General features: G+C 39.2%; 4 protein-coding genes across 9 annotated transcripts in view; 2 read left to right on the forward strand and 2 right to left on the reverse strand.

Annotated features, from left to right (window-relative positions):
- Positions 1 to 232: 232 nt before the first annotated feature.
- Positions 233 to 57,517, reverse strand: iars1 (isoleucyl-tRNA synthetase 1). Of its 2 annotated transcripts, XM_027020349.3 has the most exons (34): positions 57,429 to 57,517; positions 56,612 to 56,735; positions 56,283 to 56,439; positions 55,798 to 55,917; positions 50,338 to 50,420; positions 48,554 to 48,671; positions 48,193 to 48,340; positions 46,349 to 46,436; positions 42,953 to 43,010; positions 42,654 to 42,749; positions 41,212 to 41,334; positions 36,492 to 36,583; positions 33,319 to 33,417; positions 26,718 to 26,844; positions 25,468 to 25,541; positions 24,707 to 24,901; positions 24,230 to 24,316; positions 23,959 to 24,042; positions 20,785 to 20,929; positions 19,469 to 19,589; positions 19,123 to 19,214; positions 18,576 to 18,653; positions 18,129 to 18,250; positions 13,463 to 13,565; positions 12,774 to 12,857; positions 10,164 to 10,338; positions 9,127 to 9,239; positions 8,604 to 8,699; positions 7,408 to 7,584; positions 6,955 to 7,075; positions 6,614 to 6,739; positions 4,335 to 4,478; positions 3,909 to 4,061; positions 233 to 488 (listed from the first exon to the last, which is right to left on the reverse strand). In XM_027020349.3, the coding sequence occupies exons 2-34, from the start codon at positions 56,728 to 56,730 to the stop codon at positions 409 to 411; spliced, it is 3,798 nt and encodes a 1,265-aa protein (XP_026876150.2). In that variant the 5' UTR covers positions 56,731 to 56,735; positions 57,429 to 57,517; the 3' UTR covers positions 233 to 408. The 2 variants fall into 2 exon arrangements, with proteins under 2 accessions (XP_026876150.2, XP_081561450.1); XM_081705324.1 differs by lacking the exon at positions 23,959 to 24,042.
- Positions 57,518 to 59,582: 2,065 nt separating this feature from the next.
- On the forward strand, positions 59,583 to 74,662 carry si:ch1073-456m8.1 (uncharacterized). Of its 4 annotated transcripts, XM_027020334.3 has the most exons (6): positions 59,584 to 59,823; positions 65,463 to 65,543; positions 66,198 to 66,227; positions 66,641 to 66,802; positions 67,972 to 68,055; positions 72,298 to 74,662. In XM_027020334.3, exons 1-6 carry the CDS (start codon positions 59,725 to 59,727, stop codon positions 72,886 to 72,888), a joined length of 1,047 nt encoding a protein of 348 aa, XP_026876135.2. In that variant the 5' UTR covers positions 59,584 to 59,724; the 3' UTR covers positions 72,889 to 74,662. The 4 variants fall into 4 exon arrangements, with proteins under 4 accessions (XP_081561493.1, XP_081561494.1, XP_081561495.1 ...); XM_081705367.1 differs by lacking the exon at positions 66,198 to 66,227 and having other exon boundaries at positions 59,583 to 59,823; XM_081705368.1 differs by lacking the exon at positions 65,463 to 65,543 and having other exon boundaries at positions 59,583 to 59,823.
- A 4,954-nt stretch (positions 74,663 to 79,616) lies between these two features.
- On the forward strand, positions 79,617 to 100,680 carry gdf11 (growth differentiation factor 11). 2 transcript variants are annotated; one of them, XM_027020356.3, is made up of 3 exons: positions 79,617 to 80,356; positions 96,524 to 96,897; positions 98,401 to 100,680. In XM_027020356.3, the coding sequence occupies exons 1-3, from the start codon at positions 79,939 to 79,941 to the stop codon at positions 98,779 to 98,781; spliced, it is 1,173 nt and encodes a 390-aa protein (XP_026876157.2). In that variant the 5' UTR covers positions 79,617 to 79,938; the 3' UTR covers positions 98,782 to 100,680. The 2 variants fall into 2 exon arrangements, with proteins under 2 accessions (XP_026876157.2, XP_026876158.2); XM_027020357.3 differs by having other exon boundaries at positions 98,404 to 100,680.
- An 8,788-nt stretch (positions 100,681 to 109,468) lies between these two features.
- Positions 109,469 to 116,181, reverse strand: part of sarnp (SAP domain containing ribonucleoprotein) — a 16,658-nt gene continuing 9,945 nt past the window's right edge. Inside the window, exons 10-11 of the mRNA XM_035520123.2 lie at positions 109,881 to 109,967; positions 109,469 to 109,624 (exon numbers count right to left, since the gene is read on the reverse strand). Coding sequence (XP_035376016.1) covers positions 109,583 to 109,624; positions 109,881 to 109,967 — 129 coding nt within the window. The 3' untranslated portion in view covers positions 109,469 to 109,582. The remainder of the gene's footprint in view (positions 109,625 to 109,880; positions 109,968 to 116,181) is intronic.

Below are 116,181 nucleotides of genomic sequence, written 5' to 3' on the forward strand. Positions count from 1 at the left end.
ACAGAATAACCAAACCACTACTAAAGGAAATTTAGGAGTTGATAGGTGATCTAAGGTTATTGAAATTATGATCAGTAATTAAATAACATGAACTAAGTGCTGACTGTTTTTCCAAGTTACCAATTTAATAAAGAAAACTGAACATTATTGACCTTATAATTGAATAAGTGAGCTTTAGCTTTACAATGCGAAAAGCAAAGGTTTTGCCAGAGAGAAAATAAAGCAGTCCATCTTTGTTAGCTCAGAATGCATTTATTAGACATCTTAATTTGACAAGAAGCCTTTCATATCTATGGGGACTAAGATGTTGCCAGGTAATTTTGTTTTAGGCAGGAAACAGAAGTACATACACTGCTCTGATACCACTTTAGTGGGGTTCGCAAAGCATGCCTACTCTTTTCTGAGTCACTATGCTTCTGCAGTTGTTGGCAGAACTCGTACATACAACATCTTCGTGTTCAGAGTCTTCAAAGGGATCTCCGTGATTTCTGAAATAAAACCAAAAAACATTTAAATCAAATCAAAATTTATTTATATATAGCACTTTTTACAACAGATGTCACAAAGCAGCTTTACAGACCACAGGAACACATTATGAGAACGCACACATCCACAGCCCAAGTTAAAAATAAGATTGATGATGAATGTTTGAGGACATGAGGCCATATGTATCTCTACATCAGCCAAGTCTCATGTCTGACAGGGCTGTCGGAAAAGCATGGGGTTATGACCCATTTTCTCTAAGACACCAAAAATGAATGCACATTTCCCCATATATGGCAATGGACAACGTCTTTTTACCTAACTCTTGAAAGCCCATGGCTCTGAGCAGAATTCCACTATTCATCTCGGGTCTCAGTATCATTAATTCGTCTATGAGATTCAGAACAGATCTTTTATGCGATTCAGAAAAAGCAGGTGGTGGTTGTGATCTTCAAATATGCTCTATAAAAAAAACTACCAAAATTACAATTAGACTCAAGAATTGGCTAGTCAGAATGTCCTTCAAACAACCACCACCACCACCACCCCACATAAGAGGAAGTTAACAATGTAATTTTGCTACCCCTAAAATAAACAGCAACTGAGACCCTTATTAGGCTTGCCCAAATAATTAGGACACATTTTAAAGCCCAGCACACACAGACATACCCAGGGGACATGGCAGTGCTGGAGATTATGGTGAAGATCCCTTTCAATATTGGTAAATTAGAAGCGATTATTCATGCCCCACCAAATTGGCCCACATGCATCCTGATAAGCTTCAAAACAAATGCTGGCTGATCCCACTAAGGTCAGTCACAACTTTCTTGTCTTCATTTACTTGGGCTCATCACAACAATGCAGCTTAAGGACAAGAGCTGTTGCAGAGGTTGAGACAGTGTGCTTTGAAGAATGCTGACAAGCAAACGATTCTATGCTACTATAGCCAGAACCATGTTTTCAGCACAAAAGTAGTAGCAGCTCACCTTAGCTCTGACAGTGAGAATATAACGTTAGATTAACGTAGTGTAGCATTAGACAGGTAATCCCCTCTTCAAACTCTGGCTACCAGATAAGTGTCACCAGTGCTTAAAACTCAGACCAAGTATGAGCAATTGCTAACCTTACCTAAATAAATCTGAATCAGACATGTTTACACTGTACCAAACACTATTACCCTTAAAAAAAAAAAAACCTCACTCAAACTAATTAAAAATTGTCTGTCCCTTTTAAACAACATTAACATGAGACATTAATATTCTGCTGTAATCAAAATAATAAAGAACCTAGTGAGATGTTAAAAAGTTCTCCCTCATCTGATTGCCTGAGAGAACTTTGGTACAGCAATCTTATTGAAAGGCTGGGCTCAATGCAGTACAGGCCCCACAAGGCTTATTGTAGACTCAGAAAAGAAAGTTTGAAAACCTTAATATAGGAATGTGTCTCCCTGGCTCAGATGCCTGTGATCAAGCTATTCAAATATATATCTGAAAAGATATGAGAAAGAAAAACGCTTCTACTACTGCTGCCACTACCACCGCCACCAATTATAATTCATGGTGTGCATGGAATTTGAAGTTCGTAAATTACAGTGGTCAAACACATTTGTTAGTACACAAAAGATTAAAGCTGAAAATCTTTAAATGATATACATCGCACTTTGTTGAGAACAAAATTGCATAATGGTCAATGGAAACCAAAATCATCAAAATCATTAAAATCACACTGAAAAATCAAAGTGAAATCACAGGATGATTCAATGTGTGTCAATTTCAACACATCAACTCAACATGACTCAGTAGTGTGTATGGCCCCCCACATGACAGTTTGCATTCCCAACAATGGTATCCTGGGGATCTCCTCCCAGACCTGGATCAGGATATCATTGAGCTCCTGGATAGTCTATGGTGCTACTTGGTGGTGCCAGATGCACTTATACATTTTTGAGTTTCTCAAAAATGCCAAAATTGCCAATTCTGGTGTTCCCTTGTGAATGCCAATCGATCTGCATGGTGCTGGGCTGTGAGCACACATCCCATTAGAGGATGTCGGGCCCTCATGTCACCCACATGGAGTCTGTTTCTGATCACTTGGTCAGAAACATGCACATCAGTAGCCCAATGGAGACCAGTTTGTAGAGCTGTGTCAGTACTCCTCCTGCTTAACAGGACCAACTGATAGCCCTGAAGTTAACTGACTAGGTTTTATACTGTGATGATTAAGTGTTCACTTAAATTTTTTTTTAGCAGTATAACTTTCATAAAAGGAATAGTCCTAAAAAGCACAATTCCCCTGATTCTGAACTTAAGAAACCATGTACTATAGCACAACAAGCCAAAACAGAGACACTTCCTCAGGTCACAAACTACACAGACACCATGACCTTTAATCACCACTATGACTTTTATCATCATGTAATGTTAATTATTATTCATATCTTCAATTTCAGTATGCTATCACTTTGTAATTGACTCGGTATCCTTTTATAATAATTTTATACTACATTGTGGCTACCTCAAAATGACACTGCATGATGCTGTTTCACCTTCACTACGAAAAAGTGATATTAGCAAGTGAAAACGTCTTAAATAAAAGTGTAAATATCCAAAAGATCAAATTTTAAAGCTCAACTTATTTCAAGATGGTTTTACCCGTTAGCTTCAATTTTACAAGGTAAAATAAGATCACTGTATTGGCAGATACAAAAATCTTAAAAGAAGCAACATTTTCTGAAAATATATTTTTTTAAGTAAAATCAACATTTTAATAATCTCATTTTTACATCTCAAAATGATAAATATTACATATTTACACTAGATTTAAGATGTTTCCACTTGCTAAAGGGGCACCATAGAAGCAGAGGAAGGGACAACATGAAAAGTGCACTTCCAACACTCTGTCCCACCTAACTGTGGCGGGATTAGTTTCTGCACATGCCATAGTGATCTTACATTCAAGGTCTGGGCTGAACCTCTGCCCAAAGATTAGGAGTCAAGGAACAGGTTCACACTGCAACAAAAGACTCACTGGCTATACTGGGAGAACCAAAGCGAAGGTTAATGGAAGAGGCGGCACGATGCCCTTAGCATGAACCTAAGCCTCGACTTCATTTCATTTTTTCAACACATTCGGTCATCGGTGCCTAACGGGTTAAGATCGGCTTTAAATGTAATTGGACAATTGCATGCAGATGAAGGGGATGACCAAGATCTCAAAAGAGGGATATATAGTTTAGACAGTCTGACTTGGAAACATGTGATCTGTACAGAAAATGGCTCCTTAAAATGGTCTAGAAACTGTTCAACACTGCTTATAGATATAGATAATCTAGACTGCTGTATGGTTTATGCAGGGGTGAGGTAGAGATTAATTTAATTTAAATTTACCATATGATGGTTAGACAGTTTAGACAAGATCTGACATACCTTCTGTGAAATCCTCATCCATGTAGACCTTAAGTCTCCTTCCCCTGAGGCCAAACATTTTAGCAGTCTCGGTGAGCAGCCCAGGGTAATGGAGCCCATTCTGGCCAACTGGATTAGCGAGCAAGAGAGTGCCCATACCTCCACTATGGCATTCTGCAAGAAGGCAAATCACACTGTTAAACAACTAAAGCCCACACCTGATTCAGTGGCAAAACTACAGAAGTGATGATAACCACTTTAAGAACCATAATAGTCTATTTCTTTTGCTGCATGGTTCTCAGGGGGCATGCTCTCTTTTTTTTCCCCCTTTTTTGATTCATTATGTTTAAGGAAGTTTTGTTCTTGTTTATATAGTTTACCTTCTTTATCTATGGTTAAAAACAAAAAGAAAGATTAGACAAGGGAAACAGCTAATGGAAGGTATACCTGCAGGACTAGCATTGATAAGTTGCAAGTTGATGTATGGGCACATAAGAGCGTCTGGAGCATTCATTTCTGTAGGACTGGCACCTGAGTTTACCAACAAGGTCTTCCCACTCAGTGCCAGCAGATCACTGTTGCCTGTTAACTCTGTAAAGAATAAAACATGTTCATTTATAGCACAACTGCATCTCACTCTTTTAATCTTGTTTTTAACTGAATTGTGTGACAGCAGGCAGTTTAAAATAAAGTTAACAAAACTTTATAATAGACTCCTGTAGGCTTTTAGAGGGTAGAGAAGGGGAGAGTTCATCTAGCTCACAGAGACCAAGGAGCAAAGATTAGACAGAAAAGGGCAAGCAAAACCTCCAAAAGTAATAATTTAATCTTTCTTTCCAAGCCAGAGTTAAAATGACAAATGATGCTGGAGGATAGTGTTTCAAAGGAAGCCGTTTTATGCAGTATGGCGTAATGACAAAGCCATTGACTGAGCGCCGAATCTGAAACGGTATGACATTATCACGTTCACTCCTCTGAAGTAAACCCACACCCTGACGCTGTGGTGTTTCTTGGCTGTGGCAGCTCTGAGAGGAGCCGTGCCCCAAGAGCTGCCTGACTGACAGTGACGTGCTCGGTTCCAGGTTTGCGTGCCCCGGGGCAGTAAGTCAAACATCCGATGGCAGGGGTGCGGGATGCGGTGCACTGCTGTGCCTAATCTTTTACTGCTAATTAATGGCAGAGATGATGGCAGTTTCTCGAGCTCTAGAGTCCAGTCCTTCTCACCGCAGCTCCTCATCTTTGCAAGCTCATCTCATTAATGCCTCCTCGTTGTAGCCAGTCAGTCATAGGTTCACATCTGTTGTGCTGGCAGTAGGAGTTCTGACTAGATTATTTTTAATCCATGAGATTTTTCTTCCCATTTCATTAGCAAGTCAATGAGGAAAACAGTGTAGCATTGTACAAACATTTGGGTCACTTCAGGTCACATTTATATTTGTAATTTGATTCAATTTGTCTGGACCAAAGCAGAAAATGATACTCATTGATTTGCACCAGAGTCTGAAAGGCAGCATTCTCTAACCAACTTGCTATAACAAACCACACTAACAGAACAATCACACCAGGTTCATTTGAATCAGTAATACTCTCTAAAACAGCTGATTTCTGATCATTTCTATAAAATCATCCATTAGCAAATTATTTAAAAAACACACCTTGAGCATGTGTATTAGTTTAAGCACACTAATAATACAACAATTAGATTTGTGTCACTTAATATGCAATTATGGGGATCCACCAACAAAATTTTAGCCAACAAGCAAAGTTCTTGTACATCAATAACACTAGCTTCTTTTATGGGTTCTTGGGGATTTTCTGTGAATATCTGCTCAATTCCACAACTAGGGTCATTCAGAACCGCTGGCTAGTGCCAAACTAATGTAGTATCCCATTATACTCTGTGCCTTAAGAAGTGTAGATGAAAAGAATTTTTTGGAAGGTAGTGCGGTGACAGATTGGAGCTTCCACATCTCCCGAGATCCTACATTCCCTTCTCCTCAGACCCTTGTTGGCAGAGGCTCCCTTCAGTGGAGCAGAACCCCATTGGCAGGCACCCGTTCTCCCCAAGAGGCCTGCAAGAGGACATTATGCCTGAAAAGAGATGATGGACAGTAACATAGGCCCAGAAGGGAGAAGGTGCCAAAAAAATAAAAATAAATAAATAAAAGGGGTGGAGGGGTGGTTGATGGAAGGCAAGGACAAGAGAATAAAAGGTGCATTCCAGTCAGAGGCAAGCTCTCTCTAATTTGGATGTGTATGGCGCGGGCCCAATTTGAGAGGACGGCCGGACAACTGTAGAGTTGTCTGCATCTCTGGAGACCTTGCTGTACTTTAATCTCACAGCCTTCTAAGTGCACTGTCTGCATCACACAAGAAGGAAAATTTAGTTGTGTCTGCTTCAGGAACATAGCCCTCTCCAGATTAAACCAGGGTCCTGGGAAGTTTACATTTGATGGCAACCTCTGTGATAAATGAGAATGCAAACTCGGTATGGATGCCATATGTTCAGCACAATTACTCTGCCCATTCTGTAAAATGTGACAATTAGTGGGATAGGATGAGCCTTGTTCTCATTCAAAATATCACAAGGCAACAGAGGTAAATTACATTAGTAAAGCTTTAAGTGTTACATTTCGTAGTAGTAAATTTGTGTGTAAAAAAGTATAACATTTACATGCCTCCAAAAAAGGGCAGGGAGAGTCTCTTCCCATAAAACCAAGTCTCACCTGTGGTCCCACTGAACACTGCCAAAGGGCCATTGTTGAGTCGGAAAATACTACGGCAAACCATTTTAAGCTTCTCCAAGTCCAACTTGTTGTCTCCCTTTGGATTCTCCAGAAGAATCATGCCCTCTAGGAAACAAAGCCGGTTACAATGGCTTCGTCAGCTACATAATGACGTTTGACAGATCAACAGATGGAAAACGCGAACCAGACACATCCATTTAGTAGACATTGTTTAGTCACTGAGGTGTGATTAGGTCGGCCTGTAACAATAACCACGGCAGAGAGCATAGTATCAAATGGAAACAGTCAGTCATTCAACATCCATCTACATATCTACTTACCTTGCTGCTTGTTGCTGAGGTTGACTTTGAGGTTGACATAAGCACAGACGGGACCAGTGAGAGGCGCTGTGCAGATCTCCACTCCCCTAACAATAGTGAGGTCCAGGTCGGAACCCTTTAACTGCAGCCAAGTATACCCAGTCAATTAATGGGTCATGACATTTCAATGCATTCTACAATTAAGAAACAAAAGGGGGGAAAAATAGAGTGCACTCTGCAAATAACTAAACATTAACAGTTTTTGTATTGGACTGCTAGTAATTTGGATTGCTTTGAAGTGAAAATGACTATTAACCAATGGTTTCTTAATTCTTTCATGAACAACTGTCTCTCAATATATTGTTAGTTTATAAAAAAGACAGCCACCGTGGATTTCAGATGTTACCTTTGCTTACAGATTGCACTGTAAATCCATATCACAAGTATGAAGATCAAGATTTAACCAGCATTCACCTGAGTTCTCTCTTGGACAATTATGCTGGCATTCTTAGGTACTGGATAGGGCTTGAGTGGGGCTTTAGTAGTTGCTAGGATAAAATCTGTATGCGCCTGGATGACTTTGTCTAGATAGTCCCCTGCAGGCTCAGAGCTGTAGTAAACAGCGATCTCATCGGATGGGACCAGATGACCCTAGAGTGCACGCGAGCACGCGAGAAAGAGCAAGAGCAAGCGACAGAGAGAGAGAGAGAGAGAGAGAGAGAGAGAGAGGAAAAAAAACAAAAAAAACCACAAATCACTAAATATGCATAGGTGCTAATTATACACATCTTCAAGGCACGAAAAATTCTGAATCCCATGTAAGGCATAAATCAAACTCATCTTGCATTTTCCTTTACAAACAGATTATGGTCCTGTCTAAATACTCAGTTTAGGTAAGACCCCTAAAAAAACTGGGCAAACAGTTTTTCAACTTTGTAAGAGAGTTTGTTTTTCAACTTCGCAATCTTGGATCTTCACTGGAACTGGCTCCAAACCATAAAGAAGCTTTCTCCATTTTCCTTGAACACTTGATACCCTCAGTTACCTCCTCTCATCTAGGGAAACAATGAAAGAAAAAGGGGGGGGGGGGGGGAAAAAGAACCTAATTCCCTCCCATGGAAAATTCCTCCCGTTTTTCAGAGTTTCAATAAGAGAGGAATTCGAGCTTGGCAGGCTCCCACCGACCCCCTTCCCTTCCCATGTACATATATACACGCACACCAGGCAACAGTCTAAAGTAGAAAAAGGGTTGTTTATTAAGAAAGGCAGAAGGAAATCCCTCCTATTTTCTTGATTTCTATAACACCTCATAATACCATGGTATGGTAGCAGGGTAATTCTTCTGCTTAGTAAAGCCAAACTGTCATGATTGCACTGCTGCCCTGATCCACGAACTTGTACCCTCCATCCATGCACCCTCACCTCCCCACCCTTTCAACTAGCAGAGCCTCTCACCTGGGAAAGGCAACACAGCTGGACCTGAGAACCGAAGAAAAAGTGTAAGTAAATGGAGGAGTCAGAGCCACATGGCAAGAGTCCACCAAAGGAGAGGCCCAATTTCCTGCTCATGCCATTTGAGGGATGACGTCCTCCATCAGTGAAGCTCATTCTAAAAGGCGGCACCCTGATGCCTAAGGGTCTGCCAAAGAGTCGCTGCCGTAGTCGCTTACCTTCTTGCGTAGCTTCTGAATGCGGTTGATTACTTCCCGAGCCACGCCTTCATCCACCATGGACTGGTCAGGGGTAATGTCTAAGAGCACCAGCACCTAAGGAAATGGATTACAAAATCAGGGTCTAGCTCAGCCTACAAGTATTTTCCCTATTAATACATATTCATAATATGAGGATACTCTGAATGGCGACAAGACCGCACTATATCTAAATGGGTTGAGGAAACATTGGGGCTAAAGGATATATATTGGTTTGGAATCTTTTATCTTCAAATGCTGGAGTTGGCACAAACACCATAAAGACAAATGCATTTTATCTGCTAATCCGATGAGGAAAAAAAATGGGAACAAATGGACAATCTAACCTTAAAATAAATGATGTCAGATGCCTAGGCCCTTAGACACTGATATTTTATTGTGAGCCCCTAATCTGTTTGATGTTCCTAGACATCTCCAGTAGAAAAGTCATTCTAGTTTACATGGCAAGTTAAAAACAGGACCATTCAGGCATAATATACATTACCTGGGCGTCTGAATGTGCTTCATACTGTGTCCCCATGCCCGATGTCTGATCAAATGTGTACATAAGACGCAAGTCCTCCTCATGCAGTTCATGCCCATCCACCATGATAGAGCCTGTGAAACAATCACATATGGGTGTTTGTGTGATGTACACACCAGCACATTATAGAAGGTCTCTGTGTCCATTCTGGACTGAAACATATTTTATATGTAAAAATATTAATGATTTATAAAAAAATTTTTTTAGATCATGTCCATGCACCTGCACTTTATACGCTTCACCAGATTATGTTTGATGCGACAGCACTGCCCATTTCAGTTATTTAACTAAATCAGTTTCCCTGGTCCATGCTTTCATCTTGGTCTACAGTTTTCCCAGATCTGTGCCGTTATTCAGGTCTACATTTTCCAGCATTCCGGCTGATTATGGTGGCAAAACTTTTTCAAGTGGCATAAAGAGGCTTTAAGTGTGAGCATCGAAACACGCCCATCGGATGTAAGCATGTTAATCTGAGATTTGCTCGCTTGGCTCCACCCACTCTTTCCATCCACTGCACTAGGCTATATGGAGTGCAGCATCAGGTTACTTGCAGTTATGATACTGCTCACTTCAGCCTGGGAGCTCTGCGGTCCTCGGCACAGGGCCAAGAAAGCCGCCTCCCACCTGGCAGTCTGGAGAACATCAGAGGTTGCGTGCCTCTCTCTGCCAGTAATGAGGCTGCAATAAAACAAAGTCTTTTCCAAAATAAAGGACAAATCTAAAATGCATGAGAATGGGTCATAGTGTAATAATCTGAGATTAACAATTAATTCATATTTCTTCATAATGTATAGAAGATACTGGGTTGTTGTTTTTTTTTTTACAGGTCTAAATGGTTGCAGGTGTGTGCAGTCTTAAGATCTCAAAGAGTAACACTGCATCTTGGTTATTCACTTTGGCATTTGGATGGGGTTTTCCCCTAATCTCTACCACTTTGTCAATTTTTGCCCTCCATTTTCCACATCTAATGTATTTGCATCCGAAGGGCTGATACGCACCAGTCCTCTGGAAGGTCTCCAGCTGCTCACTCCTCAACTCTTTGATGGATGCCGTGACAGCCTTGAACGCCCCCTTCAGACGCCTGCCCAGGATTACGTGGTCGGGCTCAGCCCGTAGCCGGATGCCGTACTTGTCTTTCTCGGTGGACAATGTAAGCTGGCGCACGTTCAGCTCCTGGGTGAAGGGGAAGCAGCCGGTCAAGGGCAGGGCGAAGTCAGGGTGGAGCAGGCGGAAAGAGTGCATGTTGTGTAGGCAGGGACTTTAGATGTAGTATTACAACATATTGATTTTGTGCTGAAGTGCACTAGCTCACCCATAACAACGGAGCATGATACATTAGAATAATAAGCACACTGGCTAATTTGGCTGATGCAGCAGAGCATATGCATCAATGTGCATTTAAAATGCTTGCACTTACGATGGCACGTCGATATCACTCAGGAGGAGGATGCTGTATGCCAGTAATAAAACAGTACTGGGCGTGTGGTGATATGCCCATTTGAACCAGGAAGATGCAAACAAATGTGGTGCTCTGTTATGAAATTCACTGGGCTTTTCTTCACATGTCGTGTATATATGCTACACTATTGTCATACCATTCAGTGTGCTTGCGCTCGGAATGATCAGCTCGTCACATTAGCACTTGCACAGAAACACGCCGCTGTTCAAAAGCAGGATCGACAGAGGCGCTGTCCAAGTAGCTTGAATAAAACATGGGTACTAACAAGCCCCTCCCATGATGGATGCATGGCATAGTCTCCAGAAGACCAGCATTCATCTTCCTGAATCACACAAATGATGTGTCCATCGGCAGGTCCATTATCCTTCCAGACAGCAGCGACGTGGAGGAAAAAAAGAAACGTGACTAACCCAGTTCTGCCTCGTGCCAAATGCAGGAGTTACTGTCACTCAATAGTGCAGTAGAATGAGAAAGCAATGGAATCCTAGCAAAGGATGGAAAAATACATGTAGACTTTGTATTACAATTAAAACTTGTGTGACAAAAAGGGGCTTGGTCTCAACCACAGACCCTCCCTTCTTTCTCTGAAGACATGATGCTATGCTGTGACCATCAAATTTTGGATGCAGTGAAAGCTTTACTACTTGGATGTGTGTCTGTCTATGGCTGAGAAAGGCCCTGAGCACATTGCGAGAGGCGCTTTGAGAGAGGATCTGAAAAAAGGTCACATCTCCATACTGGTGCTGAGAAGCCGCTGGCATCGATATTATCAAGCAGCTTCACAGGCTGGCCTGATTCCCGGATCCATGCTGTGGGTAACCAGCATGCTAAACTGTCTAGAAACATCACCCATTACCAGACAATGCCAAACTCCTGGTGGCTTAGAGATACTTGGAATTAGCGGGCAACCCAAATTTACGTGCTCAAAGACGCTGCACTCATTTCGACTGGGTTCACCGGCACGTTTCCAAATGACAGCAAAATTTTTTCTATCGACTGTGACTGCATCGTTGGGCATTGGGTCAAACCGCATCATCCAGAACAGTCGATGTCTCACCGGCATACAAGCACAACACAGCCACATGGGCACAACACATTCACACAGTGATGTTTTGGAACAGATCACTGGCTAGTGAGTGGTACTCCATGCTCCATTGCGTGCTTTACAGAGGTGGAGGACTGACCATGGGAATCTCATTCACAGGGCTGCTAATTTAAGTTCTAGGGCCCTACCCTCCCTATCAATCATGCCACCAATGGATGGGAGATGAAGGACAACAGGTTGGGTGCCAGTACGCTGGCCTCACACTGCCGGGCTGCGTCTTATGCTCCATCATGTGCAAGTAAATACATAAGCAGGGGCGCTCCACTTCACACTTTTTGAAAAGCAGGCAATTTGTCAAAAAACACCAAGGTTAGCATTTGAAAATAGCACAATTAACCGCATTTCAAAGCCTTAAGGTCTCTCCCTGTATGTGGTCGAGAAATAATTTTCGTTCCAATGTTTCAGCAGACTGAAGTAATTCGCTACATAACATAGAATTACATCACTAAGAGCAGACTTAATGTAAATCATTATAATACTACTTTGCCCTGAATGAAAGTATTACGCCCAAGGGACTATTTTGTGAGTTTGCTGATTTCAAAGGAGATTCTCAGGTTTTTCATTTTCCTTCAGGCTTCTGAAGACTTTCTGGTTTAAATACCCAGTGGGAAGCTGCAGAGGATTGCCTTCTCTAATGTCATCCATGAAGCTTTGCTAGTATACATTATAAATGTTGGGAAAACAACCCATTTTAATAAGGTATAGAAATTGGAACTATAGCTAAACTAACCTTTAAGCAAGAATGAGAACAAAAGGTTTTAAAAGTGTATCTTATAATTTTCCAAAGCTGGTGTCGCTCAAGAGGTAATAAAAACGTTCAAAGAAAGCTGAAATTCCTTGTCTCAAGGTGCTGACTCATCTCCGTGTATATACTGAGGAAGGATTACTGAAATTTCACTGAAAAATCAAAAACACCGCACTTTTTGTTTTAGCCAGTTTCAGTAACTGGGCACATAATATCTATATAACAGACAGGCACTGAGGCATAACTGCAAGATGTGTCAGATATCTGTGTGGACTAAATGGAAAGAATTCTGTTGTTACCTCAACAATGTACTTTTGCAGAGACTGGATGTCTTGTAGAGCCTCTGAGTCCTGATGGATGACCACTACCTCCCTAAGGGGATACTAAGAATACCCAGCAACATCAAGCATCCAATACAGCACTGATGAATAAAACTGTATATATACTCACTCTCTCACACACACACACACACCCTACTATTTATAATCAAAGCAATGAAAATGTGATTATGCTGTGATAAATAATGAGTTACTTTGAAGAATCTAAAATGTAACAATCCTATACTTTGATGGTAGCTTTGCACGCTCTTGGTGTTTTCTTAACCAGCTTCATGAAGCATCCACCTATGATGTTTTTCCATCAAGTCTTGAAATGATCATATATGCAGAGCACTTGTAGGGTGAGGTACTAAAGTAAGCTATTGGCCGAGGGTGCATCTAAAATTGTGTGCGTTTTGAAAATGAATTCATATATATGCTAACACCTTTCCCAAATTATAACTGCATTAGATTTTGATCAGTGATAAATTAGTTCCTGGTAGTGACATTTGGATGCCACTATAAAATGTCAATACTTTTTCCCCCACTTCCCTCTGAACTTGCAAAAAGCAACACACACACACAAAAAAAAAGTGTACACGCATCAAGAAAACCTCTGCAGTGCGAGAGTTGTGTGTTGATAGAGGAAGCAGCAATCAGGAGGGACAGACCTTGACAGGCAGGGTTTTCCTGTCACGGATCACGCGGCCCAGCTCAATGACAGACTGCATCCGCGATACGGCGCTCTCGATGCGGCTATCAATCAGTGCCTCTCTGTAAATAAAGGAAAGCATCATGGTCTGAGAGGCTGGCAAAACAACATATAAAATGAAGTGGGTGAGGGAGATATTCTACTAATTATTAAATTACTGCTCTGCCTTTAAATGTTCCTCAAACAAAGCAGGACCTCTTCATCAATTCGATTTCATGACCAAAATCCCACAAGAAGTGCTTCTTTGCAATGGGTAATGCAGGCAAAAATGTTTGAAAAATGTTTACATCTCCTGTTTCATGCTTCAGGCATTAGGTCTTAAAGTTTTAACTGCTGCAATTATCTGGGGGCAGTGGCATTGGAACACAGAGAGAGAGAGACAGAGAGAGAGAGTAAGGGAAGGGAGGAAAAAAAAAAAAAAAAAAAAAAAAAAAAGAGAGGGCAGCCAATCAGTTAGTAAGTTCAGTCCCATCTCTTTGGCCATTGTTGCTGACAGTGGGTCTCCTCGATGGAACACCCAAAACTCCAGTAGGAGTTTTCCTTAATAATGTTCACTCCTGAACTAATGTGGAACTCTTCACAAATGCCCAAAAACCTGGCATGGTTAGGCTGAATGGAAGTCTATGGCCCTGCAAAGACCATACAAATTAGCCAATATCCATTAAAAGTGCTTACAGCCCGATGACAAAGGACATTTGGAATCATTCCAAAAGGTGCGCAAGGACGATGTAACTCGTCCTAAGAGTTTATTTTCAGACTGCACTGCATCCATCAAAGGGCAGTGGGTATGAATACAAATGGCTCATTTCATTTTGTGTGCCAATAAGCCTAATCAGTCTTAAAGAGCATAATTACATACAGCGATACACGGAAGGTAACATATTCCTACATATTTCCATATCATACTTTTCCCCAAACATTTCGGGAGATTTATGGGTTCATATTCAGTCCATATTAACTACCCAAGACTGCACTGAGATAGTTGACATTACTTTTCCAGCACACACACACAGATCGAAAGTGCTCTGAAACACACTAATCTATCTTCTGAGCCACAATGGGCAGATAAGAACAAAAGGTTTTGTTTTTCTTCAATTAGAGGAATGACTGACAGACACCTGAAAATAACAGACGAAAGTTGATGTCAAAGTGATGCAAGCTGTACACGGTGAATTTTGGAATAAAATTGTTGGGTATTAGTCTTATTTTAATAATCGTAATAATTAAATTACTAATAATTTAATTTACATTCTGATTCTGAAGAACTATGCAGGGATTATGTATGCTTTTTCCAAGTATATTTATTTAAATTTGACCCTTAACTGTCAGTGGATCAACATCTCACCATAGTTTCTTAACAGTGCTTCAGCAGCATGCAAATTCCTAAAGTAAGGACATATGAGAGGTATATAGAATGTAGAACTGCCCCAACTCTCCTCAAAACTATGTTTTTGGATTACCTGTAAATATGGGTCAAGTTGAAATGTTTCACATTTCATTTCATTCAAGAGGAAGCCCTTGTTTTTTTTTAATAACTGCATTCTTAGCCCAATAATACTGAAGCTAACGCTTCCATAATATCAGTTCTTGAGAATAGTATGCTGCATGTGTCATTTTCAGTTCTAACGTTTTGGGGGGAATTCTTCAGAATTTGATCCTCATTGTCTCCCATGTTTAGATTCCAAAAAGGATTTAGTTCTATCTGACCAATAAATGTCCAATTGGAGCCTTTAAATATTTGCAGAGGAAGCCATCTGAAATATCATCAGAGATGGAATCAGGATGCCATTTTCCCACCACTTTTATCTAGAGCCCTGTCCACTGTAATAAGTTATTTATATCATGAGTTTCATCCTCATCCTATATAAATATAATAGGTGGGGGTGAATAAGAATCAACATACAGTATATAGGTTCATAGTACACAGATTTCAGTGTGCATTAAGTGAATTTAAAAATGTAAAGTGCAGTTGTGTAAACATGAGTTACAGAGCAGGATGTGCTAGGTACTTCAAGGAATACAGTTCAGTAGTGCCAGCCATGTGGGGCGCTTCTGAAGGGATTACAGTACAGTAGTGCAGGCTGTGTGAGGTTCTTCAGCATTGATTATAGCAGTGTTTTCCATCTGAACTGCAGTGCCTGAGGGGCTTAAAGTGTTTTCCAGTGTAGCTTCAGAAATAACTGATGTCCAAGGTTGGCGGGATGTGCACATTCTGGATACATGATTCAGTGCTCTAGATTGGATGGCCTGATTCACTACTCTAAACCAGAGGGCTCGATTCACAGCAGTAGACCAGAGGGCCTGATTCACTACTGTGCAGCTGTACTTGTAAAGATGCTTCCAGCAACATTTTTCGTGTTTACACTTATTACACTAAAGACATTATTGGAAGGTTGACGTATGTGTGCCGTTGTGTACAGGAAGAGGTGTTTGTGAATAAGCTTTTAGTTGGTTCTCTGCACTTATGTTGGAAAGACATGAAAATGAATGAAGGAACTACATTGAACTGTTCCAGGAACCTGATATTCAATTTTCACTGCTTCAGTGGCCTGCACTGTGGCCAGACCGTACGGCTATCTAGCAATTCTTTGGATGAGGTGGAAAAGGCAGTTTACGACACTGTGCACCTGTCCAATTCACAGCAAGCAAAGCTTGTATGGGATAGTACAATATTCCTGCAGCCATCATCTTGTGGAATCCATTCTCTGGAGGATTCACACTGTTCTGGGGGCTGAAAGAGGAATCAATAAGATAGTCAGATGCACCTGATAATCATACAACTCATGACTATACCATGGACTTCAAGGGGCAGCCGACTGCACACAGTTTAATAGAAATATGCTTAGGTTATCACAAAGCATGTTAACATCTCTTTAAAAAAATTGTATCACCTAATGTAAAATTGTTTGAGTACACGAGATTTTTTTTTGTTTTAATATTATTTAAAGAAACAGATGTGTTAGATTCCGATTATGAGCAATTATCCTGTTTTATTTCTCCTCCTGGACAAACACTGAATCACCATCAAGTCCAAGATTATGGCCAACTGATGTGTGTGTGTGTGTAACTTCAAATCCAAATCCATTTGCACTGAACGGTCATGTCTGCAACAAGGTGCCAAGAATACTAGATCAGAGAAATCTTGTTTTGATGTAGTCTTATAATAATATGCAAAAGGGGGACCAATTAAGGCAGAAGAGCTAGAAACTAAATATGGGCTCCCAAACAGTACAACTCCCAACCCACACATGCAAGCTCAGTACTTATGACTATTTTAGCGAAGGGAGAATTTCTACTTTATAAGGCATGCCCCTTTTTTTGTCATACTGACTCCTTTGTAGAGTGGTTAGATGTCTGGAAGGAGACACCCCACACCCCCAAAGTCCACAAATGTGCAGTGAAAAATGACCTTAGTTAACAGCAATCCCATGCACCAGTGTAAAATGTGAACACACAAAATGACACTGCAGCAAGATTACAGAATTTTGGCCTGAAATATCACATGAAAAATTCATGATTGACATACAGTTGTCCCTAGGCCCCAAGTTCTTTTTATTAGAGCTATATCCTGACACACCAGGAACTTTAAAAGATGAAGGATGCCGAGTCACTGACATGTCTACTTCAGGGAAACCAGCTGACTGCTCTACCTGGGTGCATAGACCATGTGTGAACCAGCAGGTCCAGAAGGCGTCTTCCTGCCTTTCCATAGAGAAAATGTGCATTTGGCAGATGCTCTTATCTGCTGTGATTTACATATTTGTCAGTATGACTGCATCTGTGCTCCCTGGAAACAAATCCCATGACCTTGGTGTTGTTGGCACCTTACCCTGTTTGCTATCCAATGCATCAGAAAGACATTAACACCTTTACATGCATCGGCATGCTACTTGATTTTCTAAGGAAGCCATGCATTCACAACACAAAACAAGATGAAAATATGTGAGAAGGATATTTAAAAAGTCTACATGCTATTCATATATTCCATATACCATTTGCTCTCATTTTATTGTGTGCACTTATGTTCCTTTTGTCTTTTTGTGAGATTCTGTCCCATTGCTGATTTATGGGAACTTTATTTACTGTGAGTGCCAAAGCCAACATAAAATGAACACAAACTAGAAGATAATAGTAAGGCTAAATTCTATTGACAAATATCACAAGCTGAAATGGAGAGACAAGCGAGTGAATGCTTCACTGAGATGATTGATGATTAAGCGATTAACTGAGTTAGGTGTACTGAGTGCAGTTTAAACAACAAGCCGTGCAGTGCAATGCTACTTCAGGACCAGTGCTGGCAAACAAACTGAATTACCCTTAATTAGACAGAGCACGTCAATGTCCATATGGCCGCTGGGGCCCTGCCCCCACCCCTCTTCGCTCACTGTTAGCCTTGTAGCATTGGTCTGAATCGAAATGTCACTCAACAGTGGAAGCAGAGTGATTCCCAGCACCCTGCCCTGCCCGCTAAGCATCAGGATATGGCGCAAGTGGAGAGGCCTGGATTCAGTCCCAGGCATCATATGCTCCTCTGCATACTTTGGCATCCTCCAACTTGCCACTCTGGTGCCTCTAAGGTTCAAAGCACAGCAAGATAATGCAGAAGTGCAAGCAAAGTACTGTACCTAACTTGAGGGAGCATTAGATAATGGATGCTGCCTGGGTCCTTCTCCTCCACCGAGGCAGGGTCAATGAGGTGACGCAGGTTCTGGTACATCATCTCAGTAATGAATGGAGTAAAGGGAGCCTGTAGAGGACACAAACAGTCTTCAGCTGGGTAAAAATTACTTTCAGTTCTGCCCGCTGCTTGCATGTAGTGCCTGTTGGGTGACGCGCTACTGACTGTCATGTGAGTAAATGGTACACAAATTCAGCAAAATATTTTCTGTAAAAGGCCAACATGCCAGGGAGGAATCAAGCTTGCACCGTGTTTCACATTTCTCCACTTTAAGAACTGCATTCAAGTATGGCACAGATGCCTACTCGTACAGCAAAGCCAAGCGACTTGCACTATGACTCGGCGAGAGTACTAGGACACTGCTTGCTCCTTGTGCGCAGGCGGTGGGACTCACCATCAGTCTGCACATTGAGAAGAGCACACTGAAGAGGGTCTCTAGGGCCCAGACACAGTCTTCCATTCCGCTCTCACCCTGAGAGTCAGAACAAGAATATATAAACAAACAACTCATGCTAGCACCACATACAGCTGCTAGCATGGTTCTCTCTGCTGAGCCACAAACATGCTAACATGCAAAACAAATAAACAAACAAATGAAATGTCCTTAAAAATAACAAGGGTGAGCAGATGACACATAAGAAAATAAAAATGCTGTTACTTTAAGCCAAATATTTAGCTCTATGACAACACAAGGGGGAACAAAAATACATTCCTCTTTGTGCAGCACTTCTATAAATACGCACACAAGCATAAAACTTGCTTACAGGTTACACACTTGTAGTGAACAAACAAACAATCCTTATATGTAGGGTAAAGGTACCATTCAGGAAAGGGTTGCAAAAGCTTTACATAAGATCCTTCAAATCAAGCGAGTGGGTGTAAATAGGCCACCACTGGCTGTATTTACAGGGAAGTGGTGCATGAATCATACTTCGGCCTACCTTCAGACGCCTGCGGTTTGTCCTCACATACCAGTTGGTGAGCATGTCCACAAATTTGACAAGCTTGGGGACCACTGTATATAGCCTATAGGCTGAGAGAAGAACACACAAATTTTCCTTCAGGTCAGGAAGGTGGCGACAGGGAAGGATCCCTTCCAGACACCCAACTGTCTTTGACTGCCACAACGTGACAGTGCCACAGCTCAAGTGCTTAAACTTCAAATGGCTAATTGGCTAGCTCAAAGTATGTATAGCTCTGGATCCCGGGCATCTTCTGCAGGTGCTTTCACAACACTCGCAGGCACTTTCATCATATTAACCCTTTGACGTCACTAGCATGCCTCACCAGCCATCTCCACCTTGAAGAACTGAATGAGGGACTGGGTGAAAGACTGGATCCACTTGTCCATGATGTTGCCGCTCAGCTTGGCTGTGCTTTCATTGTACAAGAACTGAATGTTCTCCTCCTAATTGGCAGACAAACAAAACAGGCAGGGCCAATGAGCCAAGTAAGAGACGACAGCATCGCATTTCTACCTGCGGCATTCACAAACAAACATCGCCCTGCTCATTTAAAGCGGAACAACGTGGCCCATAGGATAATATAAATAGTACACAGTAAGGGGTTTTCTGCTAGGCCACTAGGATGTACCAAATCAGCACGCAAGTCACAACAACATTAAGGCTCATAATTCATAAAAAACTGCTACTGAACAGTGAGGAAATCAAACAACTACTCAAAGGGGAAAAGGTGTACTAAAGAAGAGCAAAACCAGGCAAGCAAATTTTGACCTCCAAATAGGTCAAATGGTATGGCTATTCACCCACTCACCCTACCCCAAATCCTGGAAAAAGCCACTAGTTTCATTTAATGTCAGCCAGCCTTATCTGATGACAGCGCACCACTTTGACACATTGGGCCTGCATGTAGATATAAGATTCTGTATGCTACCATATCGACAAGCAAAGCCCTGGCTAACTCTACAGTCAACCAAGGCTGCTGTTTGCACGATCATTTTTTTCCTGAAATGTCCCAGTTTCAGGATATATACAGAAAACTGTTCGCTGACAATAGGCAGGCTCTGTGTCACCTGAGACTTTGTAGTGCAGCCTATGCTGCATTTCATATCCTGCATTCAGCTCCTCATGCATTACAGTCCCTGTGTGAGCCACTGGAGGGATCCCTGACATGTCTCACTGTCTTCCAGGGTTCCTACAGCAAAACAGGCTCATGTATGAACATGATGCACTCAAGCATGTATCTAAAAGCCCCCCAGGTGCCTTCTCTGTTCACACATGCAAGCAAATATGAGCAAAGGATGTCAGACAAAGGATGTCTCACAGTGCTGCATTCATGGACTTGGCTTGGTAGGAGGCTGCTTGGTTTTCAGTATTCCCATGCTCATCTAAACGTCATGAAGCAAATGTGGGTTTGCTGATGCATTTAGAAGACCATCAAAATTTGATGCTTGTGCATTGCAGTGTTAGTATGCTCCTGGGCTCACTAATCATACAAAAGGTTTATCTTCAAAAGAGTGCTGGTTACATGCACTGCACCCAAACTCTGCAAAAAGGTAGATGTCCAGCATTGTCCTATCGGAGAGTGCTGTTCTGAAGGTCTTCCACTTACTTCATGTCTCATCAGGGTGTGTGTGCATGCACCTTATGGAGTCTTTGGACGTTCTGCACTAAGAAACGGTAGGCATTGTACCACGGCAAGAAGACATCTTTGAGCACATCCCTCACACCTTCCTCCTTGAAGCGCAGGTTTTCAGCGCGCACCACAGGTGAGTTGATCAAGTATAGCCTAACAAAAGAGAATCCATGAGAATCACTACTCGAGTTGGCCAGCAAAAAATCTAAACAAGACTGGGGCTTGTCATGCACCTCAGGAAACTAGCAGCAGCAGACTCTAAACAGTATACAGACTCTAATTGCTTACTCTAATCTTTTTTTTAAATAATTTTTCATTATTATATTTTTTTGTTTTTTTACATTTATGCACATTTTGTACCATCAATGATTGCCATTAATTACACTTTACAGATAATTACATTTTTACTGACAAACTGAAAACACAAGAAATATAGTTCATTTAATTGTCTTTTTAAATGGTTTTTAGTACTGATCATACATAATCCTTTAGGTGGGAATAACTTTATAATTGACTAAGACGGTGCTTAAAAACATAAGACCGACCATAAGTAAGATCATATGCACCTACAGCACTCCCTTTATTATGCAGGGACAAATTACCCGCAACTAGGCTAAAGACATTCAAACATTTTTACACTCCATATCTTACCATACATTTCCTTTGGAAAGTCAGTTAGGACCTTTTAGTGTTCAAATAAAATCATTTTACAACATCCAATTAAATTTAAACTTTTACCTAAATTTAATTCACCATATCAGATTTTGGCTGGATCAAAACTCTCTTTAAACAGCCTAGAAGATTTCAGAAATTGATGTAATAACTTTAAGAAGCTGGTTGGCTAACCGTCATAATTAGGAGTTAATTAGGAATGCACTTGTGGCTGTACTCAAGGGCCTACCTTTAAAACCAGTGCATTTATGCCCTTGTCATAAAATATGCAACGCCTTAGGAGCAATTTCCAAATAACTGAAGGTACTAGAAACATGTAAAAACAATAATGGCAAGCTCTTCCATTGCCTCAAAGTTGTAACTGCAAAAGACCAGTTTCCTTTTTCATCAATCAAGATCATGGAATAGCTAACAGGAGCTGATTTGAAACTCTGAGACCATATAGAAGAGCTGGACTGGAGTAATTCTATAAATATAAGAAGGTGTAGCTCCATTTAGGGTCTTAAAGACAAATAAACAAAATCTTGAACTGAATGCAGTGATGAAGTGAGTCAATGGTCAGGGTCTAAAATTTTTATGAGCTTCTTAATGTGTGTGCAAGTTTGAGTGACAGCATTCATTCTATTAAAAAGTAGTTTCTACAATCCATTTCATTTTTTTGTCAAACTTGCTTGTCAAACTTAAGGTCAAACCATATTGAGGTTTGACAGGTTTTACCTGATTAGACAGTACACCAAGGTTTTTACATAGATTTTCACTGGACTTGGATGGACCAAAGAAGATAAACTAATTGGTTTTCATTTAATTGGTGATAACTGGTGACATGATAAATAGTGTAAAAGGACTAATCCTAAGCAAAGGACTGGGTTCTTAAGCATTCCTCCAAATTTATAAGAAAATGGTTTAAAGACCACAAAGTGAAAGTATTGCAGTGGCCATCACAAAGTCCTGACCTCAGCCCCATATAACATTTGTGGAATTAACTGACATGCTTGTGCAAGGAGACTCACAAACCTGACTGAACTTTCAACACACTGGCAATCTGATATAGGAAATAAAACTTGGAAGTGATCTCTTCTGGATGTCCTTCTTATGGAAATATGGTACATGAAGTAATTGACTTAATTCCGACAATGTATGGTAAAGTATGGAGTCTTGAAAATCTTTAGCCAATCAATTTGGAATCAACTGCATGCATTTACACAGACCAAGATATAACAGATTTACAGTGTTTAGTTTAAGGTAAATTTAGTTACCATGATGCTAACTGTATATAGAGTATGGAGAGTGTGACCACATTATATCAAATTTACAGACCAAATACATTTAGTATACTTTGATCTGCAATATATTTCTACTATTGGTAATCTTCAGGCTTTCTTAAAAAGATTGAACTGATGAGCAAATTGATGCGTTTAGTTTAAGGTTCTGGAAAATACTTTCACTTCGTCCAATTACTACTCTACATTACATAGCAGCCTCCGAGTTATAGCAAATAAAATCACTGTGTATTTACTGGGGGATAACAGGTTATCGAAACTAGCTGAGTTGGAGCTACTGAGTCACTATTACACAAGCCCATCTCATCCACACTATGAAAACTGAGTCAATAAGCCCAGCCCTTGAAGCATAGTATTTCTAGAAAAGGGAGGTCATTGGTAAGAAGTATGATAATGCTTCCACCTTACAGTAATCAAAACAGGGGGTTGTGCACCCTAGCAAGACCAGTTCACCTTCTGCGTCTTGTGAAAAGCATCAAATAGCCCTTTTTATCCCTGTGTCCATGGATGAATTGGCAGGGGTCAGAGGACAGATGAAAGTGAAGCCATCAGAAGCTGCTAGAGCAAATATGGCCTTGTGGAATTTTTTTCTTACGAGAGGCCAATGGTATTCTGAAATTATATGGCATACACAAAAAAAAAAAAAGTTGGTCCTTTTTGATATTTTACTCTGTAAAAACAACTGTTCTTTCATTCATTCATCTCAGATATCAAATGCTTAAATTAATACAAGGACACTTTACAAATGTAAATCTATTTGTTTTCATCTTATGCATAGCACTTATATACTATTACTAGATAATGAAGTTTTCTGGGATATACAATGGATTGAAAGTTTATTGGGTAGACAAAATGGGATTCTGAATACCACAAAATATCACTGACCTCTCATTAGAAAGATAGCATTTTTCATAGCTAAAGGGAAATTCTGTTCAAGGGTCAACACTGCTTGAACTATGGAACTTTTTTATTGAGATCTCCAGTCAATACCAGCTTCTTGCAATTAACTAAAAACAACCCCACCACCCCCCAAAAAACAACAGTGATATCAAAAGTGCAGAGAACGCTTAATTAAGCATTTCCTTGAACAAATTCAACTATATGGATGAATTCAATATTGCCTTATTCACTGTCCATATGGCTGTAGCACAACAGACCTTGAAGGGCTTTGATTTAAAAATGTTTCATTGAGGAGTTTCAAACATGTTGAATTACACTCGAGATGCTTACCTAAGAGCGTCTGCACCATAGTTCTGCACAATCAGACTGGGATCTGGGTAATTCTTCTTTCGTTTGCTCATTTTCTGGCCATCACTGCCAAGAGGACATATGTACATATGTAAATTTAAGCCATGCCAAGTTCTTGGAGGTCACTAGGTTAAGAAAATTTGTTTGACCGGCACTCTATGTTTCACTGAAGACTTCAAGCTGGTACAGGTCACATGATGCTTCCCTTTGCCCTTCACATGTGGTGAGAGTATGAGTGGTGCAAAACAATTACCTTGCAAGAACCAGGCCGTTAACGATCACATTCTTGAAGGGAGGTTTGCCAAACAGGGCAGTGGAAAGCACAAGCAACGTGTAGAACCTTAAAAATGAGATTTGCAAACATCAACTTGCATACTACTCTTTTCCGATGAGTTGCCAAACTGCTAAACATTACAAAGATGGTTGGTCTGAGGAAGAACCACCTCAAGTGTTTAATATTCTGCTCTTGCGCATTAGAAGGATATTTAGCTTTCAGTGTAATGAATTATCAATTTTAATGTCACGATTTTCCAACACTTCTGACAGCCTATGCTAATCAGAAACACTGGCAACAGTTTAGTGCTGAATCAGTTGTGCAAATGCCACCAGCTCACTGCTCTCAAGCTGCATTTCAATTCGTGCAAGCCTATCGATTTCCAATACACGATTCCCAACTTCAGAGCATATCACCCAGCATGTCACAAGGATGAGCACAAACAGCCCCCCTCACCAGCCTCTGGTCTGGTCGATGCCCTCTGCGATGAAGTCGGCAGGGAAGGTGTCCTCGAAGTCTCGCCTGTTCTCGAAGGGATAGTGCACCTGGGCGTAGGGCATGCTGCCGCTCTCGAACCAACAGTCGAAGACCTCGGAGACCCTCTTCAGCTTCCCCTTTCCACAGCGCGACAGGATCGTCAGCTGGTCTATGCTAGGGAGGTGGACAAGGATAATGACAAGCCAAAGGCTCTGGTTTGTGGAAACTACACTTGCATCTACAGTTTCAACAATGAATTTACCATCATTTGTATTCACCATCATCTGGCTTTTCATCAGCTATCAGTGTCTGACCACAGGACAGCCGAGGTATTCATGGAGTAGGTGACTCAATGGCTAAAAGCAGTACAGTTTCCCCTGAATGTTCACCTGCTTGCACAACAAGGCAAAGTCTGGCCCCAGAGGCACCGCAACACTTTACTGACACTAATCAAAGAAAAATAACCCTGAGGAGTTTATAGATGCACTGGATTGTATTTGCTACAGACTCCTAATGCCAAATCATAAAAACCCCTTAGGTGAAATTACACTGTGCATTAAGAGGTGCCAGCAACAAGGGAGATTTCCCCCAGTTGGTGAAACTGTTGTCACAAATTATTCAGCTTCTACTGGGACCGAAAGCAATCCCGCTAGTATCCGCCAACGCCAGTCACAGCGAGCCCTGCTGCATTGGAAGAGCCAGAGGAGCGTGGTGGATGGTCGTGGTAACCAGTGACTCACCTCTCCCTGTGCAGATCAGTCACCTTGCTTCCTGTTAGCTCCTCCAGCTCAGCCATGGAGCCCACACACACCACCTGAGAAGTGGGACAATAAAATAAATAAATAAATAAATAAGCACTCAATTTTGGCATCACTCCATACCTGACAAATCATAATGGTCATGTGGTAGGCTGGAAAGAACATAGAAAAAAAAAAATCCCCTAAAATAGCCAGGGAATATGGTCTATTTTTCTGTTCGTAAAACTGGAGGGATAACACTGAGAAAGCTCTAATAGTAAAGCTCACAGAAGCACATTTTCCAGCAGGCTTTATGGAAACTCAAGCTTCATACTTAACAATTGTCTTTTTTAGACAAATGAAACTCCCTTGCCCAGACTGACCAACGAAAGATATAGGAACGCAAGCCTGATTTTGCTAATAAAGCTCTAGATTAAAAATTCCACCAACCAAATCAATAGCAGCTCTTTTTCCATTTTATTTTACCCAAGACTGAAGCAGCCATCATTACAATGGGAAACAGCTCTTCCATTACATTGACACCTATAATCCATATGGGGAAGAATAGACAGCTGGCTAAAGCGAATCCAGGCCACTCTTCAACTTCAGGTGGACAAGGACATTTACTCCGAAAGTGTGTTGCACATCAGCTCAAGTGTCAAGGTTGAGCCATCGTCCCTGTTCCATGCTGGGCACAGGTAAGATGGCCCAGATAGGGCCTGGGCATCAGAGAGCTAGGGAGTTCCACTTTCTGGCCCCAGTAAAAGCTCTGGGAGTCAGAAGGCACTCTTGAGACTGGAGCTTGGAAACAACTCATTATGCTATTTTCAGGAAGCAGGTCGCTGTCCTTATTTTCTAGAGGCTTGTCGCAGCCCGCAAAGACACCACCAACCCAATTCCGACTCCAGTTGAGTAGTGCTTTCTGGAGCGGTGGGCCAGCAAACAGGCTTTGTGCTTAAATAGATATTTGGCCTGCTCAAGATAGTAATTCAGCGTAGAAGATGAAAACAATGCAACCAAGAGCCTCTTCAGCAGTGTTCACCTTTGAGAGTATTAATTTTTCAAAGCACCAAGGACAAACACAATCAAAACCAATTACACAGAACAGTAAATTCAGGGAGGTCATCCTGACCTCACAAAACAACTGGAAGGTCATGTCACATTGCCAAGACAGATCTTGAGTCTTTAAAAGAAATTTTTTAATTAGTATGCTCACCCGTATTTATTTCTCTGGCAAACAACTTGTCACTGACCTCTTCGAAGTCATCGCTGACCCACAGAGGAATGGGTGTTCCCCAATACCGGTTCCGTGAGATTGCCCAGTCACGTGCGTCTCGTAACCAGTTGCCAAAGCGCTTCTCTCTCACAAACTCAGGAACCCTGGGGCAGACACAATGAGGGAGAGAGTGGGAGGAGGAGCAATACAAATGTCTCCCTTTTAACTACCTCCTAATCAATGTAAAAGAGGTGATGAGTGTTTTAAATAAAAATCTTTTCCATTTAGTCAGGAGGTTGAATGCAGGAGGGACATTAAATTGTTTCTACTGACTCATGTGGCCATCTCTTTCAAGATCCTCTGTGGTTGAGGATTTTTTGCAAAAATGTAAAGGTCAGCTGCAAAACCAGAAGGCTGCATTTTGACTCAACTGGCATATTGGCTGAAGGCCCCTGAAATAAAGTGATACCTTGGAGCATCTGCATTCAGTGTCTGGCAAAGGGAAACCTCTTTCCTGCTTCCCCACAGTCTTCCGGTCAACTTTCACAGAAGCGTTAAAGCCACTTAGCCTAATCTGTATAACAGAATCGAGAGACTCAAGCTAGCCGACAGCTTGAATAACATAGGAGAAGGAGGCTTAATCCTATGCAGTTGTATGGCTGAGCACAGTATTGAGTATGAATTAAAAATACTCCTGTATGTAAGACTTTTCCTTAGCAAAAATATACTTCTGGAGACAATGTGTATAGACAAAAATCTAGACATTTGCTGACTGACATGCTTAGCAAAAAAAAGGAAGACATGTCAACTGTTCTCCGGCTGGAAGTGCCAAATGATGAAAGCATTGCAGCATTACATTAGTGCACTTGCATGATATATGAATAGCAATGTGGGTGGTGCAATCACATTTACAGCTCCACCATTACATGACCCACCTACTGCAAATTACAAAGTTATGACTGTTATGCCAGAAATGCATTAGTGCTTCTCGCACGCATATCACTTTTGGAAGCATATGGCATGGCAAAGTATGCCATTTGTAAAGACTCTAGCTGTAAATCCAATATATATTAGTACAGCTACAATAAACACAGTAGCTGTAGCAACTTTCCTGAGATAAACATACCTGAGAACTTGAAATGAACAAAGGATGAAGTGACTTCAAATACTTAATGGACAATTTCATCACCTGTTCTGCACATGACTGATAATTGTGGTTACATTTAAAACGATGGCTCAGGTGCTGCATTACATTATTTAGTTAGGTCTCTGTCTCTTATCAAGCCAATTACCCTTATAATTGTGGCACTTTCTTTAAGGAGTTGCAGCAAAAACACTGAAACCATCCTCCTATGGAGAATGCACTTTGGTGCGAACCATCACCTAGGGTCCAGGGACTGAGCAACAAGTTCGTCAGTTCTCATTTGAGAGAGGCATTTCTATTTAGGCACCCAATATATCAATTTAATGATATCATCGCCCCGCCCGTGCTCTCTCTCTGCTCCCTGGACTAAATGTAGAATTAAGTGTGCTGTCCTGTGCTGGATGTAGGGGGGCTATTTAACATCCACGTGCTTCTATTATAAGCCAAAGGGAAGAAGGCTGCTGACAGAAGACACTTTTATCTCAGACGAGCCGTGCGGTCACCTCAGGTCAAAACTTGGGAGTTAGCTCTAGCCTACCTGGCTATCGGGGAATGGGAGGGGAAATATAAAGCAAATATGCACAAATTACAGGGCAATGACGTGTTATGCGTTAAGTCACAAGGACAAGAAATCGACAGGCATAATCTTCCATTGCTTAATATGCAGGTGTTCAAAAACATATTAAATAAAGTAATGTGAAATGTAAGCCATGTTAGCCTGTTATATGCAGTGGGACAACCAGTGAACATAAGCTGAGAAAATCTTTGCTTGATGGGCTTTTGGAACTTCTATTTCAAAGACACTAAATCAGAATGTCTTTTCCACTGAGGATGAGGTGAAAAGGCAAGATTCCGAGCATGAATAAAACTTATTTTATTTTGAATAGTATTAATAATGAATCATCAAATGCTATAAAAGTTATCAAAGGACTGTGTAAATAGCTTGACCAAAGGCCGTGCAGAAACTCTGGTGATGCTGCTTCCTGTTTTTTTAATTTTTCTGCACCAACACCAGTGTTTTTGGCATACTAGCCCTTACTGCTCTCTAGCTGTTTATCAATTTCCTTGGCCTTAACTATTCTACCTGGAAACTAGAATAGACATCAAAAACTCCTTTATCAACAAAAACTACATCCAAACAACTACCAAAAATGTACGTAACCTTAACATTTTGCTTTTCCATCATGGCCGCTTCCATTCTCCTTCAGTACGCTGAGTGGAACATGTTTAGCTATTCTTCAACCGTTCTAAGCGATGGTTTTATCTGTGAGAAGTTTAGATTAATTGTTAGCCTGACGGAGAAGATTCTAGCGTGAGAAGCATCCAGACTCTAGGAAGTGTTAGACGTATTGAGGAACTAGAAGTACAAGCTTAAGGTAATTTAGCATGCCCTCAACTACAGCACTACAGCCCTTACAGCAAGGCGAATCGGTGACGTTACAATGAAATAGGGAGGGCACTGCTCTCCTTTCCTGTAACAAACCATAATTTTATATGACAGACCTACTTAACCTATGACAATCCAGAGCAGAGGCCAGGCAGCAGACAAAAAGACTAAACCAACAGACTGCTGGTCGCAACGTGACATCACCCAAGGTTCATCATATTGACACCGTTTTATGTGTTTCTGCTTAGCTTGGGGTACAGACACAAAGAAAAACATGTTTTAACCTAATTAGTATTAAACAAACTGATTCACAGAACACTGCCTGCACCCTTCATCCAACGCTGGGATTACTAAATGTTAAATACCTAACCTCTAAATCACTCCTGATATGTGAAATTCTAACAGATCATAGATTTAATGTACTTTGTCTAACAGAAACCTGGATCAAGCCACATGAGTACAGTTTTAAACAAAGCATGTTGTTCTGGCTATAGTTATGTACACCGCCCTTATCTAACTGGCCGTGGAGGTGGCATTACAGTTATTTATACTGACAGGCCACCAGGACCCTACTAATAATTTATTAACGAATTTGCAGATTTCCTCCCTAATCTATTCACTCCAATAGAAAGGACGAGTTCAATATTCAATATTCACTTTGATAGTGCCCAAGACCCGCTGAGATCGGCCTTCAGTTCTGTATTAGAATCAACTGATTTCACCCAATGTACAAGAGAACCCCCCACCCACCCACCCACCCACACACACACACACACACCCACACACCCACGACTTAGTACGGACATACAGCGTAGACATGGACAACGTATTTATACTACCCCAGTCGGATACCATCTCAGACCATTCCATAATTTCATTTGAACTACACGAGCCACAATATAATAACCTTGCCTTGCTATCATACCAGACGCACGATCATGTCAGCCACTGCACCTAGATTTATTGCAAATCTACCCGACTTATTTGTGACTAGGATACCCTCAAACCTCGTGGAACTTGATCAAATAAGTGAATGCTTAGAATCAGTATTCTGCTGCACACTCAATGATGTTGCTCCACTAAAGAATAAAAAAAAATTAGGGACACAAAATTAGTACCTTGGTATAAATCACACTCAATACAAAAACGAAACTCTTGAAAAATAGATCACAAATGGCAGCACACTAAGCTTGTAGTCTTCCAGCTTGCATGGAAGGAGAGCCATCTCAAGTATAGAAAAGCACTTAGTACCTCTCAAACAGCTTCTGAACCCTAATAGAAAACAACAAAAATAATGTTGACTTCAATTTAGCACATCTAATTAGGATTAAAACTGACACCAATGCTCAGATTACAATCACACAGTAGTAAGTTCATGGATTTCTTTAATGAGAAAATTAAGCACATTATAAATAACATTAAGAGCATTAATGTGACATCAGGCAGCTAGTTAGAGATCAGAACAACCAAGCCAAAAATGACTAGAATCCTTTACACCTATACAAGAGTCAGAACTTGCATCTCTGATCTCACACTCAAAATCCTCCACATACTTACTAGATTCACTGCCTAGACACTTTAAGGAAATCATACCTGAAGTAACTGAACCTTTACTAAATTTAGTAAACTCCTCGAAGCTTGCCTACATTCCTAAGTCATTTAAATTAGCAGTGATGAGACCACTTATCAAAAAAATCTAACCTCGACCCATGTCAGCTGTCAAACTACAGGCTGATCTCAAACCTCCATTTATTTCCAAGATTCTAGCTGTAGCTCAGCACTGTAGCTCAGCAGCTAAGCTCATATCCAAATAGGAACCAGATACATGAAGTCTTTCGGTCAGGGTTTAGGTCTCCTCACATGATGCAGAAAAACTAGTCCATGCATTTATCACTTCAAGATTAGGCTATTGTAATGGCTTACTATTTGGCTGTACCATTAATTGCCTAAACAAGCTCCAGCTAGTTCAAAATGCAGCAGCCAAAGTTTTTGATGTCATCAAATTATCTTAGCTACTATACACTGGCTCCCAGTAAAATTTCATATCGATTCTAAAATACTTTTAATGACATACATGGCACTGAACGGTCTTTCCCCACAGACACAGGCACATCAGCACCAGACTAGGACAACCAGAAAACTGGACTAGACATTAATTTTTATTTTTTACATTTATTTTTCTCTTAAAATTCTTGCTATTGTGGCTTGCTCACTCGGGGCTTGGACATGGACATTTGTAAATCTGATTTGTGACGATGTCTGTTGTAAAAAGCGCTATATAAATACATTTGATTTTACCAAATGAACAAACATCTCAAACAAACATGAAAAGGTTTGGCAATTTATTACTCATTTAACTTATTACTTATTTATCTTATATTTATCAAAAGTGTTAAAGTGTGGGAACTGATCCCACACTCTGGGTTTGGCGAGCAGCTTTTTGTTGCCTCCCATGTTCTCCCAACTTTAGTCATTAAGATAATTCCCCACTCACCAACTGGCTAGTTCACTCTCCTCGTCATATGACAACTACAAACTGTGAAGGGTGCAAGCAAGCACATGCTTTCTCAGAGACAGGTGAAGCCAGGCACCACATCTTTACAAGCTGCTGCCCACACTGCAACAGGGGGCAGCTGAAAGCCCTCACTGCCCCAATCAGCAATTGCAAGCGCATAGACATCCATGATCGTCAACTCTCATGGTGACTGACAGGGAACAGAGTATTTCCATCCTTTCCACTGAGAAAGCAGAGACAGTTTTGTTCCCTAGGTCTCCCAATCACAGATGGCTATAGAATCATCAGGTCTCCAACCAGTGAACCCACAACAATAGGGTGAATGTTCCTCCATCGCACCACTCAAAATGATGTCATTTTTAAAATGATCCGCAAATTGTAACAAGGCAGCATTTATCTGGGGGCAGCAGGAGGCTGCTGCAGGCAGCCTTGCCTAAAAATAATGGCTCGGAGCGTGGGAACCGGAGGGCGCCGTCTCCCACTCCCCCACACAGCCTGAAATGAGCAACGGGTTCCTCACGATGTTCTAAGAGCAGCACTGCCGTTGTGCTGATCTTGACGGAGGACTTTAATTTTGCTCTCAGAGTACCATTTGCCGTGCTGACTGCTTCAGCCTGCACAGTAGTTCAGCCTGCTAGATATACAAGATAAAAGGCCCACTTCTATAATGGGATTTATTCAAGAAGGTGTTTATATAGTTCTAATTGCACATTGTTCCATTACTAATACATTGTCAATTAGAACAGTATGCAATTCTAATCAAAAACATTAGGTGCAGTTAAAGTTATACACCTACATACAAAAAGAGATGATTCTCCAGTGAAAAAAAAAGTTTAGCGGATAACTCAGTGCAGTGTCCATTTAACAAGCATCATTTAACTTTGGATAGATCATAACATGATCATTTTACTGTGGAAGTGATATTTCTAGAGCAAAATTTGAGACATTTTTCTTCATGACATTTTTAGTGTATGTAAAAAATTATATGTATGCAAAATTTTAGTAATACTATTTCAGTAAGCAGAACAAGAGACAAAGAAACAAAAAGAGATTGAGAGAGCAAGAGAGAAACATAATTAAAACACTTAAAAACAATGAACATTGTTAAGCTAAAAGCATCATGTATCAAGGTTAAATTACGGTATGCTTTTCCAAGGACCTTCTACACCCCTTCTGCTGCATATCAAACTTGCTCTTTATCCACTGTAGAGTGGAGCAGGTACAGTACATGAAATATAAATGGGGAGGCCCAAATGTGCGGTACAGTCTCAGCATTACAATGCCCTACAAGTCCTCCTGCCTCCCCCGTCCCTGGTGCCTGCATGTGATTTGGCTCAGACTGACAAGCACATTGGAGCAAACCGTCCCTACTGCAGACCTATGGGAATTGGAGGACGCGGCCTGGCACCTGTAGGGTAGCAGAAGCGTGGGCATGGATTTGCCCAGTCTCCCTGATGAGAGGGAATTTAAAATTATACTACTACATGAGCACTGGACTATGACGCAGACATTCCCTGACAGCTCAATACTCCAGTTAAACAGCTCAAAATTTCAGTTTAAATGAAATAAGCTGCAGATTTGATAGGCCTTACCAGTAACATTTGGCATTGTTGTCCAGAAGTTTCTTCACCATGTGCTCTACTCTGACAAACCAGCTGGGCACAGCCTTGTAGATGAGTGGTGTGTCTGACCTGTTAAATGCAGAAAGATTATTCAATGCTGCAGGCTCCGTGCTGCACAACACTGACTATTTTAATTTACACAATTTCAATTTCAATTACAAATACAAACAAGATACACATCTTCCATATCAATTAATGTCATACCCATACTGTGTTTAAATTTTTTTTTTTTAAATGCCTTTAATTGTTGCTTAAAAGTTTCAGCTAGCGACATCTGATGTCACCCTTCCAATCATCTCAACCACAAACAGCATTTTAAGCAAGGGCTTAAGGAGATTTATTTTATACAGTTCCACTCTCTTTCTAAAAAAGCAAGAGGGAAAGAGGCAAAGATACCAAATATCTCTTCTCCCAGGCTACAAACTATTGACAATATATAAACAGTCTGACCAGCCAATACCAATGACCACAGAATACAATGCAATACAAGAATACAATACATCAGAATACAATACATTGAGTTTATCAACAGGGAGGGAACAGTGACAGAGTTCCCAGAACAGTTAATACGTGACTGGGCTAAGTATGGCTCTGCAGGGGAGGAAGGAGAGTGACCTCTCCAGACATCCCATTGGGCATTCAGTGGGATTCCTGTGGCATTGAGTGCCATATGCTTATGCTTGAGAGGCTCGCCGCCTCACCCACGCTTCCTTTTCCCCCCATGTGCTGCTGATTTAATGACGTTTCAAGACAGCAGCAGCACCCGAAGAGTGCAGGGGACACAGACATCTGGAGCATGTTGAGAAGTGGTGAAGCAGTGTTAATGTGCCATGTAGACAAAGTGCTGAAGACTCATCCTATTGATGGAAGGGTTAGCCAGTCTTTCAAAGTTTTCTTGCTCTGTCAAAGGTGATGATCCTAGTTGAAAATCAACAGCATGACTCATACTAGTAAAGATGCAAGTTTAAATCTTGTTACTATTTTCTCAGTTTCTCATCTATACTAAATAGAGGTGAAATGAAACACAAATGCCCTGATTTGGTTCATATCATGGTATAGGGGACACCATTTCAGTTGAACATGTTTGTGATTCACGGCAACATTAATTAGATAATGATTTTTTAAATTTATATATATATATATATATATATATATATATATATATATATATATATATATATATATATATATATATATATATATATATATAAATAAATAGATAGATAGATATCAGTGCATATACTGGGATCAAAGCACATGTAGATGTCCTCTGGAGGCTTCATCAAGCAAAACTAGTGATTTAAATGTTGGGAAAAGGCTGCGGACCTGTGCAGACTGTCCTGCAGTTCAAGACCCGTGTATCTACATCCCAGAGACAAGTCATTAGGTTGGATTCCTTACCCACCTTGATACAAGCGCTGCTATTCAGCTCTTTAGATTTATGGACAATTTCCTTCAGGAGAACTGATACTGAATGGGTCTTTTCAGTGCCTGTAAGAATTGTTATCATCTTAGAATTTTTTGCAGGTGAAGGAGGTCCCCTGGCAGTTTAATTTCACTGTTAGTCAAGGAACCAAGGTCCTTGACTTATTTCTCTTTACACTCTTGTCCATCTCAGTGGAACTGGATGACAGACTGCTCCAGGTAATTTGTATGCTGTTCCACAGAGTTACATCATCATGGATGAGCTTGTGGATGGGTAAATTTAGCTTCTCCTGCTTGGTTTTCAAGACATGAGCATCTGTTGTGCTTCTAAAAAATATCCAGTTTTAGAACCTTACACTAGAGGTTGAGTGCAACTGTGTTTATGGCTGCAAGGTTGAAAACGTGAAAAATCTCACAGCCTGTGAACTCAGACCAAGTGCTTCTTTAAGTCTACACTGTGAGCACTGGCCGTGGTTGCCAGGATTGCGATGTTGAGCCTCTCCAGAGTTCAGCCAGTTACGATCGCTATCAGGGCCTCAGATAAATGGGCACTTGTCGGGCTCCAATAAAAGGGGCTTTTTTAAAACAGAGCTGCATAAAGTGTTGGCCAGTTCATTTGGGACTGTGCCATGTGTCCCAGAGATTGAGAATTATCTTCTTGCCTAGGTGGCGTCAAGAGTGCACTGTGCACTGCAGTGTAAATCCTCAACAACTGTGGGATGCTTATTTTTTGCCATCAACAACACCAAGGCTTTGGTTAGCACTTTCTACCCATCAGAACACTCAAAGAAGTTGCTCATGGGCTTCAGATAGAAACAGCTGCTTTTAATCTCCTGTCTTTGTTCTGGTAAGCAGCACACTCAAAGGACACTGGCATAAATGGCTATTTATAGGATAATGCTTGCATACAGCCTAGGTTTAATTAACAACCTTGCTTCCATTAGCAACAGCCCATCCAATAATCAGTGCCTGGTTATAGCCCGAAGGTATTTTGTTGTAGGATCCATGAGCCTTAAATGCACGTTGCCTTGAACTGGTGTTATGGTAGAAATTACCTGCTCTTAGCAGCAAGAAAAACTGCATATTCGGAATGACCAGGAGTAGGGATTCAAGAACTTCAACAATATAGCATATTGTTATAATCAATTTATCAACAAATACTGCACATGGCTTACAATTCAATGCACAATAAATATGCTGAGGACTGAGCTAAAGTTTTAGAGTGAACCCTTGGTCATTTCCAAAGTCAAAATTAAATCTTGATCATGTTTAAAAAAAACAAAACAAAAACAAACAACCCCCCCACACACACATATGCTATGTATAATTGTTTACAAATGCAAACAATTAAAGGCAAACTTAAATATCTGTGTGTTAAGTTCAGACACAAAAATACAATCAGATCTGATACACTGGTATAAAGAGATCTTAAAAGTCTCTTTTTACTAAATGAGAAGGCTGATCCAAAGCACAGCCCCTTATTCGTTTCTGATCTGTTCTGGGGTAAATTTGTTTTCATGTTCTGAGAGCTTAGAGATGTTGAAGACAAGATCTGCCATTTTTTAAGTACACAAGCACATATGATTAGTTGCTGTAAAAAACTCTAAAAATCTTGTTGCTAAAAAGAGTCTAAGTGGCTGAACACTGAAGCCCCAGATGAAATAAGTGAGAGTTGTCCTCTTGCTTTCAGAGACCCTCTGTCATTTACCATTACTCACCTCCAGCAGAAGGGGTAGCTGTGCTTGAAAGAGCCAGCGCTAACCAGCCGCCCATTCTCCTTCAACCACTTGATGATGTTTTTGTCGGCATCCTGTCAGGAGCGAGATAGAACTGCTTAAACTACACAAACATATGGGAAAAAAAAAACAAAATTTAAAATGCACTTTTGTCCAACACCCATTAACTTCCTACGATGCAACACGAACAGCTTTATTAACACTAGTGCAATCATGAAACCAAATCTTGCAATACAGCACACTCCTGCTGTACATGTACAGCTAAGGAAATCCTTATATTATATAATCAGCTCTGCTAATTCGGCAGAAAGAAATTCCCACTTGAAATAACTGATTTATGCTTAAAAAAAGGGCTAGGTAACACCATAAACACTACCATTTTTACACTCAAATTTAATTTAAAAGCTCAGTAGTTGGCATTACTGATAGTACTGAAATGTTTCTATAATATCAGTAACCAAAATTATCACCGTTTGCAGTATTGTTGGAGTGAAAATGTTTAAAAACGAATAATGCACCTTAAAACCATCTCAGAGTATTTAAAAAATACTTAATTAAATGGTAATATTACCCTTACCCCCCCCCCCCCCCCTTCTCCTGCTCATGGCATGGCTTACATAAAGTAGCAAGTCATTAAAAAAAACACTATATACATTGCCTGCATTGAACATTAGCTGCCTACTACTACCACCACAATAATGACCTTTTAAAAGGACGCTGCTCACACATGGTTAATGAAATAATTACAAATCTGACCACCGTGTTTTATATAGTACATTATTAAAAGCATTAGCTGTACAAGCCCAATCAGGTCCAAAACAGTTAGATTGGTCAGTAAAGACAAAAGGTCATTAGTTCGGCACACTGATCAAAAAGGCAGATCATTAACAACCTGAATCCAAAATGTACTTTATGTCCTGTCATATTAAGAAAGGTTTTTAGAGGCAAAAACAATAAATTAATGCATTCTTCTTTCCCTGAGATTTTTAAAACAAAATGCAGTGACTTCTATGCCTATACCCTTTGATCCCTAAACCTTGAATACCAAGGATACAGGTCAGGTTTCTCGAATTTGTCACTTTGAAGAAGGTGGGGTACTGGAGAATACCAGGATATGTTCAAGGTATTATTGTTTCAAGAATGCAGCCTGCATAAACTCTGCTACTGATGGATATGGCAATTCTGTCATATAGCTAAAACCATTTTGTATGCAGATACCCTTTAGCAATGTGCTGCCTTTTTATTCAAACAAGTTATAAAATCATACAAGTATTCTTCACCCAACTACTGACTTTGCAGTACAATGCAATAGTACAGAATGCAAAGAGATTAATTATCTTCCATGACAGTGCAGACTAGCATTCATATCTGACTCCATGTTAGTTTTGCTTGATTTTCCAAATCTCTCCCAATGTCCTGCCCATAATTTTTCCCTACCAGTTTCTAATCACATTTATTTAAAAAAAAAAATTCTGAACCACGTTGACTTTAAAAATAAATAGATCAAATTAGGGAATTGCATAGCAAAGACAGTACCAGCAAATGCACAATGGTGGTTGCTCATTTTGGACACTAGAATGCAAGATCAAACCTGAAGGTTTTGATCCATGACCAGAAATAACGTCAACGCTCATGGCAAGGTCTGATACCACACCCAGAACAAATTCACTCACTGCAGCTCAACATTTTCTTATAAACAATCATTAACGATGGACTGTTACACTGTAAACTAATTTAAAGCACTGATGGTCTAACTGTTATTTCAGGTTTATTTAACAGTCATCCAACAGACACAGGTCACAATTTATGTGCCATTGCAAAATTTCTGTATTCTCTTAAAAATGGTACCTAAAATCGGAACACAGTCCCATTGATGCTAGGTAACCAAAGCTTTGCTTTTCAATGAGTGACTTGATATTTTCAAACCTGTAGCTCATTTGGCCATAGAAGACATTTGTGTCACATGACACAATAAAACATTAAGAAAGTCAGAAGATACCAATTGTGTATATCATATAAAAAAAAGACTGTTCATGTAATGGGGGGGCAGCGATCATCCCATGAGAGACAGAGCATGTGCAAGTGAGAGACCGGAAAAAAAGTACATTAATGTATGTTGTGCAGCATGGATTTTTTTTTCCCCCTTCTGTCTGCATAGAGTAGCTCTTCAACCTTACCTTTGTCATGGTATTAACTAGATATATGACACCAACAAACAAACAAACTGCCTGGAAGAGGATGTATGTTTATTGACCCCACATACACTGAGGAGGATAGTTTGATTGGCCAAAGAATCTGCAAGAACAACAGTTCGAGAATTGCGGACATTAGATAGATCTTGGGGTCAGGACATCTCCCAAACAACAATCACACATCACATACATAACTACAAGTTGTTTGAGAGTGTTGCCAAGAGAAAGCCTCTGCTGTTAAGGACACACAAACTCATCCATCTACCAGTTTTCCAGATGTTACCGCAGCTTTCAGTGGAGTCGTGATTAATGGTCAGATGGCCAGAAGTGGGTCTGGTGAAGACACAGAGTGTCATGCAGAAAGTGTCTCATGCTCACTATGAAGTACAATGTTAGATTTCTGATGTGGTGGGGCTGTTTATCTTCTAAAGGCCTAGACATTTTTATATTATATATATATATATATATAGAGCATCACGGAATCCAACAATTACCTGTTATTAAATCAAAACCTAACTGACACAGCCAAGAAACATGCACTGGGCAATGGATCGAGCAGGACAGTGATCCAAAGCACTCTTCAAAATGAACACAAAAATGATTAAATGGCCACAAGATCAAGGTTTTGCCATGGCCATCCCAGTCCTCTGACTTAATAGGAAATCAGTGAATTGAATTTGAAGGAACTGCAAAATTCTATATAAAGGAAAGGTCTCATATACCTTTCCATGTGTCCTTCAGTCTAATTAAGCATTAAGAATTGTAGCCAAGAACTGTAGCATTGTAAGCCAGGAATTATTGCACAGATTTGATTTCATTGTGCTTCAAAAAAGGATAAGCTTTTTTTGTTCAAATTTTGAACAGGAAGGAAAGAACAAATGTTCCATTTAGAGTTTGTTTTGGCCATGTTTACCAGGTTCAGTACTGTTTTGCAGTTTGCAGACAGACCCTTCTCTCCTGAGCAGCTGTATACACTGGTGTGTTTAAAATGTTAGAAATCATTACATTGTCCTGTGGTTTCCAAGCTGTTCACAGTCCCGCACACAGACATGCAGTTTTCTGCAAGCAGGCACTGACCATCCATTTCTATTATAATAACTGGATTAAAAAAAATAATAATAAAAAAAAAACCACACGTGTGTATTGAATTTAAACAATCCAACCACAATTCATACACTGCCGTTTAACTACTTGGTTCAAGCCCCTTCTTGGTCAGAAAAGGGTTCAGTTTTTTTTTTTTATGACCCCCCTGCCTAGGATTGTATGTATGGTCATCTGCCCAAATGCAGAGAAGGCACTATACCATCTGACTAATAAAAGCCAACTTTCAACTTTTGTTGTCCAATTCCTGCAAGCAACTATATAGAAAGCCTGATGTATTTTACGTTAAATAATCATTTCTTGTGGTCATAGCTAGTAAGAGTGCCTACTATATGAGTGTAATCTTTGTAGACTTAATGGTCCTAAAATGAAACTGAAATCATTTTTGGTCCAAGCTGTTCCTAGTTGACTGTAGGCCTATCTGCATAAAATGGCATCCCTCTATATAAAAAAAAAAAAAAAGATCCACCATACAGCTGGGATTCTGTTTCCTTTTTATGTTCCTGGACCATCCAAACAGTAGGCCACTAAATTTTCACTGAAACTACAATTGTATCCGGCAGTCTATAGATCTGCATTGTGTTGACAAACCATGCAATATAGCATGCATAGTTTTAACACTGAGAATGGAACCCATACGACATGACCTAAGCAGCAGGTTCATAAAATTTTAGTAAGAGATGGGAAACTGTTAATGCTCCTACATTCAAGTGTTGAGTTCTGCTGCTGGAGGCCCAGTTTGATTGCTGGAAGTCCACTGTGTGGGAGGACAGTATAGCTCCTCTCTCTGTTAATACTGAACAACGTGTAAACCAAGCAAGGACAATTGTGTACTGGGGCATGCAAACACAGCTGAGCAATTAACACAACCCTGCGGGTAACACTGAACCACACCAGGGCACTGTGTGGGCATCTGCTGAGAATCACCACGGAGCGTTTCTCCACATTTAAGTGGATCCAAGTTCTAGTGAAGCACACTTTTCACCCATGATACAAGACTACCACAAGCCTGTGGGTTTGAAAGCCCATCTCTTTCCAGCATTCATAAACCACTGCAGACATCTCCACAAACCACTGCAGACACAGCTTTGTTCATCCCTTCAACACAAGTGACCAAGTACTTTGGGCTGATGTCCTAACTGGCTGGTAAATTACATATCGTTGGGGAAGAAGTGGAGGTGGGAATATTTCCCCCTCCCAAATATAATGTTAATAACTGTCAGGGCATATCTATATTTGTGAGTATGCTGCATCCTTAATTCCTAACATGGTTAAATTACAGCTGACTGTAAAGCCATTTTTTCTTTAGTTGTTTGGGATTAGGACTAAAATATATACCATTTTTATGTAAACATTTTTATGTAAAAATGTAGAGAAAGGTAAGCAAAAAAAACCCAAAAAAACTGTACCTTCACATACTGTCCAGCAAAGTGAGTGACTTCTGAGGTGAAACAGCCAGATGAGTCCACAGGGCAGATGGGTGGTGAGTCTCTCTGGATGATGTCATATTCCATGCAGACCCGGTAATCATCCTGCAGAAAGAGGCACAATGCAGCAGCTGTGAGGTCAGCACTTATTCCAGAGGAGGGGGTCAGCAACAACCGAAAATGACCATTCATCATAGAAGCTGAACCTGGACAGGAATGGGGCAAATACAAGAACACATTTTAAACAGCCATTTGCCACAAGGAGAAATGCTGCCATGCCTCATGGCTTGAGAAAAACAGACAACACTGAGGAAAATGTGTGTGGATGTATGTGGGTGTCTAAGGTCTTGACAGTGCATTTACAATCAGAAGCTTCACATGAAGTTTATTCACCAGAACACGATGGACTTTGACACCTTTAAATACTGAGTTTTTTTTAGTGTGTGTTGTGACTTGCAACCAGGGCCCCTTTTTATTTAGAAGAATCACTAAACATGGGAAATATTTCAGAGCTTTTCTTAAAGCTTTTTCTTCAAGACAACCAAAAATAAAACTATCATAGGTACATTTTTTTATAGGGTTTGCTTATTAATATTATACAACAATCACTGCTCATGGTATGGTACTGTGATTACATTTCTTTGCAATTAAAGGAAAACAATGTAGGTCCCCACTTTACCCATGTGATTTAAGAAGACCAACATGTTTTATTGCGCAATCATTCTACTGAAACCCAATGGCTTCCGACACTCACAGTAACGTGCTCTTCAGTTTAAACTGGTCTCGGGCACAGTCAGCGAGGACACCCATTCCATGCATCCAAAAGCCCTCTCACTTCAAGAGATTAGGCTGTTTATGTGGGCAGCCTTCTACACTCCAGATAAGAGTTCACACACTAATCCTAAGCACCAATACACTCAAGATATCTCTACTGGCAGTGCTTCCTCTTAAGAAGGTGAGAGATTTATATTTTATATATATATATATATATATATGAGAGAGAGAGAGAGAGAGAGAGAGAGAGCAAACATTTGGGTGATATCAAATGCACTTTGTGCTTGCAACAGAGTAGTAGACCATGGCCAACCATTATACAATTTGGTCAGTAAAATGCACCACTATTAAAGTTTCCATGCATCTGTTAGAATCAGCAAAAATCCCACTAGTAAAGGTTTTTTAATCTTTATAAAAACAGGGGAAAAAAAAGAAGAAGTACAGTTAAGCAGTAGGGCTCAAAGCAGACAGTAAAGTCAGTCATTCTCAGTCATCTCCTTAACAGATATCAAACTGCTTAAGCTTCAAGATGCAAATGTGGGTCTAACATTTTAATGGTAAGCACTCTTGAAGGGTTACACCCTTGAAGCCCCCTATAGTACACTGTAGGCTTTTAAAGCAGTGAAATCATGCCAATGTTGCAGACTTACAGCTCCAAAGTAAGGTGCCTGATGAACCACCCCAGTACCTTCCTCTTCACGAACATAACCGTCCAGAACAATAGAGAAGGCTCCTTTTTCTTTAAACTGGAAAAAAGAGAGAAAAATAGAGAGCCTTTTTCACCCAGAAAATGGAAGCCGAATGCTTTAAAATGTTTAGCTAACTATATTTAGCAATGCTAACTTTTTGGTCGTCTCTTCAAGTATCCCTTCAGCCAGGAGCATTTCCTAGGATGCTGACATGGCAGGCTTTACAAACCATGAGAAGTGTGGTTTAATAAAGCACTCACCTTGAAGTATTCAAAAAGAGGCTTGTATCTCTTCCCCTTCAGTGTCTTACCAGGGAACCTAAAAGACATTTAGCATTTATCTAAATATTCAACAAAATTTTATTCACAAAAGCTTTTAAACCACTTCAACATTTAAAACATGGCTCCATTATCATGTAGTTACAGAAACTACAGGGTAATTCTAAATACTAGATTCTCTAATCCACTATATTACTTCCATATATAAACTTCTACCATCTGCAAGCACATTTTTAATAGTAGTTGACTGACAATGCTTTTTCAAGGGCCAATGTCAATACTGATTTTTATAGAGTGGTGTTCTTAATGACCAATATAAGGCCAATAAGAGATTGTTACTCAATACATGCAATTTAAAGAAATAACAATGGGCCAACATCAAAATGATGAAATGTTACTGATGATTAACTAAGCATACAGTTTACACAAACTGCCACCGATATTTTCAAGTGAGAAATAAGGAACATGGTATCTGAAATGGTGCATCTATCTGAAATAGTCAAACAAACCAGACTACCCATCAGCATTTAACAATTTTCTATTCTAAAACATCACTACGAATAGGCTACTCCTTTACTGAAATATCCTACACAACTGAAAATGATCAACCTGTTATTTAAAATACTACTGTATATGTGTAAAGCATAACATTTCCACTCAGGATCCAGCATTTTCTTTTACACTATAAAAATATCACCTCGCTTCACTAATTTGCATAGCTAAACAGGTTTGCAGCTTAAATGAAATATCAAACTGAATTCATATAAAAGCACACAGGTGCCAGAGAGCGATGATCCAGGGGGTTATGTGACTACTGCAAGGTGATGGTCTGCTGCAGTTTTTCAGTTTTAACAGGGTGTACCACGCGACAAGTGTTCACCAACAGTTCAATGCCAAGCAGAAGTGACAAGCTAGATAGGGAATATGGAATTCTTCAAAAGAAAAATCTAACAATGCAACACCAATGCAATTAACACCTTTAATGTATATGATGCTGAGAAGCAACTGTAGGTAAGCAGAACAACAATCTGAGGGAAAAGGGTAGTTATCCTCCAGAGCGGAGTCTGAAGCCTACAGCATCACAGCCTCAGACCTCCCTCGCCACATTCACCATACATTGAAGATTTAGGCATACAAAATGCACTTCATCCAAGATAACACCTCAAAAGCAAACACTTGACTGATTTAACTTAATGAATAGAACCAAGTCTACATTGCTTGTCTGCTCATGGACATGCTGTGTCCTACTATTGCTTTGTTTACAAGTAATTATTTTGGTAATTTATCATAAAAACATCGTTAATTTACCCAACATTAGCAAGGGGGGGGGGGGGAATAGTAATACAATTTGTGAACCAGATTCAGCAAAAGACGTGGACAACAATTTCAATATTTCATTTTAGACATCCTCACGTAAAATGTTACTGTAGCCTAAATAAAGCATGGAAACTAGAAAATCTTTTCACCAGTTTGACAGGTAAATGCAAGGGTGGTACTCCCAATTGTCTGTTTTAACTGAGATTGTCTTTGGAGTAAAGTCATCACCTATGAGTTCCCTGACTGATGCCAATATCCCAAAAAAGCATTAGCCCAATATATTGGATAGTCTACACACTGGTCAGCCAATACTTTTTAACCTATTAAACTGGTAGATCACTCAAGACCATGAGTTGTTTGAAGAACACCATAAAACTACTAGCGTAGGTATAAATGTAATTCCTGATTTAAAAGACTCAAAACCAAATGTGACCACTGGACAAACTGTTGAAAGGAGAGGCTTTTCAAGATTCAAATAAAACATTAAATTCATCTATTTTAAAGTATTGCAACCATTCTGAACACTGCTATATTCTGTATCATCAGTAATTTGGCCTTTTATTTGTCCATAATCTACATTTCATTCCTCGGTCCCTTCACTTGGTCAGGCAAGTCGCTGATCTGTGTACAGCCTACTGTCTCTCTCATTCCTTTTTGCCCATGTGTCCATCTTAAGGGTTCTATTGCTTTTGGCAGTTTGTCCCATCACACACAGCAGAACGGCAGGTATAACCGGACGGTTTGAATCAGTTTCAGGGAAGCAATAGCAGCATAAAATGTATCTTCCTTTGTGTCATCAGTGGTGTCAAAACAGACTAGAAAAATTTCTGCAAAGAGATTTCCAAAAACCTTATCTGTAACATTACTAGTGTGTCTGGAGCCATGTGTGCAGTTTCGCTCCACCAGCATGACAGCTGACAACTGGGATGACATCTCAGCACCGTGGACAGCAGCCATTGGTCACATTTCAGCACCCCTGCGGTGGACAGCATTGGAGCTGGTGCCAAAGACATTTCTCAGGAGTTATCAGGGAGGTCACAAAAAGCAACGCAACGGACCGGCTCTCACTCTGCAAGCTTTCCATATGCTCACATCTGTATTCCCATACATAGATGGTGAAGGAACATGCTCGTCACTGCCTAAACCTCACTCCCAGACTGCCCTCTTGCCCCTGGACACTTCTACCACACCTGTCTACCCCCACACTGGCACTCACCTGAGCTTTTCAAACCTCTGAATATGGGAGGTTTCACTGCCACATTAAACAAACTATGACAACAAATTCAAACTTTGTCACTTCAGCTCCATGTTGGATCACAATCAATACAATGGACATAATCAATACAATCATTGTTTTTTAGGACATGCGACAATTTGCCAATATCCAGCGCAGATATTTCCAAATAGAAATTCACTCAAGCAACTACTTGTTCTGGTATGACTAATATAGACACTTCAATGCACATTCCTTGCATTCAAATTACTGTTCCAACAATAAAAGCACTGGCCTGAAAGAGCAACCAGAAGCAGAGAGATATTAAATCAATATCACTCTGCCAAACTCCTCTATACTCTCACCACAGCACATACAGGACCATTTTCATTAGATGAAGCCAATCCAGTTTGAGAAGAGACTGCAGATATAGTCTCAAGGAATGCATTGTGAAAGCACATTTATTATGTCAGAAGTCGTCAAAGGATGTAAGATGAAGGAAAGCGCCTTGGTTCGTTGCCAAAACAGAACAAAATCCAAGATAATTTTACTTTCATTTACACAGAGTGAAAGTTTGACCTTCTGTGATTGAAAAATGTATGGAAAAACCCACTACAAAGATTGCTAATAAAGGAGTGGCTAGAAATTTTAATGTCACATTCATCATTATATGTACATTGCTTTTATATCCAGTGCTTACTCCTGTCATGTGATACTGTATACCTCTGTTAGCAATATGATGCTGTAAGGATTCTACCATTGTGGGGTTTACCCCTAACACTCAAGGCAACAACAACAATATAATCCAGGGTTTGGCCTGTGGCCACGCGAGTGTTTGAAACACTTACTTGTCCAGTATGGTGTATTCACTCTCAGATTTGAACAGTGCTCCAAGTCTGGCCTCCATCATGACGTACATTTTATCAGTGGCATTGTCTAGAAACAGAACAGAGCAGCATGTGTATGGAAAATAAGTGAGCAAGGAAACAAAACTGGACAAAACAACAAAAAAAATTCATGTTTGAAAAATCTGGATTAGAGAAATGAGAAATGTAGCACATCAGGGCAGAAAGTTTAGAATTTAGAACAAGTGCTTAAGAAACAGAAAACAACCCTGTTTTGTACTGAAGCAGCACAGACTTTCACAAGAATATTCCTTGACTAGCAATTAAATGCTTAAAATGTCCAGATTAGTTTCTAAAGAAAGATAGATAGATGCCATTAAAGAGATCAAACCTCATCCCTTAAGTAGTCAGCATTTAAAAAAAGAAGCAATTCAAGTAGAAATTAAAAGCGTACCAACATACATCCGAGCAAAACTGAAGCGTATAAAAAGTTGAGTTCTATAAAAAGGTATAGCACAAGGACCAACAACTCTTAAATACACAGTGCACAAAATTGCAAAGATTCTAATTAGTGCTTTGAAGTTAAACCATGGATCACCGCAGCAGGGTGTACACAGTTGTCAGCATGCAGTAAGCCATCATAAATGAAACCACACATCCTAATTCTTCCACTCTTCAGTAAACAAGCCTGCACAAGCCAACACGACCAGTGAATCAGTGAGACATTATGCTGTAGCTAAGAGATAATTACTGCATTAATTTAAAAGAGCATTCGGTAAATATGCAGCTCAGTAAGTTTTATCTGCGCTTTAGAGTCAGACAACAGCTGTAAACATCAGTTAGCCATCAATGCACCAACTTCAAAGAATGTATTGCAACAATCTGTAAAACACGGAACATAATCGAGCCTGAAGAATCGGAGCTGGAGCAGAAACTGGGAGGAAGGGTAAGAGTGGAAGAGAAAGATGCAGAAAGAGAGAAAGGACAGAAAGGGGGAGAAAAGCGCATAAATAAAAGATTGCGCTTCCCCAAGGCGGGGCATGAAATGATTGCACAGGCCAAGGAGACCACTGGCAGGACTGGGTGCCTGATAGCATCGACGCAGAGCAGACAACTTCCTGGTATTAGTATTCTGTGCATCCCTCTCATGCAGCACTACCTGCCACCACCACCACCATTACCAGATGCAGGCTTAGAGTGCCCCCTGTTGGTGGCTGAAGGTCAGAGCACCATGCCCAGGCAAAGTAGGTCAACCATTTACTATGGGAGCTTTCATAGGGGATCTGAAATGACGCTTTTAAAAAAAGGACAAGGGATTATTTTTATATGTGAACAAGGACTAGGCTGTTTTAAAGTGACCTGATTTGAGAAATTGTTTTGACCCACATCTTCAAATGCTTTGCACTTCTCAGAGGAGCACAGAAAGGCGAAGGGGGGGGGGGGGGGGGGTGGACTGGGGATGTTGATGGAAGTTTTATTTTAATCAGTTTTGTTATATGACATGCTGATTCACTGTCAGCAGCATTCATGAGTGCTGAATACATGTATAAAGAAGATAACCCAGCCCCAATGAGCAAAAGAAGAATGGGTGGCAAACAGGCTGCAGTTACTAATACCCCTCCAAAAAATTTTCTAGTCCTTCATTATTTACTGGTCATCCTACATGCACACAGCAGCACATCAAAACAACTCAAAGCAATAACACCACCAATTATTACCAATTAATACCAAGTCAATTCAAGACTACCTAAAAAAGATCAGACATGATTCTTGATTTAAATTTCTATCAAGTCACCCTGCCATCTGAAATCTAGCAGCATTGCAGAGGTCTTGAGCCTGGTGCTAACCTTTGACCTTGACATAGATTAATTCAGGGTTGACACACAGCGCCAGGTTGCTGGGCAGGGTCCAGGGCGTGGTGGTCCATGCAATGAGACACACATTCTCGTCCTCCAACAGAGGGAAGTTTACAATGATGGACGGGTCCTGAACGTCCTGTTATTGGGAGAGGAAAAAAAATCCGCCAACAAATCTATGCTGAAATTTGGAGCACATAGACAGCAATCAGTTTTTCATATAATTAACAAATTATACTAAGCACATTATGGATCCTTCAGACATCTTTGTGGATTCTCCTGCATAAGATCTCTTTAGATATATTTATATTGCCTAACAATACTGAGGGTTTAGACATTCTAGCTCCAATACCTTGTAGTTCTGGTGAGATTCAAAGTTGGACAGAGGTGTGTTGCAGGCAGTGGAGAATGGCATGACCTTCACTCCTCTGTAGACGAGGCCTTTATCATACAGTTGCTTGAACACCCACCTGGAAGAGGTCATTCACAGCAAATTACGTGCTATTCTAAGGAGTTCAACATACTCATACTCTGAGTGCAATCTTTGTCAAAGGCTCTTAAAAAGGCATGCTCTGTCCTATACTCACGGGCTGTAAGCCAAAGTTGCTTTTGAGCGCAGATCAAAATATTAGCCCAGATTGCAGTCCAATTGGATGTAAAAGTACAATAAGAAACCTCCTCTCCCTTCACATTTTATTGGCTTATGGACCCTTTCTGTGAACCTGGGGTGACATGGCTTGGCAAGACATCAGAACCAGGAGAAACCAAGGGCCATATGTATAAAGTGTGTATACACATGAAAGTGATGTAGAGAAAATGTCTATTTATAAGAAGGAAATATGACACTAGAAGATGTGCAATCCTCTGTATACCCCAGAGGTTTTGTATGCATGTTTATGATAAAATGGGAATGCTGACAACCAGTTCAAAGGAGTGGTTATGCAAAATTAACTGGAAATGTGACTTTCAAAACATGTTTATGTTTGAATCCAATTAGAGTTACAGAGCACAGCATCTTAAACAGATCTGTCATGATAGTATTACGAGTTAACTGAGCAGCAAAATGTTTGATAATATGTATGATAAATACACCAAACTACCAGTGTGATCAATACTGTTGACATTATATAAAAGTCACTATTCATGTATAAAATGAACATGTGATTACTACTGTTGACATGTATATAGGAGTAAACCGTTCATAAATCCTGTGTGGAATGGCTGTTTTGGAGACATCAGAGGAAGTGGACAAAAACAAACCAATTTTTGAGTCAAAAAAAATCATGGTGTTCCTTTTTTGGGGGGGGGCTATGGCTAACGAGGGCAGGTCTCTGGGACACTGTCGCTGAGCTGGTCCTGCTGTTTGACGGACAAACACAGGAGCCATGCAGCCTATTTGCCTGTATAGGTGCGGACTGCACTCGGACACTGCCACATTTCTACAGGTGCCAGGGGACAGGTCGCTGTGGATTTTGCCACGATTCTTTGACTGGAGACAAAAAGCAAGTGGGTGTGGGATTTTTTTTTATTACATAGAAATGTGTATGCATCACTTGCTTTTGAGGATACTTTCATACAGTTAACTATACTTCCACTGAGAATCTAGATCTGTGTTTTCTAATTAGGTTATTTTTACTCATCTGCCCACACAACATACATTTAAAAAGTTTTTCCTTAATATTGTTCCAAAGACCAGTAGAAGAGCTAAGGGTTAAGTGATGAGTACATCTTGTGTAAGCTTCAGTCAATGCAAGCTACACTGACATCTCATTGGTAATCAATACTAATGAAATCCATGCAGTGTGCTCACTTTCCAGTCTAGTTTCATTCCCACCCCAACTGAAAATATACTACAGTAATTTCAGAAATATTTGCAAAAAGTGAGTTCATACATGCATGACTGTATGATAATGATTTTCCCTGCTTGCACCATTATATTCAGGTCTGCTTGACTAGCATAGCAGGCTAAGAGTCTGACAGCGGGATGTCAATCAAGTGTGCTCATTGGAATATTAGAACCAGGCCAAAAACGGTCTAAGCTAAGACTGATGATCTAGTTTGCATGGATTTAGGAGTAATGCATACTTTACATCATACTTTAAGCATTGATATTCGAGTTACAGCAGGAAGACTTACCAAACTGTCTCCATGAACCATGGGTACAGAGTCTTGTAGTCATGCTTAAAATCAATCCAACGACCCATTCTCATTACTGAAATCTGACACACAAAACACAAATTTCCCAGTGTTAGTGTAACAATTTTGTTTTAAGCAACAAAATAGAATACAGTGACAAATCAACCTAAGACTGATGAAGTTACTTTATATTAAGGCCAAGCTCCATGTACATAATGTTTTTTTAAGGCTTTTTTCTTTTTCACATCAACACCACTGTTTAGGCATACTAGCACTTACTGCTCTTCAAGTGTATCAATTTTTTCCTTGGACTTATCTACATTCCAAATGGAAATCTGCAACTTCCACTAGACATTGAAAACTACATTATCATCAAAAACTACATCCAAAGAACTACCTTAACTAACATTATCATTTTTCTTTTACAACCATGGCCACTTCTGTTCTCCTTCAGAGTGCAAAGTGCAACATGTTTAGCTATTCTTAAAACTATCGCTAACAACGGATGATCTGTGAGAAGTGTAGATTAATTGCTAGTCTGACAAAGAAGATTCTAGCACTAGAGGTGCACATACCGACCTTACGAAGCATTAGACCCATCAAGAAACTAGAAGTACAAGCTCTGGATGCCCTAGGTGAAGTTAGCAAGCCCTCAACTATAGACCTCGCAGTAGGGCAAAGGGGTGATATTGTAGCGAAATAGCCGAGCGTCAGCTCGTCCACGGGAGCACCACACATTGCAAATTTGTGTGTCCAACAGGTTTGCCCCACTCAGTGAGGCACCTGTTGAAGGAGCTCTGGTTATAGGGGACCTTTATGCAACACGTGAAATTAGCTAAGCCTTTAGGGACACCAGCAGCAGTAGTCAGCTGTACACCTGGGGCCAGGGTGCAAGACATTGGAGGTAATCTTAAGGTTTAAGGCAAACATAGGTTCTCTAAGATATTGTATAATAATTATACGCCTTCGCTAGTCAGCGATTACTAAAAAGAATATTGAAGACGTGCGTCAATTAGCGAAGCAGATGTCCGATGCTGTATGCATGCTCTGGTCCCATCCCAATGCGGCACGGGGATAAAACATACAGCCTGTTATCTTCGCTGAACTGCAGGATGTCCAAGCAATGCTCACAAAATTACATGGGGTTTATAGATGACGAACACATATGAGGGCAAAACTGGCCTTTTAGGGTGGGATGGAATCCATCCTACCAGGGAAGGCACTGCTCTTCTTTCCTGTATTATAATCCTTAGTCTGATGACAGACCTAGTTAATCTATGACAATCCAGAGCAGCGGACAGGCAGCAGACAAAGAGGTTAAACCAATAGTCTGTTTGTCGCTACATGAGGTCACCCGAGGTTCATCATACTGACACTGTGTCTGTTCCCCAAGCTAAGCAGAAATACAGAAAAAAAAAAAAAAAGTCTTAACCCAATTAGTATTCAAGGAATTGATTCACAGAATACTGCCTGCACCATTCACCTGCGTTTACTAAATGTCAGATCCTCAACATCTAAGGATTTCACTTATCAGGAGAGCTCATCACAGATTTAATGTACTTTGACAGAAACCTGGATCAAGCCAAATGAGTACATAGCTTTCAACAAAGCGTGTCCTCCTGGTTACAGCTATGTACACCACCCTCGTCTAACAGGTTGTGGAGGTGGCATTGCAGTTATTTATACTGACACATTAGGCATAAACCAGTAAGCCGGTCATGATTCGAGTAATCTGAACTAATTGTTACTATCATAAATGATGTAGCGATAAGCCGCCAGCGATAAGCCGCCCACCCAGCCTCTTCCATTAATTGGCATCTACAGGCCACCAGGACCCTACTCAGCATTTATTAACAAATTTGCAAATTTCCTCTCCATTCACTCTAGTAGAAAGAGCCATTATTGTTGGTAATTTCAATATTAACTCGGATAATGCCCAAGACCCTCTGAGATCAGCCTTTAGTTCTATATTAGAATCAATTGGTTTCACCCAATGTACAAGAGAACCCACACACTCTGGTGGGTCTATACTTGACTCAGCACTGACCTACTGGTGTAGACATAGAGAATGTAGTTATACTACCCCAGTCAGATGCCATCTCAGACCATTCCCTAATTTCATTTGAACTACACGAGAGACAATATAGTAAGCACGCTACCATACCAGGCGCACAATCACGTGAGCCACTGCACCTAGATTTATTGCAAATTTCCCAGACTTGTTTATGATTAGCATACCCTCAAACACCATTGAACTTGATCAAATAACAATGCTCAGAATCAGTATTCTGCTGCACACTCAATGATGTTGCTCCAATTATGAATAAAAAAAAATTAGGGACAAAAAATTAGTACCTTGGTATAATGATCACATTCACAGTTTAAAACAAAACACTCAAAAAATAGAACGGAAATGGCGCTACACTAAACTTGTAGTCTTCCAGCTTGCATGGAAGGAGAGCCTTCTCAAGTACAGAAAGGCACTTATTACCTCTTGAACAGCTCATCTTTTGACCCTTAAAGAAAATTAAAATAATCCTAGATTTCATTATAGTACATTTGCACATCTAACTAGGACTAAAACTGACACCAATGGTCAGATTACAACATCACACAGTAATGAGTTCATAAATGTATTCAATGACAAAATTAAGCACATTAGAGATAAGATTCAGAGTATTAATGTGACATAGGGCAGCTACACAGAGATCAGAACAAAGCTAAAAAATGCTCTAGAATCCTTTACACCTATCCAACAGCCAGAACTTAAATCTCTGATCTCACACTCAAAATCCTCCACTTTTTTTTACTATATTCACTGTCTACACAAGTTCTAAAGGAATATACCTGTAGAAAGTGAACCTTTACAAAATTTAATAAACACCTCCTTGAACAATGCCTACGTACCTAAATCATTCAAATTAACAGTGATAAAACCACTTATCAAAAACTCAAACCTCAGCCCATGTCAGCTGTCAAACTACAGGCCAAACTCAAACTTTACATTTATCTCAAAGATCCTAGAAAAAGTTGTAGCTCAGCAGCTAAGCTCATACCTGAATCAAAACCAGTCAGGGTATAATACGGACTGAACACTAATTAAAGTAGTTACTGACCTGTTGTTGGCTTTTGACCAGGGTTATAGCTCTTTGCTTACATTGCTTGCTCTGAGTGTAGCATTTGACACTATAGGTCACATTTTACTAGATAGACTCTAAAATGTTATTGTGATTAGGGGAAAATCACCCTCTCTTGGCTTAAATCTTACCTAGCCGGTCGCTAATAGTTTGTTAACATAAGTGGAGACTTCATAGCTAATCTTGTTGTATGCTGAGGTGTCCCAGAAGGGTCTGTTCTAGGGCCTTTGTTTTTTTCTTTATACATGCCATCTCCAGGTGAGATTATGTGTAAACACTGTGCTAGTTTCAAATGCTACACTGATGATTCTCAACATCTCAGTCAAACCAGATGACATATCATTGACAAATGTATAAAGGATGTCAGATTCTGAATGGTGAGGAACTTTCTCTCACTTAATCCTGACAAAACAGAGATGCTTCTAGTAGGCCCAGAGACAGTTAGGTCCTCGCTCTCGAATTACTCAATTAACCTCAATGGTCTCCCAATCATATCTTCTATAACAGTTAAAGATCTTACAGTTATTATGTATCCCCATCTCTTGTTCGAAGCTCATCTAAGTAATATTTCTAGGACCGCCTTTCTCTACCTCAGGAACATTGCAAATATTAGGAATATATGCTCCTCACATGATGCAGAAAAGAAAGTCCATGCATTTATCACTTCAAGATTGGACTACTGCAATGCCTTACTACCTGGCTGTACCATTATTTGCCTAAACAAGCTTGAGCCAGTTCAAAATGCAGCAGCCAGAGTTCTTACTAGAACTAGAAAATCACATCACTCCTATCTTACTACTTTACATTGGCTCAGAAGTAATATTATGTACTGACTCTAAAATACTCTTAATTGACCTACAAAGCACTGAATGGTCTTGCCCCACAGTACCTTAGAGAACTCTCAGTGCATTACGATCCACCACATCTGCTTAGATCAAAAAGGTGCAGGTTCTTTACCAGTAACACAAATAAGAAAATCTACTGCAGGGGGCAGAGCCTTTTCCTATAAAGCTCCCCACACTATATAATAACCTTCTTGTAAATGTTTGAGAGTCACACAGTCTCAATATTTAAGGCAAGGCTGAAAGGCTCTCTACAGTCAGGCATTTTATTAACTACTTCCCATCTTAGGTAAAGGTGTAGAGCTGAGGGTCCCTCGGCATTTGGAGTTATCATAATATGGGAGGATATGATGTGGTCACTTCACCTTTCTTTTGTTACTCAAGTTTCTGGACTGAGAGTGGACTGAATGCTGAGGTTCTAGGATGCCCTCATGCCTGTAGTTCCTTCTGGCTCCATCCTTTTAGCTATGCTGTCATAGCTAGATCTGTCAGAGTCCATCGTTGCACATTATACTTCTCCAATTTGCACACCCTCATACCTGAACATGCCAAATAATCCATTCTTTCTTTCGTACACCTACCCCTGACATCATGGTGTTACTGAGCCTGAACCCGTCTCAGCTGCCATGCCTACTCGCACCACCCCGATTTCCCCTGCTGTAACCCACCTCACCTCCACCCCAGCCAACTACCTCTCCGTTGCCCTTGAGGTATGGGATGGGTTTCAGACACCTGCATACCATCGGGACAAGACTAGGAATTCGAGAAAACCAGACTAGACATTGTTTTTTGTTTTGTTTTCCCCTCCATTTTATTATTAATTTATTTATTATTCTCTTAAAATTGTTACCATTATGGTGACCGTTGTTGGCCAGAGGAGGAGGAGGAGGATGGACACTGACAAATCTTGTAAAACGGGGAAATGCACAGAAAGGTTTGCCTTTAAATGGGTTTTTTTTCCCCTTTTAATACAGAACTAATGCAGTGATTGAGCACAGAATGCTGTGAAACCAGCAGCTGTTCCTGAAAGGCACATGCCCATTTCAGAAAATGACATGTTGGTTAATGAAATCTGAGTTCTTCTAGCAATTGAAACCTGTGTCCACATTTTCTCACCCAGGAGCAATAAATTATGTGCATATTTTATCCTAAAACTAGATAACATGAACTCAAATACATTCTTCATAAAAGACAACCTTGGACTTACATTACTTCATGTGTTGGTCATCACATCACATTTACACTTTTTAATTAAATGCTTTTTATTCTGCAAGCCTTCAATGTAATGACAATCTAAGCAACCCAAGTAATTTTTTTAAAGGTTAATTTGTGCAGTGGTCCTCATTATCCCATCCTAAACATGAGAGGCTTTTTTGCAGGAATTTATGCTGTTAACTCAATAAATGTGCCTGTCTCCAATGCACCCAACTACAATTAAAGCAGTGGAGACTCATATTCCCAGCTCCCAGATGCTTGCTTACCTCCCACTCTGTGGAGTACCTCATCACAATACTCCTACACTGCTTGTTGTACTCAGCTATACCCATCTTGGCAACATCCTCTGGTCCTTTAATGTTGAGCATCTTATCGATCTCATATTCCTGGAAAAAATGAAAAGTGTTAAAATCTGAAAAGCTGGGGAAATACAGAGAGAATCCCAACCTGTTGTTATAAGGTACTGCAGCAAGTATTGCTTCAAATCAGAATAGCTGCAGGGTGTTTTGCCTCTCAGAACTGTGGGATGCACACGGCCTCAAAATAAATAAATAAATAACCACATATCAGTCCATTTTAAAAGACTAAAAGACATGAGACAGGAGGCTTACTCCTTGGCCTCCCAGATTACACCATCACATAAGAGGAAGAACACTATGGGGGAAAAAATCTCTATTCCAAACTGCACGGAAAGAAAAAACAATTGCTATGACTATTATTTGCAACACTTTGCTTAAGTTTGTAGTCTTACCACAGGCAAGCCATGGCAATCCCAGCCAAATCTTCTGTCCACATGGAAGCCACTCTGATGTGCAAACCTAGTGACAATGTCCTTTATAGTACCAGCAAGGATGTGGCCATAGTGGGGGAGACCAGTAGCAAAGGGTGGTCCATCATAAAAAGTATACCTGTAAATTTAACGTATACATAAATACACCTTTGAATGAATCTGTGACTCATAGATCAGAGAAGCAGAACAGGCAGAACTAACAAGATGGCATTCCAGTGAAATAAGATTAACTTTACGCTGATGTGAAAAAAAAATGCCTCCAAGATGATATTCCTTAAACTTTCTCTTACTTCGGCCTGTTTTTGGACTGGTTTAGACATTCTCGGAAACAGTCCTCGTCCTTCCAGAATTGGAGAATGCGCTCTTCCTCAGAGGGAAAGTGAATGGTCTCAGAAACTGGTTCGACCATGACGTCTACAGTAGAGCACCAAGGAGTACATTTGAGTGTAAACACATACAACATTGGCATCATTTAACTAATTCATCAAGACTGTTTAACAGATAAAAATGTACTGAATAGTTCTAATAAAATTAGCTAGGCACGCAAGTTGCTCTGGAAAGATCGTCTGCCAAATGCTTTAGATGTAAATAGTTTGCGCTGAAAGTCCAGCCTGTCCAATCGAGGCAAATGCCGCTCTTAGTCTTCACTCGTGGCTTGTTATCCAGTTGACCCCCCGGTATATTAGATAAATACATACACTAGCTAAACTGTGCACTGCCGCTTCCATTCAGTATCTCAAAATAAAAGTCTGTTAAACACCATTTGTATTTACACCAAGAATGGGACAGTCAGAGCCTTCCGCATAGTGTCTACATTATTTTTTCGACGTTCTCCACATGCAGTCTTGCTAGCTAGCTAATTATTTTCCACGGGGATAGCTGAATTCTCAACTTTCATCAACGATGGCTAGCTAGCTTGCTGTATTTTGACGTTGCTGCACAAGAACACGCAATGTAGTTTGACTTTTACACTTCATCCGTATGGACGGACGGCACATTCCAAGCTCTGGAAAGCAACAAAGGTAGCTATGCAATTAGGTCTATATTCATAAGCGGTAACTAATGCTTTAGGTACGTATATCTGCAAAAGTTTTACTTATAACTTACACGCGGCGGTCTTTACCCGGACGCTGAAGAAGAAGCCGAAAAAAGGAAATGATGCAACTAAGCGAAAGCATGCACGGAAACGGAAATAAAAACGAATCAAGAAAGAAATGTATTTTGTCCTTTCCATTTTGGTTGGTTGGTTGGTTATTTGGTCATGTGAAGTGCTTTTTATTTATTTATTTTACATTTTTAATAATTCTGGGTGAAACACTACACTATCTAAAACTGAGTGTACTGAAGACATACGTTTTCCTCTTGAAAAACTGGTTAAATCATTTGAGATGAATTAATGCTTCATGTCCATTTGTTTTTACACTGAACATGGTCTAGAGTCTCAGGATATACGGTCTTGTTCCTTACAGTTTGTTTTAAATAGGTCTTAGAAGAGTTAGTGATGACAGGATTGTTTACTCAGTAAGCACTATGGTGTGTATATAGGTCAAGCAAGAGACAAAAACTCCTTGCTCCTTTTTTCTCTTTATTAAAGCAATGGAACATGCGGTTGTGCTTGTAGACAAATTTTTTAAATTCTACTTATTTTTCTACAGCAGACCTTTCAAAAGCAATAGAAGCTACTCATTCAGTTGCCTGCTGATGCTCTACCAGAAGACACCTCTAACTCTCAACCATAGGAGATTATCCATGTCTACAATGTAGTAAACCTATGACAGACTCCCAGGATTTGCACCTAGATTAAGCCTAATCCTAGACAAAAAGATCCAGTAGTGATTCACGAATGGTGCAATAATCTGAAGACTAGGTCTGTCTAGGAAATTTGCACTGTGGGTTAAAGGTTTAACTTACATTATTTAAGTACAAAATAGTGTTGATTCTCACACAAATTAAAATAGCCAATCCTCAGCCTGGTCTTAACTACCAACCAAAAGAAACAAACAGACAAATTCTGTACATAGATATTAGAAAACAGGTAAATGGAATAATTCATGTTTGAGAAACAATTAGTCCTAAACACAAATGCACACAAAACATTTCCAGAATGAAGCTTGAACACTACGCATTTGATTTTGCCTTTCCTTTTAAGTTTCAGTTTAGCTTTTTTTCTGAGTTTATGTACCAGATTTTCCTTGTACGCTTGCTATTGTTGACAAGAAAAGAAAAAGATCTTTACTAATCAAGTCCAAATGAAGCTCAAGATCAACAGGGCCTGGGACTTTGGCAGAGGATAGACTGCCTCCATCTCAATACCTGCAACTTAAACAGTAACAGTAATTATCTCTGTGAATCTAAGGCTGGGCACAATTAGAAACTATGGACTGCCATTAAATGACTACTATCTGTCCAGCAGTGTGTTGAAATTGAGTTTAAATGCTATGAACAACTGATTTTTTTTTTCATACAGAATTTAATTTATGATCTAAACTTTATAGATCTATTTTGAATGTATCCTTATCTTCCAAATTTTATCTAATTTTCCCATTTTTTGCATATTGTACTATGCGTTGAATGTGTCTTGGACACATATAGGTTGGATATAATCTTTAATCATAAATGTAAATGTAACATTCAGAATCATCTATTGTATGCATCTATTGTATGCACAACATACAGTTTTTAATCACAATACTAATTAGTGGCATATTTCAATTTGCTAATTATCATTTTCATTCATTTATTTTCTTTAGCCATTTGCAGCACTCTTTATATTTAGCTAATCAGAGGAAAGATGCTTACTTAGAACATAATGCCAGCAATTGTATGTTTAATGCTACATGACAAAATTACTCCCATGACCCCTCATACAGTTGTGCATTTGAAGAGAGCTTGCCCATTGTCTTGCTGGCTCTTCAGTATATTGAGTACGTAGATCCCTTGTGTTCCCATTAGTTATCAAATAGTCTAATTGTAGTTTTCTTATTACTGTCTGTTCCTATCCATGTTCTCTGTTTGCTGGTTTAATTAATTCATCCAAAAGCTTTTAACTGTTTTACTGACTTTGGACTGTTTTAATGATAACCATTAATGGATTTTGGCTTCATGTGTCTCAGTGGGTCCCCCTCTCTCTTCTAAGTGGTGGGATCTTCCCTGACCCACTGGTCTGCACATTCACATTATCCACTTTACTCTCACAATAAAATAATCGCATGACCATTGGGAAGAGTGTCAACACTGTATGATCCCTCCGTGACGACTACTTAGGCTCCTCCTACCAGTGTTGAAGTTGTGTCTGTAACCACCTCCCTTCTGTCAAATACGCATTAAACAGTAAACGAATTTTACTGTATTTTTCTCGTGATCTGTTTAGAACGTGGTTTAAGTTGTCCTTCCTGTCTTCAGAATGAATTCGGGTACACTGGAGAAAACCGATTCGCCAAAGAAACGAATCCTCTCGCGGGGCATGAGCGAGGAAGAGTCGCTTCGACACATCATTCAAGAGGTTAGTTAAAAAGAAACAACTTACAAGTGATTTACGTTTAATATTAACGATCTACCTTATGAGGACTCGATAAATTATAATTTAACAAAGTCCTGACTTGGGCGTTTTTAGGGGTGGCGTGGTGTGTTTTTTGTAACTGTTTTATTCGTTATGAAATGGAAGCAATCTCTTTTGTGTGGCGATGTGACTGATGACGAGACTTACGAATCAGTGTCCTGATCTCATATCTTTGTAAGAGACTAAAATACAAATGCGTAACGTTAATTCAGTTGCAATTTCAAGAATAGCTTCGTATTGCAATTCACCAGTAGGGATAATCAGCTACCAAGAGTGATTACTTTTGCATTCCTGGTTGTGTTTAGCTATCAAACCCAAAGATAGTAATTGGTGAGACTTTGATATGATTTTAGTACTAAACTCTGAGAATAATTCAGATAGGAATAACCTTGTTCCACTTCTAGATCACTCTCTGTACGATCTGTTCTTTGGTTCACCTAATTACGCCGGCCGATAAGTCATTATTATAAAATATCTTCCAGAGAAATTATGTAGCTAGTTAAGGCTAAAATGCCGCTAGGTGTCGCTCGAATTCGTCATGGCATATGACGTAATCATCGTATTTGCATATCAACAGGGCCGTTGAGCTTTCACACACCTTGCCAAAGTGGATCATTGGCGCATGTTACTAACTGATGCGCAAAAGATCTGTTAGATTGCGTTATAAATTGTGTTAAACTAATGTATAATTTTAGGCATAACAATACATACTCCATATACTAATCTAGAATTAGTATCTGGTTAGAATCTGGGATTGCCCTTATATTTCTGAAAAGTCTAAGGCTACAATAGTTTGAAATGGTGTCTTGGTGTTTCCGCTTGTAATATTCTAATTTGTAGGTAAGATTTATTTATAAAGAACACTTTTAATAACTTGTGTTGACCAAAGTACTGTACATAGAATCAGCATAATGACTACATATAAAATACAACACAGGTAAAAACACAAGTAAAACATATAAGATGATTTTAAAAAAGAGTATGAGTGCATGAGTAATAAGTAAAAATAGATAAAACACAACTAAGCTGATGAGTACCAAGAAATAAAACTCAGACCCAAAACAGATAATACTACCACATTCTTTCAATATTCAAATTAAAGTTTGTATCAATAGGTTTTTAGACTTGATTTTAAAACTAAGACAGATGGTTTTTGCAAGGATACAGCATACAGCATATATTTGGGTGCTGTTGTGACTTAAACTTTGATGAACTTAAAACTGTTGGGCACTCTTATGGAATAATAGTCTTGTATTAATTTTTGTAATATTGGACACAGTGGCTAACAAGGTACCTGACTACAATCCGTGTGCCTTAATGACTAGGCACCCTAAGCAATAGGTACTCATGGGGTGGCATTCAAAATGGCTGTCATGCATTTCCAGAGGGACATGAAAGTGGTGGTTTGCAGCCCCAAAACCCTTGGCTGGTCTTGCCCAGCATGCTTTGTCATTACAACTGGTTTTGTCACCTCATCAAACTTACTAATTTGCTAAGAGAGTTGCTAATACTCTTTGTCACATCTGGCTGTAATGTTAAAGCACAAATATCAGTGTGGTCTATTTAAAAATATTCACCCTACAGAAAATACCATGACAAAATGAACCAGAACATGGTGTGCTACCTGAAAAATGTATTTGCTCCAAAAAGGTTTGGCATTTTGAAATTGACTGGTGTGGGGTGGGGGTTGTTCTACTGAGCAGAGTTCTGCAGCTTCTGTCTGAGAGTTAATCCCTGGCCCCTGCAAGGCCAAGTATACTATATCCTAATATATACCATTAAATTAATTGCCCCCTCCATTAGATCATCTTATAAGTGTATTCTATAAATGTTTAATTACCATCTGTAGACCATCAGATAATGTGCATAATCTGTCAGTCACCTGTTTTCAGTTCTCAACAGGACCGGAATTAATATTTGCTTTAGAAATTAATAAATAGCTATCTGTTTATAGTAGTATACATTCTATTTTAATTACTGGCATTCTTTTTTATATCATCTGCAAGTTCATAGGCCTCTGAGGAATGATGTGAGAGGAACATTTGGAAATCATTTATACACAAGCCTGGGCTGTTCTGTAAGCAACCATACATTTTCCAAATGTGAAATCTTTTTGCTTCCAGATCTCAATGCTGTACCCCTGCATGTCAGCATGAAATTTGGACTTGTTTTGAGATTGCCAGGAGCTTCAGACTTAGTCTTATGTCTCTCATTTTTAATATGAAGGGAAGTTCACATTTATGGTTGCCTTTGAGGTTTTGCAAGGGGAAGATTGTGTGGCCACTCATCAGTATTATGGAAGGTCAGCCAAAAAAAAAAAAAAAAACCTAGCAAAAAGTTCACAAAGATAAATGTTATCTAGTTATTATTAGTTGCATTTCAAGCTCAAGGACACTTTACAAATATTGCTTTAAAAAAAAAAAAAAAACCTGATGAGAAGTGGCAGCCAATTTTGCACATAGCATACTCTTAATCAGAAACTACAGCATATCCAAGCAACCTCCATGTTTCTTGATTGTGGGAAGAAACCCACACACACAGAACATGTGAACCCCACCCAGATAAGGACTTGAACTCAAGATCCTAGTGCTGAGGGGCAAACATGCTAACCACCAAGCCACCAGTTGTTTCTGTATACAGAGAGCCTTCATGTTACGCTGATACAATAACCGGTAATTAGTACCTTGTGGCCAATACTGATATTAACCAATAATTTCAGATTTATGCATTCTAAAGCAAGTTCAAACTATAATCAGGACAGTGAGTGTAAGAAATGTTAAACTAAAAATGGGTCATTAATTGGTTTTAAATAGCCATGCCACAGGTAAATCAGGCATCACAATTATTGTAAACATATGTGGCTCTTAACACAAAGGAGAACAAAATAGTTTAATTATATTTTATTTCTTTCTGCATCTTATACCTTGAACTGATTCAGAAAACCTGACAGGAAAGCCCCCAGAAAAAAACACAACTGTAAAACAGACAACAGACATTTTGCTTAATGAGTAAACACCAAAAAAGAAAAAAGAAAACTGATAGGAAATTATACAGAACACAGATTACATTTCACAAAAGAAAACCTAACCACCTCTGATTATATGCATTTTTTTGTAACTAATAATATACAAATGAGGCCTAAATTGAACAAGGCTTAATCTGTTGGATAGATGAAAACCATCAGTTGTAATTATCATCTGAAAATCCAATATTTATCCATTAACAATTAATTTGAAATTGTCCTCAATGGCAAATAATATATCAGCTGCTGATATATTGTGCACCTCTAATTATAATGGCACCTTCCTCCTGGAAGGTAGCAAGTAGAATGACTGTACATAACTATGCCATGTTTCCAGAAGCCTTGTTTGTGAATGAGCTGTTCTCGATAAAGAGCAGATGGTGCTACTTAGTGTGTGTACACATATATAGGCTATATATAGGTGCATATAGGCTATGTATATGCTAACATTTACATTTGTTTTGGTGTGTTTAAGAGGACCTCCCCACTTCCTCTGATTGGTGCATGTTTCTAAAAGTAGCATGGTTGCTAGGGACTTTGTATAGATTGCATTGGATTGATGTATTCTGTGCTGTTCTCCTCTGCCAAGTGCCAGTCTGGATGTAGGTTTTAAGATGCGAAGCACGTCATGGAACTGGAATGTAATTCACTCACATACTCACTCAGTCATTCACTCAATCTTGGTAAACAAGCTGTAAATTCTCCACTTGTTGTCCTAGTTTTATTCTACTCACACTACCAAACACCTGATATCAGTTGTTGGAAAACAGTTGTGAATTGCTTGAGCAGGTAGGATAAGATGTACTCCTGCTTGGTTGGGTTTAAAACTTTCTGCCAGCCCGTGTTTTTGATAGGGCAACACTGAATCGCTCATATACTGCCTCACAGGATGGTCCTAAATCACTCATACATTCCCTTATAGGATGACCCTGAATCACTCACACACTCACTGATAGAACAACCCTGAATCACTCATACAACCTTGATAGGATGACCTTGAATCACTCATACTCTCCCTAATAATATGACCCTGAATTGCTCATTACCTCCCTGATAGAAAACCCCAAATCACTCATATACTTAACCTAACCCTTTAGGCACAAGTACAGTTACTTGGCAAGCATGATCTTTTTGCACCTCTCATTAAAGCAGGAGGAAAGACATCAGCAATGATCTTAGAGAAGCAATTGTTGCTGCCCATCTATCTGGGAAGGGTTATAAAGCCATTTCCTTTGCCAACAGTTTGAAGTCCATTATTCTGCTGGGGGCTGAGAAAGATTATTCACAAGTTGAAAACATTCAATAAAGTTCCCAATCTTCCTAGGAGTGGATGTACCAGCAAATTCACACCATGGTCAGATGATGCAATGCTCAGAGACATTGCAACAAAAAAAAAAAAACGAGCTATATCTGAGACTCTACAGGCCATGTTAGCATGTTAGATGTTCAAATTAATGGCTGTTCCAAGTACAATGACTGAACAAGTATGTCTTGTTTGGAAGAGTTGCCATGTTACATGTGAGCAAACCTCAGGACTTCTGGACCATTGTCCAATGAACAGACGAGGCCAAAGTGGAGATGTTTGGCCATAATTCACAGTACCACATCTGGCAAAACCCAAACACAGCATATCAGCACAAACACATCATACCAGCTGTCAAGCACGGTGGTGGAGGGGTGATAATTTGGGCTTGTTTTTGCAGCCACAGGACTGCACATCTAGCAGTCATTGAGTTGACCATGAACTCCTCTGTATACTGAGCTCTCCTGTATAATATACTCTGTATAATATCTAACAGCTAAAGCTTGGCTGAAACAGGGTCATGCAACAGAACAATGATCCCAAGCACACTGGCAAATTTACAACAGAATGGCTGGGAAAAAAAAAGAATCTATGTGTTGCAGTGGCACAGTCAAAGTCCAGATCTCAACCCAGTTGAAATGATATGGCAGAATCTTAAGAGAGCTGTGCATAAACAAATGCCCACAAACCTCAAAGAACTAAAGCAACACTGTAAACAAGAGTGGGCCAGAATTCCTCCTGACTGATAGTCGTACATAAAATGATTGCTTCAAATTATTGCTACTAAAGGTGGTTCTACATGCTCATGTAGTGTACTTAATTTTTTATAAATGGCTTCTCTATTTAGGCTTCAGTTTTGTTAACATGGTGGAATCTGTTGTTAAATGATGTTAAATGACATGGTGGAATCCGTTGTTCTCGTTCATCTGTTGCTCACATCACTTAAATATGCCAAATATGATTTGCAGGTTATTTGTAGTACTGACATTTATTGGTGCTTAGAAACACTCCAGCTGGAAAATGGAAAAAGGCAAAATATGGGATTCCAGACTTGTTTGAGAAAGAGAAAGGTCACGTAAACTGGATTTTTGTTCAAACACTTATATAGTACATCAAAATACAAAATATGTGTAATATTCCAAAATAGTTCAAATACTACAGTGAAGACAGATAGACAAGGTACATGGCATCATATTTTGTCATGGTTTTGAATTTGTTGTGTATTTCTGTGTATTGATTGTGTTGCTTGTGCACTAGGCCGAACAGACACCCAAACGCCTGAACCGCAGTGACAGCAGACACGGCTTGCGCAAAAGGGGCGAAATGAGAGATAGCCAGGTGAAAATTACATCACCGTAACACACATATTAACATAGCCCTTTATCATACAGCTTGTGTCTAAGGGCATACTAGAGCTAGAACAGTTAAAAATCCTGAGTGTTTGCACTGTCCGGATGTTAACCAGGACAGATCTCACTGGGAACTCACCCAATTTCTCCACTGGTACAGTCCTTTTCAAAAATATTGGCAACAGCACTGCTTGTGGGCCACATCACTGAACCAAATATAAGACTATACTGTAAAAAAAAAAAAACACCTTTTTTAGGAAGCAAATTTGGGAGAAATATATACTGGTGTATTCTGGAGTTTTCAACAAGAAAGCAGAAACCTACTGTGTTAAGTTGCCACTACTTGCCAACAAGTGACCAGGTTAATTCTCAAGAAGGTTGTGAGTGGAATATTTAAGCTGTGCAGCAGTGATTGGCACCAACTTCGCCCAAATGCAGCTCAAAGTCTACCCAGCTAACTGACTGAATTACCTCCAATGATAGAGTCACAGATGTAAGAAATACATATTAATATGTAATACAATCATGAGTTCACAATCTAGTGAAAACCTCTTGCAGTCTCAGCATAGTTGTATTTTTCTTGTATGCATAATAATTTGCTCAATATGATATTCATCTGTTTTTATTTAATTCTTTGCAACAGAGTGAAGAGGAGCATGCTGTGACAAATATGGTATCATATTTCATCTAATTCTGAATGATTCATGAATAATTGTGCAACTTGCTGCACATATCTTGATATTAACAGCCCGCTAAAGACTAAAACAGTTCTGTGATGATAGACTTCTAGTAGTCTGTAAACAACATTTTTAGTAGTTTGTTTTCTCCCTTTATAGTCATAGGCAAATTCCATGGGAATTGGTCAGTAACTTAGCATTAAACAGTGCAACAAATCTTATAAAGGCAAAAATGTGCTTCATGGAAGGGTATGAATTCTGGCCCTACATAATCTACATTTTTCAACTGTCCACTGAATTTTGCTGTCCTACACTTTCACATTTCACTTACAGACCAGGTGATCACAAAATGAATTTTGAGTTTAATACAGCACCAATGTATTGTTGTTTTTTTTTTGCTTTGGTGCAGATGGAGCTCCAGGCAAACTATGAAGACTGCTTGCAGGAACTGCAGACTCTTGAGCTCAAACAGGAGGTGGTGTTATTCCAGGTGGACTGTCTCCAGGATGCTCTGCTGGGGGCTGAGGAGATGCTTGCTGAAACACAAAGGGAGGCTCATGAAATCAGGATGGTAAAATCACTACTTCTTATAGTGCACCTATTCTAAGCCTACTATTAAAAGCCATTCAGAAGCTTAGGTCAATTATGTGTAAATTTGTTAGTGTTAACTTGTTTATTATGTACACATCAATTAAACAGGGCCACTTTTAAAATTACAGATAAAAATAACATCTTAGATCAAATCAAATTTATTTATATAGTGCTTTTTACAACAGATAACGTCACAAAGCAAATGTCCAAGTTCAAGCCCCCACTGAGCAAGCCAAGGCTGACAGTGGCAAGGTAAAACTCTCTAGAGCATAAGGAAGAAACCTTGAGAGGAACCAAGACTCAAAGGGGGGGCCCATCCTCCTCTGGTTGACAACGGTCACCACAATAATAACAATTTTAAGAGAAAAATAAATAAATAATAATAAAGTGAAAAAACGAGCAATTAATCTCTAGTCCGCTTATCTATAAGTCCTAGTCTTGCCCGGATGGTGTGCAGGTGTCCGAAGCCCATCCCACAAGAGTGTGTCCATCAAGGGCAATTGAGAAGTAGTTGGCTGGGGTGGAGGTGTGGTGGGATACAGCAGTGGACATCACAGGGGGGTTGCAGTAGCCATGGCAGCTGTTGTTGCTCTTGAACACTTCCATCTCACAATAATAGCACTTACGGTTAACCAGGGCAGATCTAACAGAGCAGAAATTTTACAAATGGACTTGTGGCTTGGTGGCAGTGCCATGCCACCGAATCACTGAGCTCTTCAGCACAGCCCCTTTTCCTGCCAGTGCCTATCTATGATGGTTGCATGGCTATGTGCTTATACATCAGTTAACAATGAGACTGGCTATTGATCTTGGTAATTTGGAGGGATGTCCACATGCCTTTGGCCATGGATTGTATAAACATGAATATTTCACTTTGTAGAGTAAGATCTTATTTCTGTTTTTATATTTATCTGTTGCAGTCAGCTAGCATTTCTTTCTCTGGAAAAACAAGTAATCAGAGATCATGAATAAAATTACTAAAAATAAATGACAGTGTCCCAGTTTGTAATTACACTGCAAACAGTTTAAGAGCATAGAAGTTGAACAGAAACTCTCTTTCTCTCTCTCTTCCTCACTCTCTCTGTCCTCCTCTTTCTCTCATTTTTTTTTCCTGGCCCCCTTATCTTTGATTCTCCCTCTCCTCCACAGGAGCTGGAGCGAGAGAGAGAACGGAGGAGAACATTGGAGGACATGGTTGCTTCACTAACACAGGAGGTGGACTGGTTAAAAGAGGTGAGAGTAGGCCATACTTGCATAACAGCATTTTTTGGGCAAACATTAAGTCAAATCAAAGTCAAATTTATTGATATAGTGCTTTTTACAACAGATGTTGTCACAAAGCAGCTTTACAGATGTTTGAGTCCAAGCCCCCAGTGAGCAAGCCAAGCATGATAGTGGCAAGGAAAAACTCCCTAGAGTTTTCCCGGGGGGGGGGGGGGCAACCTCCAAAATAATAATGATATAGACAATAAGAGGCAGAAAAATTAGTGAAAGATAAATAAATAAATTAAAGATACATAAACAAATAATAAAATGATACTCTGGTTCTGAAGGTGTGCACATGTCTGAAACACATCGCGCATGAGAACATCCATCAAGGGCAACAGTGAAGTAGTTGGCTGGGGTGCAGGTGTACTAGGCTACAGCAGGGGACATCAGGGGGTAGTTGGAGTAGCTATGAGACAGGTTGAGGCTCTGTGATATCATGACATCGGGGTAGGTGTACCTCAGCATGAAGAGAGAATAGATTATTAGGCATGTCCAGGTATGAGGGTGTGTAAATTAGGGAACTATAATGTGCAAAGATGGACTCCAGCAGGTCTAGCTATAGCAGCATAGCTAAAAGTATAGAACCAGAAGGAGCCACAGGCACGAGGGCACCCTGGAACATCAGCACTCTGCCACTCTCAGTCAAGAAACTTGAGTGACAAAAGAAAGGTGAAGTGACAGCATCATAATATCCCAGTTTACCATAACTCTCAATGCCCATGGATCTCCAGATCTACACCTTTACCTAAGATGGGAAGTAGTTAATAAAATGCCTGACTGTACAGAGGTTCAGCCTTGCCTTAAATATTGAGACTGTGTCTGAGTCTCAAACATTTACAGGAAGGTTATTCCATAGTGTAGGGACCTTTATAAGAAAAGGCTCTGCCCCCTGTGGTAGATTTTCTTATTCTTGGTACTAGTAAAGAGCCTGCACCTTTTGACCTAAGCAGACATGGTGGCTCGTAATGCACTAGGCGTTCTGTAAGGTACTGTGGGGCAAGACCATTCAGTGCTTTGTAGGTCATTATTTTGTAATGTATTTTGTGAGTATTTATAACTATTTTAGAATCAATAAGATATTTTACTGGGAGCCAATGTAAAGCAGCTAAGATAGGAGTGATGTTATTACATTTTCTAGTTCTAGTAAGAACTCTGGCTGCTGCATTTTGAACTAGCTTGAGGTTGTTTAGGCACTTAGTGGTACAGCCAGATAGTAAGGCATTACAGTAGTCCAATCTTGAAGTGATAAATGCATGGACTAGCTTTTCTGCATCATGTAAGGAGTGTATGCTCCTAATCTGCACAATGTTCCTGAGGAGAAGATAGGCATTCCTAGAACAATTTTGTACATGAGCTTCGAAGGAGAGACTGGCAGCCATAATTAAGCCAAGATCTTTGACTGTTAGAGAAGATGTGATTGGGAGACCATTGAGGTTCATTGAGTAATTAGAGAGCTAGGACCCTGCTGTCTCTGGGCCTACTAGAACCATCTCTGTTTTGTCAGAGATGGGGTTTGAGGGTATCCTAGTCGCAAATGACAAGTCTGGGAGATTTGCAATACATCTAGATGCAGTGGGTGACGTGATTGTGTGTTTGGTGTGGTAGTGAGGTGAGATTACTAAATTATGGCTTATATGTAGTTCAAATGAAATGAGGAAATGATTTGAGATGGCATCAGACTGGAGTAGTATAACTATGTTCTCTATGTCAACACCAGTATGTCAGTGCTAAGTGTAGCGTATGTCCACAAGAGTGTGTGGGTTCTCTTGTACGTTGGGTGAAACCAATTGATTCAAGTATTCAATTAAAGGCCGATCTCAGAGGGTCTTAGGCACTTTCACAATTAATATTGAAATAACCAACAATAATGGCTCTTTCTACTAGAGTGAATAGATTAGAGAGGAAATATGCAAATTAATTAATAAATGCTGAGTAGGGTCCTGGTGGCCTGTAGATACCAATTAGTGGAAAAGGCTAGGTGGGCCTCTTATCACTGGCTAAATTATTTATGCTAGTAAAAATAATTTCAAAGAACCAGCTTTCCGGTCTATGCCTAATGTGTCGGTATAAATAACTGCAATGCCGCCTTCACGGCCAGTTAGACGAGGGCGGTGTACATAGCTATAGCCAGAAGCACACACTTCATTAAAAGCTATGTACTTATTTGGCTCGATCCAGGTTTCTGTTAGACAAAGTGCATTAAATCTATGTTCTATTAGGATTTCATTTATCATGAGCACTTCAGATGTTAGTGATCTAACATTTAGTAAACCCATCTTTAGATGAAAATGGGGCAGGCAGTGTTTTGTGAATCAGTTACTCTAATAAAAATTAGGTTATTAAGACATGTTTTTCATTGTTTTCTGTATTTCTGCTTAGCTTGGGGAACAGACACGGTGTCAGTATGATGAACTTCAGGTGATGTCATGTAGCGACCAGCAGATGGTTGGTTTAGCCTCTTTGTCTGCTGCCTGTCCTCCACTCTGGATTGTCATAGATTAACTAAGTCTGTCATAAAACTGTGTCTTATGTTACAAGAAAGGAGAGCAGCACTCTCCCTGGTAGGATGGAAAACATCCCACCGTAAAAGGCCAGGCTTGCCCTCAAATGTGGTCCAATTATCTATAAACCCCACATTGTTTTTTGACCACCACTTGAAAATCCAGCAGTTCAGCGAAGATTACCAGCTGTACTTTATATCGCCACTCTACCTTGTGATGAGACCAGAGAATTCTACAGTATCAGACATCGCTTTCGCTAATTAACACACCTCTGCAATATTATTTTTAGTAATCTCTGACTGTTGAAGGTGTTTATCTCCTATGTGAATGACTATCTTAGACAACCTATGCTTGCCTAAGACCTTAAGATTACCTGCAATGTATGGCGACTTGGCCCCAGTATACAACTAACTACTGCTGCTGGTGTCCCTAAAGGCCTAGCTAATTTCACATGTTGCAAAGTAGAGTCCCCGTTTTTAGGTAGTTCTTTGGATTTAATTTTGGTGATAAAGTCTTTGATGTCTAGTGGAAGTTGCCAATTTCCAGGTGAAATGTAGTTAATGCTTTATTTAGCTTACCTTTGCTTTTGTTTAAAAAAATCACAACACAGAACACTGATTCCCAACTTGAACTTTGTGTCTACAAAAGGGATTATGTTGCATTTGTATTGTGCCAGTGACTAGCCAGACTGAAAAAAATTTAGGTTCAGTACCTAAACCATATGCAGGCCGTTTCCTTGGTGGGCTATTGGTTGGTAGTTTAAGCACATGATTTGTTAATTAGGTTTTTCTAATGGCACAGATATTGTGTAGATGAACAAAGGAAACAGAATGGTGGATAAGAACAATTCAATTCTAAAAATTTTATCCAGACTTATGTAGCATGCTTTGAAGTATCCATTACAATTTAGCCTCGGCCTGTTCAATTCAGGACTCTTTTGTAAAAACAATGGTTGATTATGACACTGAATCAGGCTTGTTTACAAGAGCCCTAACACATCATGCATGCTGGAATCAATGTGTTAATTGTATTTATGTGAAGCCACATGTTTCCTTGTTTTTGTTTAGGTCACTTACATTTTTTGCAAGAATATAGTTCAGTGTAAAAAATATTGTATTTTCTTTTAATATCCTTGTTACAAAAGAATCACAAGCAGACTGGTGGCTTCAGTCAGCTGTTGTTGTTCTGATGTTGGCAGATGGAGGACTATCCAGAGAATAATAAGAATCTAGTAGTCGGATTTGATTCATTGAATTAGGATGGGGAGACGAATGGCAAAAAAAAACAAAACTGGGCAGCCAAAATTTCTCTATAAAAGGTCGCACTGCACACAGCAATGTATTAGGAAATGGTGACACCTTTCCTGTGTTGTGTTAAAGATAGATGTTTGTTTGTATACTTTTCTCCTTGCATTTAGATCACACTAGTAGTTTTCACCTCTCTATGCCAGAATACTGTGCCACAAGACCAAGTCAAACTCTTTATGAGTTTATGAGGGGGGTAGAGGATATTCTAAATTCTTTGAAAAGGGCTTCATATTAAGGAATAACATATTGAATTGTAAATTTTGTATTGAGGATGTAATGCTCATCTAATTTCACAAACAAAAAATAACTGTGTGGTCATATTTTTCAATGTTTCAAGTTTACTGCAAATTGTAACTTTGAGGTTTTTTTATTGTTTCTTCTTCTTTTATTATCAACAGGAGAAAAAATCAGCTCTATCTAACCTGCTTAAAATCAGGGCAGAAGTGAACAATGGTGATGCTGTTGGACCAGGAGGAAATCCTGCTGTAGAAATAGATGGAAATGCACCCGAAAGAATGCCTGTCTGTGCTCTTAGCTCAGACACAAGCCAGCAGTCACCAGGCACTAAAGATGGACCTGCTGGATTTTCCACTGGAAGAGTAGCTTACTTCTTGCAGAACATGAAAGTAGATCCCAGCTGCTCCAGGTACACTGGTTCCATTCAGCCTCAGGGAGCTCCAGAAGGGACTTCAGTGGACAAGGAGGTCTGTGAACCTGAGCAAAGATCAGACGTGGACCACTTGGATCATGTGTCCCAACAGGCTGGTCTGGAGGGTGGAGATGGCCAGCAAGCTCAGGATGGGGACGAAAATGATGAGAGTAGTGGCTATGAAGATGCCCGATCAGAGTTCCTAGCTGCTTCCTCTACTCCGGATGAGCTTCTGGATCCAAACTTCTTGGATCATGTAAGGGGCTTCGACGAGTGTGAACTGAAGAATAGCAGTGAGCCCAGGAGCCCCAAAAGTCAAGACTCCTGTGTTTTGTCTTAAGGAAGTATCTCTCCTACATAGCACCAGATACTGATTAGAGTCTAGTTTTTCTCATGCTGTCTTTACACCATTTTTACAAAAAACAAAAAAAACAAAAACAAAAAAACAACCAGTTCTAAACTTTAGACTTAAACTGCCTTTGCAGAGGCAAATTATTATCATCATTAGGTGTAATTACTATCTTCTAGTAAATTTTATGTAGTAGAGAATTGGAACCTGAACCGTTTAGCCAAAATTGCTTTGGTCTTCTTAAGTGATGCACTGCTATTCTTTGCTTTCTTCCCCTGCCTTGAAAGCACCCTTTGCGACTGTTGTACAGTCCACAATTATGGCAGGGCTTTGTATTTATGATGTAGATATAACAATGCTGCTGGCATGAGAGATGCCATAATGTAGTCAAGCAGAACTGATGCCCTGATAAGTCAAGCAGTCTTCTTTCCCTTATTTGAAATGTCTCTAATGAATCTGAATATAGCTATCATATAGAAAAATGTGGTATTTTGAGAACATTTAGACTTGCTTTACAAAATTCCATTTACTTTATAAAATTCCATAAGAGCTGTTTCTTGCTGTTTTTATAAATTTAAAAGATCTTTCACTCTTTCAATTTTCTAGAACCAGCCTGTAACACTATGATGGCATGCTGCTATGACTGGCATTTAAAATGTGTGCCTTCAGGACAAAAATCTTTACTTTCCAAGAACTGGATGTTCAACTGTATTGTGCAATCAACAATATGTATTAGACAGACATTATCTTAGGTCATACTCTTATACTAGGCTAAGGCTGTAACTCTTAACATGATGAAGATGCTACTAAACAACTGCCAAGCAAGTTAAATTATGGCAATTCATTAGTACTACTGACCAAAGGGGTAGCCATGTTTATCATTACATTACACAAGTACTATGTACATATACATAAATTTCTGCTTATGGCTGGCTATTATTTATCACAAATTGACAAATCACTGGTAGTTACATATCAGAACATTTTCTGGTGTCTTATGCTGGATAAGATAATTAATGAAAACTTTGCATTTGCAATGCTGTATAGTCCAGGATAAACACTATGGAAAAACACTTTGAAATTTCACCCAGCTTAGCCCCGTGTTATTTTCCACTGTATACTTTAGAGCCAGTGTTTGCTCTTGGTGTTAACATGTGCTGGATTTGCCCTACTGAACTGGGAGAAGCTTTGAGCTGTCTTTACATTGCAGGCCAGTGATTCATGTGTTTTCATTGTTTGGTCCCTCAGGTAGCTGAGTGGAATAACAAGTTTGTTTAGTAATATCAGATTTAAGTTACAGTTGTCTGTTGTTAAGTAGCTAGATCTAAATCCTCTCTGTTCCCAAAAATCTGCCAAAAAGTTAAATGAGGCTAATGTATTTAGATTCATTATGTCTTTGTAAATTTCTTATTTTTATTATATGTGCTGAGTCAGTTTCGGATGCATCCACCGTACAGGGCCATGGGGTAGATTTGTCTCATTATTATGCAGGGTCTTTCACACACATATGCATGCATGCACAAAGAGAGAGAGAACGAGCTAGAGATGCCTTTAAAATCACAGAGTATGAGTGACATTCTGTGGAAATGGATTTGTATCTAGTTTTGTGATTTGCACTTTCATAACTTCCAGTCAGTTATCTTTCAAATGTTAAGTAATCAATTTCATCACAGTGCATGGATTTTCAAAAAAATAATTTTCACACGAAAGTTTAACAGAGCATGTATCAGATGTGTTATTTTCAGAATAAATTTTGTACAATTTACTGCATTTGTGTTTTTGATTTTTTGCACATTATGCATCAAACCTGTGCCATAGTTTTCTATGAATTTACTTTTTTAAAATCTTATTAGTTATTACTTATTCGTGTTTAATGAATAATAACTGCACATTTAGTGCAAAAGGATCTAATGCATAGTATGGAATTATGAACCACATTCTGGTCCATGTATGCTAATTAATTTTCATTGATTTGATTTAGCTCACTTGTTTACCCTTATGTAAATGTGAGAAAACACATCTCAGTTTCATCATCTTTTTAATTCAATTTGTTCTCTTCAACACAATCTGCATTAATATTAAACTATCAAGATAGATACCCCTAGCTCAATACACTCAAAAGCAAGCATAAAAAAAATCAACATAATTTTTTAAATCATACTAATTGTAAAAACAGTGTGCAGCCACCTTGATGTAAGCCACCTTTGTCCTTTGGGCAATTATGCTTTATTTATTTATTTATTTCCCACATTTTTTCTTACAATAAACTCTGCTTTGTTTTTTTTTTCACTGCAATGTGAACAGTAGTCACTGTGGGTCAATTCCCTGACACTGATTAAGCTTTAGTCTTCTACTAAATTGCAGTGCTGATGGTAAGTTATTATTCTTTTCAGATCTAGTTTTAGGCCTAACCTAGTTGTTTCCGCTAATTGTTTCCCCTACCAAGGCGCCTTGTTAAAAATCACACAAAAAAAATCCTAGTGATTATCATATGCTCTGTTAGCAGCAACTAAAAATGTAAAAAATGTCCATATTAACCAATCAGCAAATGTCTATACAAGGAGGCAGTCCTCTCTCTGTCAGTTATTTTGCATATGTCTGTGGAACGTAGAAGGAAGGTTGAGCACTAAGAGTGTGTGTCTTTGGAGGCAGAGCTTTGGGAAAAGGTATAGGGTTTGATTGGTGGATGTGGGATTCTTTCCAGGAAGGGAGTAGATCCCTTTGTTGGCTAACTCTTTGGCTAGCAAAAACTGTAAATTCATTAATAGCCATTTAATCAACTGGTCGAAATGATGTCATTATATAATATTTCTGTAAATACTTAATATGACTGGTGTTCATAATTGCCCATTTTGGCTTTCGGTGTTAGACATGGTGTTTTGTGTTTTGAGACATGCTGTTGCTGTTGTAGCTTGCTATCTTCCTGAAAGAAGTTGCATGTGAATCTTCCTCTCTAAAAACCTTGAATATGTTGTTTACAATCACTTGTTTCTCTTCCTCACCCAGAGCTAACTCTAGTGTCCCATCCCATCTGGCTTCAGACCAGTACACTCCAAAGAAACTGCCATTATCACCATTACAGAGAAGCTTCCTGCTGACAATTGTGCCATCACTGGTCATGATCATTACTGCCTGCAGTGTGGCAGTACTTTTCCTCCTACCTTGAGGGATGCTTATATCAGGTGACATAGTTTTAGGCCACTCCATGCAGATTCTCTATGGTGTCCCATGAGGTTTAGTGACTGGTCCTCTTTTGTCTATGTATTTACTCCCTTGATAAAGTTGCATCCTCACATTGGTTTTTATACCGTAGGTGTGCTGAGAATACTCAACTCAAGCTTTCCTTGCTTCTCTCATGCTAACATCTCGACAAGGACCAGCAGACATCTCGTCATGGATGACAGCCTATCACCAAAGCAAGAGAGAGCTGTTGAATATCCCTGGGTACACCTGCCCATAATCTTGTTGGCTCTTTGACAACTCTCTGATCACACTGGCCAAAAAGGCAGAAAACCTGGGTTTTCACTGTGCATACCACTAAGTGTAACTACACTGCTCAGTTAAGTTCTTGCTTTATATACTGATGGTTCACAATCACAGTGATAAATAGAACACAAAATAAAACACCATTTTCAGAAAAAGTGAATAAATAAATACGGTATTACACCCTTGCCCAAATGTAACATTTTTAATGTTGGGAATTCAATATTGTGTTTCTCAAAGTTTTTCATTCTCTGACATTGAAAGTCCAGATGTTATTACGATGTAGTTTACAGGAAATTAAATCATAAAATAACAGATTTCTTTTAGAAATCACGAATGGTACAATTATCACAGTTAAAAGAAATTATGCTTTTATCAAACAAATAAAGTAAATTATGTAAATGTATTTTTCCATCACTCTGCTGTATTCCACATAACATACTTATCCTCATGCTTGTCCACAAAGCCAACAGTAGACCAGTTCTGACCTGAAAGCACAGGCCAAACCATTTTCTGCATCTCACACCTTTTGTGCCAAATGTATGGCTCGACTCAAATTACCAAAAGACATAGAAGACAAGCTTAGTTTTAGTTTCTGTAAGCTCTTTTGGACAAAAGCATTTGCTAAATGCTATAAATGTAAATGCAAATCTTCAAAACCAGACATATTGTAAGTATTCTGAATCCAATACTTCAAGGTACCTCATTTGACAACTTATTGTGGTGCACTGGATATTCTCCACAAAATGGAAGACTCCCCAAAGAGTGCCCTATAATAGTGAACAGTGAACAGGTTTATAGTGAATAGGGCATAGTTTCAGACATAGACATTCCAACGATGTTTATTTATGTCCCAACTCTAGAAAATGTGATTCATTATGCCTCCTGGTGGCCTCCTGGGGCCTCTCTCACTTGAGTACAAAAAACCAAAAAAAAAAAAACAGGAACAGCAGGCTAAATTATGTAGTCCCACACAGCAAGAGTGAATTTTGGCAAGAGGTCCCAGTCCAGGGCATTAAATTTTCTGGGCCTATCGGTCTGCTTCAGATTTCCCAAATTGTGACTCAAGGTTCTTATTTTTCTTGACAAACCTTGTAATTTTCAGAAAATTAAGCACCAGTTTAAAACAATAGAAAAAAAATCAGATTGAATGTGTCTCTGCACGTCTTGGCACTGAATCAACCTGTATCTGAGTGCAAATATATCTTCAATTATTTACTGCCTTTTCCTTTCATTCAAGGACATTCCTTATCAGATGTCTCCATAGAAAGTATGTAGTTGAATTTAATTGAATCAACTTTAAATTGTCCTCAAGGAGCAATAGCCTTGGGCTTACAAAAATTATTACAAAACATACTTACAAATACATGATAAGACATCACAGACTTTAAAGTACCAGGCTGATGCAGGAGGTAATGCAGGAGGTACAATTGAGCTAGGTTGCTATTATAGAGTACTTTTAACAAATAAATGGCAGACTGCAAGGTAGGAGCCAATGCTAAAATTAATTTTATATACAGGGGTGATAAGTATTACATAGAAAGCTTGTTAGGCGCTAAAACAAGATGTCAAAGACACTTATCAGACTATCAATTTCAAAAAGAATAACCTGGATACTTGACTGTTCTTCAAAAGCTTCTCAATTAAAGGCTTTATCTGTGTAAAGAATCTACATGTCATTAATAACGTGAATAAAGGTTTATGTGAATAGTTTAAATTTGACTTTTCTGCCGAAGGTCAAGAATGTATATAACAACAGCGACAGCAGACAGTAGGTGGCGGTATAGCACAGGAGATGTTTCATCATTTATTTCAGCGGTTTATTCCAAATAGCCAGACACTTTCGAGAGCATTACAAAATGCTGTTATTATGATTTCTTCACAAATGTAATTGGTCTCCGCAATAATTTTATGAAGAAGAAATTTTACCAACACATTCCAACTTTGAAGTACATGAATGCTCAAAATGACATGACAACTGATGGGACATAAGTTGCAATAAGTACAAAAGCAATATTCAGCTTGTTCATTCATCTTGAAAAGGTGAATTATCCATTTTAATAGCATTATACAACTCTGACTTTCGTGAGTGGGATAATTCTGTCCTGGGTGGCCAAAACACTGGTCAGTAACCCGATGAACAGCTACGGACAAAGAGCCAAAGAGAACGTAGCGTCATAAAGTTCGTGTATCAAAGAAACGAATATACAAGGCAAAATACGAGGCCATGTCCTCCAAGAAAAAGCTGAAAACGTGATTCATTACTCAGACTGGCCAATAGAGGGAGCATTTCTGGTTAACTGCACAATCAGTCTGGCAGGATATCATCTAATGCCAAAACTATTAAACTATTACACAATTAAACTGAGTAGAACTCAGGCTCTGATCAAATATGACTTCATGATCAACCACTGTTCTGTTTTACAGATTTCATGGCCAACAGGAAAAATCATTGTTTCTTCACTACAAAATATTGCTACTAACATCAAATTATGCCTTAATTTACTTATGCATTAATTACTGCGTATGTAACACATATATTAACTAAGCTAACGCATAAGTAAATTAATGCATAATATGATAGTTTAAACAGAGTTTTTTTTTTAAGATTATCCACAAGAAAAAAAGTGATTGATAATATTTTTGTCATTCATTCATAACTTCATAAGTGAATATTGAATCGCACTACGTAGCCTACTCGTTCTGTATTTGAACAGGGTACTCGCAAATATCCATTGCTCTGAAACATAGCACGGTCTGTTTAGGATAGATCCTTTGAGTGTGTTGAATAAACTCATAGAACAGTATTTAACTGTACATGAGTGACATTAAGTCTGACGATTTTACTAATGTATAAATATATTATACTGGGTTATGCTGCAGCCTCATTTTAATTTTTTTCTTTATGGCGTTTTTCCACAACGTAGGTTATATAAAGAAACAACAGTCATCTCTGCTTGTTGTTGCAAATTAAAAATGCATCTTAATCACATAAAACACCTTGAGGCTAATGAAAATTATTTTCCAATAAAGATATGAGTATATATAGGTTGATCAGATAATGAAATGGGCGCACTTCCTACCGCATTGGGCCTCCTAGGTAATGCGCACAGTCTCTCTCTCTCTCTCTCTCTCTCTCTCTCTCTCTCTCTCTCTCTTGACTTAGTGACAAACCTGAAAGCCTTTTGTTGCAATCTTAGCCAATAGAGGCGGATTACGACACTCGGCAGCGAAGATATATAAAGGGGCCTTTCTAGAAGCATTTGTACACTTGTCAGTGACATACCAAAATATCTTTCCAAACGTGAACAAGGTAGTTGTCGAAGTGGCCAAAAAAAACGTCAAGAGGAAATACATCGGCTATTGGGATGCATTAAGCAGTGAGACGTTTTTCCATTTTAAACTCCTTTGGACTCGTCGCAGTTTTTCGTTTGTTATGGAACTCATACTTCAGCAAAAGAACATTTAAATCAGTCTGAGGATCTTTTGACTGCTTGCAGTTTACAAGTTTGCTATCATATTGGACACCCAAGAGAAAGAACTAGTCGCAGTATCACCATGGCAAGGTATAACTTTTTGTTGTGTTTAACGGTTCTCATTGGTTTGGAACTGTCCGGAAGCGACGAACCGGACCTTTTCTTTCCACCGGTGAGCGAGATGCCCATGGATGCTGGCGTGTCGCTCATCGAAGTGGAGGACGTTGGAGCTCGTGAGTGTTCCGCGTGCGTCTGGCGAGAACAGAGTAAAGTACTGCGGCTGGAGACTATCAAATCACAGATCCTTAGCAAACTGAGATTGAAACAAGCACCCAACATCAGCCGTGAAGTCGTCAACCAACTGCTTCCCAAGGCGCCTCCGTTGCAGCAGCTCCTGGATCACCACGACTTCCAAGGGGACGCTTCATCCCAGGAAGAGTTTATGGAAGCGGACGAGTATCACGCCACCACGGAATCGGTCATCACAATGGCATCGGAGCGTAAGTAATCAAACTTTCGATGCTTCAATTTCAGTGATTGTTGTTTAAAATGATTTATAACGACGGAATGAGTAGTGGTTTCCTCAAGGCTTCGCTCAGAAAAACAACATATAGAACATTTTTACGATGTTAAATACAGGCTACAATTTAGGTCTCCCTGCTTAAGGAATTATGATGAACACCAGTAACCCATTTTAAAGTGACAAATGACGTAGTGTCAGTTCATGGGCCTTGCTGTCAAAACTGTTCGGGCTGACTCTGAACTTGATAAATAAAAAAAACCAACACAATGCAATAATGTCTTCTCAAGAAACAACAGTAATAGTGTTATTAGACTGTTTAAACCGTTAAACGTTAGCGTAATATTAGGATATATGCTATATGCTTGTTCCATTTTCTCTGACTAAAGAAGCCAACACGAGCAACTTCTAATCCATGACTTTTAGTTAATTTTGCAGTTATGAGAGGTCATTTTATAAGTGAACTTTCTCAGCTTTTTAACGCATATATATGAGTGAACATATGGTAGGCCTAAGTCTTTGTCCACACTGATGCCTTGAGGTTAGCCTATTTGCTGAATAGCTCTCCAGATCACAAATTAAGATGCGGTTGTTGCGTTGTTGCGGTTCCCTTAACGGTTTAGGCTTTATGTTTTCACTAATCGCTTATGCTAGTTTGGGGGGGGGGATCATAAATCAATAATGATAATGTAATTTAAAACTGGCAGGAAGATGCACTTGAATTAACCACATCTAGCCTACGGTCTGGTCTACTCAATAAATTCAGGCACAATTATAAAAAGAAAGCAGTTTAAAACTAAAGCAGGCTGTGAAATTGTACTTTTACACCGTGTATTAAAGCTTTTCTTTTGTTTAGTATACTTAAAATAACAGGCAATATTTCAACAGATAGCCTCAATAATTATGGAATGGCACTAAAAATTCTGGAAACAGAGCCTCGGCAGCTGTGTTAGACCAGTCCTTTATAAATGGGCCCTAACCGGCTCCCCTGCTGTTAGGCGCAGTGAGAAAAAGTGTGTCCAAAAAGATGCTATTGTTTCCTCCTTGCAGCAGTCCCTCACGACCGCACTTGCCTTTTAAATGCGAAGTTTATAGGCACAGCTCGCGTTTTTTTCACTGGGGACACAAAGCCTGTGGAACAGTTGGGGTCGAGGGGAGTGTGTGACCTTTTCGCTAAGAATCGCTGGGGTTCAACAACATTTACACACATAATGTATTCCGCACAAGGCGGACGAAAAGCCGAGCAAATAATCCGTTTTTTGACCAAGAGCGAACAAAGATAGGTTTGTGTTCCCCTAACTAACCTCTTCGTTGATTGTCACACAGCCCACGTCGTGGCGATTCCCGCAGGCATAATGAACACCAGTTAAACCGCCGCTTGTGATTCTGAGGGTGCAGAGTCCCATCAATGATAATTTTTCTTAACAGCTGCAAAGATCTCATATTGTGAAATAGTATATATAATGTTTTAATATACTAGTATATAGGCTCCCAACTAAAGATGCATTAAAGATGATGATGATGATGATGATGGTGATGATGATGAAAACTGAGCACATATCACATTAGTAACACTTTATCACCTTGTAAACTATATGCGCTCATGTAGCCAAAAAAGTAAATTAAATTTAAATATGTAGTTACAAAATACTCTACTTTGAAGATTGTCTTACAGGTTTTATGGGGCAGTGTCAGTGAGTGGTAAGGTGTGACATGTACAAGGTATCTGCAATGATTAAATTCCTATAGGTTAACAAATGGTATACAGTAATATGGTTGTGCCTTTTCTAAGAATAGCAGAATGCTGGCAGAAAAGTTATTGCACTTGCTTGCATGAAAGTGCAATAAAAATTGTTGGACATGCTTCCTTTTCAAGGGTACAGTAACATCAGACAGCATGGATAAAGTAAATGAAACAAAGACCTGTAAGTCAACTGAGTCATATGTTAAGCTTCTAGTGCCACTACAACTTTCTAAAAAATTCATTTTATGTAAGTAATTCTTCACAGAGATTTTAGTTCCTTAGTTGTTATCCTGAAGGGTTTGTCACAAAACCTCTTCTTCATTTATTCATGATCTGAACTTCATGTTACTGTTCATGAGCTATTTAATCATTGAACTAAATGTGTTAAACTAAATCTGCTTATTCAGAATCCACAACAGAAATGGCTTTACTAAGGTGAAGTGGTGAGCCCATTTGTTATGTTCTTCAATCTACCTGGCTACCAAACTATAAGAATATATCCATTACCTTTAAAACAAAGCATAGCATGGTGCTATATAATGATTAGGATTGGCTGTGCTTTAAAGTGGGGAAAGTTACCTGTTTTCTGTTGAGTATTATAATCAAGCAGCCTGGAGAGACTCATTGTCCTGTTCTGCTTTTGAAGTTTATTCATATGTTTCTCTTGCTCATGTTTTCCTCAGGAAGGATAAAGGCATTAAGGAATATCACAATGGTGTGTTGTAGTGTTGGTTTGGCATATGATAGCAAATTAAACAATAGTATTGAACAACCAAATGTGTTTCCTCTCTTGTCCATGTGATCAAAAACAGTGTGTATGTGGCATGATGGAGCATGTGACACCTTTATCTGTTTACATGATAAGAACCTATGTGCAAAAAGCAATGTAAAAACAATCAGAGAGAACAATCTGGTCAGTATAAGGTGGTGTATTAAATGGTTGGGCAAAAGTTGCATGTTCTTTACAGAAAGGCATTAACATGCATCTTTAAATCATACGTTGCCTACTGTATTCCACCATTTAAATACAATGGCCCCTTTGAATTCTAAAAAGCTACTTTGCAGTATTTAAGACCACCTTAGGGCTAAGCGCTAATGATAAGTGCTCATGGTAAGGTTGAATAAGACATATATGCAATTTGAATAAGCTATATATGATTGGAAAAAAAATGGTTGCATATATGAAGGGGCTCAACCTAAGAGCAAAAATACCTCCCCACAAGACAACAGATCTGACCACCATCTGCTGTATTGTCTTAAAAGCATGTAGTAAAGGGCACCTTGAATATACATGTATCTAAAGAATTTAAGTCACGAATCTGCACCTTATAGAAATGTTTATCTAATTAACTTAATTAATGCTCTTCTCAGACTTAGAAATTTCATCCTTTTCACCTTTGCTTTTTTAATTTATATTTGCATCTTCTTGTGCAGTTTATTCACATTTCACCTTCTCCTAACCGTTCCAGCCGGCTCGCCTCACTATTCCCCTGCCTTCTTCATATTCCTCTAGCTTTTCTCTTGCATATTCCTCTTCACTCTGTCACTCAAATTTTCTTCATTTTCAGTGCACTGCTTTCTTTTTCATATTCTCTCCCTTCCTTCATCTTTTCTCCTCCCCCACCTCTCTCTATCTTTTTTCTTTCTCTCTCCTCTCTCTCACTCCTCTCTGCCTCTCTCTCTCCTCTCTCTCTCTCTCTCTCTCTCTCTCTCTCTCTCTCTCTCTCTCTCTCTCTCTCTCTCTCTCTCTCTCTCTCTCTCTCTCTCTCTCTCTCTTTTTCTCATGCTGTGAGTAGGACTGCATCACTCTCGCCTGTGGTGTCATAATGGGTCCCACGGGAGCACGAACCGCCTCTCTGTTTCTCAGAAAAGAAGGGAGAAAACTTCAAACATTATTTCCATCTTCACCATGCCTGAGATATCCCTCTCATGTGCCTTTGATGCCGCCAGAGGCATCCTTCTGAACATGCAAACTCTGCGGATTTTGCTATTTTTTTATACTCATGTGCTGCTGCAGAGTAGGGTTCAGTGGGTTTGTTCCCAGATCGTATGAACTAATATAAAACCAACTATCGCAGTGCAGTATTGGCAGCAGTGTACAAGGCATGGCTATATGCAGTCTTTCTACAACTTCGCGACCATGTTGTCAAGTCCAATGACACAGTGTACAGTAACGCTAAACAGGTCATGCAGGTAAAAATCAAGTTGGTCAGTGCTGATGGTCTGTTTGGATCTTAGTTTTGATTGATTATGAGCTTATGGCCCCTGGTGTGCATTAACTCAAATGTATTTATGGCATTTAGCTGATAAATATAATGAGTTAGTTGAGTCTCTCCATGTGGGTTTTTGACCACACTGAAATGAGTCTCTCCATGTGGGTTTTTCACCATGCTGTGGTGAATCTCTCAACATGGGCTTTTCACTGTGCTGAGGTGAGTCTCTCCATGTGGGATTTTGACTGCACTGGGGTGAGTCTCTCCATGCCTTGCATGTGCCTCAGTGTGTGCATGAGGCCACAGCAGGGTGCTGACCCCTTAGAGCCCTCATTTGTCACCTGTCTACATATTTAAACCAGACCTTCCTCCCTCATCAGTGTTCCACGCTAACAACCACTAGCTTTTGAGAACGATTGTCAGTAATTTGTCAGCGCCCCCCCCCCCCCCCCCCACCTTGCTCTTGTTCATTTTAGACATCAGTCCATCTTACTGCAATTTACTTGAATACATTTGCACAGCATTGCCCATTCAGGATTCTGATATTTCCATCTAGTTTATACTGTAAAGGTGTTCATACTTTTTGTTTATACTGCATGTTTGAAGTGCATGCTTTGGTGACTGTTACTGCTTAAAGTGGGGTTTAAAAGTGGACTGTAGTTTCTCATCTTGGCTCTGTTATTAAACAAGCCTTGTATGGGCTTGAAAACAACAGCTATTTGATTGTGCTTTGATAAAAGAGTAAAACCCTCTGCACTGTGGCAGTAACTGCAGGGGCTGGCAGCTTCTTCACAGAGTTTGCAGGGTTTGAGCTACAATTTTTAGTTTTGCTACGCAAAGATTGCATTTTGCAGTGCATGTCTAAATTGTCAGATTGCTACATACACACATGCCGATGAGTGTGCATACATACACACACAAACTAGACACTCACACATGCATACACACACACACACACACACACACACACACACACACACACACACACACACACACACACACACACACACACACACACACACACACACACACACACAACTACACATGCACAGCAAAAAGAACTAATACATTCACTGAGTCACAGTGGAGAAAAAGCCCCCTATTGACAAGAGGGGTCACAGAGTTCACAGCAATGTGATATATCGGACGGAGAGCCAATTAACCTCTTCAGGTCCCTTTCTTTGGCTGCAAAAAGAGAGCTGGTAGTAGATTAAACAACACACCCCCCACCCCAAAGAACATACACCTAAGATGTCAATCACACACACGCACGCGCACACACACACACACACACACACACAAACACACATAGACACACACATAGTCACTCACAACATCCACCCACCAACCACTCCCACCTAAAAAAAGCCACAAGTCTTTTATAGTGTTGACCCTATAAAAGGGTCATTTCCTGAAGGTGCAGGAACCATAAACATTAAGAGGGATAGTGCAGAAAAGACAAGACAGTCGTCCGACTATCTTTTTGTCAGTGGGAATAGTACGTGAGAAGCTGATGACTGTATATGCATACACGTCGCATGGTAACACCTGCGTCTGAGATTGTTTTCAATTACTCCTGTCCATCCAAGAGAATAAGAGAAGGGGAGGTCAGCAAACGTGTGCGGCCACTTTTGTCATTTACCTGTTTTGTTTAAGAAGAAAAAAACGGCAAACACAGCGGGGCTGTAGAGATGGCACAACACGCTGCAAATTTTATGGCTAATAAACTTTCAAAGAGACCAAAGTCCATTAATACCTGAGGCAAAATTTCACCAGCCCCCTTAGGAATCTCACTCTCTCCTCCCTCTCTCTCCTCTTCCCACGGTCTCATGCTTGTCTTCCCCTGCTTCTGACAAAGTGCTCACGCTCTTAAGGAAGGAGCCGATGCCTTGAGGGACACTTAACCCCTAACGGGCATCATGTGAAACTGTGCCACCAACATGCACATATGTAATTAAACACTACACTCAAATAATTGCACCTTTCGGACATGTGGGGAATGCGCTGTTTTTGTTCAAGGGAGAAAGGCTCATGCAGTTCTTTGCAAACTGAGAACCATGTGAATGCGTGTTAAGACATCCAGTGAAGATTTGGCTCATTATCTAGCTGCTACTGAGGAGAGTTTGGATGTGGTGTTCCAGATTGCATGGTGCAGAGATTGGGTTCATGCGAAACTTCAACAGCACACAACATATCATGGCAATTGCATGACATAGACAACAAAGCATGTATAGTAGGTAAGTTGTGTGTGATGCTCTTGTTCAAGATATGTGCTACCTTTTTTAGGTTATTGACTACTGGGGATTTCAGACTGCATGAAATGAAGTGAAATGTTGGCATCATTTATACAGTTAGTTGCTGGGATCCATGCTGAGGGTTATGATCTCCTAATAAGAGACCATGACAACCAAACCAATTGTCTTCCAAGTATCGTTATTGACCTCTTGTTGAATGCATGGTGAGATATCTGCTCTGTGCTTTGCAGAATTTTCTGCATGTTGTAAAAGATGTTGTTTTTAATTTAATTGTGAATTTATTATGAATCTTATTAATGCAATGTCCATTACAACTAAAATGCCTTGGCACTGAAAATGACAAATTGTGATGGTCCAACAAAATGATCAGCAAGTCTATAAATTTAAAAGTCTTTTATCATGATAAAAGTTTTTTTTTTTTACAACATACCTGCTCTGAAACAAAAATGAGCAGGAAGACTACAAGTGTGTCTGGGATCTGGGTGTGTGGACAATGGTGCGGATTAGTCACAGGTACTGGCATCTGTGCCTGGTACCAGTCAGGGCACCCCATTCTGCAGCTAGGCTTCAGGATAGTGCCAGAAGCAACAAGCAGCCCTTGCCTGTTCTAAAGGGACCAAGATCATGGACGCTTTTTATCGGGGCCCTGCTTTTATAGTGCCATGTTAAAGAGTGAAAACAGATGTCAGCTCTCACTAATAAAGGAAATAATTACTCCATGCCCTCCACTAATTAAGCACTTTGTCGGAATGAGGGCGGAACCAAGGGAGGAAAGCGCTTAACTTCACTGAGCATGTTATTACCACCCAGTAACGCCGCTGCCTGCAGACTTGAATGCATTTATTTAAATATGTCCATTCATGAGATCTAAAAGGCTCAATCAGGAGGAGCACAGCTGAATCATTCTGGCCTACCATTAATGATCCCAGAGAAGCCGGAAAATAATTTTGCGTCCTGCGGCTGGATGTACATATGAAAAATTAATAAGGATCTTAAGTGTTGTGAGAGTGGCTTCCCACTAAGAAGAAAGCTGCTAACTTAGACTTCCTTTCCTATTTAATGTTGGCCGTGGAGTTCATTAGGGATGCTGGTTTGGCAGTTGCCAGAAGCATAATTGGATGGGGGCCAAGATCGTTTCTGTTAAGTACAGGCTACATAGAACAAATGAAAGGGAAAAAAAAACTCAAAGATTCAGAGGAGGTTCGTAAAATAGGCACACACACCTTCTAAATCTGTAGTAGCTATTAGGACCTCTTTCATAATCTCAGAGAATTCCACATGGACCAGTCATTTTATGGCCAGTCAGGATCAGAATCGCCTGTAATTATCATCTGGCAAACAGGCAATGGAGCAATTGCTGCAAAATATATAGCATCTTGTATGGAATATAAAGAGTGAGCAAGGTATTGAGGAGATGGATAGAGCCAAGCAGGGAACACAAAGGTCGCACAATATCCTCTCACTCATTGTCAGTCATTTCATTTTCCCAATGCAGAAAAAAGACAAAAAAGTAATGACATGAATAAAGATTAATTTATTTCATGAATTATTTATCTGGACACAGATTGCCATTTAAGATTAGCCCACTAGAGTGCTCCATGAGGCAAACTGAGGACAAAAAAAATTGGGCTCAGATGTTTTTCTCCCCTCCTCCCAGTGGAATGCTATATATATATATATATATATATATATATATATATATATATATATATATATATATATATATATATATATATATATATTGGAGTTTGGAGCTGCACACAAAACACTGATCATTGTTTTGGAAAGAAGGAACATGTAGGAACAAATCAGTAAAGGGAGAGAGAAACAATCGATGCATTGGTAACAACTGCTGACGATATTTTGGGTATAGCTTCTTTCCATACATGTATGCTTTAAGAGAATAAAATGTTTTTGTGTATGTATAAAGCAAGTTTTTATATTATATATTTTTATATCTATTGAATATTTTTATATATTGGGATAAATGCACTGTTCAATTGATTCATATTGCCTTTAGCTTTAATTTGGGCATTAAGAAAAACTTTGCATTTGGTAAACACTGATTTTCATGTTAAAACAAATAAGTTAAATTAAAAGATGATCATCAAATAAAACTTATAACTCTGATTTAGCCTATTTGACTGTGCAAAATGCCCCAAAAAGCTCTCAGACAGGATTACCTGTAAATGTGTCAAAATATTCTTGCAGATTTTTATCTGAGCTTGAGGCAGCCATCATGAAGGATATGGTGTTATCAAACTGTATAGTTTGATGATATTGTTGAAAAATCTTGGTTTGAAGAGTGCCGAGTTACTTAATGTTATGATGGAGCATCTGTAAAATAATTTGTAATTCATAATATAAACTGTAATAGTAGAAATTTGTCTTTCCATTTAAGAGTTAAATCCCTTTAATCAAAAAAGCTGATGTTTATGTAAACCCTTTTTGTCTTTAAATGCATATTTATCTTTGTAAGTTAAACTGCAGATGTTACATCATCTAATTGAATAGTTTTATACTTGTGCCTGATAAATTAGAAAGAACTTTTTTGGAAACAAGTTTTATCACAATTACAGTAAATTCTCATTCTCTAACAATCCTGAACTGTTTATTTTTCTGTGGAGGTAAAGGTGATGTATAGAGACATACATACATTTATGAAACCCATTTAACAATACATTTAGAGAGCTTTAAAGAGTTTATATTCTATATAATAGATAAATCTTCTAACCAAAGAGTTGCGTGCGCAGTGTTCTGTCCTAGACACCTTCACCTTTCTCTATGTTTCTATAAATAATGAAGTTAAACTCCATACAGATATATATATCTGTATTTTTCTTCACCATGTTGCTGTATGAAAGAGTTCTTCCTTTACTTTCTCATTTTTGATCGCAGCCTCCGATGACTCTGCGTGCAAACAGATGACACTGCATTCATTCACCGCTCAAAAGTAGAGTGGCCATGTGTGTGTTTGTGCGTGTGCACCCCATGGCCTGACACATGTGGATTTAATGTTTGCGTCCTTCTCCTGAATATGGATGGGTTTGTTTCGCGGTCCGGCGGCTCAAAGGAGACCTGTGTTCCAGGGGAGCATACGGAAAGTGCTTTTGTCACTCCTGGGGGGGGCCCCCCTGCTCTGCCCGAGCCCCGATAGGAGTCTTGTGCCTGGCCTGGTCCCCCAGGGACACCCTGAATGAGGGGTCTCACTTGGCATTTGCACCCCCCAACCCGTTCCCCTGTCCCCCTGTTCCTCCCCCACTTCTCCTCTCCGTCCTCCTGGGACTAGGGGGGGCCTAACAAAGAGGGAGCAGAGGCGGCCCAAGCGAGGCCGGTGGAAGGGGGTGCATCGTGGCCCCTGTCTTATTAGAGGGGTCGTGAACGTGTCAGGATGATTAATTTCCAGAGGTGCATAGGGATACCCTAGAGTCACATTCATCCCGCAGTTCTGCTCTCCAACACGCACTGCCCTCAAAATACCACATTTGCATTTCCCATTAAGAAAATATAGATATATATGCAAATACAATCCTGCCCCTTTTTTTGGCCAGGGCCGTACCATTATGTGCTTCTGTCTTTTAACAGATGACCGTATTTTTTTCCTTGGCTTTTTGACGAAGAAAAAAACCTTTTGGTTTCTGTCCATTTACTCTAGCAGATACAAATGCTTCAACATGATACACACTTGCACATATGGCGCATGTACATGACAGGTGACGATATATAAGACAACTTTATAGATTATGTTTTCTGAAAATTTTGAGTGCAAGAAACATGAGTTTGTATGAATTATATGAAGAAACATTTAAATGATGTTAATTAACATCATTAATTAAAATGATCATTAAAATGTTTAATTCAAGGCATTTGGTACCATCTGATTGGGTAAACAACACCTGGGAACAAGTTGTAGAAGGTGATAGCATTTAATATGATTAGTTTTCATAACATTACCTGTGATGAATTAACAGGAGGGTAATGGATATTGATTGACAATATTATTTAAATAAATATTTTAAAAGTTGCAAAATTAGTAATCCGTGGTATATCAAAATCAGTTAGCAGATCTGTTGTGTATATACCACCTGGCTTTACAATGACATCACATTAACATCAAGCTTGCTACTCACTTTATCAATTAAAATGTCCATTGCAAGTTTCAACTGCAGCGACTGATAGGTATTGAAAAGATGCTGCACTTTTGCCCTGGAAGAATATGTTATTATGAAACAACTATAGAAACATCTACAAAATGACTGAATCATTTTAAACCATTTCTCCTTCCTTTTATCCATTTCATATTGACCCCTGAAATCTGGATTGCATTTATTGAATGGTTCCTTTTCTGGACACTAGGCTTGGATTTATCATTGGTATCAGGTATGCATTTGTGTGTGTGTGTGTGTGTGTGTGTGTGTGTGTGTGTGTGTGTGTGTGTGTGTGTGTGTGTGTGTACATGTGTGTATGCATATGTGCATGTGTGTGTTTATATAGAGACAGGCAGCAGCGGGTGTATGCTGTGGTCTCTGTCACATGAGCCTAATACTTTGAGTCAATCTCTGACATTGTTATTACTCATGGTATTCAGTAGGATTCAGTGCAGTGCAGACTTCTGCAGATTTTAATGAAGACATGTGTCTTTTCCATTCTGTCACTCTGGAAAATGGCTGCAGTTTACTGACATGGAATAACATGAGGCATGAAATAAGAAGCATTCCTTGGTCTAATTTATGTGCACATTACTGAAAACTGTAAACTCAGCCTCTAAAAATATATGGTTGAATGTTTTACACCAGACTGCCTCTTCTGGGTTGCACCAAACTGTGTTTTCTGGGTTTCACCAAACTGCCTCTTCCAAGTGCACCATTTGAAAGAGCAAGTAGTGCTGCAGTGGAACTCTGTATTGCCGTGGTCCCTCGGGGTATGCTTATATATATATATCTGTCATCAGGTATCAACAGCCTCTCACAAAATGCAAACAAAACATTTACATTCTCCCTATCAATCAATCAAGCAATCTTTACAAACAATGCAGAGATTATGCCAGAAACCATACACTAGATTCAGACCATTTACAATATTGTGTGAAATATATAAAAAACCAAGATTTAAGAACTTCTGGGTTCAGCTTTACAACATCAGTTCAGCTACAGCTTGTTTTAAAATCTGGTGGTGAACAGACTGTAGGTTTTGTTGGCAGCAAATAGAGTTTCCCTAGGATTCCTTTTCACCTAAGGTTTATTTTCACACGATTTCTCAAAGTGATACAGCATTGATTACCGATGCATTTGTTAAAAAGTTTTGCTGTTATCCTGATTCCAGTTCTGTAGCTTCTCCAGTATCTACCTATTTATACCTGTTTATATTCACTGTCTAAGATAAAGCTGTCTCTGATGTGTATTCCTTACATATGTAAATGCTGTTAACATCTGTCTTAGAGGTGCTTTCTTGCTAGTTCTCATACGGAGGTCCAGGTCCTGTGCAGGATCACTTGCTGTTTTATTTCCGGTAAATAAACATTACAACACCACCAGTGTTAATTGCTATGACCTCACCAACCCTGGGAGAGGAACATTGCTGTATTGTTCCTCTAGCGTGAGACCCTGTATGATTTACACTTGTTAGTGACTGGACCTGCAGATCTGGGCTTGAATACCTTCTGCTCCTTTGGATGGCTCCTCGTAACTCTTGAGAAAAAAAAAGCCCTTTTCCTCTCCCATTCTATGGAAACCTGGCTGAGAGACTGCTAAAAATTCCAGGAATAATGGTCGTTATTCGTTGAGGATCTGTCACTGTACATCAGCTGTCTCCTTTTATCCCAAGAGTGTTGTGGAGAAAAAGATATTAGCATTGCCATAAGGCTGACCTTGACCTTCAAACTCAATTTGGCTCTTAAGCATGACCCCTCCCGGCACCACGAGGGATGTAAAAGGGTGGTGGTTTTTGACCCATAATCACATTTCTTAACTGCACCTAGCTCTTGAAATGACCTCTTGACACAAGAAGCCCTTGTGGGTTGCCAAAGCAACCTCAGTTGTGGGCATGATTGACAGGTACACATAGTTTATGTAAAATGGAAGAGGCACACTTTTCCCTGTGGAGAACAACGAGAGAATAAATACGCACATCTCTGGCACATTAGTTTGCTTTGAACCCACAAGCTGTTTATATTTATAGCTATGCTTGTATGAGCTGAACTGGCCTCAGGAGTGGAAAAGACATTTATTCCTTGTTCTGGTCCGTATGAGCTCAGCGTATTTACCAAGCTGTACACTTTTAAATTAGATTCAAATATGTATTTATTGTGTTTGGAACTTCATGAAATAAGTGAATTTATCATCAGGCTACAACATGCAGCAGTATTTACAGTACTCAGTTAGTGTTTACAGCTGTTGTACCTGTCCCCTCTCATTGCTCTTTTGGGTGATAGAAAAGGACTACTAGCTACATGGTGTTCACATGTCCCTGGTGTCCATTTAAGGTATTGCAGGATTGTCCTCACAATTGGGACATTTCAGAGGTGTTTAGCGTTAGTGGGGGAGTACATGCATGTGATGTACTGTACATTAACATACTATATGTGGTTTGACCAAAAAGATAACTGTTAGTTTATTACTTAGTTTAAAGTTAGCCAACTTACTTATGAAAACATATGATTGAGCAGCTATATTATTCTGTGTCCAATTGCTCCTATGTCATTTTCCACTCTGATAACAAAAAACCCACCAATAATAACTGGAGTGTCCATCTGAGACTGTCTGGGAGCTAATAAACTGTTTCTAAAACCCCTTAATTTGCCATTTAAATTGTAATTAGCTACATGTGCTTATAGCTGTACATTTTTATATATCACAGTAAACCAGTAATTTTTCTTTTTCAGGTTACTCTTTGTAACGTTGAGTGGTTAGGAGGTGGTTGTGTGTGTGGAGAAGAGATTTATTTGGGGCAAATCCAGAATCATAATTGTTTGAACAGTCCAGGGTCACAGAGCCAACATGTAGAGTCCAGGAATACATAGCGAACCAAAAGATAACAAAACATAATGAAAAGATGAAAACAGGCTACAAAAAGTTACACAACTTCCACGAGCAGAGGAAAATACTTACAGAGGCTTGCACTGACAAATATGAACAGTGACCACCACAGCGACATGGATTCACAATAACCAGCTACAAGACTGCACAAGCATAGGGATTGAATACATGGGCTACTGAGCACTAAACAAGACACAGGTGCAACTCATGAGGGGTGGAGAAAATGTAAATAAGGAATGGAACCACAACAAGGAAGTAAAGCAGGGAAGACAGGGAAACCATAACAACGAAGATGCTAGGGAGTGGCCAACCATGACACTCCAGTTTTCATCTATCACGATGCTGACATGTGGATTTGGCCAGAGTCTGTGTCAACCTGTTTGGACCATATCTGGGATTAAATGCCTTACATTAAATGTATCAGAATATAAAATCTCAAGGACATTGTAGGTCAGCCTTATCACGCACACCTAATGCCTCAAGGCTACAATAACAGTAGGGAGATGGTTTGCAGTTGGATCTCAGCATAAATGGTTATCCATTTTCCAGGAGCCCCAGGGGCATTCCACCTACCCTCCCTCATCCCACAAGCTGCTGTAGCTCCCTGGGTGTGGGGCAGGAGCCTCGTGCTCTAACCACTGTACTGCCATGTTTCAGCACTCCTTCAGCACTATTTTCAGCAATGTTACTATTGCAGTACTATTGTGATACTATACGCACCAGTATTTGCAGTAGTATTTACAGTACTCAGTTAGTGTTTACAGCTGTTGTACCTGTCCCCTCTCATTGCTCTTTTGGGCGATAGACAAGGACTACTAGCTACATGGTGTTCACATGTCCCTGGTGTCCATTTAAGGTATTGCAGGATTATCCTCACAATTAGGACATTTCAGAGGTGTTTAGCGTTAGTGGGGGAGCACATGCATGTGATGTAGTGTACATTAACATATTATATGTGGTTTGACCAAAAATATAACTGTTAGTTTATTACTTAGTTTAAAGTTAGCCAACTTACTTATGAAAACCTATGAATGAGCAACTATATTATACTGTGTCCAATTGCTCCTATGTCATTTTCCACTCTGATAACAAAAAAACCCACCAATAATAACTGGAGTGTCCATCTGAGACTGTCTGGGAGCTAATAAACTGTTTCTAAAACCCCTTAATTTGCCATTTAAATTGTAATTAGCTTCATGTGCTTATAGCTGTACATTTTCATATATCACAGTAAACCAGTAATTTTACTATTGTTTACTATTACCAATGTTACTATTGCAGTACTACTGTGATACTATAAAGCCTATATATATATATATATATATATATATATATATATATATATATATATATATATATATATATATATATATATATATATATGACAGATATTTACAATTGTAGTGAAGAGCACAAAGGCTTTGCTTGCACAGTGTGTGTGTGTGTGTGTGTGTGTGTCTGTGTGTGTGTTGTTCTGGGATCTGCTGGAGCCACTCTCCAAGTTTGGGGGTCCCAGCTGCATTTATCATGAGAACCACTGAACTACTGTCGCTTTCACCTTCCACATCTTTTCTAGCTATTCTCTTGGTCTCGATGTTTGCAATCACTTGAGATGATCATGATGATCACTGGATTTTCATTTTGTCCTCACTGAGATATTTTGATTTTCCCTTAAATATTAAGTTACTGTTGGCAAAGCTGAATAAACAAGGCCAGAAATGTCAACAACCTTTTTCACATTTTAACAGTACAAGTAAAACTATAACTATATGAAAATTTCACATCAGGGGCAATGCCCACCCAAATAATATTGCATGCATTTATCTCAACTGTTTGTTCTACAGACTAAAAAAGTTGGATCACAGAGAGAAAATCAGTTTATCAGGATTATGCAAAAGAAACATTTTCTCCCAGGCAGTGAACCTAGATGGTTTATTCAGAAAGCTATGGAGACAAACTGCCACCCAAGTTTGGTTCAAATACTGGTGATATGTGACCCATCTGCTGGATCTAATTAGGCCCAGAGTCATCTTCCAGAGTGGGATATTGGTGAGAGGCTCCATGCTTGCCTTCTGGGCTTCAGCCCCCACAAGAAAAGTAGGTGCATCTCAGTTATTTGCTTTTGCCTGGGCATGCTAAGAAATGCTTCTGCACCTCTTTGGCCAACTATTCAAAGTAAAGTAGTAACACTAAGCTTTAATTGTAGTGCTGTCAATTCTATGGTCTGGCCAAATGCCATAGCAGCAATACCAAGCAGAGCATCTTTATCAGTATGACTAAAGACTGGCTATACAATTGCTACATATTTTACCTTTTACCCTGTCTGTTGCATGTTTTTGTTGGATCACAGATATGGAAGTCAGGAATGAGGGGTCATTTTGCTTATATCTAAGTTTGTTTTGTAAAGAGTAAGTTCTTCTGACCACATGATTTCCAGTGTTTGAATAAACTTGTAAATGTAACTGAGACTGAGTGCTAATTTAGAAGGTATCTTCAAGGTATACTCTTTACTACAGTAGTGTTTAAGGTGGAGTTGAAGCACCTAAAGTTGAAAGTCACTGTCCAAGGTGCTGAAGAGAATTAGTTCTATCAGTATCTGTTAGTGACAATATTGTCTGTTGACAATATTACATTACAGCTTTCTGTTTTGCTAACAAGCATGTGGCATCAAGGGTATGGTCAAGGCAGCAGGGGCGTGGTTACCTGTGTTCATTGTATTGGCTAGAAAAACTATTATAAAATTTTGTTATGATTCATTGTTCTATTTCTGGTTATTACCCTTTCTGAAATATTTGTTAATATTTAATTTAACAGTTATATCACTGATAAAAGATGGGACAGTCATGCCAGTCAAGCTTTAGTGAATTATTGAAATATGTTGTGCTTTTCATTTGTCTACAGCGGAACCGATAGTGCAGGTGGATGGGAAGCCCAGCTGCTGTTTTTTCAAATTCAGTCCCAAGCTGATGTTCACCAAGGTGTTGAAGGCCCAGCTGTGGGTGTACCTACGGCCCTTACAGCAAACCTCCACAGTCTACCTGCAGATCCTCCGGCTTAAGCCTGTCACTGAACAGGGCAGCCGACACATCCGCATCCGCTCGCTCAAGATTGACCTAAATTCTCGATCAGGCTACTGGCAGAGCATTGACTTCAAGCATGTCCTGCAAAACTGGTTCAAGCAGCCACATACAAATTGGGGGATCGACATAAACGCCTTCGATGAAAGTGGTAATGACCTCGCTGTGACCTCTCTAAGACCTGGAGAAGAAGGGCTGGTAAGGACCCTTAGACCTGCTGCTTAAGCAGTAATATCTACTATCTCCTGACCTTGATTAATTGATGATATACTGGGTTTTATCTTGTTCAAGAACTATTTAAATTGTTAAGTGCAAACATGCTAAAGAATATGCCTTCGTTTCAGCAGTGTTATAATCATGTTATGTACATGAGTGCTAACATGTAACCTCTCTAAACCCCCTACCACCACCACAAAAAAAAATGGCTGGACTGATTTAGCAATTTGGCAAGTAACAAGTTAAAAGCATAATTTCAGCATGAAGGGGAACCCTGTCAATTATGGTTTTTATGCGCCCTCTTCCTCTGTTATTCTACAGCTTACAAGAGGTCCTGCCTTGTTTCAAGTAAAATACTGGAAAATGGATCATTACTATGTACCAGTGACATAGCAGATTTTTCCAGATTCTGTAGATAACCCAAGTCCATGCTCCTGACTTTCATGGTGACATACTAAATTTACTGCTCAAAGGCAACAAAGGAAAGTAGCTTAAACTACAAAAGTAAAAATTCATATATTATTGTTATGGCTGGTAAAATCAGCATTTCCAAAATAATAAATTATGGTAGGAAGTGCAAAACATGGAGCAGGTGGAAGGGTTAAAATAAAGAGAAAAATGAACAAATTGGGATTGTTGGCAGGTATGGTCATACATACCACAGCCCATTGTTGGCCCTCCAAAGGGCAAGTATGCTTCCTTACCAGTGAGTAACAGCCCATCCTTTTGTACAGCAAGTTGTTTTTAAAAGGGAGGAAGAAAGAAAAAGATCAGAGAGTCGAGCAAGAGTACAAAAACAACATAAAAAGCAAAGAAAGAATGAAACTCCCCCTGGACCTCTTGGGGTTTTCTCCTCTTTCTCTTCATCCAACAAAGAAAGCAGAATACAAGCTGACAGGATTTGACCTCAGTGGCCTCTTGATTTGTTCCCTCACCAGAGAGCTATGGTCAGCTCTTTTTCATGTCCAGCAGCTTTGCCACAAGAAAAAATCTGTGCTTTATGAAGAACAATGAAATGTGGAGACACTGGATTTAAAATCTCCTGAGAATCATTTGGTACATAGGGGTCAAGGTTAGGACAAAAACTGGAAGTCGAAGGTCAAGTATAGCCTGTAAAATGTCAACTTCTTAAGTACTAACCACTAACCACACCCATAGTCTGAAAGAATCCCTTACTGTTCAATTAGCGATTAAATGACTAACCTGTCTCAGGAAACCTTAGCTGGAGTAATCAATAAAACATACCCATGGCCCAGTAAATTAACAGGTACAGTGTTAGACATTGGTGCAGCCAAATTGGCAAGGACAAATGTTCATTACAATCATCTAGCAGAACTCCCGTAGATATGGTAAATTGGCCCACCTCACTGTTTCACCTCATGACTTGACCCGTCTCACTGTCACCTCATGAATTGACCCACCTCATTGTTTCACCTCTCTATCTCCATTCTCCCCTCTCTATCTCTCCCTCCCCCTGATCTCCAGCAGCCGTTCCTGGAGGTGAAGGTTCTCGAGACAACAAAGCGCACACGACGGAACCTGGGCCTGGACTGTGACGAGCACTCCACCGAATCTCGCTGCTGTCGCTACCCGCTCACAGTGGACTTCGAAGCCTTTGGCTGGGATTGGATCATTGCTCCCAAGCGCTACAAGGCAAACTACTGCTCGGGACAGTGTGAGTACATGTTCATGCAGAAGTACCCGCACACCCACCTGGTGCAGCACGCCAATCCCAGAGGTTCAGCAGGACCATGCTGCACCCCTACCAAGATGTCGCCCATAAACATGCTCTACTTCAATGACAAGCAGCAGATCATTCATGGCAAGATTCCTGGTATGGTGGTAGATCGCTGTGGCTGCTCTTAGACAAAAGCATGGCTTGTCTGGGCATGGGGAGGAACGCATCCACTCCCACATTGCCCCTGAATCTTGGAGTGTCACCTATTTTCCTTTCCACTCATGTTCTGGAAGATCTACACAAAGATAAGGATACCAGTTTTAGTTTATCACTGTAGTTCAACAGATAACAGAATAATTAATTGTAAAGCAGTATAAACTGAGGCTGAATTGGAAGATATTTCTATAAAGAATTTTGAAGATTGAGTGTTGGAAGACCATCTGGTGAGAGGAAAGCAAGACAAAACTAATGGAAAAGAGATACAAATTTATTCTTTGTATGTGTTAGTTTTGTGGGTGTTTCTCCATCATTTTAAATGTTTTTTATTGTTTGTTAGTTGTAAAATAGAGTTTTAAATTGGCTCCAAAGAGTTTAAGCCAGCTTTTTAAGCCTTATGCTCTTTTCATACATCCTACCTTGTGGAAAGGGTGAAACTCAATAAGGAGTAGTGATCATTTTGTAGTATCTTGGTCCTCCTGTGCTCACTGTAAATATTGGGACATTGAAATCAAATTGATTATTGTTACTGTTTTATTCAATGTTTTTGTGCAAGAGCAAAGACTCCTGCCAAAGAACACCAAGAATTCCTGTTCAAAGCCCTGCACCTGACTGCATCAGACCAAATAAAACAAAAGTTCAATGTTCCCACTACTCCAGCTCACCTAAAATGAGTGAGGGCTGAACACAAAAAGTACTACAATTCCATAATAATCAAACACATATTCCTGAAAATACCATTAAATAAAAGTAAGAACTTAGTACTTTTGTTGCATATCATTGTTCTTATTTCAGGAACAATCCAAAGAGCTTGGAAAAAAAGAAAATCTTATTGTCCCAATACTTATGGCGGGCACTGAGGAGACCACGTGAATTTTCTCCGTTATTTTTGATTTCTTTCAGATTCCAAAATTTTCATTTTCTATATATAATCTAAAAATTCAGACATGTAGTACATTAGAGAAACAAAAGTTATGCCAAAAGAGACTGTGCTGAAAACTGTAGGGCAGCCTCCTCCCTTCTGCAAAAGCAGCTAGCACCCCAGTGCGACATTCTCAAAGCCTAGGCACCCTTTCATGGCTACTTTGATCTTCTTTTTACTCATGATCTTGTAAAAGACAAAAAGAAGAAAAAGAGGATAGAAAAGAAAGGCTGTTTTTCAGTACTTTTAAATGAGAACAGGAAAAGGGGTTGCCCGGGCAATCGAGTTACGGCTGTTCATGTGACCACAGCACCGACTCGCACATGGAGCATGGCATGCTGAGCATCATTGTTGAACTAGGACTGGTCCTACACTGTACTACAGGAAAAGAGTATTGCAGACTATAAATTTCGGATGTATATTTTATGCTTACGCGGTCTTTCTCTGTTTTATTAATGCTTTAATGAAATACCGCATTTCTATTCTCAATCCAGTTCCCATCTGCATACTGTATTGACCGCTCATTACTATTTGATGTAGTCACAGGACAATATGCCTCCGAGCAAATATGGTATGAATTTGCCCAATTTGAGTTGTAGGGCCATAAGATGTAGCATCATTAATGCTGTTAATGCACTAGGCCAGTTCATCACGTTCATAGATGGTGGGTTATGCTTAATTAAAGTTCAACATGTGGCAAAGTATGTATTTCTAGAGAAATCTCATTTACATGTTTTGATATTTTTCATTGTTTTACAAAATATCACTCCTGCCCCTTACCAGCCAATAAAGGTATGGTGAACTTTGGAAGTGCTTAAAAGGAGAAAAAGATTAGGAAGCTGGATGTTTGTCCTATGCTCACCAGATGTCTAAGCAAATAAGAATATCCCTTTGTTGGAAACGAAAGCACTATGCTGTTGGATAAAGGAGGAGCCTTCTGATATTATATATAAATGTTATATATATATATATATATATATATATATATATATATATATATATATATATATATATATATATATATATATATATATATATATATATAAGGGGTACAAAAGATCCTTTCTGGGCACTCTACCTTACCAACAATAAATTTTGCACTATGGGAATGGCAAGAGGAGTCATGTTGTTGTCTGTAATTGTATTATGCCTTTTCAAGCACAAGAGCTTGTACATGGATTGTAACAATTGAGAGAAAAAAAGAAAAAACCTGAATTTATGGAGATGTGTTGAGTGGCAAATTGCCACATGTTTCTTTACCATATTGCTTCCTTGATGTTCCTTTTTCACCTTCTGAAGTGGAGGCCTGTTGTCTTTACTTTTCTCAACAAATGAAAACAGACTTTCATCCTGCATGGACAACATATCATGGAAACTGTATTTAAGAGTGCGGGATGACATAGGACTCCAAGGTTGATGCCTTTTTCTACCAACTTCCTCTATTTTCAGGCCACAGTTTGAGTGTGTGTCAAAGTCCAAATACTTTTTGCTGACTGGCCTGATTTGGGAGGTTGAGCTTTTGGCCTTGTTCGTTGTGGTGTGGAAAGAAGTAGCTATGCTTTGAATAGGAAGGAAATGCACATTGCCACCAAAGTGGGAAACATACATACAGCAGTAAACACATTTCCTTCTGATATAAAGTACGAATAGGTCATCTGTATATCAAGTGACTGATTACACTATATAAATAGTAAGTCAGCATGAAAGTGAAATCTACCTCTGCTAGAATATAATTGATATTAGTTATGATGCTAGTTATATGGCAATACCTGATTTTTAGCCTTGAAGCTATCCTTTTAGTTATAGTCCAAACACTATCAACCATGAACTGGTGTCACACAATGCAGGGTTTCAAACTTCCTGGTCATTATATCATTAAGACCCATGAGGAAGAGCTGTCACTTATATGTTTATAATCTGATCAGTAAACACCAAAAAGAAACCAACTTGTCAAGAAACTTCCAAACTTGTCATCAACTATATTCATGGAACATTATTATTCAGAAGATTAGGGCACTAAAATTGTAGTTACAAATAAATGCAATGCAGTATGGTAATTGGCAGCAGGTGGCAGTATACACACATTGTTTACAATATGTTAAACTCTAACGAAGAAGAGAGTTGTGCATACTGGGCAATTTATGTATATTTTTGTAAACTTACACCATCTTGGCAAATTGTGTAGAGACTCAAATTTAATGTGTTTTCCAAAAAGGACCATCCTTTAAGGGGTAGAAGTTCATTTTAAAGGACATTTTAAAGCAGCTGGAACTAGCTATAGAAATCAAATGGGGTGAAACTCTGCATTGCGATATTGTCCTATAACCAGGATGGCACTAAGGCTACCTAAATTTATCATCAAAATACAAAATATGAGATATTTCTTCATTATATTTACTTGTGTTAAACAATTCCTGACATATTAGCTTTCATGTGTACCATTTATTTTAAAATTGACACTAATCCACTCAATATTCTCTTAAATGGTACGATATTTGATGTTTATACCTATTCACATATTTAATACATTAGGGTATGTATAAGTACCCAATAAAAAAGAACACAAGGCAATAACAACTGACAGGGTTACTCTATCAATGTCCTGCAAAGGCAAAAATATGGCTTTGAGGCATCAAGATGCTGATTTGAATGAAACTGTGACAAGATTAAGAAAGGGTAAGGAACAGGTTCAATATATTTTATATCCAATCCCCTATCACATCAGTGCATGTTTGTCGTTTGAACCAGATATCCATATTGATGCTTGAGTCTGTACTGATGAATTACTCATGAAGATGCAAGAGAAGTGAGCTGCTCTGAATGTGGTTACAGGCTTCCTGAAGCATCTGATAAAGTGTGAGTAGGTACTGATATACGAGACGTTTTACACTGGGAACTGACAGTGGAACATGAGGGGGTGAGGATGACTTCTTTATGTATATTGTTATGATTTGACAGAACATTGTCATACATAGTTATATCAAAGAGGGTATTACCTTAGTGTAAATAAACAATATTAACATTCTAAATTGCTTTCTGTGAACAGGTTCTCCGCTTCAAAGAATTACCTGCTGTTTTTCTTGCTGTTTCATTCACTTTTTATGTTGTGTAGAGAAATGAATTATAAAATTGTAGTTTGAATTTTGTGCAAATGAATACTTGGTCATCAATTGTTTTCTTCATTTTTGTTTGTTTGGTCTCTTTTTCTACAATAAATCATTTATTTAGCTTACAAAATGCATGGTGCCTTTAATAATATAATCTCTGAAATGGTAATGTCATGTTATTGCAATGATGAGGACAAAATAAGTCTGTCCAGTTGACTGAGATTTGTCAACCTTTCGAAACACAGTACACATATTTTGCTTTTCGTGCTATTTCAGTCTTATAAAACAAATTAAATCAAATTAAGTAAATGTATTGAAAACAAAGTAAATCAATGTACTTTCTCTGTATGCAGACATTTGGAATAAAACTTAACTGAAACTAAAGTACATTTAGCCAAATTCAGTGGAATTTCCTGCTGAAGCAAAATTCATGGCAAGAATAACATCGTTTAAAAAGAAACAACTTTAGTATGTGTAGCACATAGCTTTAACCAACCTGTTTCTGATGTAAGAAGGGGTATGGATTAGTTATTCTTTAAGGCATATAACTCAATCTGTAGACTAAATATACATTTTTAGCTATCACATGTCCACCTGCATCACTTGTGCAGCATATAAAATTCATGTTTTCTTCTTTTTAGAAAATAAACTGTCAATTTTACTGATAAAAATATATTTATTAAAAAATATATATATTAATTATTTAATAAATAGTCATAAATTATTTTTATTTTCAGAAAACTGACATTTTACTGAAACCCCTTTTTCTGTTGGAGAATTTTTTTTTTATTTAATGCAGTCTCTGTGTTTAAATGAATCTGACAATAGTTCATCTATATTGCTAAATTGCATTTAATAAAAATATAGTTTAGGGGCAAGAGTTATCACCCTAGTAAGTCATCTCTTAAAAATGCTTCAATGCTTTTTTGATTGATTTTGCTGACTTTCGTGATAGGTGATAGAAATTATACTTATAAATACCTTCTTTGCCTGTGTGAAATCACACATGCACAGTTGTTAAATATGTAATCAGTTCTGATCCATCAAGCATTCATCAGGAGAGAGTTGTGCAGCTGTTAGTGTTGGTAATGTCAAAAAAATTATATGTGCACAAGAAGAACTATTTGTAGACTTCCTGACTGTAAAAATTTACTGGATATCCAAATAGCCTTTCAAAGGACAAAAAGAAAATGTCATTAGGTTAATCTACCTAATGAATACAAAAAAAAGAAAAAAGAATACAATCCATGCTGTGAAATATTTACTTATCTTTGGATTACAGATTTATCTATTCATTGCATTTTAAGAGCATACAACACAAATAAAGGTTAAATGGGGTTAAACTGATACCTATGTTTATTGCACAGTTTATTTTTCTTTTCTTTTGATATGGCACTTTTCAGACATTTTCAGGTGGAGTTACTGGTATCTTCCCAGCTTTCAGTTAGCCAGGCCCAGACTATTAAAGAGTGCTATCAACCTGAGCAAGAAGTCTAAAACACGTATTTTGTTACCAGCATGACTCCTTGCATTTCTCCACTAGCATGTCGGTATAGATGGCTTTTCCTGCTTCAATGTAGCATTGTGTTGTATATCTCTGTGAGTGAGAAAGGAGAGAGGACAGTGTTTACTCTCAACTATTCCTCTGGTTAGTTACTCCAATATTGATATACGTTCTAGGCAGCATGCCTGGGTTGGCCACACATCTTCCTTTCATACTGGTAATGAAAGCTTGAAGTGCATACTCTGGATTCACAATTTTTTATCTTTTCTAAGGCTTATGAAACTGACAGAATCAGCCATACTGACTATTCAGCTATTTTGATGCTTATGAGATTTATAGAATGTGGATGAGAGTTTTGCAAAACCCATAAACCCATGCCTAGGTCTTTTCTTATTTTTATGGACTGAGGCAGATGATGCAGCACAAATGGCAAACAGTGAGCAAACAAGAATGATGAGACAGTTGCAAAAAGGAAACCATTTTATCTGTTGTGTGTGTATATATATATATATATATATATATATATAACACTTGATGTATATAAAGCTGGGCCAATGGTCAGATCCAAATGGATCTTGGAGTGTGCAAGATCTAAAAGAGGCTGATGATTGGCTGTTATACCCTGAATAATAGAGAGAGAAAGAGAGGTAAAGAATTCATCCTTCACATTCAGCGATTCTCTCTTAGAGTTCCTGTGGTGTCATTGGGATTTAAAACTGATCTACCAATGATTGGGCAAGGGCAAAACCCTTAACAAAATATCTAATTCATTGATTTCTTTCCACACAGTACTAGACCTCTTGAACTCTATATCATTTTTAAAAAATTTAAACAGGGGAATGGAATGTGTAGAATGGTAACACAAATTGTACAAATGGTGCTCTGACCTGGTGACCACTGCTCAGATGCTCAGATACATTGCTGCAGATAATGTCCATCATGCACATTGACATTATGTGCATATCCTATTATTTTCCAGATAACATAAATGACATCATATTTTCCATAACAAACAATTTATAGGACTACTACCATACAACTGGTTAATTCTCCAGGATAATTGGGAAAAGTGAGAAGTGGAGGCCCAGTGACCAAACCGGTGTTAGATGGCTTTTGTTTGACTCATGTGTATGTAGCGCAGCATGACCCAATTAGTGTCACCTGATAGGAGGGCCTCTCATCAATCTAATTTAGTGAATCTAAAGGACAAATGAGTCTGGAGTGCTTTACTAATGCAAATTAAGAGAGGCCACCCACCACTGGCCTGCAAACACTGACGTAAGGTTTGTAATCACTGCCAATAGGTGGACACAGTGGAGGGGGACTGACCGGATGGGCATGGCTTAGACTGGGTTTCAACTTTTATGGCCCACTGAGAACCAAAGGCAACTCTGGTTAAGAAAGGTGGTTGAACTGAATAGTACTGATATTTTATTAGTGTTTGTAGTTAACCTGTGTTGGAATTTTTCCCCATTAATAATTAAGTTGACACTTTTTAAGATGTTGCTAAGTATATTGTTTCTCTTATTTTCTAATCTGATTAATTACTGTATTCTGCTAATTGATTTTCAAGATCGGTTCTTCACTTCAGGAAACAAAAAGTGGCTGTTGACAGGATTTTGCTGCCCAGGAATTACAGGACGAAATTCGAGATGACGACTGGGATCTCCATTTTGTCTTCATTGATCTCACAAAAGCATTTGACAAAATCAAGCAGGAAGGTCTTTGAAAGATCATTGCAAACTTTGCATATTCTGACAAATTCATTGAAATTGTATACCAGGTTCATGACATGAAGGCCAGTGCAGAGAATGTTTATGTCTGTCTCTGAGCAGTTTCTCCAAAACAAAAAGGCCTCAAGACTGTTCAGCTTGGTGTTCACCACCATACTTTAGCATCATACTACATTTTGCAGCACAGTTGGTACTGTTTTTCTGCAGCCTGACAACCTTGACTATACAATCAACACACAAAATTGGGTAGCTCCTGGAATGCCCCATATTGAATCTACCTTTTCCCTGGACCAGTCCAAATCTGGTGCTGTATTTTGTGATTCCTGGCAAATAAATGAACACTTAATCTAAATGGTTGGAGGTTTTGTTACAACTGACTCATAGGTAGAGACAGGTTTTAGTTTAGCTTCTATTACAGAAATTGGAGATATCTTCACTTCTGTTTAGTCAGAATTCCAATAAACTTTATTCTTCCTAACTAAATTTACTGTATTTGCCCTTCTGCTCCTCTGTCAACAAACCTTTGTGAATGTGTGAGAGTGACAGGATGACAGCAGCAGCATTTACATTTGTGGCATTTAGCAGACGCTCTTATCCAGAACGACTTACAAAAGTGCTTTGTCATTTACTCATAGAATACATCCTAGCCAGTAGAATAGGTTAGAGTCCAATATACCAATGATCTAGAATACTGTAGAAATACAGGGATCACCACATATGTCTAGAAGCACAAATTGCATAAGGTTTATCTTAAACAATAAGTGCAATAAACAATAAACATCTCATGTCCCTCTCTCTGACACATCTGTCTTTTCCCCATCCTTAGCCAGCTCTATCCTATCTCTCTTACCCACTCACTTTACTTTTATATTTTCAGAATTTGGCAGATACGCTTATCCAGAGTGACTTATTTGTTAGTAGGATAGTACCTGTGCTCCCTGGGAATCGATCCAATAACCTTAGTTAATGACCTGGTGAGCTACAGCAGCTCCTACCTAACATCACTCTTCCTTCCCCCATCTCCATACTGCTCTCTGCCTGGAGATTCCTGCCCCTGTCATCTCTATTTGCTCCTGCTGCCACTGACATCCATAAGACCTTGTTCCTCTACATCAGGGAATCATCAGGGAATCACCAGGGATCAATTTTTTAATCCTGCTCCTCTCCATGTCAGGGTTTTCCAATTACATTATGATGTTATGATCATTATGATGTTTCCAAATCCACAATCCTTTGTGGGACTCCCTGGAACCATGAGACTATGTTGTCTGATCAGCTTTACTTTCCCTTCATGAAAATGTGCTTTCCTGGTATTTGATACTCTTTCTTCTTTAAGCATGTGATATACATAACCACCCCATTTTGTTCAAGGCCTGCAGTAATACAAATACAAAAAGGGCTTTTTCTTCTCACACTTGTTTTCTTTCCATGTCTCACTTTTTTACTGCATTTTCTTTCAGGAGTCAACATTGTCTCCTTTTGACTGCAGAGTAGTTGAGGTTTATGAGTGGTCCTTCTTTCTCTTTCTTCAGAATCAACTGCCTTGGTATTGTTACACAGAAATACTCTGGAAAGAGGCGGTTTATTACTGACTTTTCTGTGTCCATGGCACTTCTGTTCCTTACACCAGGTCTCATTTTCCTGGGCTACTTCATTGTCTGCCATGCTATTGCACTTTTTAATAGAATCCTCAACACTACATACTACTTTCTTCCCTTTATAACTCTTTCACTGGCTCAGTAGAGCCATCAACATTCTTAAAGACTCATCCCTTCCCATGAATTTTACCCAACATTGAACAATGTTTTTTATATTCTGCACTTTTCAGCACACAATACTTGTTCTCCTGGTCAGTTCCCATCCTGACTATTGCGTTTGCTTTCTTTTTGGTATCCTCTCCAAGTTCCTGAGATCACTGTAGCTGGTTCAGAATTCTGTTGTTTGCAGCACAATCTCTCCCCATCCTGTGAGCATAATACCCATTCTCAAATCTTCACTCACTCCCCACGAGAGCATCAAGATGTTTTTTTTTTATGATGTTGTGATGTCTTCTTTCCATGTTATTGGTGGTTGCTCTTAGTCGTTCCTTTTGTGGTCTGGTGTTAACCTCACACTACCTGTAATGTGTCCTAGTTTCTACAAAGGCGTATGCAAATAAAACTCATTACTACTGTTATTATTGTGCAGATCCTGATAATCCCAAGACATCTGTAGGCTACATAGTTCATACTTTGATATAAGGGTTTTTGTCCTGTCCAAAATCACATTTAAATATGTCCTGGAATAAGGGCTTTTGAGAGAACAATACATAAAAATTTTTATCTCAAGTTTAAGTGGTGTCTTCAATTTTCACTTTGAAAACATTCCATAATAGTCAATTATTTCAGTAACCTTCAAACTTAATCATTTTACTGGGCCGCTTTTGTAACCATACTCCAGAGATAAATGGGACCTAAATACACAAATTTTCAAGGTTTATAATTTCATTTTAGGGGTCTGCTAGAAGAGATTTATTCTTCATTGTTTCTCTCATTGTACATCGCATTTCACCCTCTGTATAAAACACACCTTTAAAGTGCTTGTACCTTTAATGCGTACTTACAGGTCATGAACCGGAATCTTCCATTGGGCCATGCAAACTTGCAACTACCATGTTCTTCAGGAGCAAGATATGTGAAAATCCAGCATCAAACTGCACATGGTTTTTGAAGTAGTCAATGGTAAATTGCTAGGTACACACTAAAATCAAAACAGTGGAGGAACCAGTGGTAAAAATGAACTTACTCACTGACTTGTTTGTGGCTGTAAGGCAGATCATTCAAAGATGATTTCCCTTAACGATGCAGAACACAGCATCTCGATTTGGCTACAAAACAGCTCTTTTTGTACATGTAGGGCATGTCAGCAATCAGGCAATATGGAACGTTATAAGATTGTTATGTTGTAACAAAAAGTGGTTGAAATTCCAACAAGGTGTTAGAAACACAAACCACAGATTTGAGCACCATACAAATATGGAATCAAGCAAACTATCTTCTCAGTTTGCTCTTTGTTCATTTAAATTAAAGTCTCAGATGTTACCAAGATGCTCTCTAATAACACATTTATATAATGTATATAAACAGCAGAATGGACATACTCAAATTCTTGGTTTTAACTATAATCCTTTACATTCTACAAAATATTTACAAATACAAATATTTTTAAACACATCCAACCCTAATTCCGCTGTAAAGACTTGATGGCCAAAAGACATGCACCCCCAAACACTGAAATATCAGTGTGTACTTACTGCTAAGTTATTTTTGGATTGTTCCTTCATTAACTTGACAATATGTAACCCCTACATGTGACAAGTTACCTTGATTTTTAAATATGAAAAATAACTTGCCATTTGAAAGAAACTTGGGAGATGTTTATTGTACAAACATAAAACACCAAGCAACAATTACATCATTTTAATGAAAGTTTTTAAAAAAATTACAAAAAGTTAGAAATGGCTCAGCTTCATACAATTCCAAACCGTTCAGCTCGCTTCCGCTTCTTCACCTGAATGAAATTTTTTTTTTTTTAAAGTTAAAATAGAACAAAATTAATTCTTATTTAAAGACAAAATGTAAATAATAAATCAGGGTGTTTTTAATATAGACTGGGGAATTCACATAGATGCAGTCATTTTTTGCCCTTTTCCTAAGCATAATAGTCATACCACTTACAACACATCAGTGCATATCTCAGCAATTGTTGATATACAATGTTGAGATATACACAGAAATAGTTGCACTACCGCTGTAATTTTAAATACCTCTGCATCATCAGCTCCAACAGAGGCTGCACTTGTCACAATCCCAAACCTCTCCTTCCTCTTCTTAAGTTTTTCTTCCTCTTCAACCTTTAAGAAAGCAGTCACAATCAGTGCTCAGCAACATTGTAATCTCCATGTTTGTGACAATGAATCAGTGGAAAAAAAAGTTTTTTTTTCTCCCAACATGGCTTTTATGTATAAGAATAAAAAGCAGCAAAAATAAATAATAATAATAATAATAATAATAATAATAATATTGACACAAATATGCAGTTAAAGTAAATAGGTGTTACTTATTGTAACATCAAATTCCCTTTTGCGAAGAACATTCCTTTAATGGCAGACAGGGTACCAAATGTTGCCAACTGTGCTAAAAACATGCTTAATATGAAAATAGCAGGTATGCAGATGGGACTTTCTGCCAGTTGGCTCACTCTGGAAAAATAATCTGCACCTCCATGTTCCAGAATTAATTTAGTTTCAAGCACCAGTAATTATTGACTTGGATGAAACTGTGCTCCTTAATTAAAGACATTTTTTGATACTGAGAGTAGGGCAATGAGAGAAAACATTTTTAAAAAGTAAAACAACTATGCCTGACAACTAGCATAACACAGTATGAAATAAAATGGGAGGGGAGAAGGGCTCTAGTTCTTACTGGAGAGGAAACATTACATCATATCCTTTTTTTGAAAAATCAGGCATTTTATAGCATGACAAAATAGACTGCATTTCTTTAAGCAAGGAGCTTGGCTGAAAAGCTCTGTGGGTCTTCACATTTCACACAGCCAATGCTCAGGAGGTAGAAGGGGGTCCTCTCCCCCAGTGCATCGCTCTGTTCTAGTGACAGTATTGATACAGTGCAAGCCAATCTCGTTTTGATCCACAAAAGATCATCAAGTTCATTTTGCTGGCTCCACTGTGCCCCCCACCCTCTTTTTTCTCATCATGTTTTTCCATTTTGCTTCCTCAAACAATATTGGGCCAAATACAGGGCCTCTCTGAGTCGTCCAAGGCCTCTGCGCTGTCTATTCACAAAGCCATTCTAGAGCAGTTTGAATTAGTGACAGTTATTATTCAAACTAATGAGTAAAACCCACTGAGGCTCGCAATAAGAGACAATGACGTTTTCCTGAATGTTAAGTGTGCTCTCCACATAAAAAATCTGGTTGCAGAAATATTCTTTTCACAAGTATCAAAATGGGACAAATTTCAGTGTGAAGAGCTTGCTTCAAAATTCAATGTGTTTTGAAGCTATAACATTTCAACATAGTGTATAAATATTCAGTCCTTTCCCACAGAAAAAAAAAGACAAAAACACTTAAGTGGCACTACACCCCCTCCCACTTTTACTGGCCTGGCTTGTAATAATGTGACGTCATGAACCTTGCACATTGTGCAAAAAGGAAGGCATATGGCCTCCACCACCTCTTTCTGAAAGGGCACATAAGTGAAAGTGTTGTGAGCGTGCATAATCAATATAGGGACAGTCAAGAGACTTCATATTCAAGTCACATGATCATCTGAATGGTCCTCTACTACTACTACCACCACCACCACCCCCCCCCCCATTAATCCAGGCTCTTACACTTTGTTGTACTCAAATTCAGCAAATCATATGCAACTTCAAGTTCTAAGAAACGAGTCAATGATCTTGATCTTGAGCTTGGAAAATTTGCTTGCTAAATAAATGTATATGTATCTAGATTCTCTATAAACATCTGGATTGGGTTTAACGGTAGTACATTTTAAGCAGATAAGTTTTAAAATTAACAGCATTTGGGTGTTCCTTTTGATAAGGTTTTATTTAACTGCAAAGCACTACTCCTTTTGCGTTGTGCTGGCATGGTTTTTAAAACAAACATTACATAAGTGGGTGGGGGCATAAATGAAGAGCATTGTTCATTGGAAAGTATCAGAGAGGAAAAAGGATCATCTGTAACCTCTCTGAAAAGGGCAAAGAATAAAAATATTGATAAGACCAAAAATATGACAACTTATTGATACCACACCAACATTTACAGCAAAAAAAAAATGCAGCAGCAGCTAGCATTGTCTGTCTGTCTATGATATTAGTCATACACACTGCCATTTACAGAAATGTGAAGTCTGTGATACAAAGTGTTATTATTGGGATGGGTATTTTGGGCAAAATTTGCAATTGAATTTAAGGAATTGCTTTAAAAAAATGGAAAAGACCATTAAAGAACCGCATAACAATGGATCAACTCCATGATCACCTGAATTAGCTAACTATAGGTATCATTTTTATTACTTCAGATTTTAGCATGTTGAAAATAAGGTTGCTTGTCTCAGTATTACAGGACTGAAGCATCTATTACTCTTTAAATCCACACACCAATACCCCCAAGCCCAACTTGTGGTCCATAGGAAACTGAAAACCCTCTAATGACAGCCTCCACAGTACCCTCTGGTGGGTTGTGGAATTCAGACATCTTAAGGCTCTTAAAACTGAGACCATACAACATTGTCAAGCAGGTTGTTAATTAGGAGGCTTAATTAGTACTTGGTATTTCATGACAATGACATTTTTAACTAAAAATATATTTTATTTATTTTTTGGGAAAAGGGCAAATCGAATTGCCAACCTGGGTTGGCAGTCTGTATTTAATCTATATTCAACTCAACAGCATTATCTATTAAGAGCAACTTGCAACAGTGATCATGACAATGACCAAATTTCTTCACTTTGGTAGGTGGTTGCAACTTTAGTTCATATCCAGAGCAAATTACAAAACTGCTCTCGTTGTTTGTCGTTGTCGATTTTATTACATAGCAAAAATAGGTTAGAGTCCAAAAATATACTTAACTGAGTCAATGTCATAACCAAGTATCTGTGCTGAAACCTAGAAATCAAAGTTCAAATATACAATTTTCAAAGTGCCTTATTAGGTTTAAAAGACAAAATGGTCAAATGATTTTAGTACAGATGAGGTAAAGAAACAAGTTATGGGAAAAAGTCAAAAATGAAGAAATGTCAAATCTTTGAAGTTCCACTGAAAAAAGGGTGAAATCAGCCACCTAGGTAAAAATTGTTCTAAAAAGGAGGCATGTGGGGCAGGGACACCTTAGTGAGGCAGAATTGCTTTTGTTATTCAGTGGCCAAAAAAAAAAAGAAAAAAAAAAAAAAGACATCTAAACATTCACTCCTTCGGCAATAAATAGAAAGCGAAATGAGCTCCATGTCAGTAAAACAAATTAAGATGCAAAATCTGAGGCACAAAAATCCTCCAATGAAGACAGCTAGTGACTTAGTGGGATCTTGAGCCTATAGATTTCTGACCCATGATACAGCACCACCTACAATATATTTGAAAAGACATTAGAAATCATCTCAGAAGTCAACAAACTAAGAATGCCTGGAGCAATAAATTACTGGGAATTTAACTGCAAATAGGTTCTGTAATAAGATGAGACCAAAGCTTCCTGGCTTTAATCTTCAGTAGGCTCTGGTGCAAAAATGTTTAGTAACATTAAATAATATCCAATGCCCACAGGAATAGACATTTGGCATTACAGTTTGTTTTTAAAAAGATCCCGATAACCCTGATTAGAAAAATAAAAATCATGTTTCTTTACAGGTGTTTTAATAGCATAATATAATTATGTTCAGGATGTTCAAAATGGGTAGTTGTGACACCAGATCTTCCAACTTCCAGATCTTTACATCATCTGATAAAGAACTTAACCCGAAACTTTTAATTCACATTAAGGATTTAATTCAATGAACTAGAATAGCTGAAGGGCCATTACCATCACAGCAAAAACTGAAAATCGTCAAAGCTTATCTTGACATTACCAACAACAAATCCAGCCTGAGTTCAAAGGTGATGGGTCATGGACATAAAATCCTTTAGTGTCAAAGATGGAGGGGAAAAAAAAAAAAAAAAAAACCCACACCAAGTATTCTTTAGCTCATACAGCTTCTCACATTAACCATAATCACGTCACGTCTCAAATCTTAACAGCTTCATAGGTAAGAATCCTAATAAATAAATACACTATGAGCCAACCGTTGGTGCGGTAAGTAGTGTAGGTCTGAATGTTGCAGGGAACGATTTGCAAGCTGTCGACTGATTGCCAATGAAGAGTGGTGGGCCCCCTTCTCTTGTCCACTAGCCTGCTTGTCCGTCCCCCTTTTTAGCCCCCTGGGAGGAGATCTGTTGTGTTGTGGCCTCACTAAATCAACATTGTTATAATGATGTGTCACACTTGACCCCGTGCAGCTCTGGATGCTCACATGAGTGTCAAGACCCACAATAGGCGGCTCTCCATCTCGTATGGACTCATGACAGATTTTGATTCATGGGATAGTGCAGGCACTGTCACAAGAAAATTACCCCCATCAAAATGCCAGCATTTTCACATTCATCAGCTCACTCTCTTAAATTTCCCAACCCTCCAGGCCATTTCCCTCACCACATCTTAAAAATGAACGTGACAAAAGGTACTGTTAAATAATGTATATGAGAAATTAAGGCCCCACACACAGATTACTAGATGTAGTTCAATCAGTAAAATCCCTAAATTCCTACAATGGACCAACCTTCCTGGGCAGGTATACTTTGTAGCTACAGATCACAAGGTTAAAGTGCACAACATACAAAATAAGTACCTCTAGACAAAAGCCTACAAAAATGTATTACGAACCTCGATCCAACACCTGTGACAAATCAAACATCTGGTACCCCAATTTACACAAGAGCAAATCACAAACACACACAGTTTAACACTAGTTGGCTAAAACATTTGTTAGAGGCACCAGCCCAGTATCTGTCTTTAGCCATATTCCACTCAGTGCAACTTTGAGTCAACTTCCTGTTTTTGCTTGATCTTTATGAAAGTGAAAGACCTCTGCCATGTTCTCATTCTGTCTCATTGTAAGAAAGGCTCACAAACACTTCCTTCTTGCCAAATGCTGTCAGAACACCACCTGATACTGAATTCTCAATGAATAATGATTGATTACGTCAAGCTACACAAAGTCCCTTGATGTCCTGGAATGTCAGTGTGCCCCATTTTTCGAACCCATCCCCTGGGTTCTATTATTAGGCACCACTACATCCTTACTACAATAAAATGAGACATGACATCAGGTAAGGGGGTGTAGATACTATTACAACCCCCTCAACAGCACCATTAGACTTGAATTACATAAGTCACCAAACATTACACTTGTAATACTGCTAGACAGGATATTGGAGTGAAATTATTGCAAATGTCCAAAATATACATGTTTGAATTGTTCCAATGTACAACTGTTTTGATATTAACGGTCAATATGTGCAAGTGAGAGAATGCAAAAACATCTATAGCATTTTCTTTATAAATGCAATAGTTGCATTAGCATTTATTAACAGCTGGTTTATTTAATACTTCACCAGGCACAGCGAGTTACGCATCCTACAGACAAAACACTCTGATGACCTGATATACTGGAACGCAGACCTAGGGTTCATGTGACAACCATAAACAAAAACTGCTGACAGCAAGGATGCTCAACTATAGCGACTGCTGCTCTTGGCCAGCCATGCCTTCCATGACCTGTTCTTGACAACTTGGTCATGAGGCTACAGTCAAGGCACTAAATGTTAGCTCTCCAACACAAGGTCAATTTCATCCTACTTTAGCAAAAATTCCTACAAGGAATTTAAACAGTGATGGCATCCATCATGAAAAACACCACTTTCATTTTCAATTACAGTAAAGTCTGGGAAAAAATGATTTACATTGTATTCTAGTTAGTATCAGAGGCTACTCTCCATTTTATGGCAGCATGCAGTTAAATAGGCTAATACTCTTCTACAAAAACATCTCAGAACTGATAAGTGATTTGGCTATTGTAAACAACCCACTTTTCAGGCTATAGTTTAACTTCTGTTTAAGTGGCTTGACACAGCTGAGATTGGCACAACATGGCCTAAAGATACTATAAAGAAAGCACAGATCTTCACAACATACAGATGAGAAAAGCAGACAGTTGAGGATTGGAGTTCTTACAAAGCTCCCTGAAGTAGAAAATAGATGTAGACAGTATTCCAGTGTAAATAACAGTTTTTACCACGTTAACCATCAACAATTAATCATGGGTTAAACATTCCCTTTAAAGTCAAATATAACATTTATATATCCATTTACAATTTTTAATTCAGTTATTCAATGTCAGTTGGCACAGGATTGTAGATGTGCTGGTTGGCTAGTCCTGCCTTCCAGCCATCTCCTGTGAATACACCCCTCCAGTGCAAACTGGCACATTGAAATTGTTTAAAATACAGACATT

Source organism: Electrophorus electricus, chromosome 22 (assembly GCF_041902795.1).
Source record: "Electrophorus electricus isolate QZ-2024a chromosome 22, ASM4190279v1, whole genome shotgun sequence".
NCBI classification, from domain to species: Eukaryota; Metazoa; Chordata; class Actinopteri; order Gymnotiformes; family Gymnotidae; genus Electrophorus; species Electrophorus electricus.

Excerpts from the sequence above, each read along its gene's own strand:
- iars1 (XM_027020349.3), bottom strand. The coding sequence starts at position 56,730 with ATGGTCGAACCAGTTTCTGAGACCATTCACTTTCCCTCTGAGGAAGAG. Across the intron at positions 25,542-26,717 it reads TCAGCGATGACTTCGAAGAG|GTGGTGTGTGTGGGCTCCAT; the intron begins GTCAGTGACAAG and ends CCCACTTCTCAG. Across the intron at positions 10,339-12,773 it reads TGCAAAAGTACATTGTTGAG|GAGCTGAACGTGCGCCAGCT; the intron begins GTAACAACAGAA and ends CCCTTCACCCAG.
- si:ch1073-456m8.1 (XM_027020334.3), top strand. The coding sequence starts at position 59,725 with ATGAATTCGGGTACACTGGAGAAAACCGATTCGCCAAAGAAACGAATC. Across the intron at positions 66,228-66,640 it reads AGCATGCTGTGACAAATATG|ATGGAGCTCCAGGCAAACTA; the intron begins GTATCATATTTC and ends GCTTTGGTGCAG. Across the intron at positions 68,056-72,297 it reads AGGTGGACTGGTTAAAAGAG|GAGAAAAAATCAGCTCTATC; the intron begins GTGAGAGTAGGC and ends TATTATCAACAG.
- gdf11 (XM_027020356.3), top strand. The coding sequence starts at position 79,939 with ATGGCAAGGTATAACTTTTTGTTGTGTTTAACGGTTCTCATTGGTTTG. Across the intron at positions 80,357-96,523 it reads CATCACAATGGCATCGGAGC|CGGAACCGATAGTGCAGGTG; the intron begins GTAAGTAATCAA and ends ATTTGTCTACAG. Across the intron at positions 96,898-98,400 it reads GACCTGGAGAAGAAGGGCTG|CAGCCGTTCCTGGAGGTGAA; the intron begins GTAAGGACCCTT and ends CCTGATCTCCAG.